Source organism: Saccopteryx bilineata, chromosome 1 (genome assembly GCF_036850765.1).
Source record: "Saccopteryx bilineata isolate mSacBil1 chromosome 1, mSacBil1_pri_phased_curated, whole genome shotgun sequence".
NCBI classification, from domain to species: domain Eukaryota; kingdom Metazoa; phylum Chordata; class Mammalia; order Chiroptera; family Emballonuridae; genus Saccopteryx; species Saccopteryx bilineata.
Window position 1 is genome coordinate 325,329,134 of NC_089490.1, and position 125,534 is coordinate 325,454,667.

At 41.7% G+C, this 125,534-nt stretch overlaps 3 protein-coding genes and 1 pseudogene across 5 annotated transcripts; 2 read left to right on the plus strand and 2 right to left on the minus strand.

Annotated features, from left to right (window-relative positions):
• Window positions 1-38,202: 38,202 nt before the first annotated feature.
• On the minus strand, window positions 38,203-40,161 carry LOC136319554 (lysine-specific demethylase 4D-like). The gene has a single exon (XM_066252763.1). The coding sequence runs from the start codon at window positions 40,156-40,158 to the stop codon at window positions 38,203-38,205; it is 1,956 nt and encodes a 651-aa protein (XP_066108860.1). The 5' UTR covers window positions 40,159-40,161.
• Window positions 40,162-65,492: 25,331 nt separating this feature from the next.
• On the minus strand, window positions 65,493-96,633 carry KDM4D (lysine demethylase 4D). 2 transcript variants are annotated; one of them, XM_066248225.1, is made up of 4 exons: window positions 96,498-96,633; window positions 96,091-96,336; window positions 94,462-94,555; window positions 65,493-68,080 (listed from the first exon to the last, which is right to left on the minus strand). In XM_066248225.1, exon 4 carries the CDS (start codon window positions 67,771-67,773, stop codon window positions 66,199-66,201), a length of 1,575 nt encoding a protein of 524 aa, XP_066104322.1. In that variant the 5' UTR covers window positions 67,774-68,080; window positions 94,462-94,555; window positions 96,091-96,336; window positions 96,498-96,633; the 3' UTR covers window positions 65,493-66,198. The 2 variants fall into 2 exon arrangements, with proteins under 2 accessions (XP_066104322.1, XP_066104314.1); XM_066248217.1 differs by lacking the exon at window positions 96,498-96,633 and having other exon boundaries at window positions 96,091-96,425.
• Window positions 76,096-76,243, plus strand: LOC136321293 (small nucleolar RNA SNORA48; annotated as a pseudogene).
• Window positions 96,531-110,681, plus strand: CWC15 (CWC15 spliceosome associated protein homolog). Of its 2 annotated transcripts, none has more exons than XM_066248239.1 (7): window positions 96,531-96,670; window positions 97,881-98,019; window positions 98,974-99,086; window positions 99,934-100,022; window positions 101,179-101,292; window positions 106,102-106,220; window positions 109,881-110,681. In XM_066248239.1, the coding sequence occupies exons 2-7, from the start codon at window positions 97,889-97,891 to the stop codon at window positions 110,008-110,010; spliced, it is 696 nt and encodes a 231-aa protein (XP_066104336.1). In that variant the 5' UTR covers window positions 96,531-96,670; window positions 97,881-97,888; the 3' UTR covers window positions 110,011-110,681. The 2 variants fall into 2 exon arrangements, with proteins under 2 accessions (XP_066104336.1, XP_066104342.1); XM_066248245.1 differs by having other exon boundaries at window positions 96,576-96,677.
• Window positions 110,682-125,534: the final 14,853 nt, after the last annotated feature.

Below are 125,534 nucleotides of genomic sequence, written 5' to 3' on the forward strand. Positions count from 1 at the left end.
GACTACCTTAGCATCAGGAGTAATAAGTGTTAAATGTGATGCTTATGTTATATTTTACTTTTTTTTTTTTTTTTGTATTTTTCTGAAGCTGGAAACGGGGAGAGACAGTCAGACAGACTCCCGCATGCGCCCGACCAGGATCCACCCGGCACGCCCACCAGGGGCAACGCTCTGCCCACCAGGGGGCAATGCTCTGCCCCTCTGGGGCGCCGCTCCGCAGCGACCAGAGCCACTCTAGCACCTGGGGCAGAGGCCAAGGAGCCATCCCCAGCGCCTGGGCCATCTTTGCTCCAATGAAGCCTTGGCTGCGGGAGGGGAAGAGAGAGACAGAGAGGAAGGAGGGGGGGGTGGAGAAGCAAATGGGCGCTTCTCCTATGTGCCCTGGCCGGGAATCGAACCTGGGTCCCCCGCACGCCAGGCCAACACTCTACTGCTGAGCCAACCGGCCAGGGCATGTTATATTTTAATAAATGCAGAAAATGTAATAAGATAAATTCTTAGTCTTTATAACTAAAGTATTTATATATGATTTTAATTCACAGTTTCTCACACTTTCTGGATCCCTGTTCTCCGCTTGGATAAGCATAAATATCTCCGCCACTCACCCCAACCCCTTGTTTTTCCCCAGGACCCTGACGCATAGACACACAGAACATTTGCACATTCCATACCTAGGATGATTTCGTCTGCTTTATTTTCTTTAGTTTATAGTACAAAACAATAAAAGTTCTTTTTGTTGGCTTTCCTTCCAGAGATAAAATGTATAATATGGAACATACATTTGCAAATTACAAAATGTCCTCACGCCAAGATTCCAAAACACACTACAGGATGGGAGAGCCTTGATCTCATTTTAGTTTTTGCTGACTGCTCATTGCAGGGAAACACTGCCTTCAGCTGCATCTGCAAGCACAACTCACGGACCATGGATAGCTGATTTCTATCTCTTGCGTCTAGTTCCTATTCTTTCCCCCTAACTGTTCTCACGGGGGGAATAGATTCCTTGGGCCTCTGCATGCACACACATGCCAATCCAACAGCTGCCAATAGCCTTCAGCAAAGGACTGAAGAGCCTTTTGTGAAACAAAATGGCATCCTTCTTATACCTCTGTGATTTGGTTGTTTCTGGGGCAAGCTGTTTGAAACCATGAGCCAACTGGATACTTCTCTAACGCCCACCCCCTCACTGCCTTAGTGCTCTGTGGACAATTGCATCCCCTCCACTACCACCTGAGACCACACATCCTGCGCTCTCCTACCCAGGTTTTATCCTTTGATCTCCTCCAGTTCACTTTCCAGCTAGAGTGACTGCCTAAAATAAATCTGATGATGTCATCCTACGCTTACAGCCCTTCAATCACTCTGGGTTCATTGTAGGATGAAGCAGGACGATCTGCTCCGCCTGACCCCCGGAACCACTGAGATCGGGCCGCCTCCTGGGGGGCCTCATCTGCTGCCACTCCCACCTGGCCCTCTGCTCTTATATTTCCTTGAGTGTACAATGCTTTCTTGTCCCTGAGCCCTTGAGCCATAAACTACTTTCCATGGCCTGGAATTCTCGCCACACCTTTTATCCCTTCCCTCTTTATCCTCTTTCATTTACTTTCAGGTGTTTGTTTTTATTTTTACACAATCCAGCTGAACATTAGTTCCTCAGGTCACCCATCCTCCTGACAAGCGTGCCCTCCTCCCTCTCATCCTCCTGTCCTGTATGAGGTTAAGGGCCCCTTCTAAATGTGTTTATTAAGCCATTATTTCCCTTGTATCTAGTAGCCACCTTCCCCCTTAGAGATAAACATAGTATATTCAACACAGTTAGTGAGGAAATAAGTGAATAAATGAAAGAAAAGAACCCTTTCTTCATGTAACTTCATTTGGATTCTCATGCTCTAAATCACTTATTTTCAAAATGTTTTTAAAAATATCTGCCAGGGGCTAGCTGTGATGCTCATTGCTGGCTACTCAGGGGGAGCAGAGTTGGCCTGGTCGCTGCTCTCAGGCACCTCTGGGTAACTCTGAGAGCTGCTCTGCCTTAGGCCAGCGAAGGAATGCTGGGAATTTTCACGCAGCCAGTGAGTTCTGTAACCCTGACTTCCTATCGTATCCAGCTCCGTTCCAGTGCAAAAGTGACCCAGAACTTTGCACTACAGAACGTGAAGTAGGTAGGGAAGACAGACAGACAAGCAATTACAATCCAGTGTGAGAAGTGCTCTTTAAGGAAAATACTATGTGTTATGAGGGCAGAGAAGGGTAATCTGGGGGGAGACAGCTCTGAAAAAGACAATGGGAATGGTAAAAAGTCACGCTTAATATATGTTAAACCAACAGCTCATTAACTAGAATAATGATTAATATCTAAGCACCTGAAGCTATATACTTCCTTGGCTCTCCTCTAGGTAGACTGTCTAGCACCGATATGAAATTGACAAATAATAAGTAAGTTAACCCCATTTGGATTACTAGGAGAGGTGGAGAGGCTGAGGAGTAGCTTTTATTTGGGTTAGAACTCCTGATTTATTTTCCTGATGATGACTAAACCTAAAAAGGCATGCCTGGCTCAAATCCTCTAGTGAGAGGCTGAACGACTCCAAGTCAAAAGGGATGTTCACACCCAAGCCAACAGGAGGCTGAGTCATGCTCAACTGAAATTATGGGCAGAGCTGCCTTCTTTCTAGCAAAGCTACCCTTCAGATGATTTGTAAAAGTAGTACGAGACAACTGGAGTTCCCCTAGAAACAACATACATGTACACACACACATATCTCCCCACTGGCCTGCACTAAAAGACACTGACCCCACAGAACTAATGGGCACTTCCAGTTGTTCAATTGTCTGGTTATTTGTCCAGATGTTAGAAGGTTACTTTGGGCAGGAATAACTTTGAATCCTGTCATGTAGAGACATACCTGAAATCATTTTTCTGCCCTGGCCAGTTGCTCAGTCAGTTAGAGCAGTGGTCCCCAACCTTTTTTGGGCCGCGGACCGGTTTAATGTCAGAAAATATTTTCACGGACCGGCCTTTAGGGTGGGATGGATAAATGTATCACATGACCGAGACAAGCGTCAAGAGTGAGTCTTAGATGGATGTAACAGAGGGAATCTGGTCATTTTTTAAAAATAAAACATCGTTCAGACTTAAATATAAATAAAATGGAAATAATGTAAGTTATTTATTCTTTCTCTGCGGACCAGTACCAAACGGCCCACGGACCAGTACCGGTCCGCGGCCCCGGGGGTTGGGGACCACTGAGTTAGAGGGTTGTCCTAAAATAGCAAGGCTGCAGCGCGATCCCCAGTCAGAGCACATATAGAAAGAGACCAGTCAGTGCACAGCTAAGTAGAAAAACAAATGACTGCTTCTCTTCCTCTGTCTTCCTTTCTCTGTCTCTCTAAAATCAATCAATAAATTTTAAAATAAAATATAATTTTTATGATGTATGTAAATAAAAAATTAATAAATAAAAATATTTAAAATTTTTTTTGATTGATTTTTTTAGATAGACAGAGAGAGAGGGAGAGAGAGGAGAACAGGAAGCATCAACTCATAGTAGTTGCTTCCCATATATGTCTTGACCAGGCAAGCCTAGGATTTGAAACTGCTGATGTCAGCATTCCAGGTCGATGCTTTACCTACTCCGTGACCCCAGGTCAGGCAATAATAAAAACTAAAAAATAAATTTCTGCCTGGCCAGGTGGTGGCATAGTGGATAGAGCTTCAACCTGGGATACTGAGGACCCAGGTTCAAAACCTGGAGGTTGCCAGCTTGAGTGTGAAGTCGCCAGCTTGAGTGCGGGGTCTCCAGCTTGAGCAAGGGGTCACTGGCTCAGCTGGAGCTCCACCCCTATCCCAACCACCCTGTCAAGGCACATATAAGAAGCAATCAATGAACAATTAAAGTGCCACAACTAGGAGTTGATGCTTCTCATCTCTCTCTCTTCCTGTCTGTCTGTCTGACTCTCTTTCTCGCTAAAAATAAAATAAAATAAATTTTCTGAAACATTTTTTTTGGCTTTTTATATCAATAAGGAAATGAGTATAGTGGTTATGAGCTTGAGCTCTGAAGTTGGACTGTCTGGATTCAAATGCCAACTTCCCTTACTGGCCGTGTGATTTTGGACAAATTATTGAACATCTCTAAGCATTAATTTTCTCATCTATAAAATGAGGATAATGATAGAATCTACTTCTTAGTGTTGTTTTAAGTATTAAAGGCATTTAACATCTTTAAAATTGAGTTGCATTTTCAATTGATAGTGTGGCATAGTTTAACTTCCTCAGTGGTGTGTGAAATAATAATGCATCCTATAGTCAGAGGCATCTTCGATGTGATGAAATTCAGGATACGAAAAGCTTAGAGAAGTACAGAGCACACAGACAGTATTAAATAAAAATTTAATGACATAAAGTTTTAAAATATAGATAGCTCTGCTAACCTCATCAGAGCCAATCAACATAGCTCATTTTTAAACAAATATCCAAAATAATAATGTCAAATAATAACATAATTGACCCATTTTCTAGAAAAGAGAGAAGCTGTTCTCAATACCTGGCATGAGGTTGGAGGAAATATCAGGTATCCATCCCTTTGTCTTCACCAAAATCTCAGTGAGGTGCAGCTTTATCTCGCTGAAAGCTGCTGAGATATGTGTACCTTGGACAGGCTAACAAATGGTGCCGCTTTAGATCAATATTCTTTCCCTCATCATGCAATGGAGAGACCCGGTATCCGGAAACACAGCAGAAAAGTAGGATCTCTGACAGTGAGGTTCAGCAATCTAGCTTTGGCCCTGAACCTGCAAACAACAGGGAGCAAACAAAAGCCCTATAGTTAACTGACCACTTTCTTCAAAGGATAGTGACCATCTAACTACTCAAGAGATTTTACACCCTTCCCCAAATAGCTAATCAAAGTAATTGTTTTCTCATCATATGCAGCACTCTCCCTAAGAGAAGTTTCAATGAGTATATTTTAAAAAATATCCTCGCGTTGCCAATAAAGCTTTAGTGAACCTTAAAGACTGGTCCTATGAGGGATTCCCAAACACTTTCCCACTAACTTTACTTCAACCTCACCTCTGGGCCTTGAAAGGAGTTTGTGCAAATAACAGATACACAGATAGGAGCGAATGTTGTATATTTGGAAAGGGGGTCAAAACAAGCTTACCTGGTTTTTTTATTTTCTTGCTAATTGCATATTCTCTTTTAAATATCAATATGAGAATGCAGAACGTTCTGTTTTAAATTTCCACATTTAAAATTTTAATTTTGGATAATTTTTAATTTTAATCTGTATATTTTTGTTTATCTAAAATGCATATGGCCTTTGTATTAAGAAGTTATATAGCCTGACCAGGCAGTGGCGCAATGGATAGAGCATCAGACTGGGATGCGGAGGACCCAGGTTCGAGACCCTAAGGTCGCCAGCTTGAGCGCGGGCTCATCTGGTTTGAGCAAAGCTCACCAGCTTGGACCCAAGGTCGCTGGCTTGAGCAAGGGGTTACTCAGTCTGCTATAGCCCCACGGCCAAGGCACATATGAGAAAGCAATCAATGAACAACTAAGGTGTCGCAACGAAAAACTGATAATTGATGCTTCTCATCTCTCTCTGTTCCTGTCTGTCTGTTCCTATCTATCCCTCTCTCTGACTCTCTCTCTGTCTCTGTAAAAAAAAAAAAAAAAAAAAAAGAAGAAGAAGAAGAAGAAGACTGACATGCTATTAATATGTTCGTAATAGAAGGAAAATTGGAACAGTAGAATAAAAAATTGTATGCATGGTATGATTACTCTGTGTGAACATATGCAAAGGATAATAAAAGACTAAAAAGAGTTCAGTAATTGTCTTTGCATGATGAGATAAGTAAAATTCTTTTATTCTATTTTTAATATTTCATATAGAGAAACTATCTTACAAAAGAAAAAACCAAAATACTTTTTTATTTATTTTTTTAATATTATTTATTCATTTTAGAGAGGAGAGACAGAGAGGAGAGAGAGACAAAGAGAGAGAAGGTGGGAGGAGCTGGAAGCATCAACTCCCATATGTGCCTTGACCAGGTAAGCCCAGGGTTTCGAACCGGTGACCTCAGCATTTCCAGGTTGACACTTTATCCATGGCGCCACCACAGGTCAGGCCCCAAATACTTTTTTAAAGCAAATAATATTAAATTGAGTTAAATTTTGGAGATTGGGTATGTAAAAATTTTAGAAAAATTCTCAGGAAGGTTTTATTTTTACTAGTTGTTCACAGATCACTAAGACACTCAGACATTTTTCCTTATAACACAAACATGAAACAGAGGTTCTGATACGGGAAGATGACTTAAATCTACCTTCTCCAGATATGGATAAATTCTTGCCTCACCCCTATTAATAAATATTATTTAGTATTTGTCCTGGCCCTTTCAGGCTGAAACAAAATGTCATAGATTGGGTGACTTATAAACAACAAACATTTCTTTCTCTCAGTTCTGGGACATCTAAGATCAAAGTGCCAGCAGAAACAATGTGTGGTGAGAACCCACCAGGTTCCCAGACACGCATCCCCAAATGGCAGAAGGGGCAAGCCAGCTCTCTGGGGCCTCTTTTATAGCTACTAATCTGTTTCATGAAGGCTCCACTCTCTGACCAATCCCTTCGAGGCCTTACTTCTAAACACCCTAGCCACACATAAGGTTTCAGTGCATGAATTTTGGGGGTCGCAAACATTCAGTCCATGGCAGTATTATAGAAGACAATGCTCTGCTCAGAGGATAAAGGAAGTCTGTTTCAATTAAGTAGACTGTCTTTCTTCCAAATATTGATGTGGATAGAGGAGAAATTTATTCATTCATTCAATAAATGCTGAATGTCCCTTGTGGGCCAGGCCCCGTGCTAATTGCTGGGAACACAGAGTGAATAAAATATGGTCTCAGCTGTCCTAGAATTCACAGTCTAAGCTACCAGGTCATCTCTATTGTCAACAGAGAGCTTGAAACATTTATTTTGGAAATCCATCTGCCTACATATCCATTTCATTGTAATTACTTATAAATTCAAAACAATTTCTATTTATTTTTATCCCTAGAAAAAAAAATTAAGGAAAACCTTCAATCCTATATCTGTCTGTGTGAGCCTATCTCAGTGTGCACATAGCAACACCTGGGAATTATACGAAAGCTCCAGAAGTGCAGAGAAATGGGGAAAGCACAGGTTGAGCATCAGGAAACTTTGGTTTAAACCTGAGCTCTGCCGCTTATAAGCTGTTTGAGCTCTCTGAAACTTAAATCCTTCTCCTACAAAATGGGGATAATAACGCCTTCCTCATATTGTTGACATGAGAATTAAATGAAATGACCAATATGAAGCACTTCACCTACAGCAAAACTCAATAAATGTTAGTTGGTTTCCTCTGTACAGTTCCTTTATAAGTAGATGGCCTGGCCTTCATGGGGCGGGGGTGGGGGGGTGGGGGGGTGGGGGGGGAGGGACGGATCACAGTTACAAAAATCTGTAACTTGTAAGACAGGTAATTTAGGGTTCTGGTTTTATTTTCAAAAAGATTAAATTTAGTTTTATAGCTGCAGGATTCAATTTGATCATTTAATTCCAAATCAAGATAGGACCTCTAGAACACAGCCTCTTCAGCACAACCCTAGTAAGACCAAAAGATCTTTGATTCGTTGGCTTTGACCAAGTCTCAGCTAGCCTTGGAATCACTGTGGGCAGAAAATGCTCATTAGGACAAGGTCTGTTAGAATGTGGTGTGTGTTTGGGGAAAACAGAGCCAGACACGATCTCTACCACATTGTACACATTAACTTCCACAGGATTCAGGCAACTAAATAAAAATGTGAGGGGAAAAAACAAAGAGATATTAAGAAACTGTTAAACTATCTTGCAGATGTAAAATGAGAGCATTCTGAAGATGAGAGAGGAGCTAAGAAATTTCCAGCATTTCACACTAAAACCCAAGAGTTTCATGGTATCCAACCACCCTCTCCTAATTTGTCTTAAAAAGGGATTTATTGAGAAAAATGGAAAGGAGTAGAAAGAACCATGACACTGGCCACATTCATTGAGCTATCTAGTATCCCACTAAACATGCTATCTGGTTCTCCTGGGTCCTAATTTTGGCCACCAGTGATGTCTTGATGACTTGTCATTTTCACCACAGACCTTGGTGTTACTGTTTGTCTCCATGTAAAGACACCATATCTTGATGTTTTTGTGCCACTTCTCTTGGCTTCTCACTAGAATTCTCCCTACATTTCCAAAGTTATCTAGTGAACTCAGTTCCTGGGTCTGTCACAGGCCTGTCACCGTCACTTTGCCTAACACAGTGGGTGGGAGCCCCCTGACCCCTGAAGCAAATTCTGTTATTAAAGTCACTGGACATTTGAGGCCTTTGTCTTTGCTTTATTAATCTGCTCTACATGTACCCAGGACACAACAGTCAGGGCATCTGTTGCAAGTCTAATGTTAGCAACAAACACAAGTCACATCATCTTGTATAAAGAGAACATTGAGGGAGAAACATTCGGTCACTAGGAGAGATGAAACAAGGATCTCTGTCAAACTCTGGGCTGTCTGCTAGTTGGGAGGAGGGAGAAGAGAGGGAGGAGACTGAGTATAAATCCTTCTTTCTTTCCTTCTGATCTGTTGTGCTGGGGAAATATGACATACTCAGCACAACTCCTACTATATATATCTGGCTCCAGATCAGGCAGAGGTCCACTGTGGCCGTAGAAGAACATATAGGGATCTTAAATGGTGAGAGTCAGAAATAGCCATGCTTAGTCCTGGGTTTATGAAAAGTGTGCCTTCAACAGAGGGTCTACCTAACTAACAAGTTGCCTGAATTGCAAACCTTTGGACACATGACTTAGAGGACTTGCAATGTTCACACCTTTTTTTTTTTTTTTTAAATTTACAGAGACAGAGAAAGATTCAGAGAGAGGGATAGATAGGGACAGACAAACAGGAATGGAGAGAGATGAGAAGCATCAATCAGTTTTTTGTAGCGACACCTTAGTTGTTCATTGATTGCTTTCTCATATGTGCCTTGACCGTGGGGCTACAGCAGACCGAGTAACCCCTTGCTCAAGCCAGTGACCTTGGGTCCAAGCTGGTGAGCTTTGCTAAAACCAGATGAGCCCACCTCAAGCTGGCGACCTCGAGGTCTCGAACCTGGGTCCTCCACATCCCAGTCCAACGCTCTATCCACTGCGCCACTGCCTGATCAGGTTGTTCTCACCTTTTGAGGTGAGGCTGTTCTCACCTCCAAATGCAGAGCAAGATCATTTAGGTTAGCTGCCATGGGCCCATAGAACCTTGGCAACCCAAATGAAGTTCAAAATTGGGGGAGGGGCACATCTCTGAGGTCGATGGGCTGACTCTGACCTCCTGAAGTATTTTATTTAGCCAACAGAGCTTTTAAATTTTTTGAACAGCTGCCAACATGTTAAAATCTGAAGATTTTTTTTCTCATAAAATTCCAAGTTTGCAACTTCTCTTGAAAATTCAGAAACTGACAACTCCATGACCCCAGTTCCCACAAAATAGTAGACTGGCCCTGGGGAAAGTCTTTGACCTTCTGATGAGGCCTGAAATGTCACCCTGACAGCAATGCTCACTTAGAGAACTCGCTTGAGACCGGCGGGAATGTGCATTTTCCACGGGATGTCAAGGGGCACACAGGAAAGATCAGATCTTGGCTGGGTTCTCTCTTACCAACCAGTCTCTGAGCGCTCTGAACAACGCGCGGGAGACGAAGGAAGGGAAAAGACCCCACGACAAGAAAATACAAATTCCCACTGCAGAAAAGTCATGCCCTGTCTGCCCAGGAATGAGTGAGAGAGACAGTGCCAGCCAGCACAGCCTGGACACTGTGACTCGACACAGAGGAGCAGAAACATTGGCCACGAAGCATGCACAGAGCCTTGTCACATGTCCTGTGAGCTGGAATGAAGACCAGGGAATGCTGGGGGCGGAGAGAAGAATGTGTGCTCTCCACGTCCCTTCATACTTTCACGGGGCCTGAAGGGAACGAAAACAGACCAGAATGCTCACTGGTAGTTGCTGAAGAAACCAAGCTCCCATCCACCCTTGCAGTCGAACTCCCACATGCTAGATGGGTGGTTCTCCACCTGACTGCATATGGGCACTGCCCAGGGAGCTGTTAACATTTTGTCCTTCAGCCAATTAAAACGGAAACTTGGAGGAAAAGGGCACTGGGTGTCCGGGGGTCAGTATGATTCAAATGTGATTGCACTGGGTGAGAGCCAGTGTGCTCAGATAGTGCTTCTGCACCTTCAACTTGCCTGTGACTCACCTGGGATCTAGTTTAAATGAGGATTCTGAGTCATGGGTCTGGCCTGGAGTCTGAGCTTCTGTGTTTTTCCCAAGCTCAAACGGTGATGTCCATGCTTCACATATGGATTGTGCTTTGAGTAACAGGAAGCCACAGCCCTGTCCTTTTGTTATTCTTTTCTCTACTAGTTTAGCAGGGAAGATTGCTGGTCTGTCACCGCTAAGTAACTCCAAAAGTAATAAAATGATAATAAAATAAAAATAACACTAATGATATTATTAAAATAATACAAAATAAGTAATAATAAAAACATCAATACTAACTAGACTGGCGCCTGCATCTTGCCAAAGACTCCGCTGAAGTTAGTTTAAAAAAATATTTAATAAGATGTGAAATAATAGTTTGCTCTTACCTCAAGCTGCTATTGTTCAAAGTGTCTTACTTTGAATGCGTTTGACCTTCATCACTGCCCTTATTGTGGTGGGTACTGTTATGACCATTTTGGAGCAGAGCACACAGATGAAGCAGCTTGCTAAGTCACACAGCTCATGAACCCAGAGCTGGGTTTGAACGCAGGGTGTGTGCAGTGACCACTCAACTCCACAGTCTCTCCTGGGAGCTGGGATCTCAAAGTTGTGAGTCACTTGCTCCCAGTCACACTAATAAGTGGCAGAGATGGGCTTCAGATTTCCATCTGCTTGACTCTACAGACTGGGTTCTTGGAAAGGAAGTGAGTGATGGATATGAACCGCAGGTCAGGTTCTGGGCACTGACACTCATTACGTGGTAGCTGTGTTTACCGGCCCTTTGGCCTCGCTCTTTTTACCTTTCTCCCAGAGGAACCAGTGTAAACCTTACATAGGCAGTTTGAGGTAAGTTTTTGTCTACCCCGGCTGCTCTAACAGAATGCCATAAAAGGGAGGTGGGAAACAACATTAATTTCTCCCCGTTCTGGAAGCTGGAGTCCAAGATCAAGATGGCAGCATGGTCAGGTTTATGGTGAGGGCCCAGTTCCTGGCTTGCAGACAGGTCTCTTCTGGCTATAGCCTCATGTGCTGGAAAGAAAAATCACCTCTCTGTGTGTCTTCTTAGCACTATTTCCATCATGAGGGCACCCCTTTATGACCTAATCCCTTCCCAAAGGCCCCACCTGCGAATGTCATCACATTGGCGATTAGGGTTCCAATATATGAATGGAAGGTTTACGTTCAGTCCACAGCAGGGGTGTAGGTAGTGGAAGATAGAATAGAAAACAGAAAATGTAATGTAAATGACCCAGCTCCCTAAAGGGGCCGAGGAATATCCATGGCATTGGCAGAAGAAGTAAAGGGTCTAACAGTAAGCCACACTCACTTCTTAGAGTGAGACAGCTGAGGGAGCATTCAAAGCCACTCCCTCTGCCCCTGTATAACTGTCAGGGAAAGACTACAGACCCCCAGAACAGTCATCATCCCCCCCCAAAAATGTGGCCGGTGTCAATTTATTAGACATGTTTGAGAAAAAGCAGCTAGAGGCCTGCCACGAGCCCAGGAAAACAGCTCTGAGAGCCCCGCAGGACTATGGCCCTGAACTGAAGACGCATTCCTGGAGGGGCTCCCACACCATCAGCATGGGGGCGGCCTGGATATTGCTGTGGTTCCTGAGAAGCTGCAGCACGATGAAACAGCCTAATTGCTTGTCTGTCACTCCAAAAAGACTGTAAACTCCATATTATGTTGTACCTCAGCATCTATAACAGTGCCTGGCACAGTAAGGGTGGTTAGCAATATCTGTTTAGTGAATGAATGAAGGTCTTGTATTGAAATATTTGAAGCAGAGTTTATTCTCTGGCTCGGAAAATTATTTCAACCCCCAGCTTAGAATTGGATATCTTATTTTAAAAGATAATTTGTGTGAAAGTATCAATGCTAATTGTAGGGAATTTTCATTTATTTTAGCTATATCATATAGTGCTATCCCTATTAATAGTTTCACAGAATTTATTCCTTAAATCAATAATATTCATTGAGTGTTCACTGTACAGAGGAAAACAAGAAAGATAATAACCAATTATATTAAACTGGTCTAATCCATGAAATAAACCTTAAGTCAAAATAAAGTTCTGAGGTCCTAGAAGGTCATCTGTAAGTACAAAATGACATATCAAGAGAGGTAAGGGGCCCTGGCTGGTTTGCTCAGTGGTAGAGCATCGGTCTGGCATGCAGGAGTCCCGGGTTCGGTTCCCGGCCAGGGCACACAGGAGAGGTGCCCATCTGCTTCTCCACCCCTCCCCCTCTCCTTCCTCTCTTTCTCTCTCTTCCCCTCCCGCAGCCAAGGCTCCATTGGAGCAAAGTTGGCCCGGGCACTGAGGATGGCTCTATGGCCTCTGCCTCAAGTGCTAGAATGGCTCTGGTTGCAACAGAGCAATGCCCCAGATGGGCAGAGCATCACCCCCTGGTGGGCATGCCGGGTGGATCCCGGTCAGGCGCATGTGGGAGTCTGTCTGACTGCCCCCCACCCCTGTTTCCAACTTCAGAAAAATACAAAAAAATAAAAATAAAAAAGAGAGAGAGGTAAGGTTATGCCACATGGTTCCTAAAGAGTTTCTCAGATAGTAGAAACATAGCATTGGCTTGGGACTCAGAGGACCCAGGTTTAAAACCCTGAGGTCTCCAGTTTGAGCATGGGCTCATCCAGTTTGAGCGCGGGCTCATCTGGCTTGAGTGTGGGGTCACCGGATTGAGCATGGGATTATAAATATGACCCCATGGTCGCTGGCTTGAGCCCAAAGGTCTCTGGCTTGAAGCCCAAGGTCTCTGGCTTGAGCCCAAGATTGCTGGCTTGAACAAGGGGCCACTGGCTCAGCTGAAAAACCCCCAGTCAAGGCACATATGAAAAAGAAATCAATGAACAACTAAGGTGCCGCAACAAAGAATTGATTCTTATCTCTCTCCCTTCCTGTCTGTCCCTCTTTCTGTCTCTCTGTCTCTCTCTCTCTTTCTCTCTGTCTCTCTAAAAAGAAAAAAAGAAAGAAAGAAACATATACAGTAGAACCTTGACGTTCACAGGGAATGGGTTCTGAGATCTTTGCAAATTCCTAATCCTAGCACTGTCCTCAATATTATCCTAACCTGGAGCCCAGATTTCATTGTGCATAACTTCATACTCTAGATCTGCTGTCTGTTCATCTCTCTCACCTGACCTTTCACCTGGTAGCTGGTTTTCCAGAGAATTCCTGTTATAGACTCCCCAGGAGCAAGGGTCTCTCTCCTTCACACTAGCTCCATAGTCATCTGCATTTTTCAGTATTGGGCCTCTGCAAAATTCCAAAATATTGACTGCATGCCATTGACTTGACGTGGCTTATAAATAGTTGAAATGCCTGTTGTCAACTTAATGAGAGCCAAGGATCTGCTGTATCTGCCAGAGTCCTATCTAATTCAACACCAGTCCGAAGACCTACGGAGTCGGACACATGCTATGGCAGCTGGTGCCACACGGAATCAAAACGGAGAGAGCTCCTGCTCTCAGGATTTGCAGCTGCCAGGAAAGACAGCCGTTCTCAGGGACGACTGTGAATTATAAGGGCCCTCCAAGCTCTGTGGACTCTGAATTCCTCCATCCCAGCTTGCCTAAATCACCACTGCTCCGATAACTCAGCGGTTTTCTGGATGGGTATGCATTCACTGAGAGCAGACATCTTGTACCCATCCCCCAATCCAGACCCCTGCCTCAGCCCTCAGTCCCTCACTCCTGCTCTTCACTCCCTTGGTTAATCTGTGAGTTTATTAAAAATATGCCCACCTCCAAGCATTTGCACCTGTTATCCCTCAGCCTATATGATGACCACCTCACACACACTCATGTTCACATGGCATACTCAAAGACCACATCCCCAAGAGACCTTCTCGATCAAAGAACACATTCCCCAAAAGTCCCCCCTATCAGATATAGCAGCCCACGCTGTTTTAGTTTTCCTCACGGCCCTTACGACATGTTATTACATGTCACTCTTTATAATGCTCCAGGAGAGTCGAAACTTTGTCTTCTTCACTGTTGTGTCCCCAATTAGAAGAACAGTACCTGGTACACAGCAAGTGCTCAGTGAACATGTGCTAAGTGAATGAATGAATGAATGAATGAATGGACAGGCCCTGAAATACATAGGCACAATGTGAATTTTTGAGAAGAGGCTCTAATGGATGGGACAAGAAAAGTTGCTCTCTGAGGTCTACAAACCTGGATGCAGTCTTTTGGGGGGACATAAGGGGAGAAATAAACAATTAGGGCACAGCGATACTGGATGACAGCATACTAGAGGTGAGGTAAGAAAATGCAGAAACCCAGCAACATAAATGTTATGTTTTTGTAGGGTGGCATCTCCAACAATGACACCTTTTCCCACAGTGCTCAGTTCTGCCCCTCTTGTCTTCTCTCTGAAATGGCTTATCTCAAAAAGATCCACCAAAATAATAACGGAAGAATGATGGAAAGTCTCACTACCGCCCCACAGTCGCTGTGAGTCAGTGGCAGGGAGGGGCAGCAGGAGCACTTGAGGAATTTCAGTTTGCGAGGCTGGTGCGCAGAGCAGGAGGGGCGGGGCAGCTGGAGGGAGGGGCTGGCTGCTCCTCACCAGGCTTCTGTTCAACTCAGATCAGTTTTCTTCCACTTATCTCTGTAGCCAATTCCTAGCAACTGTTTGTGGTTTCCTATTTAAAGTGATGGAAGGTAACACCAACATTTGGGGGGGGATAGCAACTTTGAATCCACATGTAGCCACAATCCAGTGAGATAAATATTACCTAAAGTTATTTTTAAATATCTGGAAAGGGTTCTTTATGCAGAAATTAAATTTATATAATAGGTAATCTTTATGAACAATTCAGTGTGGTCAGGTAGGCAGACAAATCCATAGCAAACTTTTTATAGATCTTAGAGGAGTCCCAAGACCCTAACACCAACTCCCCAAGTTGCATTCAAGTATACAGTTCAACTTCTAACATCTGTCTTATGAGTTTAGGCTTATAAGTAATAATGATAATAGCAAATATTTTTTTTTTTAGCACAAATTATATTTGCACTGGTCTGAACTTGTAAGCAAACTCCCACACAGGTGCCGGGCAGCTAAGAACTCCCTTTGACCAAATGGGGAAGCGGAGATACAGAGGAAAGAGCCAATTTATTGCAAGATTACTCAGTGTAGGAGTCTGACTAAAGGTTAGGTCTTCTGGCTTCTATTTGTGAAATCTTGACCTTGCCTTGGTAACATTGCAACCTGGCCAAATATGACAAGAGGTGGAATTTGCAGTTGTTAGTGAGCATGTGTGACCTTTTGTACAAATACTATGTGGCATATCACTAGGGAAAAAAAAAACAAAACAAAACCAGTTTTCTCCAGTAAAAATAATGGGTAAGAGACAGTTTGGCAATTTCTTACAAAACTAAATATAGTCTTACCATATGATACAACAATTGCACTCCTTGGTATTTACCCAAATTAGTTGAAAACTTACTTCCACACAAAAACTTGGATATGAATGTTTATTAAAGTTTTAGTCATAATTGCTCAAACTTGGAAAACAATAAAATGTCCTTCAGTAGGTGAATGGATAAGCAGTGGTACATCTGCATAACAGAATGCTATTCAGCAAGATAAAGATATGACCTATAAAGCCAGGACATATGGAGGAAATTTAAATGCGTATTACTAAGTGAAAGAAGTCAATCTGAAAAGACAATATACCATATGACTCCAACTATAGGACATTCTGGAAAAACCACAACCGTGGGACCAGTGAAAAGCTCAGTGGATGCCAGGGGTTTGGGCAGAGTGGGGAGTAAATTGGCCAAAAATATAGGCAGCAAAATTATCCTGTAGGGTTCTGTAAGGGCAGATACACACCACTGTACATTTGTCAAACCCACAGAATGTCAATATAACTCCAAGACTGAACCCTATTGCAAACTATGGGCTTCAGAGGATAATGATGTGTCAATGTAGGTTCATTGATTGCAACAGATGTACTAAGTGGTGTGGATTCGGGTGGAGGAGACAGGAGTATGTGGGAATTGTCTGTACTTCCAGCTTAATTTTGCTGTCAGCTACTCAAAAAAAATAAAACTTATTAATTTTTTTTTAAAAAGAAGGTGAAGGGATTAGCCAAACACATACCATATTTCCCCATGTAAAAGATGTACCTTTTTTAAAAAAAGATTTGGGGCCTAAAAACTGGTTGCATCTTATACCATGGTTGCAGTTTTTGGTTTTTTTTTACTTGCATTTCCGCTTTTTGGGGCTTGTTTTTGTGCTCATTGTTAAAAACAGTGATTCATCATCAGACACAGATGAAGACAAGATAATGGATGGGAGTTTTGACAGTGAGCAGGAGTTGTATGAATTTTATGATGAATAAAACTTTAGTTCAATAACTTTATGTAATACATTTTGTTTTCAAATTTCAGGCCCCCAAGCTAAGGTGAGTCTTATATATGGGGAGCGTCTTATACATGGGGAAATATGGTACATAGCACACATATACAGACAACAGGGTAGCCATAGCCAGAGGGACAGTGGGGGTGGAGGTAGGGGGCAGAAGTTGCTTTTAAAACAGAAAAAGAAAAAAAATGTTCTAATGAAAAGAAAAATCAACAACGAAAAGTAGTGAGTAACACTGTAGGGGTGGTGATAAGAATGACAGCAGAACTTCACATCCTGGAAAGAGAAAATATGCGAGTATGTCCTTAGCGTGGTGCTGAGGGAGAGCCTATGGGCGCACGTCCAGATTCACTGAGCGCCTCCCACACGCCTGCCACGGTGCCTTCCCACAAAACGTTTGCACTATAATTTTGACTCAGAGAAAATCAATGATCTTCTGCTGAAGGTCACATAGACAGTGGCAAAGCTCAGGTTCAAATGCTGCTTTTGGACTCAGGGCCCAGTTCTCCCATCAAAAGGAACTACTGCTGGCAGAGGCGGATTTAATGGCGGGCGCACCTGGCGCGCTCTGGGCCCCGACTTCTAAGGGGCCCCGCAAAACCCCTACTTTACACTTTTTTATAATGACACCAAGTTTGGTTTCATACGTGAAATTTTAACATTAATAGCACATAATATTTTTTATTTATTTTAAAATATGGTTAACATGTATTTTTATTTTCCCTGTCTCTCTCTTTTTTAAGGGGCCCAATATTTTCTTCTGCTCCCAGGACCTCAACGGACCTTAATCGGCCTCTGACTGCTGGAAAGGTTAAAACAGTGACTACAGAAAGGTGTGCTTTACTGAACACAGCACACTTCAGAATCAACTTGGCACGTATGCGTACAAAGGCGGTGTGCCGAGGGGCTGAGTTCGTGGAGGGAGGGAAAAAATAAAGCCCCATCGGTCCTGGCCGGTTGGCTCAGTGGTAGAGCATCAGCCTGGTGTGCAGGAGTCTCCGGTTCGATTCCCGCCAGGGCACACAGGAGAAGCGCCCATCTGCTTCTCCACCCCTCCCCCTCTCCTTCCTCTCTGTCTCTCTCTTCCCCTCCCACAGCCAGGGCTCCATTGGGGCAAAGTTGGCCTGGGCACTGAGGATGGCTCCATGGTCTCCGCCTCAGGCACTAGAATGGCTCTGGCTGCAACAGAGCGATGCCCCAGATGGGCAGAGCATCGCCCCCTGGTGGGCGTGCCAGGTGGATCTCGGTCTGGCGCATGCGGGAATCTGTCTGACTGCCTCCCCGTTTCCAACTTCAGAAAAATACAAAAATTAAAAAATAAAAAAATAAAGCCCCATCAACAGCATCATCATGTATTCACTTCACCCTTAAAAGAAAAATAAGAGGCTGGGGGAAGGGGGCAATAGGGAAGAAGTAACACATAGATAATCACTATCACTATCCAGAGTGACAGCCTTTCTAGAATGTCCCATAAGAAGGACGAAAGGCCATTTGTAATGAGCAAGCAGAGTCAGGGTGTCCCGGGAGTCACCCTCTCCATCTGCGAGGAGAGCCCGTGTGCTCTGAAGCAGGGCAGGAGTGCCGCACAGCTGGGGACCACACAGGAAGTGGCTCAGGTCCGGGAAATCTGGCTTGGTTGTGATAGCCACCACTTTGAAGCTAGCTGTGGCCCGGGTTACTGAAGGGAGGACTGAAATGACAAGGAGGTGCAGAAATGCAGTGACAGAGGGCAAGCTGTGGGAGACTGGGAGACACAGAGCAGAAATCTTTCACCATCCAGGACTAGGGCTCCATCTGATGCTCTGATTTAGGGCAGCCTGTTCCGCAGCCTGAACTCTCTTCATCTTGTTCCACCTTTCAGTGACTTCAACCCTTTTAACCTTCTACCTCAGGCGCTGCAAGGTGTCCTGTGTAACTCCAGTTACTACAGAGATTTTTCCACCTACAGGACTGATTGTGCTCTGTGGCCACCAGCAAATCTCAGGTCCCCAGAGAGCTCTGTAACTCACTTCTGATGTAGGCCCCCCTTACATCAGAAGGCCTAGTAGGAGGCAGGCAGAGCTTCCGCCATGGCCCCCTACCATGGGCATTTCCAGACACCGGGATCTCACTCCACAGTCCTGGGTATGCTGGTGAGACAAAGGAGAAGTCCCTCTTGTCTGCGCTGGATGAGGAATAGCACCAGGCCTTGGTGGGAGTTAAGTCCCCCAGCCCCTCTAGGGCCAGCAGGGCTCTCCAAGCCTCCTTCCTTCTCTGAAGTGCATCCCAGAGACTCGGCCCATCGTCCTCACCTCTTCATGGCTACAGTCTCTTGTTCCTCTACCTCCAAGGTAAACTCTCCCCCCTCCCTACTCCCTTGCTGTTCCAAGATGGAAACAGAGGCTTCCCTCCTTATTGCTGCGGGAAAGCAGGAGGCAGCACACACTCACACGCATGTACATGCATACACACACTCATATGCATGTACACACACACGCACACGCACAATTTTGTTGCTTGACAGAGCTCCAGCTCCCTTCCCAGACAGTAATCATAGGTCCACTTTAGACTTTTCCCCTCTATTTTTATTCTCCTAAGGGTCTCCGTTAAAAATCCTCTTTGCCTGACCACCCAGTGGTGCAGTGGATAGAGCATTGGACTGGAACGCAGAGGACCCAGGTTCGAGACTCTGAGGTCGCCGTCTTGAGCCCAAAGGTTGCTGGCTTGAGCCCAAGAGAGAGAAAGAGAGAAGAAAAGTAGGAAGCATCAACTCAGAGTAGCTGCTTCCCCTATTCCTTGACCAGGCAAGCCCAGGATTTCGAACTAGCAGCCTCAGTGTTCCAGGTCGATGCTCTATCCACTGAGCCTCCACAGGTCAGGCAAGCAAAGACATGGTTTAATACATTAACTCACTCAAACCCTCATAGTGAGTGACAGAGCTAAGATTTGATTCTGCTTGATGTCAAATCTAATCCTTTTAACCACAAGCATTTCAGAAGGACAAGTGAAACCAGGGACCTATCCCTGGTCTGCTGGGGTCCAGAATTCATCAGCTTTCCACAGTGTTTTTGGAGCCCTGTCAAAAACACAATTTAGTGTTAGTGGGCAGGGGACTCGATGAAAGAAGGTGAAGACATTAGCCAAAAATATCAACTTAACACACAGACACAGACAACTGTGTTTTATCGCTAGAGAGAATGCAGGACGTGGGGGTAGGTGGAGGTGATCAAAGGGGGTGGGCATGGGGACAGTAAAAGCTTTGCTTGGGGCAGAGGGTGCACAATGCAGCTTGCAGATGGTGTTTTATTGAGTTGTACACTTGAAACTTGTATGGTTTTGCAAAACTGTCTTCCCAATACATTCAGTTAATAAAAAAGAAAGAAAAATACTATAACAGTGTTTTGCAAACTTAACTTTGCGCCAGAGCTGCAATGATTAACATTGTCAAGTGGTGGCACACACAAGGCAAGAAGGAAGAAGTGGGGACGGACAGAAGAAAGCAAGGCCCAGAGGCCATCAAAGGACCCTCAGACACGGGAGCCTTAGCCTAGCCTTAGACACAGGTTCCAGGGTTCCAGGATCCAGCATTGATTAGGGGTTGGTCCTCTGCCTCTGGGTCTGGAGTTCTACGGTTTGTGCCCCCTGAGAGGTGCCTCTTTACCCAGGCCTGGGCAGTCGCTTCTTGAGCTTCGGTTTCCTACGGAGAGCAACCCTGACCATGCCTGCCAGGTGGGTGGAGACGCAGGGCAGACCTCTCTCTAGGCACTCAGCTCCCTACTGCCAGCTCTACTGTGGACTCCACGTAGTCCGCAACAGTCGGGTCCTGCCCGTGTTTCCACAGCTCTGTGTGCCAAGCGACAGGTATGGTGTGTTGATGCCTTTGATAAAACTCCACACTCCTGCTTCAGCAGGTCCTGAATGGTGCCCAGGGTTCATCATGTTTATCATATAAGGAGTCATTGATTTTTTTTTTTTTTTTTTTCATTTTTCTGAAGCTGGAAACAGGGAGAGACAGTCAGACAGACTCCCGCATGCGCCCGACCGGGATCCACCCGGCACGCCCACCAGGGGGCGACGCTCTGCCCACCAGGGGGCGATGCTCTGCCCATCCTGGGCGTCGCCATGTTGCGACCCTCCTGGGTGTCGCCATATTGCGACCAGAGCCACTCTAGCGCCTGGGGCAGAGGCCACAGAGCCATCCCCAGCGCCCGGGCCATCTTTTGCTCCAATGGAGCCTTGGCTGCGGGAGGGGAAGAGAGAGACAGAGAGGAAGGCGCGGCGGAGAGGTGGAGAAGCAAATGGGCGCTTCTCCTATGTGCCCTGGCCGGGAATCGAACCCGGGTCCTCCGCACGCTAGGCCGACGCTCTACCGCTGAGCCAACCGGCCAGGGCCAGGAGTCATTGATTTTTAATGAAAAATTTTATTATATGTATAAAAGTTTTTTCAACTATTTTTGCTTCAAATCTTCAAAATCCTAGGTGCCTATGTCTGATACTTTTAGCTTTTTCCCAAAACTGTCAGTGCTGCCCTATCAACCCAGCTTTTTCTTTTCCTGTTTAGTAAACACACCTCTCTTCCCCCGCCACGCCACCTGCTGGACACAAATGGTTACTACAATGCTTTCTGGCCAGGTTTGGCATTTCTTAGCCAAGCCTGCTCTGTGTGTCTTTGGAATCCATGTAAGCAATATATTTTTGAAATATTTCATTTCTTTCACAAATGGATGAAATGTCATTACTTTATATCTTAGATTCTAGATGCTATATTCCTCAGATGCGGTAGTTTTAATATATATTTTTAATTTTTTGTATTTTGCTTAAGTTGGAAACGGGGAGGCAGTCAGACAGACTCCCACATGCGCCCCACCGGGATCAACCCGGCATGCCCACCAGGGGGCAATGCTCTGCCCATCTGGGGCATCGCTCTGCCACAATCAGAGCCATTCTAGCGCCTGAGGCAGAGGCCACAGAGCCATCCTCAGTGCCCCGGCCATCTTTGCTCCAGTGGAGCCTTGGCTGCAGGAGGGGAAGAGAGAGACAGAGAGGAAGGAGAGGGGGAGGGGTGGAGAAGCAGATGGGTGCCTCTCCTGTGTGCCCTGGCCGGGAAACGAACCCGGGACTCCTGCACGCCAGGCCGACGCTCTACCCACTCAGTCAACCAGCCAGGGCCCTCAGATGCCGTGGTTTTAAATTAATAAGCATCAAACTCCCAAATCCCAAGTTCTGTTCTGAATACAGCTGAGGTTAGAAAGAGCTGCAGGAAGTCATGATCACGATCATCTAAAACATATTAACCACTACAACAAGAACCATCTGTAAGGCCAGTGGTCATGGCCATCATGGCCATGCAAGTTCTCATTGAATTTGGGCAGACGGTAAAGGAACTGTGGAGCCAGAAAATGGTGGGCCATTCTGTTTATTAATCTCCTAATGGCAAATGAGCAAAAGGAGGGAAGACTTCCCTTTCTCTCAGGGCTGCCAAGCCCCAACTCCCCTATCCAGACTCACCAGACTCACAGGCCCCCCAAAGCAAAACAGACTAGCCTGAAATACCCCTTCTCCAGCAAACAATAACAATCTCCCTCACCCCACAGGCAATCCACAATTTGCAATCTGCTGCCCTGAGGGCAAGCACCCACAGCCTTCCACAGATCACACACACACACACACACACAGGCATACACACACACACACACACACACACACACACACACTGTGCTGCCCTGCGCCAATGCAAAATACAAGTGAGCAAACCTAACTCACTTGTTTCACACTTGAAACACATTGGTTTGCCCAACATCATCTCATATACCACACACCACCAACAATTTTAACTAGAACTCTTTAAGCAACTACAATTATAAAAATATCTCCTAGCTTCAGAAACTAAATCCTAGATTCAAGTTTCTTGCACAAAAGAAATGAAATATTTTTGATTAATATTTAATTTTAAAAGTAAGATAATTATGACAGATATGATTGAAAAATAACTTTATTCAATCAGCTCCAGTATAATTACATTGACAGCAGCTCAATCACATGGTCCACGATGTTCTTTTTCACTACTAGTAAACTTGTTTATCATCTCACTAAAGAAAACTATTTTCAGTGAAAATATTTCTTTGGAACATGAATATAAAAAAGCCCATACATGCCTTAATAAACTGAAGAATTGATCAAATGAAATAAAATAGTCACCAAAACAAAAGGTAAAGATTTATTTAAAAATTCTTTCTAATTGCTATCAGAAGAAGGCAGGCAGAGAGAGAAAGAGAGAGTGCGAGAGTGTAAGGCCAGCGGCCACCGCCGACGTGGCCATGCAGGTTCTCGTGAAATTCGGTCAGACAGTAAAGAAACAGTGGAGCCAAAAATGGTGGCCGTACCATTATTAAAGTCTCTTACCGGCTGACAAGTAAACACACAGGGAAACACTTCCCTCTCATTCAGAGCTCCCAAAGTCCTGGCACATTCTCCAGTTCCACAACCAGTTCCGACTTCTCCTAGAATCAAAGGCCCCATAAGCCTCAGTAGGGCTCCCAAAGCCCCTCAGCTCTGGCTCCCCATCTGTACACCTTCTTTTTCCGTGCCAACATGGCTTCTCTCCCCTTCTCCTTCTGCAAAACTACCTGGGCCCACAAAGACACCCCACCCCCAGCAAACACTAGCAAAACAATGGCCCTTCCCAAGCAGGAAGGTAATTTGCAATTTCACGGACCACATATACCTGGCCCCCAATGCAAACTATGAGCAACGAACATAAAAATCAGCCCCCAATGCAAACTATGAGCAACGAACATAAAAATCATATTTTACAAACTTATTTGACCAACAGAGAGAGATCAATTTGTTGTTCAACTCATTTATGCATTCATTGGTTGATCCTATGCCCTGACAGGGGATCAAACCCACAACCTTGTTGTCTCAAGATGATGTTCCCACCAGCTGAGCTACCCTGCCAGGGCCAAAAAGTAAAGATTTAAACACTTGATGCTTCACTATAAATGTAAATAGTCTTGCCTTAAACTCTTTTGCACATTTTAAAATAAAAAACAAGAATGGGATGTGGACCAAGAAAAGAAAGACGGAGCCACAGACTAAACTTGAGCAGCTCTGGCAAGCCCTGCATGATGGCCTTGCAAACTCAGAGACCTAAAGTAACCCCCAGGATGGTTAAAATTAAAACTTTCTAACTAAGAGTCGCTTATGGTGGGTAGTCATGTCCTAGGGTACTATTTTTCTCTAACAAAGGTCAGTGCTTACCTTAACCCAGCCTGTCTGTTGTCTTTTGCATCTGCATGCCTTTGATGCGGTATGATAACATGCCTTTGAAATGTAACGGTAATCTTCTTTTCCTGCCCCCCAGGGCAGGCATCCCACCAGAGCAGGAACCAACAAACCCCCTCATTGTTGTATTTATTAACTATCTTATTCCTGTCATAAAAGAAGTTTCAGTATACAGTACACATTCTTACTTTTTATACAATACCAAAGGTCCCCCCACCTTTCCTTTCCCTCGCCTCCCTAATCTATCACCAATCAATTTCCTGTAACCCCCTTACGATTCGTGCCTGATTCTGGTTCACTCTTTCAATTTCCCATAAAATGAAAAGATTTTGCTTTGATAAAATTATTTTTAAAATTTTTCTTTTTATGTGTGACAGAGGTGACAGACAGACAGGAAGGGAGAGAGATGAGAAGTGTCAATTCTTCATTGCGGCACCTTAGTTGTTCATTGATTGCTATCTCATATGTGCCTTGATGGGGGAGGGGTGCTACAGCAGACCGAGTGACCCCTTGCGCGAGCCAGCGACTTTGGGCTCAAGCTGGTGAGCCTTTGCTCAAACCAGATGAGTCCGCGCTCAAGCTGGCGACCTCAGAGTCTCTAACCTGGGTCCTCTGCATTCCAGTCTGACTCTCTATCTACTGAGCCACCGCCTGGTCAGGCTTTTTAAAAAACTTTCAACATGATAACACAGCAAAACTAGCTGTGTATGTATAAGTGTGTGTGTGTGTGTGTGTGTGTGTGTGTGTGTGTATGTATATATATATACATATATATATAATGAACTAAATATATTTGTAATTTAGGAGAAATGGAGTCTCCATCTATCACAGTTTCTAAGGTAAAAATAAAAAATATTCTCAAAACTAAAAAAATAAATGCTTTAAATGTTTTTGTTAGAGAGAGAGAAAAAAAAGAGAGTGACAGACAAGGACAGACAGACTGGAAGGAAGAGATGAGAAGCATCAAATAGTTGTGGCACTTTAGTTGTTCATTGCTTTCTCACATGTGCGTTGACCACGGGGATCCAGCTGAGCCAATAACTCCTTGCTCAAACCAGAGACCTTGGCCTCAAGCTAGTGACCATGAAGTCATGTCTATGATCCCACGTTCATGCTGGTGACCCAGTGCTCAAGGTGGTGAGCCCGCTCTCAAGCTGGAGGAGCCCACATGCTGGTGACCTTGGGGTCTCAAACCTGGGTGCTCAATGTCCCAGACGCTCTATCCACTGGGCCACCTCCTGGTCAGGCACATGCTTTACACTTTTAACTGAGAAATTTCTCCTTTTCTATTCATTTCACATTTAACAAGAAAAAAAGAACAATAATATGTAGCCTACCTTCCACTAATTTGAAATCCTAATTTCAAATTAGACAGTCCCAGAGGCATAAAATGCTTTCTAACTTGGAGCATCCTGAAAGGAAATGGGCTAGGAGGCCACTGGTACTTTAATTCAATCAGCTGCAGTAAGGAAGGAGAAGTCAGACCCCCCTACCCTGAGGAGGAAGAAACAAGAAGAATGCAACGGAAAGGAGCCAGCAGGGGTAGCTTAGTCAACCAATTATGGATTAACTACCATATTTTTTCGCTCCATAAGACATACTATTTTTTCCTCCAAAAGTGGAGGGGGAAATGCCAGTGTGTCTTATGGAGAGTGAATGTTCATTTTCTTAGCTGCCACGGGACACCGCGCTGGTAAACATGTAGAATGAGTGCCAGCAGGAGTGTAATCATACCGGTCATGGCGGCAGCGTGCGAAACCCAGGCATCAGCTGAGTGATCTCCTGGTTCTGGTTTCCACAGTTGCGTGCAGTGCAGGAGGGAAGGCGAGCGACGTTGTGTGGGCGCATTCACCTGGCATCATCGAGGGCAGATGTGAGAGGCGCACTGCAGTGGTGGAGGGCTGTGCTGCAGGTGCTGGAGCTCTGTGTGAAATGCTGATGTCACTGCCCTATTAGTGTTTGACCAGTTTAAAGCACATATTAGCAAAACCACAGACACAAAAAAACTTTAAAGAAGTGAAAACTCATCTAGCTGTAATTCCTGGGGGTCTTACCAGCCAGTTGCAACCTCTTGACATTTCCATCAACAAACCGTTTAAACTTAGACTTTATGTGAAAAGAGTGGAACAAATGGATGGCTGCTGATAAGCATGATCTGACACCAACTGGACGAATGAAGAGACCCACTATCACTCAAGTTTGTGAATGGGTGAAAACATCATGGCAATCAGTGAAGAATGAAACTGTGGCACAGTCATTCAAAAATGTGGCGTTAGCAATGCCTTAGATGGCACTGAAGATGGTATCATAGATGAAAATAGCAAAGAAAGTGATACCGGTGATTATGCGCAACTGAGCTTCTTAAATTGTGACACTAGCGATGATGAGTTCCAGGGGTTCCCAGACAACTAGAAGAGTGTTTGAACACTAAAGTCTCTTCACATTTGTTAATAACAGTGCTAATGGTTGTTAATACTGCTGTTGAGTTTACACTGTTGATATTAAATATTATTGTGGTATATTTTATTAAATATTTTAACACACCATTTGGTTCAGATTTTTTTTTCTTATTCTCCTCCTCAAAACTCTAGGTGTGTCTTATGGTCAGGCACGTCTTATGGAGTGAAAAAATGGTACTTCCTTTAGTTCTCTGAAAAGGTGCATAGGGCCACTTGCTACACAGAGAAAGGAAAATAGAACTTATCTGAAAACCCCTTCCTCTTCTCTTTTCTTAGAAGTTTTTTCTTTTCTTTTTTTTCTGAAGCTGGAAACGGGGAGAGACAGACAGACTCCCGCATGCGCCTGACCGGGATCCACCCGGCATGCCCACCAGGGGGCGACGCTCTGCCCACCAGGGGGCGATGCTCTGCCCCTCCGGGGCGTCACTCTGCCGGGACCAGAGCCACTCTAGCGCCTGGGGCAGAGGCCAAGGAGCCATCCCCAGCGCCCGGGCCATCTTTGCTCCAATGGAGCCTCGGCTGCGGGAGGGGAAGAGAGAGAGAGGAAGGAGGGGAGGGGGTAGAGAAGCAAATGGGCCCTTCTCCTATGTGCCCTGGCCGGGAATTGAACCCGGGTCCCCCGCACGCCAGGCCGACGCTCTACCGCTGAGCCAACCGGCCAGGGCCTTTTCTTAAATTTTTTAAAACCTTAATTTACAAATTTCAATGCTTATTCTCTGACCTTACCTAAACTCACCCTAGAGGTATACGTCACCCCCTAGTGACGTATACCTCTAGACTAGGGGTCCCCAAACTTTTTACACAGGTGGCCAGTTCACTGTCCCTCAGACCGTTGGAGGGCTGGACTACAAAAAAAACTATGAACAAATCCCTATGCACACTGCACATATCTTATTTTAAAGTAAAAAAATAAAACAGGAACAAATACAACATTTAAAATAAAGAACAAGTAAATTTAAATCAACAAACTGACCAGTATTTCAATGGGAACTATGCTCCTCTCACTGACCACCAATGAAAGAGGTGCCCCTTCTGGAAGTGCGGTGGGGGCTGGCTAAATGGCCTCAAGGGGCCGCATGTGGCCCACGGGCTATAGTTTGGGGACTCCTGCTCTAGACAAAGGGATCATGAGCCCCTTGCATGAAAAATCTGAATTCTGTAAAAGGTATATAAGATGTAAGAATCTAACTTCAGGGAGCATGTGTTTGAGGTCACACTGCTCCGCCGGCTAAATAAATCCTACTTCCTTCTTCAAGTTGACTGGACGTTTTTGTCCTCCTTTATTCCTACAATAATAGCCTAATAGTTCCTTGCTGTAATTCAAGATAGAACTAAACTGAAAAGCCACAGAAAGGTTAAAAGGTGAAGATTTCAAAATTTTTTCAGTCAGGAAAGAGAAAGATGAGAAACTTAAGCTGGATAATTTCACTTAATCATTTTACCAAATAAGTATAAATTGAGTGGCTACAATGCTTAAGGTGTCAAGATAGAGTTAATGAAAAACACAAAAATAAAATCAAGACTTAGACTTTCTTGAAAAGATGTTCATTTTTATGGGGAAGATAAGCAAGTACAGAACTATATTTAATCAACAACTTGGATTTGAACACTGACCCCAACACTCACTAAGTGGTGAGAGTAGTCCTTCCTTATCCATGGGGGATCTAAGACCCTCGGGGGATCCTGAAACCATGAGTAGCACTGAACCCTAGATATACTTTGTATTTTTCTAGATTTACCAATAATAAAGTTTATTACTTATAAATTAGACACAGTAAGATTTTAACAACAACTAATAATAAAACAACAGGGTTACTGGAACAAAAACATCGTGATACTGTGACGGTTGATCTGATAACCCAGGTGGCTACCAGGTGACTAAGGGGTTGGGAACATCTAGAATGAATACGCTGGACAAAGGGATGATTCACATCTCATGGGACAAAGTGGGACGGTGCAAGATTTCATCACGCTACTCAGAATGGAGTACAATTTAAAACTTATGAATTGTTTATTTCTGAAATTTTCCCTATAATATTTTTGGACCATGGTTGACTAAAGGTAACTAAAACCAGAGGGAACAAAACTGAGGATGAGGGGGGACTACTGTAATTCTGATTTTCCAACCAGTATAATGAGAACAATAATAATCTCTACTTTACAGGGTTTCAGTGTGTTTTAAATGAACTGCTGATCTTATACATATGGTTCCTGGCAGAATGTTGGTGCTCAGTCAAGTGTTATAGAAGTTCAGAGGAGAGAGGTCCGGGATAATTAGGGAACCTTCACGAGTAATGAAGGTCTGCCTAAAATAAGAGGAATGATAAAATGGATGTTTTGGGAAAGGAAGAAAGTTTGTAATAGTGACTGCCTGTGGGTGACCATTAATATAAACAAGAAACATGTGAAAGGTCTCCAGAGAGGTTTTTATACATTGTTCGGTAAGCTTACCTCCTGAGCTGTCTTACATGATCTTTTTGCCCAGCCAACTGAGTCACGCTTGTGACCTCACCTTTTCTGAAACTTGATTTTAGGAATCCTTAATTGAGGCTGACTGCTGTTTCTGTATGCACTAATACCCAACAACATTTTCCCTAATTGAGAGGCCCTCTTTGATTTTTCCTTTTATTAGTAATACTTGACCCTCTGGTTCTTTCCTTTTATTTTTGCTCATTTTAGATGTACAAAAGAGTTTTCTTAACTTTTTCTTTTTTTACTTATAGATAGAGGAGAGATAGAAAGAGGGGGGGAAAGCAGGAAGTATCAACTCATAGTAGTTACTTCCTGTATGTGCCTTGACCAGGCAAGCCTAGGGTTTCGAACCAGCAACCTCAACATTTCAGGTTGACGCTTCATCCACTGTGCCACCACAGATCAGGCACAAAAAAAATTTCTAATTGAGTTCTGCTTTATCACTGCCTAGCACCTTGACCACCCATCAGCCTCCTTCTTGTTTAGGAGGACTAATGTCTGCTTCCACTTCAGAAAGGCTCTTGACTATGTCCCAGTGCCCCAATAAGTAAAATATGGGCAGCACGGAGCCCTGCAAGGGTGAAGAAGAAGAGAAAAATGTATATGTATAACAGTCTCTTTCTTGGGTTTCTGGGGATTCAATCTTATCAACAACAACAAAAATTTATTTTTGTCACTTGCCTTTCAGTACTTACAGTTCTAATATTTTGCATTGGTTAATACCTCCAATTTTATTTTAATTACTGGCAGAAATGTCTCAATATTTAACTTTTAAATAAAATGCAAGCTTTGGGACTAAAATAGCTAACTATATAAATAGTGAAAATGTAATTTTTTTCATTTTAAGGAAGTATCCATTGGTTCCTACGTAGAAGTTAGTTTAAAACAAGACTGATTGTCAAATTTTGTCAAATACCTGTCAACATCTATGAAAATATTACAAGTTTTCTTCTTGGATCTACTAATAAGATAAGTATATTACTGATTTTCTTATTTTAAACCATCATTGCCTTCCTGGAATAAATTCCACTTAGTCATTATATCATTCTTTTAATGTATTTAAATTGTCTTAGCTAATTATTCATAAATAACATTTTTCTCAAGCAATTTGTCTGTTTTTTCTTTAAACACTGTGCTTATTTTAAAACTTTGAATTTTTTTCTTTTTCAATGCCAAATAGATTTGGAATTATCTTCTTTTTTAAGGTTTAACACATTTTATTGTGAAATTATTTAGTGCTGGTGTTTTTTATTATTATTATTTTGTACTGGTGAGGATTTTCTTTTTGTGGCAGAGGCAGAGAGACATAGAGAGGAACAGATATGGACAGAAAGACAGGAAAGGAGAGAGATGAGAAACATCAGTTCTTCATTGCAGCACCTTAGTTGTTCATTGATTGATTTCTCATATGTGCCTTGACCGGGTGGCTACAGCAGACCGAATGATCACTTGCTCAAGCCAGCGACCTTGGGTCCAAACTGGTGAACTGTGCTCAAACCAGATGAGCCCACGCTCAAGCTGGCAACCTCAGGGTTTTGAACCTGGGTCCTCTGTGTCCCAGTCCAATGCTCTATCCACTGTGCCACCTCCTGGTCAGGCTGTACTGGTAGTTTTTCAGGAGGCAGATCTTTTGATGTCTTTCTATATTTCTTTCATAGATATTTATTTCTTAGATTTTTTAAAATCTTCTGAAATCAGTTTTAGTTAATTTTTCCTAGAAAAGTATCTATATTACCTAAGCTTTTATTGATTTATTTATATTATTTTATAGTTTTCCTAACTCACTAATTTCTGCATGTCTTTATTAATTCCTTCCTGCTACATTTTATCAGTTTGTTTTTTTCCTCATTTTATGAGACAGAAGCTTAATCTAGTTAGTATCATTCTTTCAACTTTATTGATAAAAATACTTAAGACTGTACATTTTCCTCAGTCCTACTCTAATGAAATCTTATATATTACTATTTGATTTCATTCATCTTTAAATCAAAAAACATTTTAATAATGCTTACTGTGTTTTAGACATCCATTTTAGCGCTTTACAAATATTACCTTGTAGAACTGTCATACCAGTCATGTGAGGTAGGTGTGATTACCATCCTGATTTTGCAGTTGAGGAAACTGAGTCACCATGAAGTTAAGTGATTTGCCAAGGTCACACAAACTGGTAAAAGTGAACCTGGGGTTCAAAGACAGGCAGTATGGTTCTGAAATTCATAGAATTGACAAATATGCTGTTTTGACAAATTCATAGAATTGACAAATATTGTTTCCTAGGAGTTAGAAGAACTTCTGTTCCTGTAATCTACAAGTTGAAAACCCGGTTGAGAATTTTTAACTTTCTAGAAAAAAGGACCTCTTTATTTTCTGATTTTTAACATTAGTTTTTATTTTTCTTGCATGAAAATTAGGAAGTTTGATTTTTTTCCCCCTTATTTTGGAATTTCTTGACATTTTCTCTTCACCCTAATATACTGTTCGTTTTGGGATTGATCCATTGGCACTTTATGTTGGGGGCCGCAAGCCAATAGGGTCCTTGCGGTTTAGCTATTTGGGGGACAGAGGTGTGGGGGACTGGCAATAAGCTGACAGTCTGCCCAAGCCTCCACCTCACTCGCTTGGTTAAGTTGCTAAAGGCTAGGTTTTTCTCTACACATCCATGTTAGCTGTGATGCTGGATTGTTTGTACTTGTCTTATCCTCCATGTCCCTTGGAGAGACTGGAGGTAGTTTTCTTTCTATTCTTTGTTTTGTGAAGTTAAGATGTTATGTATCATGGGGCTTTCTACACTTGGGAGAATTCTTGGGTTGCCTTGAAAATGTGATCAGAGATATCATTAATTTACTAATGACTCTCTCTGCCCTATAAAATAAAGCCAGGTTGGGGTGGAGAGCTCTCTCTGACTTGCCATCAGCTTGCAGAGGCCTCCGATCTCATCTTTTTAAATTTTATTTCTTCATCTGCACCATTCTCCCTCAGGACCTGGCATTACTAGCCGTGTTGGTTTGTGGCAACTTTATAAGAGGGAGAACTCAATTACCAGGTACAGTATAGAAATTCTACCTTATTGTTAATGTTGATTAAGTTTCCTGTATCCATAAGTTTCTCTTTTATTTTCCTTTTTGTCTTGCAGTGCATGAGGAAAAGGGGGTTCTGAACACCTGATTCCAATGTGTGAGGAAGGTTTTCCATCACATCAGCACCAACAATGCTCAGGACACCCGCAGGTTGTCCTGCAATTCAACTCAATTCTGCTACTGTCTGCCTGGAGATAGCATCAGATCTCCCAGGAAAAGGGCTTGGGCTTGCAAGTCGGCCACCACCTTCTTCAGAGGCCAGTCACAGCCCAGGTACTTTTGACCCATGGCCTATGAACCAGACATTCTTCTACTCACCTCCTTGGGTTTGTTTAATACGCTAGAGATGCTCACAGAACCCAGAAAATCATTTTACTTATTAGATTACCAGTTTGTCATAAAAGGACATACCTCAGAACAGCCAGAGGGAAGAGATGCACGGAGCGTGGCATGGGGAAGGGCGCGGAGCTTCGTGCCCTCTCCGGGAGCACTACTCTCCCGACATCCATGTGCTCACCCACCCACAACTCCCCCCATTTTTTTTTTTGTTTGTTTCTTAGGGAGGTTTTATTACATAAGCATGACTGATTAAATCACTGGCAATCGGTATTGATTCAATCTCCAACCCTCTCTCTCCTTGCAAGGGATGGAGTGAGGTGGTAAGGGTTGGGACCTAAGGTTCTGACCCTCTAATTGCCAGGTTGGTTTCTAGGGTGACTAGCTCCCCCTTAGGTCACCAAGGGACATTCCAAAAATCACCTCATTAACATAACAAAGGACACTTTTATATTTCTAATCTCTTGAGAAATTCCAACGGTTTTAGGGGCTTTGTGCCAGTAACAGGGATGAAAATCAAATATATATTTGTAAGGTATTTTTCCCCACCGAGAAGGAAGGAAGAAGGCTCGGAGCCACCAAGTGTGGAATAACAAAAGGCTTTATTGAGTACAGCGCATCCTGCCCGGCAAGGTTCCCTGGCCCCGAAGAAAGAAAGATGGAAGAGATGGAGGCCAGGGAAGTCACAAGGATTAAAGCATGTGGGAGATATTTAAAGGGGTCCCTTTAGGGAAGTCGAGCTAATATGACGTGGTGAAATCTCACTGGCTGGCAGACATTCGCTTTTTTCCAAAGGGTTCCTGTGAAGCCTCCTTTGGCGCACTTGGTTGTGGGCGGTCCTAGCCAAAGTTCGTGGGTCTGAGTTCCCCATGTGACCATCCCCCATTATCCACCGACCTTACATTCTGACCTTTTGTGTTAAATAGAAAAAGGGGCGCCGTTTATTCGTCTGGCTACTTCCTGCTGAATGGGGGCATTGTGGGGAGGGGGAGATCAGAAGGTGGTGGCTTTGAGGGGTGTCAGGAGGAACATCTGTTTGGCCATGAGTTGAGAAACTTCGTGGATGTGGGCCTATAAGGATTTAAAAAAAAAAGGAGTAATATGGGGATTTGTAGGGTCCAGCCTTTTGGTGAACTGGAGATGGATGGAGTCCAGTGGTTCCGACTGCCAGTGGAGGCAAGCTTGAAGCAAAACTGCATGTCAGGAGTGGTGTAAAAAGGGGAAAGGAAGGGGTCCCATCCATTCCCATAACCGAGACCTGTGAGGGAACTAGGGGTCCAGAGTGTGATGGCAAAACAGAGAAGGTAGCCCCCGTGTCCACAAGAAATGAGATGGACTTACCCACTTGTTGCAGCATACCCTGGGTTCTTCGAGTCCAGGCCGTGTCCTAGGAGTTTGAGCGATGCACCCACTTGGCTGGATTGGCCTTCCCATTTGGGTGGCTTGTCCCCCACGTAGAGGCACTGAGGAAAAACCTGTTGCCCAAAGGGGCAATCACTCCGCCAGTGACTGGGCTGCTTGCAGTCAGGGCAGGGCTCAGTGGGCAGCTGCCATCAGAGACCCTGCCAGGACCAATGGTCCTGCTTGCCACACTTAAAGCAAGCTGCTGGTGGCTCTGCTGGTCTCAGGGTTGTCACAAGAGCTGGGGTTTGGTGCGTTACCTTCTGCTGCATGTGGGCCTAGCGAACAGCCTTGGCCTGTTTCTACTAGTTGGGACCATTAAAAACTTTAAATGCCATGTTCACAGGTTCTGGACAGGGGTTTGGGGGTTGAGAATAAAAGAAGGAGGGCTCATGCGGAGCCCAGCACCCAGATCCCACAGGAAACACTGGAGCTAAAGGCAGGACAGGGCCAGAACTTCCTGCAAGAAAGTTGGGGTTGGACGTCCTGAAAACCGGTGTAAGAGCCAATGCCAGGCTGAGAATGGCCTGACGGAGGAGGGGTTTAAGAACACAGTGGAGTAGGGAGGGGCCCCTGGCCAGCAGGGGAGGAGAAAGAGATGGTAGTGGTGAATAAGAAACAGGATTTTGCAAAGGGAGGGGAAGGGGCTCTCAGAGGGAAGAGACCTGAGCACAAAAGAGGTCCACAGAGGGACCAGAGAAAAGTCTCGAGAGAGGGGTACCCCCAGGGGTCAGACAGGAGGGAGAGAGATTTGGTAGATCACAGAGAAGGAAAGATCAGGAGTGGAGGTTTTAGGTGAGGTTTCTCTGGCCAGAAAAAGGCCTGTGCAGTGGAACAGGCGGCACAGAGATTAAGGACGGGTGCGTGAATAATTAGAAGCCATGAATGTAAGAGATCTCCAATCAGTTCCCAGCTTTTTTGGCAATAGTTAAATTGGTGAGGGTGTTAACACCGAAAGTTCCTTCAGGAGGCTAATTCAGTGGGTTCTGGGGCCTGGCCACAGCGGAGAAGAAGAACAGTGGTCAGATTTGAGTATTAGCATCCTAAATCTCAAGGTCCGGCCACGGACGGAAAAGGTAAAGTGGATGTGCTTGGGGACGTCTCCACAAGCACATGCACTCGGATGGACGGAAAAGACTTCCCTGACGTAGCTACGGTTTCAGACAGGGAGTCTCAGCAGAAAGAACTCAAGGGTGGGTGGAGGCAGGGGACTTACCGCACCGTGTGCCAAAGTGGGTGGAAGTCGGAGATCCTGGTTCTTTCTCAAAGGAGATGAGGAAGAGGAGCGGTCCTTGAGGACTTCTAACTCCTCCCAGGTTTTCGGCACCAAAATGTAAAGTAATTTTCCCCTCTGAGAAGGAAGGAAGGGGCCAGAGCCACCAAGTGTGGAATAACAAAAGGCTTTATTAAGTATAGTGCATCCTGCCTCGCAAGGTTCCCTGGCCCCGAAGAAAGAAAGATAGAAGAGATGGAGGCCAGGGAAGTCACAAGGATTAAAGCATGTGGGAGATATTTAAAGGGGTCCCTCTAGGGAAGTTGAGCTAATATGACATGGTGAAATCCCACTGGCTGGCAGATGGTTGCTTTTTTCCAAAGGGTTTCTGTGAAGCCTCCTTTGGTGCACTTGGTTGTGGACGGTCCTAGCCAAAGTTCACGGGTCTGAGTTCCCCACGTGACCATCCCCCATTATCCACCAACCTTACAATATTTATTATAAATCACAGTATGACATAAGAATATCTTATGTTTAATGTGTTTTTTTAACTTGTTTTAGTTTCTGTGATTTATAGTTTATCAAAGTTGCATGGATATTCATGACTGTGGTATTTTCATGGTGAAACTTATTCCAGGTACCTTTGAGCCTCAGTTCTAATTTGCCTTATATTTAGATTCATGACTACTGCTTTCTATTTGTTATCTGCTTCATAGTGTTTTGTATTTTCTTTTACTTTTAACTTTTCTGAATCACTTCATTTTAGATTGTTAAAAGATAAACTAAGGTATAGTAAAATGTTGAGTGATTCAAGTCAGGGAGCATCCAATCTAGCAGATAGAAAGGAGGTCTACCAGGTTCAAAACCCCGAGGTTACTGGCTTGAGCCCAAAGGTCGCTGGTTTGAAGCCCAAGGTTGCTGGCTTGAGTCCAAGGTTGCTGGCTTGAGCAAGGGGTTACTCACTCTGCTGGAGCTCCTGGTCAAGGCACATATGAGAAAGCAATCAATGAACAACTAAGGTGCCGCAATGAAGAATTGATGTTTCTCATCTCTCTCCGTTCCTGTCTGTCTGTCCTTGTCTATCTGTCTCTCTCTCTCTTGCTTAAAAAAAAGAAAAGAAAAAGAAGGAGGTCCAAAGAGCTGTACAAAATGAAGCCTTTAGAGGCAAAAGGAAGCAGAAATAGGAAGTTATACTGGCAAAAAAAACTGAGGTAATTATTATTTCCTTTAGAGCAGTGGTAGTCAAGCTGGTCCCTACGGCCCACTAGTGAGTGTTCCAGCTTTCATGGTAGGTGGTAGCGGAGCAACCAAAATATAAATAAAAAGATAGATTTAACTATAGTAAGTTGTTTTATAAAGATTTATTCTGCCAAACTTACCAAAAATCCAACATAAAGTACTTGGTAAGTAATTATTATTATATGCTTTAACTCAGTAGTCCCCAACCCCCAGGCCGCAGACCAGTACCGGTCTGTGGGCCATTTGGTACCGGTCCACAAAGAAAGAATAAATAACTTACATTATTTCCGTTTTATTTATATTTAAGTCTGAACGATGTTTTATTTTTAAAAAATGACCAGATTCCCTGTTACATCCATCTAAGACTCACTCTTGACACTTGTCTCGGTCAAGTGATACATTTATCTGTCTGTCCTTAAAGGCTGGTCCGTGAAAATATTTGCTGACATTAAACCGGTCTGTGGCCCAAAAAAGGTTGGGGACCACTGCTTTAACTTGCTGTAACTCTGCTTTATAAATTTTATAAAGTAAAGTTACTTCCCTACTTTATAAATCACCATTACTGTGGAACCAGTGGCCGGTTAGAAAATTTTACTACTAACAGAGATACAAGAGTGGGCAGTGTATATAAAAAGGTTGACTACCCCTGCTTTAGAGGGTGGCAGGAGCCCATCAGGCAAATTACTTAGGACTCCGATGAGTCTTAAGGTAACATACCTTAGAGAGTAGAAACTGTAAGTAAATTAAGTCTTGGTTAGGTGATGTGACCCTTACTTAGCATAAGTGACTCCATTTTAGCCCTGTATTCTTGTTTTTAACAATATATAATTATTTCATATAATTCTGATAATTTTAAAAATGCATTTTAAGCATTTTACCTTCCTTTGTTTTGCAGATACAGTATATGCCGGGGATAATAATTTTAATAAAACATCAGTAAAATTATGAACATCCCCAAGCCAATACTAGTGGACAGACTCATTGGGCAAAAGGTCTAGTTTCAGCATGAGCAGAGGCCTGAGCAGTGGCCCGGGAAATTGGGTGTGTTAGAGCTGCAAGAGTATGAGAGACTCCTGGGGCTCAGTTGCCGCTCTAGCAAAGGAGAAACCAGGGTCAATAACTCAGGGGCTCAGATGTGAGTTGGGATGGAGGGACTCAGCTAGGTACTCAGCATTATTCAATGTTGCTCCAAATCATTCTGGAAACTAGCTGTTAAACAAACAAGCAAACAAGAAATCTTTCACTTCTACACTTGTAATTCTTTTTATAAGTGAGGCTTTATTGAACCAAAATTGTAGCTAAAAGCAAGACCTGTCTGGGGGGCATAGAATCTAAACCACAAGCAGCATGGCTAGGTAGAAAAGACAACATACCCACTGTCCCAGAATGAGGTAGTCTGAAAAAAATTTACATGAGCTATAGGCAAAAGGGTGGAGAAGGTGAAGTGAGGCCAGCTCTGCGGTAGGTACACAATCTGAATGAAGAAATGTCTGCTCCTGTAGATTGGCTGTGGGCAATAGCCCACATGTAAACAAAGGAGGCTCCTAGAGTTAGATGGCGCCTGGCTAAAATAATCCACAGAACTAGTTGTCTGGAAATTGATCTGAAGTCCAACAAACATCCACAGGAATGAGAGCAGTTTTTTGTTAGCTGGCTCCCAGGCATTAACATATTAACAGCCTGTTTCTGTCTCTCAGTCTTTTCCTGCTATAATTTAATCTAGAACATATCAGAATTTTCTCCTTATCAAGGCATACCAAAGCAGAGGAGCTCATATCCTGAAGGTCATATCAAAACAAGCAGTGTCCATGACACTTAGGACAACACAGAGGCCAAAGGCCCATCGATGTTCAGGAATGGGCTGATGGAGGAGGTCCACTTCCGTGGTGACTAGTAGCCCTGGTTGTTATATTAGTAGAAACATCTGGCACCTTAAGAAATATATCATTTCTAGGACATAAAGCATCTTGACTTGGAAATAGATCCAGCCAGATTATTGCTTGGCTGGGAAGTTCTGGGTGGTTCCCAGGGCTGAGGGTCAGATACAACCATATTTGGCAATTTCTTCATCAGTGATAGGCTCAAAGACCAAAGACCATCCACTGGTGGTGAACATGTTCCAGGACTCAAGAGATGCAGCTGTCTCTAGCTTTAGCCCCAGGGGATCAGTATTAGGGGGTCCTAGAAATTTTGGCAACTGCAGCCAGGTTAGGGCCATAGAGGCATAAGAATGATCCATCCTTACAACATCAGAAATGTTCACAGGGGACTTGCAGTTTCCAGCAGTGTTTGCCGGCAACGATCTCACAGTCCCAAAGACGTTGGGAGGAGTTAGCGGGACACTATCAGGAAGATTGGCTGTAATACTGTCCAGAGATTGCAGGCACGGGCCATGGTGCATCGGTTCATTGGGATCTAATGGGGGCCCCAAGGGTTGAAGATCAGGGGCACAACAGCAACCTAAAGCCTCCACAGGATGAAAGGACCCAGGACTGAGTATTGCAGGATTGTCTAACGAGAGTCCAACAACAGGCCAGGCTTCGGAGTCCAGGGATATGCGCGCCGTGTCCACTGAGCGGCGCCGCTTCGCTCGAGCCTGAACTGTTGACTCTTGAGTTCCCTGTTCCCGGGAACGACGACCACGAACACACTTGCCAGTTGGCTGAAGATCCCGGGCAGAGGGACCCGGGGTTGGCGGCAAGGATGGCTCGGGTTTCGAGGAGCAGCGGGAGGCAGCAGCTCTGGCCTGGGCGGCAGAGGCAGCGCCCCGGGCTGGCGAGGGGCGCACGGACGCCTGGCGCACAGGGGCGCGGCGTCGGGACCCACTGCCCGTGCCCGCCGGCCTAGGGCTGCGCGGGGACCGCTGGGGCTGGAGGTGCCTCAGGCCCAGCGCGGCTCTCCTCGCGGACCGGCCCGCCCTCCAGGTACTCAGCTCCCGGCTGTCCGGCGCCGTGGGTTCCACGTGGTCCACAACAGTTCGGTCCTGCCCGCGTTTCCACTGCTCGTAGCGCTCGGGCTGCAGGATGCGCACAAAGGCGTCCATGGAAAAGCTGACCTTGGCTTCCCCGCAGCTGCACTGAGAGGCCACTTTGCCATAGTCGATCCATCGCAGGGTGGCAAAGTTGATGGCCTCCGCACAGTTGAAGCCATGGTTGAAGCCAGCGTGGTAGCCATAGGGAAACGTCACCATGAACTCTCCGGCCTCCTGAGTGATGCGACTGAAGGGGATCCCGTTCTCCCTGAGCACAGTGGGCGAGATGAGAGCCACCTTGTGCCGCAGGAAGGCCTCACAACCCCGAGCGCTGCCTGGGAACAGCTCCCTGGCCAGGCGTTCCAGGCGCTGGCCGTGCTCTGGGGGCACTGCGTACCAGGTTTTGGGCTCCCCGAAGTGCAGGTAGTTGATGCTGTAAAGGTCCATGTCTTCCGTGTGCCAAGCGAAGGTGGTCTTCCACATGCCAAAGTACAGGTACGGTGTGTTGACGCCTTTGATGACAACTCCACACTCCTGCTCCAGCAGGTCCTGAATGGTTCCCAAGTGGCCAAGGTTCCACTCTTTAGTGTTTACATCAAATAAGGAGCCACTGATGTCAGCGCCATAGATGGGCGAATGGTAGAGCCGGGTTTTCCAATATTTTCGCTCCAAATCCTCAAAATCCAAGTGTGGTGGAGTGCGGTATTTTCCACTGTTTGCCAGGTGGCGGTACTCCCCCACAGTCATGGCTTTCTTCCTCTTGTGGTATTGAATAAACACGCCTGCCCGGCCATGGGCCACCTGCTGGAGAGGAGTGGCTATTAAGATGTCACTGATATCATCATAGGTCTGTCTGGCTTTCCATTCCTTGGGCGGAATTATCTTAGCCAGACCAGCTCGGTGGGCACCTTGGGATTCTATGTAATCAATATAGTTGTTGAAATCTTTAAATTCTTCTATGGTTGGGTGAAAAGTCATGATTGTATAACTTGGGTTCTGGGTAAGACAGTGCTTAGACTTCATGGCTGTAATATAAGCACCTGTCTCCCAGGTTCTTGGGTATGTTTTAGGTACGTCTTCTCTACTCTTTAAAAAGAGTTTTGCACAATCAACTGTTCAAATTATTTTAAAAACAATTTTTTTTTTGTATATCCTTGAGGCAGTAACTCAGACTTGAGTGTTTAACAATTAAGCCTCTTTCAGGCTTGCAGATGCACCAGTGGGACTACACTCTGGTCAGCATTTTGTGCCTGAAGGAAATGGAGTAGTTCTCAGTGGAGCTCACTTTGAGCCATGTCCTGGCTCAGCCTGCAGCTCTGGGAGGTTCCTCTGTTGGGGTGTTGGTGTCTCTGAGCCTTCTCCTGATTCACAGGCTTGAGTGCATGGGTGGCTCGTCATGCCACTGTAGCAGAAAGTCTCTTCAGGGAAGTTTAAAAGCTAAGCCTGAAGAAGAGAACACAGAATACTTGTAAAAAATTACAATAGAGAACAACATCCAATAGAAATGGTGACCCAAACTATAACTTGATTCTTAGAAAAAACCATTAGAAAAAGACATAAGCTTTAAGAGAAAAGTACAAATAAATCACAGTATGATAAAAGAGGGGATATAGCTAAAAATGCAGCAGGGAAATTTTTAAAATTATAGTTTAATCTTATGAACACCTTGGTGCTAATATTTTTTAAAACTAAAATAGATCATTTTCTCAAAAGTACAAATACTTCAAAGTGGTCCAAGGAAAAAGTAAAATACTGATACATACCAATCAACTAAATAAAAATGTAACACTGCTTTAAATAAAACCCATAAAAATTTAACACACCATTTTGTAAGTGCATTCTGATTCTTACCTTATGCAAACTTGTCCTGGGTATGCTATTCAGTTTACTTCATGAGGCTAAAGGCAAAGTCACCTGGAAGCCAAAACCAAAGGAGGGCAACACTAGATAAGTACTACATAAAGTCAAGTTCATCCAGGGGCAAAGTTGCAAAAATCTTAAATAATGATAAATTGCTGCAAGGATTTTTTTTTTTAATCTAGCAGTGTTACCAACTACCTTAACAGATAAAATGGAAAAATCATCATCTAGTGCAGTGGTAGTCAACCTGGTCCCTACCGCCCACTAGGGGGCGTTCCAGCTTTTATGGTGGGCGTTAGTGGAGCAACCAAAGTTAAATATAAAGATAGATTTAACTATAGTAATTGTTTTATAAAGATTTATTCTGCCAGACAGTGAAAATCCGACATAAAGTACTTGGTAAGTAATTATTATTCTATGCTTTAACTTGCTGTAACTCTGCTTTATAAATTTTATAAAGTTACTTCCCTACTTTATAAATCACCATTACTGTGGAACCAGTGGGTGGTTAGAAAATTTTACTACTAACACAGATACAAAAGTGGGCAGTAGGTATAAAAAGGTTGACTACCCCTGATCTGGTGCATATAGAAAAATATTTGAAATAACATCAATTATATTATTTCAGTACATGCTTTCAAAAAAAGGATAAAATTCCCTTAATAGAAAAAGTATCTATGTAAACAACATTAGGCAAAATTTGCAGAACACCGAAGTATATACTCCCTACAAGCATTATCTTTAATGGGTAAACATTTGAAACAATCTAAATTAATTAAAATCTAATATTATACAACCAAGACTACTTTATCTAGCAAGGCTATTGTTTAAAATCAAAGGAGAAATAAAAAGCTTCGGCCGGTTGGCTCAGTGGTAGAGCATCGGCCTGGCGTGCAGTGGTCCCAGGTTAGATTCCCGGCCAGGGAACACAGGAGAAGCGCCCATCTGCTTCTCCACCCCTCCCCCTCTCCTTCCTCTCAGTCTCTCTTTTCCCCTCCCGCAGCGAGGCTCCATTGGAGCAAGGATGGCCCAGGTGCTGGGGATGGCTCCTTGGCCTCTGGCCCAGGCACTAGAGTGGCTCTGGTCGCGACAAAGCAATGCCCCGGAGAGGCAGAGCATCGCCCCCTGGTGGGCAGAGAGTCGCCCCTGGTGGGCATGCTGGGTGGATCCCAGTTGGGCGCATGCGGGAGTCTGTCTGACTGTCTCTCCCCATTTCCAGCTTCAGAAAAATGCAAAAAAAAAAAAAAAAAAAGCTTCCAAGACAAAAAACAACTCAAGGAATTCATTACAACTAAACCAAGGCTGCAGGAAATGTTAAGGGGCCTCTTGTAAACAGATCAAAGTGGGAAAAGAATATAGCAAAAAAGGAATACAGCTTTAAATAAAATGGCAATAAACAACTACATATCAATAATAACCTTAAATGTAAATGGATTAAATGATCCAATCAAAAGACATAGGGTAGCTGTGTGGATAAGAAAACAGGACCCGTGTATATGCTATCTACAAGAGACACACCTTAGAACAAAAGATACACATAGATTGAAGGTAAAAGGATGGAAAAAAACATTTCATGCAAATGGAAATGAAAAAAAAGCTGGGGTAGCGATACTTATATCAGACAAATTGGACTTTAAAACAAAGGATATAGTAAGAGATAAAGAAGGCCTCTACATAATGCTAAAGGGAGTAATCCAACAGGAAGATATAACTATTATAAATATCTATGCACCTAATATAGGAGCACGTAAATATATAAAGCAGACTTTGATGGATTTAAAGGGCAAGATCAACAGCAATACTATAATAGTAGGGGATTTCAATACCCCACTAACATCACTAGATAGATCCTCAAGAAAGAAAATTAACAAAGAAACAGCAGACTTATTGGACATACTAGATCAACTCGACTTAATAGATATCTTTAGAACCTTTCACCCTAAAGCAGCAGAATATACATTCTTTTCATGCTCATGGTACATTCTCTAGGATAGACCACATGTTAGGGCACAAAAGTGGTCTCAACAAATTTAAGAAGATTGAAATCATATCAAGCACTTTTCCAATCACAACGGCATGAAACTAGAAATGAACCACAACAGAAAAGCTCAAAAATTCTCAAACTCGTGGAAACTAAATAGCAGGTTGTTAAATAACGAATGGATTAAGAATGAAATCAAAGAAGAAATAAAGAAATTCCTAGAAATGAATGATAATGAGCATACAACAACTCAAAATTTATGGGACACAGCAAAAGCAGTAGTGAGAGGGAAGTTCATAGCACTACAGGCACACTTTCAGAAGCTAGAAAAAGCGCAAATAAACAACTTAACCCTGCATCTAAAAGAACTAGAAAAAGAACAGCAAGTAAGCTCATATGTAGTAGAAGGAAGAAAATAATAAAGATCAGAGCAGAAATAAATGACATAGAGGCTAAAGAAACAATACAGAGGATCAATGAAACTAGGAGCTGGTTCTTTGAAAAGGTAAACAAGATTGATGAACCTTTAACTAGAATCACCAAGAAAAAGAGAGAGAGAGAGGACTCAAATAAATAAAATTAGAAATGAGAGTGGAAAAATAACAACTGACATAACAGAAATACAAAATATTGTAAGAAAATACTATGAAGAACTGTATGCCAAAAAACTAGACAACCTAGATGAAATGGACAAATTCCTTGAAACATACAATCTTCCAAAAATCAATCTGGAAGAATCAGAAAACCTAAACAGACAATTACACCAAATGAGATCGAAACAGTTATCAAAAAACTCCCAACAAAGAAAAGTCCGGAGCCTGATGACTTCACAACAGAATTCTACCAAATATTCAAAGAAGAACTATCCTATCCTTCTCAAACTATTTCAAAAAATTCAAGAGGAAGGAAGACTTCCAAGCTCCTTTTATGAGGCGAGCATAATTCTGATTCCAAAACCAGGCAAAGACAACACAAAGAAAGAAAATTATAGGCCAAATATCTTTGATGAATATAGATGCTAAAATCTTCAACAAAATATTAGCAAACCGGATCCAACAATATATGGAAAAAATCATACACCATGATCAAGTGGGATTTATTCTGGGGAGGCAAGGCTGGTACAATATTCGTAAATCAATCAATGTGATTCATCACATAAACAAAAAGAAGGAGAAAAACCATATGATAATTTCAATAGATGCAGAAAAAGCATTTGATAAAATCCAGCACCCATTCATGATCAAAACTCTCAACAAAGTGGAAATACAGGGAACATACCTCAACATGATAAAAGCCATCTATGAAAAACCCACAGCCAACATCATACTCAATGGGCAAAAATGAAAAGCAATCCCTTTAAGATCAGGAACAGGGCAGGGGTGCCCCCTTTCACCACTCTTATTTAACATAGTCCTAGAAGTCCTAGCCACAACAATCAGACGAGAAGAGGAAATAAAAGGCATTCAAGTTGGAAAAGAAGAAGTAAAACTATCATTATTTGCAGATGAGATGATATTGTATATAGAAAACCCTAAAGTCTCAGTCAAAAAACTACTGGATCTGATAAATGAATTCAGCAAAGTGGCAGGATATATAATCAATACTCAGAAATCAGAGGCATTTTTATACGCCAACAATGAACAGTCAGAAAGAGAAATTAAGGAAACAATCCCCTTTACTATTACAACCAAAAAAATAAAGTACCTAGGAGTAAACTTAACCAAGGAGACTAAAAGCTTGTACTCAGAAAATTACAAAGCATTGATAAAAGAAATCAAGGAATATACAGACAAGTGCAAGCATATACCGTGCTCATGGCTAGGAATAATAAACGTCATTAAAATGTCTATATTACCCAAAGCAATCTATAAATTCCTAGCAATACCAATTAAAATACCAATGACATACTTCAAAGATATAGATCACATATTCCAAAAATTTATATGGAACCAAAAAAGAACACGAATAGCTCAGCAATCTTAAAAAAGAAGAATAAAGTGGGAGATATCACACTTCCTGATATCAAGTTATACTACAAGGCCATTGTACTCAAAACAGCCTGGTATTGGCATAAGAACAGGCAGATAGATCAATGGAACAGAACAGAGAACCCAGAAATAAACCCACAGCTCTATGGACAACTGATATTTGACAAAGGAGGTAAGGAAATACAATGGAGTAAAGACAGCCTCTTCAACAAATGGTGTTGGGAAAATTGGACAGCTACCTGCAAAAAAATGAAACTAGATCACCAGCTTACACCACTCACAAAAATAAACTCAAAATGGATAAAAGACTTAAATGTAAGGCGTGAAACCATAAGCATCTTAGAAGAAAACATAGGCAATAATCTCTCCGATATCTCTTGGAGCAATATATTTGCTGATTTATCTCCACGGGAAAGGGAAATAAAAGACAGAATAAACAAATGGGACTATATCAAACTAAAAAGCTTTTGCACAGCTAAAGACAATAAGAACAGAATAAAAAGACAAACTACATAATAGGAGGACATATTTGACAATACGTCTGATAAGGGGTTAATAACCAAAATTTATAAAGAACTTGTAAATCTCAACACCAGGAAGACAAACAATCCAATCAAAAAACGGGAAAAAGAAATGAATAGACACTTCTCCAAAGAGGACATACAGATGGCCAATAGGCATATGAAAAAATGCTCAACATCACTAATCATTAGAGAAATGCAAATTAAAAACACAATGAGATATCACCTCACACCAGTCAGAATAGCGCTCATCAACAAAACAACACAGAATAAGTGCTGGCGAGGATGTGGAGAAAAGGAAACCCTCCTGCACTGCTGGTGGGAATGCAGACTGGTGCTGCCACTGTGGAGAACAGTATGGAGATTCCTCAAAAAACTGAAAATCGAACTGCCTTTTGACCCAGCTATCCCACTTTTAGGAATATACCCCCAAAACACCATAGACCTGTTCCAAAAGGAGAAATGCACCCCCATGTTTGTGGCAGCATTGTTCACAATAGCCAAGATCTGGAAACAGCCCAAGTGTCCGTCAGAGGACGAGTGGATTAAAAAGCTTTGGTACATATATACTATGGAATACTACTCAGCCATAAGAAATGATGACATCGGATCATTTACAATAAAATGGATGGACCTTAATAACATTATACAGAGTGAAATAAGTAAATCAGAAAAAACTAAGAACTATATGAATCCATACATAGATGGGACATAAAAATGAGACTCAGAGACATGAACAAGAATGGGATGGCAACGGGGGTGGGGGTGGGGGGAGAGGGGATTGGGCAAGGAAGGAGAGAGGGGGTGGGGGCATGGAGGGGCACAAAGAAAACCAGATAGAAGGTGACAGAAGACAATTTGACTTTGGGGGAGGGTTATACAGCACAATCAAATGTCAAAATAATCTGGAGATGTTTTCTCTCCACATATGTACCCTGATTTATCAATGTCACTGCATTAAATTTAATAATAAAAAATCTAATATTAATTTGCATTAACAGACAAATTATTAAAAATAAAAGCATCAACAAAATTTCTAGACACAGATTCACATCCAGAAACCTATAGCATTCTAAACACTCAATTATAAGGTGGAATAATAGCATAAAGGTTTCAGTCTCTTTAAGAAACCCATCAAATAATTAGATACACATAATATTTGTACTTTGGATGTATAAATAAATGAGACTTTACAAGGAAGAAGTTGTTTTCTGATATAAAATGTTACCATTTTCCCACTGTTTTTTGCTTTCCAGGAAAAGTAAAAAGAAAGTGCTTGCTTCCTTTCATTTTAAAATAAAAATAAATTTTTTTATTTTAAAATCTTGATTCCAAATGATGCTACATTAGGACCCAGAAAATTATTTTCTTAAACATGCAGCCTCTCAAAATATGTTATGCTCTAAGTCAAGCTATGTTTTATTCCAACTCTAATTAAATCAGTACCATTCCAATTCCAGTACCCCCATATCCAATTTTTTAAGAATCTCTCATTTAATCTCACATATTTTCCAAGTCCCTTCCAATTGATTCACTTTTTTTTTTTTTTTTTTTTGTATTTTTCTGAAGCTGGAAACGGGGAGAGACAGACAGACTCCCGCATGCGCCCGACCGGGATCCACCCGGCACGCCCACCAGGGGCGACGCTTTGCCCACCAGGGGGCGATGCTCTGCCCCTCCAGGGCCACTCTAGCGCCTGGGGCAGAGGCCAAGGAGCTATCCCCAGCGCCCGGACCATCTTTGCTCCAATGGAGCCTTGGCTGCGGGAGGGGAAGAGGGAGGCAGCGAGGAAGGAGGGGGGGGGGGGTGGAGAAGCAAATGGGCACTTCTCCTATGTGCCCTGGCTGGGAATCAAACCCAGGTCCCCCGCACGCCAGGCCGACGCTCTACCGCTGAGCCAACCGGCCAGGGCCCAATTGATTCACTTTTTTCCCACTTCTAGAAATCCTCTTATTTTCATTGAATACCAGCTCCGTCAATGCAAGACTTTTTCCTGAAATCTTTGTAATTTTTACCAAGAAAAATTTTACAAGGACAGCGAGAGAGAGAGTCAGAGAGAGGGATAGATAGGGACAGACAGACAGGAACGGAGAGAGATGAGAAGCGTCAATTATCAGTTTTTTGTTGCGACACCCTAGCTGTTCGTCGATCACCCCCTCATAGGTGCCTTGACTTGACCGCGTGCCTTCAGCAGACCGAGCAACCCCCCGCCCGAGCCAGCGACCTTGGGTCCAAGCTGGTGAGCATTTTTTTTTTTAATTTTTTTTTTAATTTATTCATTTTAGAAAGGAGAGAGAGGGGGAGAGAGAGAGAGGAGAGAGAGAAGGGGGGAGGAGCAGGAAGCATCAACTCCCATATGTGCCTTGACCAGGCAAGCCCGGGGTCTTGAACCGGCGACCTCAGCATTTCCAGGTCGACGCTTTATCCACTGCGCCACCACAGGTCAGGCCCTGGTGAGCATTTTTTATTTTGCTCAAACCAGATGAGCCCGCGCCCAAGCTGGCGACCTCGGGGTCTTGAACCTGGGTCCTTGGCATCCCAGTCCAATGCTCTATCCACTGCGCCACCGCCTGGTCAGGCAAGAAAATATTAAAATAAAAATTAATTCAACAAATTTGGAGAACACAGTTTAAAAATAAAAACCAGATTTTCCCTGGTCGCCAGCTTGAGCATGGGCTTGGTTGGTTAGAACCTTGTCCTGAAGCACAGAGGTTAACAGTTCAATTCCCGGTCAGGGCACATACAGGAACAGATTGATGTTCCTGTTTCTCTCTCTCTCTCTCTCTCTCTCTCTCCTCCTCCTCCTCCTCCTCTCTTGCTAAAATCAATCAATAAATTTAAAAATGAAACAGAACAAAACTTGTTTTAATTCAAGGATATGATATCCCAATGCATATTTCTCAATTATAAATAAACAAGGCCATTGTAATCAAAACAGCTTGGTACTGGCATAAGAACAGGCATATAGATCAGTGGAATATAACAGAGAACCCAGAAATAAACCCACACCTTTATGGACAATTGATATTTGACAAAGGAGGTAAGAGCATACAATGGAGTAAAGACAGTCTCTTTAATAAATGGTGTTGGGAAAATTGGACAGCTTGCATGCAAAAAAATGAAACTAGACCATCAACTTAGACAACCATTCACAAAAACAAGCTCAAAATGGATGAAAGACTTAAATGTAAGTCACGAAACCATAAACATCTTGGAAGAAAACATAGGCAGTAAACTCTGATATCTCTCGTAGCAATATTTTTGCCAATTTATCACCATGGGCAAGTGAAATAAAGGACAAAATAAACAAATGGAACTATATCAAACTAAAAAGCTTTTGCACAGCAAAAGACACCATTAACAAAATAAACCCACACAATGGGAAAACATATTTGCCAATACATCTGATAAGGAGTTAACCAAAATTTATAAAGGACTCCTAAAACTCAACACCAGGAAGGTAAACAATCCAATTTAAAAATAGGTAAAAGAACTGAATAGACACTTCTCCAAAGAGGACATACAGATGGCCAATAGGCATATTGTCACTAATCATCAGAGAAATGCAAATTAAAACCACAATGAGATATCACCTCACACCTGTCAGAATGACACTCATTAACAAAACAACACATAGTAAGTGCTGACAAAGGTGTAGAGAAAAAGGAACCCTCCTGCACTGCTGGTGGGAATGCAGACTGGTGCAGCCACTGTGGAGAACAATATGGAGATTCCTCAAAAAATTAAAAATGGAACTGCCTTTTGACCCAGCTACTCCACATTTAGGAATATATCCTAAGAATACCAAATCACTGATACAAAAGAAGATATGTGCCTGACCAGGCGGTGGTGCATAGAGCGTCGGACTGGGATGCAGAAGACCCAGGTTTGAGACCCCGAGGTCGCCAGCTTGAGCACGGGCTCATCTGGTTTGAGCAAAGCTCACCAGCTTGGACCCAAGGTCACTAGCTGGAGCAAGGGGTTACTCGGTCTGCTGTAGCCCCCCAGTCAAGGCACATATGAGAAAGCAATCAATGAACAACTAAGGCAGGGATCCCCAAACTTTTTACACAGGGGGCCAGCCGTTCACTGTCCCTTAGACCGTTGGAGTGCCAGACTATAAAAAAAAAACTATGAACAAATCTCTATGCACACTGCACATATCTTATTTTAAAGTAAAAAAACAAAACTGGAACAAATACAATATTTAAAATAAAGAACAAGTAAATTTAAATCAATAAATTGACCTGTACTTCAATGGGAACTATGCTCCTCTCACTGACCACCAATGAAAGAGGTGCCCCTTCCAGAAGTGCGGCGGGGCCCGATAAATGGCCTCAGGGGGCCACATGCGACCCACGGGCTGTAGTTTGGGGACCCCTGAACTGAGGTGTTGCAAGGAAAAACTGATGATTGATGCTTCCCATCTCTCTCCATTCCTGTCTGTCTGTCCCTATCTATTCCTCTCTCTGACTCTCTTTCTGTCTCTGTAAAAGAAAAAAAAAAAAAAAAAGAAGATATGCACTCCCATGTTTATTGCAGCATAGTTTACAATAGCCAAGATCTGGAAACAGCCCAAGTGTCTGTCAGTGGTCAAGTGGATTAAAAAGCAGTGGTACGTATACACAATGGAATACTACACTGCCACGAAAAAGAAGGAAATCTTACCTTTTGTGATGGCATGGATGGACCTGGAGATTATTATGCTAAGTGAAATAAACCAGGCAGAGAAAGACAAATATCATATGATCTCACTTATATGTAGAATCTAATGAACAAAGTGAACTGAGAATAAAATAGAGGCAGAAGCGGGGTCACAGGACACAGAGGGACAGCTGTCAGAGGGAAGGGGGATAAGGGGATGGGATTAGAGAAGGTGAAGGGATTAGTGAAATTGTAAGTAAATAACACATAGATACAGATAATAGAAACAGTAAATTCCAGAGGATTGTGGGAAGGGAGTTAGAAGGAGAAGGGCAAAAGGGGTGTAATGGGGGACACAGGGTTGGGAGGTTGAGGGTGTTATTGTACATTGAGTGGGACACTTGAATTCATGTTAGCGCAATAAAATAAAATTAATAAAAAATAATATAAAACTTTAGTCAGTACTTTAAACTTGTAATAAGAAAGTAACTCTTTTAGTCAGAAGTGCAAATAGCAGAAATAAAGTAACCTACCTTCCACCAGTAAAATCCTGACTCCAGGTGAAGGTACTGCAGGATCCAGAGACAAGGTATCCTCTTGGTAGCTAGCCTTCAAATGCAGCCCCACATCCTGAGGGTCAGGCTTTATGCCTGGGCAATAACTTAATCCAATCAGTGTTCAGCTAAGGTGATCACGAGAGTAGGGTCTTGGTTCTTACTTTGTCCATGCCTCTTTGTTTTTTTAAGCCAATCTTTTTTTTAGATTGTATACTGTAATTCATTGGTTTTTAAATATATTCAGGGTTTTACAACCAACACAATTTAAAAATATTTTTATCCCCCTCCCCAAATATTCATTTCTCTATCACTCACATTTCCCCTTCTAGTTCCCCAATCCCTAAGCAACCACTAATTATTATGCTTTCTCTATCGATGTTCCTATCTGGAAAATAATCATTACCTTTTGGAGATACATTCATAAGTATTTGTGGGTGAAATTTGTTTCAAAATAATCCAGTGGTTAATATAGTCAATAGTATTGTAATAACTGTGTATGGTGTCAGATCGATAATAGCTTTATAGGAGTGATCACTTTGTAAGTTGTATAAATGTCTATTCACTGGCTTATTCACCTGAAACTAATATAATATTGTGTGTTGACTGTGATTGAAAATTTAAATTGAATATTTTAAAAAATAATGCAGTGGTGGCTGGGAGCAGGGGGTGACAAGATTAAGTTTCAACAGCAGAATGCTGACAGTAACTGAAGCTGGGTAATGCATGGGGTTTCATCACACTATTCTCTCTACTTTTGTATGTTTGAAGTTTTGTATAATAAAAACAAACAAGGTCATTTATTATGTCATAAGGAAAAGTGGCAAGGTGGTCCTAGGCAATACCAGTTGATTCAGTTCATTAGTTGATTCAAGGAGGATCCCATTACTGTGGTTCTCTCGCAGGACGACTGCCTCCTGGGCTGGGTTCCTTCTGGTGCCGACAGGGCAGTTCCGCTCTGCACACTGCATACAGACAACACTGTTCAGAGGACATAAAGGGGGACAAACTAGTGCATTATGGCCACTTTATTTATTTATTATTGTTTTTAGAGAGAGAGGGAAAGAGAGAGAAACATAATTTGTTTTCCACTTATTTATATATGTATTATTGCTTGTCCTAGGTGCCCTGCCCCAGGCTCGGCTGCAACCTTGGCATAGAGGGATAACACTCCAACCAACCTGCTACCCAGCCATGGCCTATTGTATCCTTTTTCTTTTTTTTAATATATTGATTGATTTTTAAAGAGAAGAGGAAGAAAGGGGGGGGCAGGAAGCATCAACTCGTAGTTGCTTTTCAAACTGGGGACCTCAGCATTCCAGGTCGAGGCTTCATCCACTGCGCCACCACAGTCAAGCATTGTTGTGTCCAGCTTTGCGAGGGAGGAAACCTTCTCCAGAAGCCCCCAGCACACTTGTCATTTCTCCTTGGCCAGAATGCCCTCCCTCCCTCCCTCCCTCCCTCCTTTCTTTCTTTCTTTCTTTCTTTCTTTCTTTCTTTCTTTCTTTCTTTCTTTCTTTCTTTCTTTCTTTCCTTTCTTTCTTTCTTTCCTTTCTTTCTCTCTCTCTTTCTTTCTTTCTTTCTTTCTTTCTTTCTTTCTTTCTTTCTTTCGAGACAGAGAGAGGGACAGATAAGGACAGACAGACAGGAAAGGAGAGAGATAAGAAGCATCAATTTTTTTGTTGCAGCACCTTAATTGTTCATTGATTGTTTTCTCATATGTGCCTTGACTGGGGCGGGGCTACAGCAGACTGAGTGACCCCTTGCTCAAGCCAGCGACCTTGGGCTCAAGCTGGTGAGCTTTGCTCAAACCAGATGAGCCCACGCTCAAGCTGGCGACCTTGGGGTTCGAACCTGGGTCCTCCACATCCCAGTCCGATGCTCTCTAGAATGCTCTTCTTAATTCAAACAAACAGCAACAGGCATGAGACCAACAAGACTCTCCCTTTGAAAGTTAGATTCCGAGATGAACTAAGTAGCCACATTCCCTGGAGAAAGCCATTCAAAACTTTTCCGTCTGGAAAGATGAGGACCTGGACCTGAGGTGGGATCGCTTTACCGGTTGCTTTGAAGTTGTCATCCAGAAATTTCTCTGTGAGAACTAATTTTATAGCTTTGCTTTACAGCCTTGTTATATGCAATTTTCAATGTTCAGTGTTTAAACTGTTAAGTTAAAGCCCTTTCCACAGAAAGCCCTCTGCGCGGAGCCCAGGTTGGAACTTTGCCTGGTAGAGAACGGAGACGGGACTGCACTGAAATCGGCCTCCTCCACGCAGGGCCGGGAGGGGGCCCAGGAGGGAGGGACACACGCCGGACCGCTGACTACAGTGCAGCAGGGCTTGCTGGTCAGTGGATTAGAGCTTACAGGCCTGATCTGCCTCCTTCTGCTGGGCTAGGAAAAGAGCGAACGGGGGCAACCATAAAACCGTGTTTGCGATAGTACAATAGTAATATATAATAACTATAACATCAACAGCAGCAGCTACCAGTAACCAACCAGCCTCTCTACTCACCCTATCCCACTGCAGCCTCTCACCACCCCCTAAGTGGGTGTCCTGATCTCACAGGCCCAGGGCACCTGAGTACCAGCCCAGGTCACAGGGCTAGCAACAGCAGAGCCAGTGTGGATGAATTAATGACTATCTGACTCCGAATTCCCGGCTCTTTGCCTTGGGCCAACACTGGAATCAAGTGGACCCCAGAGCAGGAGGGAGGTCAGGGGCTCAGTGACTGTCAATGGGCTTATATGGCACGGAGGAGACCTGCCTGCAAGAGCTTTGGACACAAAGCCGCCTTGAGGCCATCAACCAGCTAACGTGTGTGTTAAGTGTTAGTAGATGAAGCATTGAACCCCTGACTACCCTTAGACAGGGGAACAGCTCGGTGTAAGTTCACTCTGGCTGTTCTGTGTCTCCAAACAAGTTGCTAAGCCCAAGCCCCACCCCCACTGTGGGAAAATGTGCTCTGACAAGCTGACAAGGTTGTTGAAGGAATACAATGAGATAATTGCTATGAATTAGTGTTTCCTGATTGCTTTACAGAGGTCTTGTTTCTACAGCAAATTTAAAAGTGAGATGACAGCATGTCTTCTTTTTTTTTTAAAGATTTCTTTTTTTTTTTAATTTTTTTTAATTCATTTTAGAGAAGAGAGAGAAAGGGAGAGAAAGACAGAGAGGGAGAGAGAGAGACAGAGAGAGAGGAGAGAGAGACAGAGAGAGAAGGTGGGGAGGTGCTGGAAGCATCAACTCCCATATGTGCCTTGACCAGGCAAGCCCAGGGTTTCGAACCGGCGACCTCAGCATTTCCAGGTCGACGTTTTATCCACTGCGCCACCACAGGTCAGGCGACAGCATGTCTTCTTTATTTCTCAGATCCTCCTTATCTTGCCCACAAGGAGATCAAATGTTTAGCCCATGAGGCAGCCATGGATGCTTTGAGACAGTCCTCAAAAGGAAGCCAGGGTGTCTAGGGTAGAGGTCACTGGCCTGAGGCCAACACCCCTCTTCCCTGTCAGCCCCGGTGACGTCTCTAATCTGGCTGGCAGTTTTATAAAACTGGGATTGGAGCGCCTTTGGCCCGGTGTGCACTGTCAGTTGCAGTAGTTCCCACCAGCTCCCATGGCCGTATATGAGCCATTTCACACGTTTACATGAACCTGCCTGGCCCAGACAGGACTTCTTCCCTGCACTGAGGGGCTATTGACTAACTTCTCCTTTTCATTCACTCATTATTCAACAACTAGTTATTGTTGAATGTACTTGTCCCCATTAGCAGGTCTGACTGCTAAGTAATGAACCAGAAAGATAGAGTCCTTGTTCTCATGGAATTTATAATCTGGCAACAAAGACAGCTGTTCTAGAAGAAATTACAAGTATAACAAAGCAGCAAGAACCCAAATCTAGAGCGTGCCAGCCCATGCATCGAGCCTGGTGGCTCTGAGATCACAAACTTCCCAGAATAAAGTAACTTGAGCCCTAAAAAAAAAAAGAAGAAGAAGAAAGTTAGATTCTAGACTTTCTGAAAGAATATACAAATTGCAGAGGCATCTTAGCAAGTAACATACACACGGTATGACGGGGATGGCTGTTCGGTACAGCAACCAACAAAATCAGTCCCAGCTGAGTCACAAGAGCACCCCAGACACAAGAGCAGAGTCCAGGAGCTCACAACGACTGATGACTCAGAAGAGCAGGAGTGGTTCCTGCCCCAGGGCTGGTCTGGTCGGGGCAGGTTTCCTCCTTGTAGAGCCCGGCAGGTGGTAGGTCTGACTCTGCATCCTACATACAATGCAGCGACTGAATATACAAACAACGGCCATCCTCTCTGAGCCCAATCTCTGCAGCAATAGGCCCAAATCAGCCAAGACAAGGTCGCTAACTGCCAGCTTCCTTCGATTTTGGCCCACACAGAAAGGAGGCTGAGCACTGTTCAGAACCGATTCCAGCCCTCCATGTGGGTCACAGCATCCGCAGCTGAGGCGTGGGTCTGGGTCGCAGAGCAAGAAGAATCAGAGCCCCAAAGAGAGGCATGCACGGACTCAGAGCTCAAGGAGGGCAACTATCGGACCACAGCAGGAGCCACTGTGCCTTGCTGGCAAGGGGCCCAACGTCCTGGCACCGACACCTCCCGCTCTTAAACCAACCTGAAAGCAAACGAAGAGGATGGAAATCAAGATCAAGAAAGTCGAAACTTGCAAATATTAAACAAATAAACAACAACAAAAGGTCTGGTCTTGCAGCAATTAATATCAAATGTAAGATAAAGGAGCAACATTTCATAAGTATTAAAAACTAAAGAAAATCACTAAGAAAACAATATGATTAATTTTACACACCTAAACTTATAGCACTGTGACATAGAGCACAAAGATTGAGAATTATAAAGTAAAAATGATATGATATATTTGCAATTATGTTGGGAGGTTTTTAAAAATACTATTCTCGCAGAACCTGATAGAAATCAGAGAAAAGGCTGACCTGTGGTGGCGCAGTGCATAAAGCATCAACCTGGAGCGCTGCTTGGAAATCTCAGGCTCGCCTGGTCAAGGCACAGACGAGAAGCAACTACAATTACTAGGCATTGATGCTTTCTGTTCCTCCCCCCTTTCTCCCTCTCTCTCACCTCTCTCTAAAAAATAAAAATCAATAAATAAAATCTTAAAAAAAGAAAGAAATCAAAGAAGAACATTTAAATGCTATAAACGTTTCCAAAACTTTAACAACTTTGATCACATAATCTGCAACAACCACAAAGCAAATGGGAAATGCTTTTCAATACATATAAAACATTTATAAAATGTTATCAATATAAGACCACAAAGTAAATATCAATAGAAATTTCATAGAATTAACATTGAGTACTGTCTTGACCACAGTAAAATAAAATTGAAATTCAACAAAAAAGTGAAACAATATTTATTTAAAAATTGATATTCACATATCTACAATAATGTCCATATAATATCTAAAAATCTATTAATTTTTATGTTCAATTCAAGCAGTTATTTAAAAAATTATGCAAAGGTTGCCCTGGCTGGTTGGCTCAGCGGTAGAGCGTCGGCCTAGCGTGCGGAGGACCCGGGCTCGATTCCCGGCCAGGGCACACAGGAGAAGCGCCCATTTGCTCCTCCACCCCTCCAACGCGCCTTCCTCTCTGTCTCTCTCTTCCCCTCCCACAGCCAAGGCTCCATCCGAGCAAAAGATGGCCCGGGCACTGGGGATGGCTCTGTGGCCTCTGCCTCAGGCACTAGAGTGGCCCTGGTCGCAACATGGCGACGCCCAGGATGGGCAGAGCGTCACCCCATCCATGGTGGGCGTGCCGGGTTGATCCCGGTCGGGTGCATGCGGGAGTCTGTCTGACTGTCTCTCCCTGTTTGCAGCTTTAGAAAAATGCAAAAAAAAAAAAAAAAAATTATGCAAAGGAGAGATAAAAATAACCTGACTGGTAGTGGTACAGTGGATAGAGAGTCAGCCTGGGATGCTGAAGACCCAGGTTCAAAACCCCGAGTTTGATGGCTTGAGCTCAGGCTCATCAGCTTGAGCATGGAGTTACTGGCTTGAGTATAGGATCTTTGACATGATCCCATGGTCACTGGCTTCAGAAAGGGGTCAGTGGCTCAGGTGGAGCACCCCCTCTACCCCCCTCAAGGCACATATAAGAAGCAATCACAAACAACTAAAATGTCCCAACTATGAGTTGATGCTTCTCATCCTCTCTGACTGTCTGTCTCTCTCTCTTACAAAATAAAATAAAGATTATAAAAGTGATTGAATGAAAAACAAAAAGGAAACAATATACCAAAAAAAGAGAGATGATTAATAAAAACAAAAATCTAATACTTTTAAAGAAAATTAAAATAAAGAACTGGCACTACTGATGAAGGAAAAAGTTTCAGGAATGGGGCAAGAAATACACAAGAGCCTGGAGCATCTTGTAATGCCTGAAATTAAGGATATACTAAAAACAAACACATCAAAGAGACACAGGAGTAAGCTCCCAATGGCCAAAGCTCAAACAATTTGAGCAACAAAACAAAGTACTGTAGTACTTAATTATAATTCCAAGTATAAAATAAACATCTTTAAGTCGTACTGATATAAATGGTTGATTAAATAAAAAATTTGAGAGAGGAAACAAATCTCTCCTGCAGAAGACTCCAAATAATTTACATAGTACTCCATTCTAAAGGAGGGAAGAGTAACACTCTGTCCCCTGACTGTGGGCCAGGAATATTGACTGTCTTCAGGAGTGCAGAGTGGCAATTGGCAGTGGGTGGGGGTGCATGAGAGCAGTAATTTTATAGTGGAGAATGCTGACAAACATTATTTCAGCCAGAGTCCTAAATTATGTTTATAGTTTATGCCCTTGATCTGAGGTGATTAAAAGGGCACTTAATCTGTGTCACCTTCCTTAGAAAAACACTAAACCTAGGCTAGTTATAGGTAAAACATTAGACAAATTCCAGTAGATGGGCATTCTACAAAATACTCGAGAAATACTCTCTCAAAGTGTCAAGTTTCTACGTAAACATTTTGTCAAAAACAAGTAAAATTTGAGAATCTGTTATAGCCAAGAGAAACTGAAAAAGGTATAAAACTAAATGTAATTTGGTGTGTTAAATGGGATCTCAGAACAGAAAAAGGGCATTGGGTAAAAACTGAGGAAATCTGAATAAACTACAGTCTTTATTGAATAACATACTGGTATTGGCTCATTAATTGTAACAAATATACCCGAGTAATATAAGATGTTAATAACAGGGGAAAATGTGAATGGGATAGGTTTGGGGGTATTTAAAGGGGAACTCTCCCAACTATCTGATCATTGTTTTATTTTGTAAATCTAAACTGTTTTAAAAAAATAAAAATATAACTAAGTGTAATAAAATAAAAAATAAACAAGAGAAAGTATCAAAGAACAATATTAGAATAGAAAAATAGAAATTAATCAATTTTTAAGAAGTCTACTGGCCCTGGCTGGTGGCTCAGTGGATAGAGCACTGTCCTGGCATATGGATGTCTTAAGTTCAATTCCCAGTCAGGACACACAAGAGAAGCAACCATCTGCTTCTCCCCACTCCTTCTCTCTCTTCTCACCCTCTTCCCCTCCTACAGCCAGCTGCTCAAATGTGACCTCAGGCACTGAGGATAGCTCTATTGGGGCACATCAGCCTCAGGTGCTAAAAATAGCTCAATCCTGGAGCACTGGCCCCAGAAGGGGGTCTCACTATCTCCCTTCCTCTCACCTAAAATGATTTCTAAATAAATAAGTAAGAACACAACATTGCCAGTCACTTGGGAGGCTGACTTTTGCTACTCTTCAGGAGTACAGCCCCATCTTTCTCTAACAGTAACCTTATCCTAAGTACAAGCATATTAAATTTGGTAAACAATATTAAAATAAAACTGCCCATTTTTGTAAAGTTCATAAAATTTTTATGCCCTAGCTGGGTATCTCAGTTGGATAGAGTGTTGTCCCAATATGACAAGGTTGCAGGTTAGATTCCCAGTTACGGAACATACAAGAATCAACCAATAACTGCATAAGAAAGTGCAAAACAAATTGAGCTCTCTCTCTCTCTCTCTCCCCCTTCCCTTCCCTTCTTCTCTCTCTAAAAATCAATAAATTTAATTTTTTTTAAATTTTTAAATAAAAAGAAAGGTATTCTGTGTGCTCTACTTATTTAAATAAACTATTTAAAATAAAAATAAACCTTCATAAATAGAATACAAGTCGTCCTTCACCATTTTGTGGTTCATTTTTCACTGTCTCACTGTATCGTGGATTTTAAAATTGTATATATTTAATTTTGTATCCTGGACTTTTTACTATATTGAGGGATTTTGCAATATACAGATATTTTTATATATTTATTATTGTAATTACTGTACTTTCATGGTAAAATAACCATTTTCTAGCCTAAAAATTAAAAACAATATACAAATATTAATTAAAAGAATATTAAATCAAAATAAAGCCTTCAAATGTATATAAATAATAAAGTAATTATAAGGTCACTACTTCACGGATTTTCACCTATCGCAGGGGGTTCTGGAACCTAACACCCACAATAGATGAAGGACCACTGTACTGTAAAGCATTCTTTTGTGTGTATTTTTTCTTCATTTATGTTGTTGCATATAGCTAGACTCTGTTCAGTTTGGGAGTTGTATTCAATTGTATAAACATCTCTACTGTTTCTTTTCTTTCTTTATTTCTTTATTTTTTTTACAGAAACAGAGAGAGAGGGATAGAGACGACAGAGAGACAGGAACAGACCTTGCTCAAGCCAGCGACCTTGGGTCCAAGCTGGTGAGCCTTGCTCAAACCAGATGAGCCCACGCTCAAGCTGGCGACCTCAGAGTCTCAAACCTGGGTCCTCCACATCCCAGTCCGACCCTCTGTCCACTGCACCACCGCCTGGTCAGGCCATCTCTACCATTTCTGAGCCTTTGGGTTGTTTCTTCTTCTGGCCACTTACTCCATTGTTCCAAACATCCCCCCACATGTATATTGGAGCACCTCTCACTTGTGCCTAAAATTTAACCTCTTGGCCATAGGTTATATGAATTCAAATTTTATCTTGTAAGACTTTTTTTCAGCATTTTTTTTTCTTTACTAATTACATACCCACTAGCTTTATATGAGTACTCACTGCTCTTCACTTTTGCAAACATTTTGTAATCATCAGCCTTCTCGGTCTTAGCCAATCAGGTGAGGGTATGTCTCATTATGATTTGCATTTCCTTAATTACTAATGAGGGTGAGCAACTTTTTCATGTTTATCAGACAATTAGATATGCTCCTTCATGAAGGATATAATCAAATATTTTGTCCATTTTTCTGCTCGTTTGTCTTTCATTCTATCTTTGTGGTGATTCTTTATATATTCTGTATACCTGTATTCACTTTTTATTGTATATGGGTAATATAATCTCCTACTCCTTGATTCTTTGTTTCACTTTTTCTTATCTTTTGATGAACAGAAGTCCCACTTTACCTCTAATAATATAAATATTATTAAAACTAGTTAACACATATGGTGACTATCAAATGCCAGACACTGTTCAGTGTATTCTGAATAGACTAACTCATTAATCCTCATAATGACCCTATAAGGGAGATCCTATTAACCCTCTTTCTCAGATGAGGAAACTAAGTCAAAGAGACATTAAGCAACTTGCTCAAGGAGATAGATCTAGTAAGTGATAGTAGAGTCAGGTATTTAAATAAGAATTGGCAGCCCTGGCCAGATAGCTTGATTAGATAGACTATGATCCTGAATTGCAGAAGTTGTGGGTTTGATCCCCAGTCAGGGCACATACAGGAACAGATTTATGTTCCTGTCTCTCTTTCTCCCCCTTCCTCTCTCTCTCAAATCAAGAAAATAAACATTTTTAAATAAAAATCTCCAAGATGACTTTTTAAAAAGAGAAAAAGAGAGGTGACTTTTTTCTCTAACAAACTGCAATATTTGGGCTGGATGGATAATTATATCCATGTACAAATAGAAGGACCAGACATGATATATGTATATGAGGGAATCTGTATCTAATGAAAGCGGCATACCAAACTGGTGAAAAAAAAAAAAGGAAAAAAAAATTAAAAGAAAAAAAGACCTGTGGTAGCGCAGTGGATAAAGTGTCGACCTGGAAATGCTGAGGTCACCGGTTCGAAACCGTGGGCTTGCCTGGTCAAGGCACATATCGGAGTTGATGCTTCCAGCTCCTCCTCCCTTCTCTCTCTGTCTCTCTCCTCTCTCTCCCTCTCTGTCTCTGTCTCTCCCTCTCTAAAAATGAATAAATGAATAAATAAATAAATAATTTGTAAAAAATGGACTGTTCCATATGTGGTTCTTAAATAAATTTGGAATGGTTTTCATACTGAAGATACAAAACAGAACTTTAAGACTGTTTGGGAAAATATAGAAGAATGTCTTTATGAACTCTGGGTGAAAAAAAAATGTCTCAAAGAACCAAAACATTATGATGGGAATGTCTGATATATTTAACTGATTCCAATATAGTGACAAATGCGATAGTGAATTTTATGTATGGATCTGGTTCGGTAAGAGATGCCCAGATAGCTGGTAAAGCATTATTTCCAAGTGTGTTTGTATGAAAGTCTTGGGAAGAGATTAGCACTTGCATCATTTGACTGAGTAAAAACGCCTTCACCAACACAGGTGGGATCATCCAAGCTATTCAGAGCCTAATTAAAATGAAAGAGCAGAAAAAGGACGAATTTACTATCTGCTTGAGCTGAAACATTCCTTACCTATCCTGGCACATCTTACATAGGTACTCCTGTTGCTGGGCCTTTAGCTTAAGACTTGGACTTCTATCATTGGCCTCCAGATGCTCAGGCCTTCAAACTCAGACTGAATTACACCACCATGTTCCAGCTTCTTCAGCTTGCAGACTTGGTAGATCGTGGGATTTCGTGGCCTCCATAACTTGAACTAATTCCTGTAATAAAGCTCCTCATATACCTATATCTTTCCTATTCATTGTTTCTCTGGAGAATTGACTAATATAATGATGTAAAAAAATGAAAAAAATTACAGGCTAGAAAAAGTTTCTCATCATACATAAAATAGACAATGAATCGATATGCTGAATATCACAAAACTGTCACCAAAACAAACAAACCAAAAAACCAGGAAACCTTCCACAGATCAGTAAAAAAAAATAGTTGACTTCAAAAAAGTGGGCAAAGCCTGACCGGGCGGTGGCGCAGAGCGTCGGACTGGGATGCAGAGGACCCAGGTTCAAAACCCCGAGGTCACCAGCTTGAACGCAGGCTCATCTGGTTTGAGCAAAGCTCACCAGCTTGGACCCAAGGTCGCTGGCTTGAGCAAGGGGTTACTCAGTCTGCTGTAGCCCCCTGGTCAAGGCACATATGAGAAAGCAATCAATGAACAACTAAGGTGCCACAACGAAAACCTGCTGATTGATGCTTCTCATCTCTCTGCATTCCTGTCTATCCCTCTCTCTATCGCTCTGTCTGTAAAAAAAAAAAAAAAAAAAAAAAAGTGGGCAAAGCCTTAGGTTAAGCATTTCACAGAAGAGAAAATCCAAATGGCCAATAAATATGAAAAAAAATGTGTAGGTCACTAGTAATTAGGGAAGTGCAACAAGGTACTATATATTTTTCATCCATTTAGGATTAGGAAAAATGAAAAGGTCTGACAATATTAAAAAATGGCCAAATACATGAGAAACCAGCTCTCTCACACTGCCCAAATGGTAAACAAACTTGGAGGCCAACCTGGTTGTGCCTAGAGAAGTTGAAAATGAACATAAACACAATCCAGTAATTCTATTTCTATGTACTAAGCTATTCAGTAAACCATTGTTTAACAAAGATATGGAAATAACCCTATTGTTCATCACCAGGGGAAAAAATACAATTACAGCTCTAGTTCACTTCGTTGGACTGACCAAAGCCTCTACATAACAATGTTTTTAGATCTTGCAAAGATAATATTGACTTTTTAAAAAGAGCGCTGGCCAGTTGGCTCAGCAGTAGATCGTCGGCCTGGTGTGTGGAAGTCCTGAGTTTGATTCCCGGTCATGGCGCACAGGAGAAGCACCCATCTGCTTCTCCACCCCTAACCTCTCCTTCCTCTCTCTGTCTCTCTCTTCCTCTCCTGCAGCTAAGGCTCCATTGGAGCAAAGTTGGCCCAGGTCCTGAGGATGGCTCCATTCTCTGCCTCAGGCACTAGAATGGCCCTGATTGCAGCGGAGCAACGCCCCAGAGAAGCCAAGCATTGCTCCCTGGTGGGCATGCCCGGTGGATCCTGGTCGGGTGTATGCGGGAGTCTGTCTGTCTGCTTCTCTCCTGCTTCTCACTTCAGAAAAATACAAAAAATAAAAATAAATAAAAGATGGTGGTGGTGGGGATAAGTTGACAAAACCACACATGATATATTATTATCTTTAACTGTGTAGATTTTCATGATAACTTGGAGAATATACACTAAACTTATAATTATTTCTCAGAGTGGAAAGAGGCCTAAGAGAGATCATGGCAGTGAGAACAAAGGTAGATCTATCCTTGCCTTTTTGTACTTTTCAACATCCCTTGCTTTTCCAAGACCAAGTAGAGCAAAAACCTACTGGACATGAAGAGACAGCTGGATGTGAGCATCTTTTACTGGCACAAGTGTGTTTAAATTAAATGTGTTGACATGGGCCCTGGCCGGTTGGCTCAGTGGTAGAGCATCGGCCTGGCATGCAGAAGTCCTGGGTTCGATTCCCGGCCAGGGCACACAGGAGAGGTGCCCGTCTGCTTCTCCACCCCTTCCCCTCTCCTTCCTCTCTGTCTCTCTCTTCCCCTCCCGCAGCTGAGGCTCCACTGGAGCAAAGATGGCCCAGGTGCTGGGGATGGCTCCTCAGCCTCTGCCCCAGGGCTAGAGTGGCTCTGGTCGCAACAGAGCGACGCCCAGGAGGGGCACAGTATCGCCCCCTGGTGGGCAGAGCGTCGCCCCCTGGTGGGCGTGCCAGGTGGATCCCGGTCCGGCGCATGTGGGAGTCTGTCTGACTGTCTCTCCCCGTTTCCGGCTTCAGAAAAATACAGAAAAAAAAAAAAATGTGTTGACATGTGCAAAACAGAATTTTGAATAGACTTGCTCAAAGAACATCCTCCACTACCACCCCAGCTCCTTTTCAAGATGAATTTAGAAACCAGTTTATTGGTACAGCTAAACTATATTTTCAATATTGCTTGTCCTTACTGGGAAAAATGAATTTTAAAAATCTATGCAAGTAACTGAATGAAAACATTAGTGCAATGGGAGCAATATTTCCTGGAAAAAAAAAATTTCTTGCTCTCCAAAAACTCCATTTTATTTTTAATCCTACATTTCCCAGGACATCCATTTGCCAAAGAATAGATTGTGATATTCCTGAACTATAACAAGGAAAATTTCAGTTTCTAAAATTTAGTATAGGAATATGAGCCTTCAGACTTCTCAGAACCCTTTAATTTCTATGCACTGACATATCCACAATTGACCTAAGTTGAAGGACAAAAAAAGAAAAACAAAACACAACTCTCAAGATTTGTTACTTATCACAAAAAGTTTATTTCTTGCTCATGTAACATCTACTGTGAGGCCAGTCGCTCTCCAGGGCGCCCCCCTCCCAGGTGAGAACAGTCTGCTTCCATCTTGTGGCTCCACCATCTCAATATTTGGCTTAATCTCCTTTTCAGCCGGGCATCTTGCTCCCTCCTCCAGTACCCAGACTCCCTGAGTTCACACTCTCAGCTTCAATCTTCTACAGAATACACTGCCATCTCCTGTTATTAGGAAAAAGAAAGTTGCCTAGCTTCGTGGTGGTAAGGATGTGACATGGGTTTCTGATGCTCTTCGATCAGAATGTCTAACCATCACTACTTCTTAATTATGCCTGTCTTCCATTTTATACTGTGCTTCAAATTCCTGAGCCTTACTGAAATTCTGTAAGGGAGAGCTGGGGACAGGGGAAAGATCATTTGCTTCTTTGAAATATTTCCTTCTGTATCCAAACTATCATTTTTAATTTCCAAAATTTATTCTGAGTTTGTCCACTTCTGTGCATTTTCAGTACTAACCCCTAAGTCAATTCGATGTTCTAAATAGTACTTCTCCTGCCCCCACACTGTCCACAGAACTAAGCTGATTATTTAAATATGTAAATCAGATAATGTCTAGAGCTGTTTTAAATTTCCAATACCTTCTTATTTCAAGTTGAAAAATATTTGAATACTTAACATACCTGCCTGTCTCCTCCCATTCTATGACCAAGCATGAGTGAGCTTCCTTTCTATTCCAAAATAGACCTATTACACTTGCTCCTTCCCCTAAGCGGAAATCAACAGTGACTCCCGTTTTGTCAGTTGCATTTGGGAAAGGTCTCCTGCCCTAGGATACTTTCCCTGATCACCAGAAGCCAGGCCAGTCTCTGCCAGTTCTGCTCTGTCATCCCATCCTCACGTACTACCAATTTAAATTATATTGTTTATTTATCAATGGACTTGTTTACTGAGAAGAAACAATGAATTAACCATGGAAAATATACAGACAGCTTTGAAAAAGCAGTACAATTGAAGAGAAGATATTTGAATGATGGTATTTTTGTCCTATGCTTCCTTATCTCTCCCAGCATCTTGGGCACTACTGCTCAGCCAAGTACCAGATGTTTTCCACCAAGTCATCCTCAAGATGATGCCTGCACATCAAATGCCCTGGCCAGCTAGCCAGCCAGAGCCCAACAGCCACCCCCAACTTCACTCACCAACTCCACACAATTTTACCAGGCCATAAAATTATTAAGTATCACTTAAAATGTTTTGATATAATTATAAAAAAAGTACAGAAAACAACCTCAACCTCTCAATTGGTTGAACGGACAATGTTAGAAAAAAAGTCAGATTTTTGTTACCTTTAATATATTTGTGACAAATACTGGTGATAACTTTTTAAATACATCAATGACTCAGAAAGATCATAAATTATTTTCTGAGCCTCTGATTAAAAGAGCTGAGGAGAAGGAGGAGGAGGCAGAGGAGGAGGGGGAGGAGGAGGAGGAAGAGGAGGAGGGGGAGGAGGAGGAGGAGGAGGAGAGAAGGGAGGGAAATTAGAGGGGACCGAAGTCCCGGATTCTACAGAAGCTGGGCAACATCCAGAGTTGTTCTCCAGGATGGGAATTTGGAGTAGAACAGGCTTTGGCAAACTCAGCCGAACCTATTGGGTTTGCAGAGACACAAGGGTGTCCAGTGGATGAAACCTCAGTTGGTGACACAGAAGTTAGCAGTGTCCATAGACATTCCAGGGTCTGGGAGGAAAAACAAACTATGGTAAACTTGGTAAATAACACGGACTCAGCCCAACTAGCCGCAATACCAGAAACTCTCATGCAAGACCAGTGGCTTACAAACTTGCTCAAAGTTCTGAGTTGGAAATGTGACTAGTCTCAATGAGTCTCCACGCTAAAACAGCAATGGAGAACAAAGGCAGGCGTCCCCTGGGTTTAGGGAACAGGAACAAAGCAGCCTTCGGAAGTCACCCCAGGATGCCGGGATCCAGGGCTCAGTACCGCAGGATTGTTCGCGGAGGGTTTATCCGCCAGCACAGGCCGGGCTTCGGAGTCCCTGGCTACACGCGCCGTGTCCACTGAGCGGCGCCTCTTCGCTCGAGCCTGAACTGTTGACTCTTGAGTTCCCTGTTCCCGGGGACGACGACCACGAACACACTTGCCAGTTGGCTGAAGATCCCGGGCAGAGGGACCCGGGGTTGGCGGCAAGGATGGCTCGGATTTCGAGGAGCAGCGGGAGGCAGCAGCTCCGGCCTGGGCAGCAGAGGCAGCGCCCCGGGCTGGCGAGGGGCGCACGGACGCCTGGCGCACAGGGACGCGGCGTCGGGGCCCACTGCCCGTGCCCGCCGGCCTAGGGCTGCGCGGGGACCGCCGGGGCAGGAGGTACTTCAGGCCCAGCGCGGTTCTCCTCGCGGACCGGCCCGCCCTCCAGGTGCTCAGCTCCCGGCTGTCCGGCGCCGTGGGTTCCACGTGGTCCACAACAGTCCGGTCCTGCCCGCGTTTCCACTGCTCGTAGCGCTCGGGCTGCAGGATGCGCACAAAGGCGTCCATGGAAAAGCTGACCTTGGCTTCCCCGCAGCTGCACTGAGAGGCCACTTTGCCATAGTCGATCCATCGCAGGGTGGCAAAGTTGATGGCTTCCGCACAGTTGAAGCCATGGTTGAAGCCAGCGTGGTAGCCATAGGGAAACGTCACCATGAACTCTCCGGCCTCCTGAGTGATGCGACTGAAGGGGATCCCGTTCTCCCTGAGCACAGTGGGCGAGATGAGAGCCACCTTGTGCCGCAGGAAGGCCTCACAACCCCGAGCGCTGCCTGGGAACAGCTCCCTGGCCAGGCGTTCCAGGCGCTGGCCGTGCTCTGGGGGCACTGCGTACCAGGTTTTGGGCTCCCCGAAGTGCAGGTAGTTGATGCTGTAAAGGTCCATGTCTTCCGTGTGCCAAGCAAAGGTGGTCTTCCACATGCCAAAGTACAGGTACGGTGTGTTGACGCCTTCGATGACAACTCCACACTCCTGCTCCAGCAGGTCCTGAATGGTTCCCAAGTGGCCAAGGTTCCACTCTTTAGTGTTTACATCAAATAAGGAGCCACTGATGTCAGCGCCATAGATGGGCGAATGGTAGAGCCGGGTTTTCCAATATTTTCGCTCCAAATCCTCAAAATCCAAGTGTGGTGGAGTGCGGTATTTTCCACTGTTTGCCAGGTGGCGGTACTCCCCCACAGTCATGGCTTTCTTCCTCTTGTGGTATTGAATAAACACGCCTGCCCGGCCATGGGCCACCTGCTGGAGAGGAGTGGCTATTAAGATGTCACTGATATCATCATAGGTCTGTCTGGCTTTCCATTCCTTGGGCGGAATTATCTTAGCCAGACCAGCTCGGTGGGCACCTTGGGATTCTATGGAAGCAATGTATTTATCAAAATCATTAAACTCTTCTTTGGTTGGATAAAATATCATTATATTACAATTTGGGTTCTGGGCACAATTAGCCTTAGACTTCATAGCTTCCATGAATACGAAACAAACTCCAACGATTTCTAGAGTGTTTTAGGTAGTTGAGGATGCTGGAAAATGCTACTTTTTCAAAAATGAGTTTGAACTGAGGTAGCAGGAACCACTAGTGGACTTTTATGAAAATTAGATAGTAGTGTAGGGCTTGCTAATTCACCGAGAGACTCTGCTCTGGTGGTAGCTTTGCCCAAGGCTGAGACTCTGCAATGTTCCTCAGTTGGCTGTGACCTCTTGAGGTCTATGGGGTCACAAGTCCTGGCTGGAGAACACCAAAGGTAGTGTCTTCAAAGCGGGTTTGAAACAAAACCTAAGGAAAAGAATACAGAAAGGTTTAAAATGTTAGGAAAAAGTTATTAGGGAACTACAAATAAAATACCACCCTGGGTTATTATTGCACACTCAAAGAAAGGCTAAAATTTTATAACATTGACAATATAAGAGATGGTATAAATGTGGAACAATTGAATTTTCATACCTTAGTAGAGAGAATAGAATCATTTCACTTTTGAAAACAATTTGGGCCTGACCAGGCGGTGGCGCAGTGGATAGAGCGTTGGACTGGGATGCCAAGGACCCAGGTTCAAGACCCCGAGGTCGCTGGCTTGAGCATGGGCTCATCTGGCTTGAGCAAAATAAAAAATGCTCACCAGCCTGACCTGTGGTGGCTCAGTGGATAAAGTGTGGACCTGGAAATGCTGAGGTCACCGGTTCGAAACCCTGGGCTTGCCTGGTCAAGGCACATATGGGAGTTGATGCTTCCAGCTCCTCCCCCACTTCTCTCTCTCTCTGTCTCTCCTCTCTGTCTTTCCCTCTCCTCTCTAAAATGTATATAAAAAAAAAATGCTCACCAGCTTAGACCCAAGGTCGCTGGCTCGAGCAGGGGGTTACTCGGTCAGCTGAGGGCCCGCAGTCAAGGCACATATGAGAGAGCAATCAATGAACAACTAGGGTGTCGTGGCGAAAAACTGATGATTGATGCTTCTCATCTCTCTCTGTTCCTGTCTGTCTGTCCCTATCTATCCCTCTCTCTGACTCTTTCTCGCTCTGTCCCTGTAAATAAAAAAAAAACAATTTGGACAGTATCTACTAAAACTGGGCATATGCATGCTTAGAAAAGAGAACAGATGCATGTAGAAAAGAGAACAGATGCATGTAGAAAAGAGAACACATACATGTGCTATAATCCAACTGTTATCACATGCCTAGAAAATGTGTGCTGCTGTGCACAAAAGTCATATTCAAGAATGTTCATAACAAAATTATTTCTAGTAGCCAAATATTAAAAATAACCCAAATATCCATCATAGTAGAATGGGTAAATATATTGTGGTGTACTCATACAATGAAGAGAAACAAAAACTACATTTAAATACAGAAATAATTTTATAAATATAATAATGAGCAAAATCATTCACACTCAAAGTAACACCTATTCCATGATGTCATTTATATGAATATTAAGATGTGTTAAGGTAATCATGCTAGAAGTCACAGTGGTTACCTTTGGGAAAGAGAGAGATTGTGAGTGTGGACATAAGGTGGTCTCTGGTGTGATGTTAATATTCCGTTTTAATCCTAAGTGTTAGTTACATGACCATCAGAATAGCTAATGTGATAATTTGTCAAGCTTTGACAACTTTCATAAATTTCTGTATGTTTATTTAAAAATATAGTTTAGGGTGAAAAGCTTTAAAGAACAGTAAAATACATATTTCATTATATTAAAAGTAAAGGAAGGAATGAGTTAAAATAAATGAACTAAACATTTCATTGAAGAAGGTATAAAATAAGAAGAGTAAAGAAATAGTAAAGATTAAAGGTTATTAATGAAAGATAATACATGCAAAACAGAGAGGTGATGACCAAAAATGTTCTTTGAAGAGACTAATAAAAGCAACAAACCTGGGCATAACTGATCATGAGAAAAGAAGGAAGGTAAAAATAAACAATACTAGGAATCAAATTATGCTCAAAGCTAGTAATATAGTAGAGAATTCCTAAAACCTCCAAAGACAATCTTAGCAACTTGACATTAAGATTTTGAAAAGAGAACAATTTTCTAGAGAGGAAATATACCCAAAGTGAATCCAAGAAAAAAAACTAGAAAGTTTGAATATACAGTATAAAAATCTGGTTCTGCCTGAGCAGGTGGTGGCGCAGTGGTTAGAGCATGGGACTGGGATGTGGAGGACCCAAGTTTGAGACCCTGAGGTCACCAGCTTGAGCGAGGGCTCATCTGGTTTGAGCAGAGCTCACCAGCTTGGACTCAAGGTCGCTGGCTCGAGCAAGGGATTACTAGGTCTGCTGTAGCCCCTCGGTCAAGGCACATATGAGAAAGCAATCAATGAACAACTAAGGTGTTGCAACGAAAAACTAATGATTGATGCTTCTCATCTCTCTTCGTTCCTGTTTGTCTGTCCTTATCTATCCCTCTCTCTGACTCTGTCTCTGTAAATTAAAAAAAAAAAAAATCTGGTTCTAAGTATGATCCCTAAATCCTATCAAGTCACATCATTTTATAGGTGAATCTAAAAATGTAAGCAACAGTTAACTCTTATTATGCAAATTCTTTCAGAGCAAAAAAAGAGTTGGAGCCTGACCTGTGGTGGCGCAGTGGATAAAGCATCGACCTGGAAATGCTGAGGTCGCCGGTTTGAAACCCTGGGCTTGCCTGGTCAAGGCACATATGGGAGTTGAAGCTTCCTGCTCCTCCCTCCCTTCTCTCTCTCTCTCTCTCTCCCCCCTCTAAAAAAATGAATAAATAAATAAAAATAATTAAAAAAAAAAAGAGTTGGCGAGCTGCTCAGATGATGCTGTCCCTGACTCTGACAGCAAAATTAGAGAAGGACAACAGAAAACACCACCAGCCATCTTTGTTTATAAACATAGATGAAAACATGCTAAATAGAATACTATCCAAATATGCCAATGTATCAAAAGAATAATACTGTACATCATAACCAAACAGAATGTATCAGGAATAAAAGAATGTTATCCCAATAAATTTAATTAAAAACAAAAAAACTTCTTTAAGGTACAGAGTTCAATGTAAAAAATAAATACCAAGTATTATTCTTTTTTTTTTTTTTTCCTGAAGCTGGAAACGGGGAGAGACAGTCAGACAGACTCCCGCATGAGCCCGACGGGGATCCACCCGGCAAGCCCACCAGGGGCTACGCTCTGCCCACCAGGGGGCGATGCTTTGCCCCTCCGGGGCATCGCTCTGCCGCGACCAGAGCCACTCTAGCGCCTGGGGCAGAGGCCAAGGAGCCATCCCCAGCGCCCGGGCCATCTTTGCTCCAATGGAGCCTTGGCTGCGGGAGGAGAGAGACAGAGAGGAAGGAGGGGGGGGTGGGGAGTGGAGAAGCAAACGGGTGCTTCTCCTATGTGCCCTGGCCGGGAATCAAACCCGGGTCCCCCGCACGCCAGGCCAAAGCTCTACCGATGAGCCAACCGGCCAGGGCCCCAAGTATCATTCTTAATAGTGAAACAAAAGAAAAATTCTCACAAACTCAGGAAAAATGTATCAGTAAATCATTTCATTAACACAATCTCAAGTGGTCCCTTAACAAAGATTGTACACTCTCTTAATTTTGAAGCTTTTTCATTCTCCAAAATATTCTATTTCACCTTCCCCTCTCAAACTTCGGGAATGCCTACTCCATCCTATTTAAAATCCTTCAAATGCCCTTAAAGTCCCTACATGATCTGGTCCGCCATTACCTTGTGACTTTTACCTCTTCCTACCCTACTCCATGCTCTCTCTGTTCAATCATTCCTGGCTAGTGTCTCAGAAAAGCCCAGTATTCTGCACAGGCAATTCTCTTACCTCCTTAGTTTCAGCTCAAGTATCAACTTCTTAGGAAGAGCTCCTCTGATGGTCTTGTTTTCTCTGAAGAAAACATCTCCAAATGAAACTTGTATTGATGTTTAGGGCTCAAACATACGTGTCTTTGAAAGTCTAGTCAGATCAGCCCCACCCTAATTCCATTATCTTTAGTCCAATCACAGTTGAATCCAATCAGCTGTCTAACCATCTCTTCCAATTGAACTTCCTTGTTCTAGTAAAAAGCATTTTCGATGTTATCAGCTCAAAAAACAAAGGTATTTTACCTACACTTTTTTCTTTGAGCTTTCTTACAAGAAAATATGGGAGAGTAAGGACTGCCACTCCTCAACAAGTCTGAAATCACATTTTAAAAATAAAACTAGGGGCCCTGACCAGTTGGCTCAGTGGTAGAGCGTCGGCCTGGCGTGCAGAAGTCCCGGGTTCGATTCCCGGCCAGGGCACACAGGAGAAGCGCCCGTTTGCTTCTCCACACCTCCCCCTCTCCTTCTTCTCTGTCTCTCTCTTCCCCTCCCACAGCCGAGGCTCTATTGGAGCAAAGATGGCCCCGGGCACTGGGGATGGCTTCTTGGCCTCTGCCCCAGGCACTAGAGTGGCTCTGGTCGCAACAGAGCAACGCCCCAGAGGGGCGGAGCATCGCCCCCTGGTGGGCAGAGCGTCACCCCTGGTGGTCATGCCAGGTGGATCCTGGTGGGGCGCATGCAGGAGTCTGTCTGACTGTCTCTCCTTGTTTCCAGCTTCAGAAAAATACAAAATGAAATAAAATAAAATAAAAATAAAAATAAAACTAGGAAGACAATTTGACTTTGGGTGATGGGTATACAACATAATCAAGTGTCAAAATGACCTGAAGATGTTTTCTCTGAATCTATGTACCCTAATTAATGTCACCCCATTAAAATTAGTTGTCTAAATAAAAAATAAATAAACAAGGATGGCAAAAAAAAATTAATTAATTAAAAAAAAAACAATATGTAAGTTCAAACAAATGGTTTCCTCCATAGCCTACTGTGCCTGGAAAAATTGCTAAGAAGACCACAGGTAGACTTGCAGATGAGACAGTGGGATTTATGCCGGGTTCCCTAGGACAAGTAAAACAACTAAGACTCACCAGGCAGGAGGCTCAAACATGCCTACTCCTCTTTTAAGTTGGTGCATGAAATCAGAGGAGGCTTCCTAAAGATTCTGAATCCACTTGAAATCACCCTAGTAAATTATTGGAAATTTATGAGTTACTGGTTCTGGATAAATTTCCTGGAAGTTTGCCAGAAACCATGAACAAATCCAGGTTTTGGGGGGGCCTAAATTTAGGTTATGCAAATTTCAGCACCCTCTTTGGAACATAAAGATTTCTCTGCCAGAGTGGAGGGGGAGTAACACAGCAGAGCCAGCACAGCTGTCAGGGCACAAAGGACCATCAGCATCAGGTCTGCACAAGGACTATGCAGGGGAGGAGCTCCCAGGAGGAGGAAGCCCATTCCCTTTAGAGACCAGGCACTTCATCTCCTTCACCCTGCACTCTCCCCAATAAGACTACAAACATCAGCTTTCTGCCACTGCTCAAAATAATATAACCCTCGCCTGACCATGCAGTGGCTCAGTGGATGAGCGTCAGACTAGGACGCAGAGGACGCAGGTTCAAAACCCCGAGGTAGCTGGTTTGAGCACTGGCTTATCTGGTTTGAGCAAGACTCGCCAGCTTGAGCCCAAGGTTGCTGGCTTGAGCAAGGGGTCACTCAGTCTGCTGTAGCCCCCCAGTCAAGGCACATATGAGAAAGCAATCAATGAACAACTAAGGTGCCTCAGCGAAGAATTGGATGCTTTTCACCTCTTTCCCTTCCTGTCTATCTGTCCCTATCTGTCCCTCTCTCTGACTCTCTATCTCTGTAAAATAAATAATAATAATAATAATAATAATAATAATAATAGAACCCTCTACATCTCAATGGTCCCCTAGGATCTTTGTGCCAGAGATCCATTTAGATGAGAGAAAGCTGGGCCTAAGCCCAATCGTCCTCCATCCCCATACCTACGGAGGTCACCACAATCTGGCTTCTTTGACTAAACATAAATCCTTTTTCCTTTGGGTCTGGAGTCAGAGGCAAAAATAGCCAAGGAAGGTCTTGCTATCTGTAACCATTTGCTTGTGGCTTTTAAAAGAACGTATCAAAGCAATGTAGCAATGTTTGCTGCTGACTTGAATGCTAAGGGGCCCTTTGAGAGGGCAGTAGTGGCTCTTGGCACCTCTTCCCCAGCTGGACCCTCATGCACCAAGGAATCTGCAAAGGGTGAGATAAGGAGGATCAATATACTCTCTCCTTTTGCCACTTTAATGTTAAGGGATGACTGAAGGGTTATAGCTGGTGAAACAATTTCTAGGTCTCTATAGAATTTATTGCTAATAATGGAGGTGGGGGAGGCAAAGTGGATGACAATCTGGCTCATCCTTGAGGATTTCATTGATTTAGATGCTAAGCAATAACATTGCTCTCTTCCTATTTCAGATACATCTAGTGAGCATTCATAGTATTAGAGATAGACATTGTCCAAAAATGACCCTAGATGTTCACTCTAGAGTGCCCAAACAATGGGCTAGCCCAGAGCTCTTATCAGCTGGATGGGAAGTGCTCCTGTTCAGCTTCCTATGGGAAGAATGGCTTCCTTTCCATGACTAGAGGACAATATCATCTAAAAGGACACAAGGTCTCCAGCTGCCTCTTAAAGTACAGAGCCTCTGACTTTCTCAGACAATTCCTGTAAATGGCTGGCATGACATCTGGGCAACTTGATTCCCCAGGCAGTCTGTTCCTGATAAAGTTACTGTCATCGAAGCCCCATATGAAGGAAGAGCAATGGGGGAAGGGACCCCTAACAAAACCCATGCCATTCCCAGCATCCCTCCTGAACATGGGATGCCTCTCTGCAAGGATGCTGAAGAAATGGGGAGACTGTGTGTGCCTTGGTCTTGATGTATTCCCTTAAGTCATACTGTGTAACCTGTGGTAGTATTTTTCCCCTGCCTTGTACAACTGGTGGCAGGCCCACAAGAACTAATTTAGCACGACAGAATTTTTCCTTATAAGAAAGGAATATTAAAAAGAGAGGAAAAAAATAGTAAGGTTCCATCAGGATTAGGGTTTTTCCAAGCAAGTATATCTCAGAGGGAGAGGAACAAGGGTATTGATGGATTGAATAGAATGATTATAATGGTGGACCATTAAATCTATCTTAGGTTAAAAAGGAAATGAAAACATAAGGGGGGTGATGGAGAATGGAGCATTTGCTTTGTGGGATAAATTTCTCTACTATGTCAAAGAATTCTGTTAGAACTAGGCAATGTAAGCTAGAAATAAAATGGAATGCTTGATTTTTAAACTATGGACATTTTTTTTCAGTTGAGTATCCATTTTATTGATGTATTGAAATCTTTTTTACTTTATTCAGTTAAACCTCAAACTGTCTCCCTCTCCTCACATTCTCTCTTTCAAATTTCTCTTCCTTCTCAGTCCTGAAATTCCACTCCTTCTTAAGTGGATGAATTAGACCCCTTATCTTCTTTTATTGCCCCAACAAAATACCATCTCTTTATTTTTTATCTCCTATAGCTTTCTCTTAGCACTTATCATTTTTATGTTATATTATGTGAACAGCAAAAATTGCCCTTATTTAGCACTTCATCTTTGCCAGGCCCTTTAAATAAGCACTTTCTATAAAGTATTTCATCCAAACCTTATAGCTAGTCTGTCATTATCCCCATTCTATGGAAGAAAAAATCAAGGTGTAGAAATACGTATATTTAACTCAATAGCTTGTGTTCTCAAGCTGTAGAGTTATCTCTGTACTCGTCTTATCTTCCATATAAAAGTACTCTGAAAGCATGGTCTATGTCTTGTTCATCATTGTATTTTCCTTTGTACTTTATAGAGTGAGCATTTCAATAATTGGTATTAAATAAATACCTGAGTGTGGTCCTTTGTCACACACTGCAGCCTCTCTCATCATGTCATAGCCCATCTTTCTTCCTGCTCTCCTATCTCAAGGGAAGAGGAGGTACTTCTTCCTCTCCAGGGCTCATCTTTCTATTCAAACTCAGAGCAACACTTTACACTTGTTCAAGGATTATAGTCAATTAAATAATCACTATTGTCTTTGTTTCTCTTAAATCATGTTGTCAGTCTCTTTCATTTAAGCTGTCTTTTCTCACCTTCCTTTCAATAGCAAACATGTGAAAAACAGAAATTACAGCAGTTTACATTTGCAAACTCATTTCCTCAACTCCATACCCCAGAGAGGCTCTTATACTGCCCTTACCTGCCTTACATAAGAATCCAAGGACCCAGCTTGTCTTCCTCTCCTACTTGACAATTGTCGCCACCCAAGCTAGACCTGAGGTTCTATAAGTGCCACGATTACCAGCTCTCGGGGATAGTCTTCCCATTGCACACTCATTTTTTAATCATAAAAATTCTTCTAAAACCCCCTGGCAATGTGCAAGGAGACACCTGATTGGTGGTGTTGCTCCTATATCAGTTAGGGGCAAAGCAGATGTACAGTCCTTAGCTCACTCTCGCTTGATGACTGCTGTTGCTATCCACAGAGCTGTTTCATGCCTGGAGTTCATATACAAAATCTCCTACAATTATTTTACTATAAATCTTTATGTGATTTTTGGCATACATATCATTCTTTCTATCTGAAAATTTGATTGAAAGAAATGAAAAAAGAAAAGTGGAACAATTTAGGAGAGTTAAATATGAGAAACTTAATGCCTAACGAGACAGTGGCACAGTGTATAGAGCGTCAGATTGGGACACAGAGGACCCAGGTTTGAAACCCTTAGGTCACCAGCTTGAGTGCAGGCTCATCTGGCTTGAGCACAGGCTCACCAGCTTGAGCGCAGGCTCATTAGCTTGAGCGTAGGATAGTAAACTTAAGCCCAAAGGTCGCTGGCTTGAAGCCTAAGGTTGCTGGCTTAAGCCCAAGGTTGCTGGCTTGAGCAAGGAGTCACTGCTCTGCTGTAGCCTCCCCCCCTCATCAAGGCACATATGAGAAAACAATCAATGAACAACTAAGAAGCTGCAACAAAGAATTGATGCTTCTCATCTCTCTCTCTTCCTGTCTGTCCCTATCTGTCCTTCTCTCTGTCTCTCTCTGTCACACACACACACACACACACACACACACACACACACACAAGTATGAGAAACTTAAATACCATGCTAAGGGCCTTTTCTCTAAGAAATAATAAAATGCTGACTATGAATATCACATAAGCCCTCATGTCTTACTGAATTATTAATATACACTTAAAATAAGCTTTGAGTTGAGCCAATTTGAATTTGTTTTATAAATTAAATTATTTCCTTTCTACATGTCTAAGGATTCTAGGAAGAATGAGGCATGGTCACCATACACAGACACACACACACACATGCACACATAATCAATCTTCAGATATTGAGCATCAAATGGAAATATTCTGATTCTGTAAGTAAAACTCTGTGCTCAATACATGCTGTTCAGAATTGGCCTTGCACAATGACAATGATCCTTCAGTGCTCTAGGCAAATATGTCACCTTTATGAGTCTCAAATGGTTGCCTTTACTGTGAAACTGCTTCATGCTTCTTTCAGTTGGAACCTCAGGTACCATTAGAGAATAAATACCCTTGCACTTCAGATACTCATCCATTTCATCCTTATCCATAGTATGCATAGTAACACAGAAATTCTTCATCTAAAGAAACCTAACAGTTATGATTAAAGTGAAGTATTTTCTTTTTTCTTTTTTTTCTTTTTTTTTTAATTTTATTTATTCATTTTTGGAGAGGAGAGAGAGAGGGAGAGAGAGAAACAGAGAGAGAGAAGGGGGGAGGAGCTGGAAGCATCAACTCCCATATGTGCCTTGACCAGGCAAGCCCAGGGTTTTGAACCGGCGACCTCAGCATTTCCAGGTTGATGCTTTATCCACTGCGCCACCACAGGTCAGGCAGTATTTTCTTATTATCAGAATGATTTAAAAATACCCGGTTTCTTCAACTTGATGGATTTCTGGAAATTAAGAAGTCTTTATTCTACGTCTTTTAAAAATAATTCCTCCAAGCTTCCTCGGTGTGTGTGTGTGTGTGTGTGTGTATGTGTGTGTGTGTGCTTTAAAAGCTGGAGAAGGTGAGGCATGAAGTAAGTTTAATAGTCCCTACTGTGGTCATTGACCAGATTGCTTTCCAATTTCAAGACAGCAGGAGAGTCTTTTTGTCCTTCATGTTGCATGAATATATCACATCTTTTATTTCAAATGGGAATTGTTGACAAAATATCTCAGAAATTAGCCATTGTTTCTGCTGATAATATCTAAATGCTGTGTCTAATAAATTCTTCTCAAGTTAGAAAGTCTACTTTCCATTCTTTGAAAACAATTTATAACCATAATATTTGATGGCTAAATAAATTCTTTTTTTTAAGAGATAAGTGACTCAATGTTCTCATTATGAAAGAGCTATTTTGTTTTCACTGTTACACAATTATTACTAGTCATTTTTTATAAATACCAATCCTATATTTCAGTACCTAGAACAGTATATACAGCAAAATATTGGTTGAATGAGTGAAACTTCTTAGTTTAGATAGATATCTGGGAATAGAATTACTGCATTGCAGGATTAAAATATTTTAAGATCCTTAACACATGTTGTCAAAACTTTGCAGAAATAATATATCATTTTACATCCTCACCATTGAGTAACTTTATCTTAGGAAAAAAATCTTTACTAATTTGGTAAGTGAAAAAGTGTAGCTCAAATTTTGATTTACATCTATTGGATTACCATTAAGATTGATTTTTTAAAAATTGATTTAAGAGAAAGAGAAAGGGAAAGACAGAGAAAGTGTGACATTATTTTGTTCCACTGATATATTCAGTCATTGGCTGACTTGTATGCATCATGACTGAACCCACAACCTTGGCGTATGCCGATGACATTCTAACCAATGGAGCGACCCAGCCAGGGCTTGAAAGATTGAGTTTTATAAAAATTAATATTAGCTATTTTGATTTTATTGTATGTGTTGGTTCATATCCTTTGATCATTTTTTAGAGCAAAATATGAACATTTTACATATTTTATAAATATTTTGCATATTATTTTACATAGTATATTTGCATAGTATTTTACATAGTATATATTTTACACATTGCTTATACAAATATTTTACACATTAAACTCTTTTACATATGTTCATAAGTTTTTCTCAGTTTGCCATTCTTTTTTACTTCAAGTTAATTTAAAATGTTTTGACATGTATTTCAGTGTTTTATGTTGAGCCCATCTTTACCTTTGTAATATCTTTCATGGCTTTTATGTTTAGAAAGTCACTTGCCCATTGAGAGGCAGATAAATATTATTTTATAGTTTTATTTCTTTTATATGTCAATTGTACCTTTAGTTGTGATGTTAATTATACTGTTAATGGTGGTTTTATTAACTTTTTAAAATTGTTTTATGAGTGTGGTGTGAAGAATGAGAAAAATGTAATTTTGACTCCTAGTCCTCCTTTATATGCAGCCTGCTAGCTGTTTTCTTTCTCTGCTGTCTTAGTTCATAAAAACTTTTCTTTGTCTCAGGGTCCTTAAATATTTTCAATCTCAAATTCTGGTTCTTTAGTGGCAGGGAAGCTTTATTTACTTCTTTGATGACTCCCTCTACTTTTTCCCTCTGTACATTTATTCCTGTTATTTGGCTATTGGACCAGTAATTTTTGTATCTTTTCTTCTACCAATTATCTATCCCTTTATCTCTATGTTTTATCTTCTGAAAAATTTCATCTTTCTCTTCCAAACCTACTATTTTCTTTTTCATTCTATCAAATTTTTAATTTCTAAGTCATTCCTATTTTCTTAGCATTTTTGTGCATGTAAATTCCTTTTTCCTTTCTTTTTTTATTGTCCTGTTCTTGTTTCTTGGGTGCATTTCTTCTCTCTAAAAATACAAAATGTATTTTGTTTTTTCCCCCCCCTCTGTATGGTCTGTTTCTTCCAAGTTTTTTATTCATTTGTGGTTGTTGCTGGTTTCTATCTTTCAAGTTTAAGGCTTTCCTCAAATGTCTAGTGATCATTAATAGTTGGCTCAAATATGAGTATAGTACAAAAAACTGACGAGCACTCAGGGTGAGCAAGAGCATTGACTATGCTTCCCTGCATGGTGATCTGGTGGGGCTGTTTCCTGGGCGAACCTCTGTTCAATAGTGAAGGCTCTTTTGATCTTCCTCCTGGAGGGGACAGGCTGGTTTCCCCCATGGAAAGCGGGTCCTTGAAATTTCCAATATCCAACTAGTGAAAGTCACTAGATCAACTTGTTTTCCCTATGACAACCATATTATTAACTGTTCCTGGAAATTTCCAGTCCAGAGACCATGAAGCTTGGTCTTCTGTCAGGATGAGGAGCAGCTTACTCTACTGCCCAAAGGAAGAGAGAGGATCTAGTGCTCTATCCTCTTAGACTTTTCAACAAATCCTCCTTAGTCTCATTTTAGCAGCCACATCCAGAAGTGCGTAGTGATGGAAAGTCCTAAGCCTTTGGGATTGTGTAGGGACAATTGTGTTGCTTCTTGGCTTTCCTCTTTGCCAATTTAGGATTCAACTTTTCAGAGTTTAGTAAATCATCTGTTTTCAACTTTTGCTACTACCTTATCGCTTTTAGCATTTCTCTCTTTGTAATTTTATTCTTAAAACAAAACTGCTCCTGTCACTTCAATGGAGTTTGTGAGAAGCAAAGTAAAATGATTGTGTTTAAATCACCATCTTTATCTCTTTTTGTTTTCTCAAATGTTTGTTTTCTCTCAATAGTTCCTTACGCTCTAGTCAAATACTTCCAGTCATTCTCCCTCTCTGTGCTTCTCCTCCCTCACTTCTCTTCCCCTTTTTAAAGTTATAATCTATGCCTCCCAGACAAATCTCCTACCTGAGGTATTCTTCCCTACCAGCCCTGGACCTTGGTGAGGATTCTGCCCTCCATACTCCATGAGCACTATTTACCTGAGCCATTTATTGAGTTCCTAATACAGACCGTTGAGGTGGGAGCTCTCCAGAAGGTCTTACTTGTTTGCCAGCTTTCATCTCCAAAGGGCACTTGTCTAAAGTAATAAATCCTTCCCATGAGATGTGCTTGCTTCTCTCTCCAAGATATCTGCGTGTTTCTGCCCCACACGCATCAACATTTCCTTCTTGATAAGATGCATGGAAATGAGAAGATTAAAAGAGTGACTGTTACTATAACTTTTATGCCTCAAAGCCAATATCTGGTGTGGACTTCTTATTTAGGAACATCCAAGAGTGGATATAGAGGAGAAAAACACATGGTGGGAAGTGTCAAGCATGAACTGCATAGATTAAATCATGACAAAGATCGGGACTTGGCCTTTAAATCAGCAATGTTGCTGTTGCATGGACACTGGCAGTCACAGTGGTATCTGGCAGCGAGAGAGGCAGGAGCCAAAAGTCTTCTCGAACCCAGTATTTGTAAGATACAGCCACTCTTTTGAGTTTTGAGGCAACTTCTAACATTTCTTTAGCAGCACATAGGCCTGCTTCTTGCATTCTCCCAGAAATTTTATAAACCACTTAATACAAAAAAAAAAAAAAAAAATCTTTGGCTTAAACTAAAAGAGTGAAATCTGTATTACGCAACTCAAGAACCCTGACTAACATAGTTAACACTCCCTCATTCCCACTCTTCAAAGGCAATCACTCATGTATTTCAGCTGTTTCTTGTTCCCTCCCACCAATATTTTGTGGAAAAACTCATACTGTTAAAGACAAGGTTTTAGTTCTCTTATGCTCCATCCCAGCATACATAGACGCGGCCTACCCTAACCTCTCATATAGCCATATCAGATTTTTTGGTTAAATTAAGTCTGAATAATTACCATATATAATTAATCAGAGCTGAGTTATGTAGTTTACTATGACTACATTGCCTTTCATGAAAGAGTTTTATTTATCTTATAGTTAATACTTGTCTCATTATTTCATTTGCTTAGTTTTATATATCTCAAATTCATTTCCAGTACTCTAAATCTCTTCTAAATACATAAAACATATTAGTTACAAACTCAGATTTCTCTTTTCAGAAACATTCTTCCTGGAGCCTTCAATATGTTTACTTGAATCTGGACTAGTTACTCTTTAGGCTGTAGCACAGCCTGCATCCTGGGCTTCCCTTTTATCTCTACTATGTTCTATCCCCTGGTTCCTCTAGTTCAGCCTTCTTTCCTGGTTTATTCCTTTGTGTTGGTAGAGCCTATCCACCAGGAACACACTTGGGCACTTCATTAGAGATTAGGAAGTAGCTCAAAAAATCTACAGGAGGACCAGAGAATAGGGTTTAAAGACTATGCATCTGGAAACAATATACAAATTAACCAACAACCTATATAATAGGTATTTCAGTGCCTCTCCTCTGGTCAAAGGCATCAAAAGACCCTGAGCAAGGTACATTACCAACCAGAACCAATACCACTGCTGCCTCTGAAAGCTATCTCTTACCACTCTCCTCCAAGAATAGATCCTGTGCAAAATCTACTTCCTTACATTTCTTCATGTGAAGGTCTTCCATGGAAGTGTCTTATTGAGGAAGCCTAGGTCATTGCTGCAATAGATGCTGGATATGTTGAATTCTGACTTCAACTCTGGCAAAGTAGGGGTCGTATGAGAATTTCCCCAAACATAAAAAGGGAATTCTCAAGTTATTGGTTGGTCAAAATATAACTGTCTACATGAATTTGCATGTCTGAAAATGCCTGTGTTCTACCTTTATGCTTTTCTTTCAGGATTCTGAAGACATTGTTCCATTAAATTCTAGCTGCTAGAAACCCAAACCAATTTGTTTCCTAATCCATTTTGTACAACCTGTTTTTACTCTCTTGACCCTTTAAGAATATTCCTTTGAGCCTTGTTTTCTGAGATTTCATTAAGATATGATTGGTAAGTCTTTTTTGTCAACTATTATGCTAGACCTTCAGATAGAGAAATTCATATTCTTCATTACTGTGAAATGTTCTCTATTCATTTAATATATTCCTTCTCACTATATTTTCAGTCTCTGTGGAGTACAATTAGTCAAATATTAAATCACTTGGATAGATAGATCCTCTCATTTTCTTATCTTTGTTCACCTATTTTCCATCTTTTTGTTTTTATATTTTATATTCCAAACTTTCTAGCAATTATTTTTCATTTCCACAAATTTTTGTTTTCTAGAGTTCTGATATTCTTTATGGCTGCAGATTTTCTCTTCTGTCTCTAGAAGTATTAATTATAGGGATTTTTAAAGTTTCATTTGCTCTTTACCTTGTGTCTGTGTCCTCTGAATTCACCCTTCCAGGATGCTTTGTTTCTGTCTTTCATTGTTAAGTGTCTTCCTCATGTCTAGTCATTCTTAGCTTATGTTTAAGAGCCCAGCACTAAGGAGGTACATTTGCTATGAGTGACAGGTAGACTTCCCTGAGAGTGCTCCTCATGGACCTAGTTATTTCCTTTGGGGGTGGGGGCAACTGTCAGTATCTGAAGGTAGGAGTATAATTAAAAAACTCTAAATTTATATGGCTCCCTGACTTGAAATTAGGGCCCAGGAGTCTAAGGTGTCTTAATTTTTTGTTTTTTGAAAAACTTTAAAAGAGAAAATAGAATATATAATAAAAAACCTGCTCCAACCAGCCAGAATAGTCATCTTAATATTTTGTCATATTTGCTCCAAGTGTTTTTTTAAAACAGCTTTATTGAGATATAATTTACATAACAAAAAATTCACCCATTTTATGTGTACAATTCAATGAATTTTGGTATATTTACAGCTGCGTAACCATCACAACCTAATTTTAAAACATTTCCATCACTCCAAAAAGAAACCTCAGGCCCACTTGCAATCATAGCCCATTTCCATGCTCAGCTCCAAGCAACCACTAATCTACTTTCTGTCCTTACAGATTAGCCTGTTCTAGATATTTCATATATATATGTAACCATATATGTGGTCTTTTCTTCACTCAGTATGTTTTGAGATTCATCCACCTTGTAGCATGTATCAGTATTTTGCTTCCTTTTATGGTTGAATAATATCCCATTGCTATGACTATACCACCTTTTATTTATCCATTTAATAGCTGATAACATTTGATCTGGTTACATCTTTGGGCCGTTATGAATAATTATTATGAACTTTCCTGTACAAATCCATGTGGGGTCACATGGTTTTATCTTTCTTAGGTAGATACCTCGGCGTGAATTACTTGGTCATATGGTAACTCTATATTTAACATTTTGAGAAACTGCTAGTTTTTCTGAAGTGCCTGTGGCATTTTAAATTTCCACTAGCAATAAATGAGGGTTCCATTTTTGCACATCCTCACCAGTTGTCAGCGTTTTCTTTTTTTTAAATAGCCCTTCCAGTTGGTCTGAAGTCGCATCTTGTGGTTTTTATTGACTACTAAGGTTGAGCATTTTTTCCCCCGTTGCTTATTGGCCATTCATATATCATTTTTGAAGACATTTCTATTCAAATCCTTTGCTCATTTTTTGTCTTATTGAGTTCCAAGAAGTCACTATTTGTCCTAGTTATAAGTCCCTTGTTAAATATGATTTTCAAATATTTTCTCCCAGTCTATGGGTTGCCTTCCCACTTTCTTATCCCTTTTGAATTGCTCAAGTTTTAAAATTTGATGAGATCCAATTTGCCCATTTTCTTTATCACTTGTGCTTTTGGTGTTGTACCTAAGAAATTGTCTAGTTTAAAATCATGGAAGTATATTCCTATGTTTCCTCCTAAGACTTTTGATTTTAGCTCACATTTTAGGTCTGTGATCAGTTTGACTTAATTTGAGTCTGGTAGGCGGTAGGGATCCAAATTCATTCTTTTGTATGTGTGTATCCACTGTCCCAGCGTTTGTTGAGCAGACCATTCTTTCACTATTGGACTATCTTGAAACCTTTGTTGAAATCAATTGACCATAAATGTTCAGAACAAAGGTTTATTCTGAACTTGCAATCCTATACCATTGAATTATATAGCTTTTCTTATACTAACATTTTATTATTTATTATAGTTATATATTATTATTTATATTATATTATTATATATTTATATGTATTATATAGTATATTAATATATATTATTTATTATATTTATATATTATTTATATTTTTATTAATGCATTTCTCTATTGGTGGGTATTTAGAATACTTTCAGTGTTTTTATTATAAACAATATTGCATTAAAAAAACCTCACATCATAATTATATGTAAAAAATTTAGATATATAGATGATATATTATAGAACTGTACACCTGAAAGCTAGATTTTATTAGTCAATGTTACCCACTCCAATAAATTCAATTAAAATTACACAATAAATCATCAAGGATAGATATTTTAAAGTATTTTTTTTTAAGATTTTACTTATTGATTTCACAAAGAGAGGAGGGGGTGGGGAGTGAGAATTATCAACTCATAGTTGCTCCACTTTAGTTGTTCATTGCTTTGCTTGTTGTATGTGCCTTGAGTGGGAAAGCTCAGGGTTTGGAACCAGTGACCTCAGCATTCCAGGTTGAAATTCTAGCCACTGTGCCACCATAGGTATTTTTAGGTGATACAGAAACATGTTGTAATTTATGAGGCAATGTCAAGTTGCTTTATTTTTAAAAAAAAAAATTTAAAAGATTTTATTTATTCACTTTGGAGAAGAGAGAGAGAGAAAGAGAGAGAGAAAGGGAGGGAGAGAGAGAGAGAAGGGGGGAGGAGCAGGAAGCATCAACTCCTATATGTGCCTTAACCAGGCAAGCTCAGGGTTTCGAACCAGTGACCTCAGCATTAAAGTTTGATGCTTTTTCCACCACAGGTCAAGCTCAAGTTGCTTTAATATACTAAACAGAGTAGGAAAGTTTTCTCCACACCCCCAGATATATTTGATAATGTCAAATTTTTAGTTATTTGTAATTTGATGGGCAGAAAAATTTATCTCCTGTAGAATTATTAGTAGAATTGTGTGCCCTGTTTTCTGGTCAGGTGACATGTTTTTTATTGATTTATTTGACTTTTGGGTTTCAGTTTTGTGAATTACCAATTATATCCTTTGCTCATTTGTTTTTAGTTGGATTGTTTTTCTTTATATACTGATTGATAAAATTTCTTTAAATATTTGGGATACTAATTCTATGTCTACTGTATTATAAATATCTTAACCCAGCCCACCCCCTGCATTTAAATTTATGGCTTTTAAAAGATATTTTGAAAATTTTAATGCAACCAAACTTATTAATCTTTCCCATTATGATCTGTTCCCTTATGTCCTGTTTAAGTAATCCACTCTTCCTTGAAATCACAAAGATTGTTTTAATTTCTTTGGTTTTCACCCTTGTTTCACCCATTTAGAGACTGTGTCATTGTTGTTGAGAGCTAAGGGCTTAATTGTCTTCCACCATTTTCCCCACTGAGTTGGAATCCACCAAGTCTAAGCATAGATCTCTTTCTAAACTCTTCATTCAAGTCCATTGATTTATTTGTCTATTTCTGAACTGAAACTTTACTGTTTTAATTACTATAGCTTTACACTTAGTATTGGTAATTGTTAAGACAAATCCCTATTGTACTTAATTCACCTTTTTTTAGAATTAATTTGACTAGGAGTAGAGTTAAACTTCAGTATTCATGTTAGAATATATTTTTCAAGTTCTATAAGAATCCTATTGATTTAAATTAAAATTGCATGAAGTAAAAGAAAATTTTGGGGTGAACACAACTCCCATATTGAGCATTCCCACCCATTAACCGGTCTTCCATTTATTTGAATCTTGAATGTATTTCATAAAGTTTCAGAATATTATCCATAAAGATAATGTATTTGTTTCCTTAGATATAGTCTTAGGAACTTTATAATTTTTTGAGTACTATGTGAATAGACATTTTTCTATTAATTTTTAGTATTTATTGATCTTCTATATATTTTCAACTCTTAAATCCCTTATTTTCTATTAGTTCTACCAGCTTGACCATTGATTCTACAGTTTTCCATGTAGGTAATCATAATTTGGGAAAAATTATTTTTAAATTATATCTCTTCTGGCCTGACCTGTGGTGGTACAGTGGATAAAGCATCAACCTGGAAACGCTGAGGTTGCCAGTTCAAAACCCTGGGCTTGCCTGGTCAAGGCACATATGGGAGTTGATGCTTCCTGCTCCTCCCCCCTTCTTTCTCTCTCTCTCTCTCCCCCCTCTCTATAATGAATAAATAAAATCTTAAAAAAAATAAATTATATCTCTTCTTTTCTAGTAGTCATAGATCTTATTCTTTTTTATTTTGGAGCTCAGCAGAGATGAAAGTCTTATCTAATTATATATAATCTCCACTAAAATGTTAAATGCTGAGTTAGTAAAAATTCTATACTTATTTCATATTTTAATAAGAGTTGTTCTAAACTTTAAGTCATACTCTATTATTGATCACCTAAAATCTGAGGTACCTTGAGAATGACAGGAACTCAAGGTAGACAGGCACACTCCAAGCCCTACTAAGTGATCATCACTGAAAACAATATAGAGTATTTGAGCAATGCAAAAAAATAACATTGACCTAATGGGCACATGTAGAATTTTGTAATCCCAAACTACAGAATATAATTTTTTCCAAGTACCTGTACTATGGAAATGTTACAAAATTGGCCATAAAACAAGTTTTAACAAATGTCAAAGGGCTTAAAGTAGGTAGAACATGTTCTCTGACCACCAAACAATAAAAGGAAATTTAATATTAAAAATATAACTAGAAAACCCCCAATTTCATAAAATAACACATTTCTAAATAAACTTTAATCAGAAAAAAATGAAAATTAAGAAATACTTAAACTAAATATTCTACATTTTAAACCTTGTAGGATATTGGTAAACGGTGAGATTTATAGGCTTAAAAAAAGCCTATAAATATAGAGTATTTGAGCAATGCAAAAAAATAATATTGACCTAATGGGCACATATAGAATTTTGTAATTTTCTTTTCTTATAGCTAAGAAAAGAAAGCCTGAAAAATTAAATGAGCTCAGCACCTATCTCAGGAAGTTAGGGAAAAAAAAATACAGCAAAGAAAGTAGAAGAGAGAAAAGAATAAAAAAGTAGACCAGACCTCGTTTCCAGACCAGGGAGGAGCAACGGAAGAAACATGAGCAAGAACGGAAGGAGAAAAAAAGCAAATGTTTTGGGAACTCGGAGGGGCCTCATTATGGCTGCAGATTAATAGTTTAAGATCCTGTAAATATTCCTCTATTCTGAACCTTTTTTTGTACATATTTTTATAGTCCTTCCCACTTTAGTAAAAGACCTTTTTCTGCTCTTAACTTTGTTCATATGTAGTGTTTGTGGGTTCTTCACATACTACAATCTCTGGAAAGATCTGACTACCTTAAAGCTTACAAATTCTTCTAAATGGTTTTAACCTAAGTCCCTGTACAGCTCAGTTTTCTAGTAAGACCCAGCCTATAGATTCTTTTTTTTCTATTCTATAAATTCTTGAGCTGGATTTTTAATGTCGAGTTCTCGCTGCTGCCTCTAATATTAATAGAATTACAATCCTCTTCTAGGCAAGAGTATTTATTTACCTGATGGTAGGTAGTTATACCACAAGCTTTAGTAGAAACTGAACAACAGTAAGCTGGGAAAAACGATTCTCTTTTTCCTCTAGAGAATCTAGTGATCTTAATGAAACTGTGGGCCTTAAAGGTTGGTTATAGCATCAATATTTTACCAATGCAAAGTGTTTTTTTCAAGCTTATGCACCTTTGTTCAGATCACTTCATGTAATTGCCATCTCAATATATTCTTAAAAACAAAACCTCTATAGCTATTCTAGCTTTGCTTATTTAACAATATACAGGGTTATATTAAAATTTGAGGGCTGCTGCTTTAAGGATTGAGTTGCTTAGCATCATATCCATGTTTGTTGCACCTAAATTGAGCTTCTCAGTTTTGTACTGCTTCCGATGTTCATAAAGTTTTTCTCAAGGTGGAAAAAAAAGTTAGACCAGAAACAGAAAACCAATAGAAAGTAGAAAGGATGAATAAAAGCATAAGATGATGTTTTGAAAGTCTAATAAAATTGATAACTCTCTGGTGCAAAGGGAAAGACCCAAAATTAAAAGGCACGGATAACCAATGTCAGGAAAGACAGAGTTCACCAAGATATTTTAAAATTTAAATGAAATAAATTCTCAGGACAATTACAAAACTGGCATAAGAACAAATAAAATGTGAGTATATACATAACCATCTATAATCATCACGGGAACTGAAGGAGTAGTTAAAATTCTTTTCACAAAGAAAACTCTAGGCCCAAATGGCTATACTAGCAAATTTAATTCCAATCTTAGACAAATTTTTCCAGAGAACAGAAAAATAAAGAACATTTTCCACGTATTTCATGATACAAACCTTATGATACAAGTCTTCAAAAAACATACTAGCCTGACCAGGTGGTGGCGCAGTGGATAGAGTGTCGGACTGGAATGCGGAAGACCCAGGTTCGAGACCCCAAGGTCACCGACTTGAGCCCCGGCTCATCTGATGTGAGCAAAAAGCTCACTAGCTTGGACCCAAGGTTGCTGACTTGAGCAAGGGATTACTTGGTCTGCTGGAGGCCCACAGTCAAGGCACATATGAGAAAGAAGTCAATGAACAACTAAGGTGTCGCAACAAAAAACTGATGATTGATGCTTCTCATCTCTCTCCATTCCTGTCTGTCTGTCCCTATCTATCCCTCTCTCTGACTCTCGCTCTGTCTCTGTAAAAAAAGAAAAACAGTACTGAAAACAATACTAAAAAAAAAAAAAAAAAAAAGCATACTATGAGAAAGGAAACTAATAGGTCAATCTCATTTATGAACATAAAAAGTCCTAAATAGACTCTGAAGTAAACTGATTTCTCCAGTATATTTATCATGATCGAGATGGGTTTATTCCAGGGATTAAAGGTTAGGTGATATTTATCAAATAAATTGATATCATAACATGCTAAGAGGTTAAAAGAGAATCTCATTAGATGCAGAAGTGTTTGACAAAATTCATCATCCACTTAGCATCCGTAAGATTGTAGGATATTTTTAATTGAATAAAGCGCTTCTATCCAAAACTTTCAGTAAACATCATACTTAAATAGTGAAAAGTTAAAAGCTTTCCCTTTCAGATCAGGAAAAAGACAGGGATGCCTGTGATCACCTCTTTTATTCAACGTGGTCCTGGATGTTCTATACAACATACGAAGGCAAGGCAGAAAAGGGAAGAGAAAGAAGAATAATGGATAGGAAGAAACAAAGTTGTCATTATTCATAGCTATGATTGTATATGTGAAAATTCCAGAAGATCTATGAATAAACTATTCTAACGAATAAGAGAATTTAGCAAGGTCCCTGAATTTAAAATAGTAATATATAAAAAACAATTTATTTATATGTACCAGCAACAATCAATATTTAAGAAACATGCCATGTATAATGGCACTAAAAATTAAGTAGCACCTAAGATTAATGGTAACAAAAATTTGCAAGACTTCTGTGAAGACAATAATATAAATTTACTTAGAGGCAAAAAAAAAAAAAAAAAAAATTACTTAGAGGCAATTAAGAAAGACCTAAATAAATGGAAAGATATAAACTGTTAATAGATTTAAGACTCTATATTGTGTAAATTTTTCTTGAATTGATCTATAGATCCAACGTTATCCCAATAAAAATCTCAAAAGTATTTTTGTAGCACATCACACTTTAAATTTCATACTGAAGTGCAAAGGGCCAATAGCAAAGCATTCATAAAAGAGAGACAGGTAAGAAGACTTGCTTTACCAGATTTCAAGACACCCCTCTATTACACTATGAACAAAAATGAATTTATAGTGGAACTGTGAAAGGCATAACTACGTATAAAATCTTCAGAAGATAGTATCTGAGAATATCAACATAAGAAAAAATTTACAATAAATTCAATACAATTTTTAAAAAAAAATAAATTTCTTAAGAAAGGAAAACTTTTTTTTTTTTTTTTTAGTGAGAGAAAGAAAGAGAGACGGGGACAGACAGGAAGAGAGAGAGAGGAGAATCATCAATTCATAGTTGAGGCACCTTAATTGTTCAGATTGCTTTCTCATACGTGCCTTGATCAGGAGGCTCCAGCCGAGCCAGTGACCCCTTGCTCAAGCCAGTGACCTTGGGCTCAAGTCAGAAACCTTGGGCTTCAAGCCAACTACCTTTGGGCTCAAACCAGCGACCATGGGGTCATGTCTATGATTCCACGCTCAAGCCCATGACCCTGCACTCAACTTGGTGAGCCTATGCTTAAACCAGATGAGCCCAAGCTCAAGCCAGCGACCTCAGGATTTTGAACTTGGGTCCTCAGTGTCCCAGGCCAACGCTCTATCCATTGTGCCACTGCCTGGTCAGGTGAAAGAAAAACTTTTTCTTTTTTTTTTAATTTTAGTAAAAAAAAATTTTTTTAGTGAGAGGAGGGGAGGCAGAGAGACAGACTTCTGCATGTGTCCTGACTAGGATCCACCCAGCAAGCCTATTAGGGGCCAATGCTCTGCTCCTCTAGGGCTGTTGTTTGGTTGGTCATCAACTGAGCCATTTTTTTAGCGTCTGAGGCAGAGACCATGGAGCCATCCTCAGAGCCTGAGGCCAACTCTATGGAACCAATCAAGCCATGGCTGTGGGAGAGGTAGGGCGGGAGGGAGGGAGGGAGAGGGAGAAGGAAAGGGAGAGGGAGAGAGAGAGAGAGAGGGAGAGAAAGGGGAGGGCGAGGGGTGGAGAAGCAAATGGTCACTTCTCCTGTGTGTCCTGACTAGGAATCAAACCCAGGATATCTATAGGCTGGGCTGATGCTTTACCAGAGCCAACTGGCTAGGGCCAGAAAAAGTTTCTTAATCAAGAAATAACATTAAGCAAAAAGGACAATACTGACAAATTGAACTACTCTTATATTAAAGATCTTTATATATGAAAATATACCAAAAAGAAAAGCCAAGAAGTAGAAAATGTATGTATGTGTGTAGCACAAATAAAACAGAGAACTGTGCCAAAGTATTAAAAACTTAAAGAAACCAATGAAGAAAAAGACAATTCAATAGAAAGACATCTCACAAAAGAATAAATCCAAATGGACAAGAAACATATGAAACGTGATAATCAAATAAATGCAAATTAAGACCTTAATGAGATATCACTATAAACCTACCAGATGAGCTAAAATTGAAAAGTTGGACAATATCAAGTATGACGAGAATATGAAACCAGGAGAACTCTTATATATATATATATATATGAAATGTACACATTGCATCTCGGCACATTAACAAGAACGCTCAGTGGCATTATCTGTAATATCCCCACACTAGAAACATAATTATTAAAATACATTATACCATGTATTTTTATACAGTGAAATTCTATATAGTATACCACAACTACACATAAACAAAGTAGGACAAAACGCAAAATACAAAAGTACATATATAATATGATTCATTTAAAATATTTATATAAAGTTCAAAGTTTGGCAAGACTATAAACATTATCATTTAGAAATGATTACATAGGCATTTATTGAAATTTATTTGATGGCTTTATATTTTTATTATATTTGTAAATGTTCAATGTTTATTGAAAAGAATATGTATCTCTTATTTTGGTTGAATAATTTTATATACATATATAACTACAATATATAAATACAAATATAAATGCAATAAGTATAGTACGTATGCACACAATTCATCAATGTTGTTATTGATCTGTCAATCTGAGAGAAGTTTGTGTTAAAAATTCACACCATAATTGAAGATTTGTGTTTTCCTTTTAATCATTTTTGCTTCATATATTTCCAGACTGTGTGGTTACACAGTTCATACATGTTCATGATTATAATATTTTCCTATTGGGTTTTCTTTGTGATGCAACCAGATGCCCCCATTAATGTCCTTGTTAATGCTATTTATTTAAAGAATACTTTCGAGAATATTACTACATAAATTTTTTTGTTATTTAGAATTTGCCTGGAATATCTTTTTCTAACCCTTTATTTTCTATTTTAGTTCTTCAGTTGTAACTGTTTGTTTTTAATTGTCTTAGATAATAGACTGGCCAGCTAGTGAGGTAGCCATGTGCTCAGATTAGGCAAGAGGTGGTTAAATTATACTATTAGCCAGTAATCTAGTCTGGAATATCACCAAATTTCATTTCGAGGCTATCTCCAGGAAATCAACTCTCTAGGCCCCAAAACATCTTCATTTAAAATCAGGATTTTGTTAGTAGAAAATAAGCTACTTTTTTCACTTACCAAGACAGATTATAGCACAATCCTTCTATATTAGAAAATCGGTCATTTTCAGATTAAAAATTTTAAACTGATACCATTCTTTATATTTATTCAAATTAAAAGGTGATCTATGACTTGTGGCCTTGGGTTTTTCCTCCATTTGTTAGTAAAAGTCTCAAAGAAACATTGCCAAGCAAAATTTTCACATTCTGTGGGCTGATGACTTTGTAAATGAGGGAATATACTAGGATTGGGGAAAGTGATTCAACTGGAAGAGGGAGGCTGCGTTAAATTGAGGTGTGAGTGGATGGGGGGGGGGGACTGATTGAATAAGAAACTTCATTTAGAGATTCTTTTCTAAATAGATACCATCTTTCTGGATCTTGGTATATCTTTATTTCAAATCTACATTTCAGACTAGCAAAGTATAAATTACTTTTTTCTCCTTTAAAATCTAGAAAGATTAAGACAATACTTTTTAGATCAAAATATGACTTTTTTTCCTGTTAAAATTCATTCACCCATTCATTCATTCATTCATTCAGTTTTTCACGCACTCGGAAAACACCTATGGATGCCAGGCACTGTTTTAGGTGCATGGCCTCCATCACTGGCAAAACAAAGATCCCTGCCCTTGCAGAATTTATATTTTGCATAAGCTAGGTGGAGAAAAAAGGAAACAACCAAATTATATAAGATCAAGGAAAATAATATGTGCTATGTAAAAAAGAAAAGTAGAGTAGAATAGGGTGATGAGGGGTGCAGTATGTTACAGGACAAAGCAGGAGGACTACAACTTTAAATAGGGCTGTCATGGCTGACTTCGTTTGAACAAAGACTTGAAGAGGATTCTTGGCCAAGGAAATAGCTAATGCAAAGGCCCTGAGGCAGGAGCTATGCTCAAGCAACACCAGGGAGGCCTGTAGCCTAAAATGAGGAAAAATAAACAATTAGGAGAATATAAGGGGACTGGTAGGCAAAATTAAGGACCCAAAAAGATTTCTGTGGTAATTGGTTTAGAATGAGAATTCTTCAAAGGTTATATTGATATATGATTTTTAGCCAGCAAAGGTAACTGATAGAGTGAATTTTAAATATTTAGTAAACGTACTTTTCATTTTCTAATACTTTCAAAGGCTGTATCATTTCATTTTTTATTAGTACTTTAAAATCACTTAAGTAAAAAAATGTTTAGTTTCTTTTTCTTATTAATACTTTCAAAACATTTAAGTCAAAGCTCTTAATTTTATAGACTGATTATAATGTATGATATGTTGATGTTAATGAAATTACAGGAATAGTTATTTAACTATGGTTGATGATGAAAAGATTGAGGTAGTAGGCCAGCAGTTAAAATAATCAGTATGATTGGCTCAGGGCTTATAAGGGCAGCTGGAACATAAAAACCAAGGCATTTTCTATAATTGAGTTACCACCCTGACATTGTTACTTCATTCCTCCACTTCATAGTGCATCATCAATCATTCACTCATTCATTAAATACTTACTCAGCACCTATTATGTGCCAGGCACTGTTCTATATGCAGAGGATACACCAGTGAACAAGAGAGACAAGGTTCCTGCTTTCCTGGAACTTATGTTCTAATACAGGAAAATAGACAATAATAATAAAAATAATATTAATTATAGTAATAGCTACCATTTATTTAACAAGTACTGTTTTCTGAGACAGTTTTAAGCACTTTACAAGTATTAATTCACTAATCCTTATAACATTATGAAGTACAGACTAGAATTATTCCCATTTTATACATGAGGAAGCTGAGGGCACGGAAAGGGAAAATAGCTTGCCTAAGGCTACACAGCAAGGAAAGGGCAGAACTGGAATTTAGAAGCAAGTCAGGCTATAGCTCTTTTTCTCTTAGTGACTTGGCTATGCTACCTCTCAGACAAGAAACAAGGCAATAAACAGATAATGAATAAATTCAGATAGGTTTAGTGCTATCAATATGAAACATGTAATATAAAACAGGGTGATGTGATGCTATAGGTGTGTTGGAAGACTTGGGATGCCAACACAGATGCCAGGGACAACCTCACTGAAGTGACATTTGAATTGAGACTTGAAGCATGGTAGTAGTTATTGTGGGGCACAGGCAGCAGGGAAAATCTAGTGTAAAGAAATCTTTCCTTGCTTGTAAAACAGAAATGCCCAGTTGGCTGTGGCTAGAACTTAGTGTGTAAGAGAGTGACTGCTTGGAAGTGAAGTCAGGGAGACAGGCAGGCCAGGCCATATTAAGAAATTTAATTGCAGTGGGTTTTTATGCAGGAGATAACACTACTTGCAAAATTAAATGTAGGACAAAAGTGGAAGCAGGAAGACCCATTTGGAAGCAGTTACAATCGAGGTGGAAAATGATAGTGGCTTGGACTGCGAGGGTAGTGACAGTGAAAGAAAATGTAGGGTCTATTTAGAAAGTTGACTTGGCAAGACTTGTGAAGGAACTGGAAGTGAAGAGGGAGTGAAATTTAAGTAGGAGCCTTAAGGGTTCGTTCTGAGCGACTAGTATGATGGTCGTGTCCTTGACTGAGATGTGTAAAGGGAGGAGAAACATCTTCAGTAAGAAAAATCATTATTTACATCTTGAACCGTATGGAGGGCTCTCTTCTACTCCCCCCCCCCTCCCAAATTTATGTTTCAAAGAAAAAGTTCTGGTGGTAAAAGCATTTTAATATTCCATTTTATAATCTCTTTAAATAAGAAACTTGAGAGAGCTGAATCTTCATTTTGTTTAACAAATAATTTATTGAACATCTACTCTAGCCAAGGGCTATGTAATAAAATAGCAAGATCATCTAAGTAAAAAGGTCCCTGCTCCCGGAGCGTCTGGGGGGACGGAGGGGACGGGGAGGAACGGACGGTTAGTCTCCCGTCCGCGGTCCCATTGAAACTTCACCTCCGCACGAGGAGCCATCTTACAGGAACCGCAGCTCGTGCTCCCGGCGGTTGGGCCCATCTTTCTCAACGCTCCACGTCAACTCATAAATGAATGAATCTTAACAGTGACATCTCCCCTCCCGCTAGAACTTGTTTGTTTTCTTTTTAATAAAAATTTTAATAAACAATACGAATACAACCTTTGCTTTGAAGACTAATATTTTTGCAGGAATGGTACCTTTATAAAGATCGTGGTTGCCCCCGTACATATTTGTTCTTTCTTCATATCCAATTAAATGAAAACACTAGTTTTTCCGTAGCCCAGCTCTCTAGGCTGGCTGGGTCTAGGTCAGGAGAAAAGCAGCAGGAGCCGTTGGATTTAAACAGTTTGGTGTAATCCTTTTCTACGCTCTCTCTCGCTAGCCGGGGACGTGGTGTCGGCTACCCGGGGCTTTCCGTCCACGCAGTACCGGAATGAAGGAGTCTGGGAGGGGGTCGGGAAGGAAAAGACGGAAGAGACATTAAGTAATTGGTTCTTGAAGGTATAAAATGATGTTTAGAATCAGCTCTAAGGCACTGATTTCAAACGCCCGCCCCCTGGGCCGTTTCGGCCCCGCCCCTCATTGTCGTCACATCGACTTCCACCTCGGTTTCTGCGGATTGGTCGCTGCCTCCGCCTCTGAAGTGCGGCGAAAGGGCCTGGGGTTTGCTTCCGGGTCTTGGGTTTTGGCTCCCCGGGTGCAGAGGATTCTGGGAGTCAAGGGTCGATATGGTGTCAGTGTGATCTCCGCAGGCTGCCCAGCTGGACCTCGGCCGACGTGAGTGGTGAGGGGATAGCAGTTTGTCTTCGCATCCGAATGGGGCGAGAAGAGGCGGTTGGGCTCCGAGTGGCCGGTGGAGAGCCGCGCGCGTGTGGAGCGAGCCCCAGAGTGGCGGGCGGGTGGCGGAGCCGGGCGCCGTGGGCGCGTCTCGAGTTCCTGGCGCCGCGGCGAGCGCAGCGCGAAGGCAGCATTGCAGATAGTGTTAAGCAGGGTCCGGGCCTCCCCGCCCCTGCCGAGTCTGCAAGGCCAAGGGTCAGCCAGTTCCTGGTGACATCCCGAAGGCGAACACTCGGTAGACGGTAATGAGAATTATCCAGGGGTGTGTGGGAGGCGGCAGCGCCCCCAGCGGCAGGAAACCCTGGTTCGTCCCCTTGGCTACATCCCTTTCCCCTTTTTTGGAAATCTGGAGACGTATGCCAGTTCCCCTAACATCCTCCGCATACTACACTTGCTTTCTGGGATTGACGGCGGTTTAGGAGTCAATTCTATGAGATGTTATTTTTGGCTTTTCCATAATCAAACGTAACATAAGTAAGGGGTCCCTGATTCTGTCAGCATCCTTTGAGGATGAGGTTCCTGTCTTTTGAGCATTGCTTAAATTATGACCTGCAATATATCTGATGTATGTTATGTTGTAAGAGACAGTAGGATCAACAAAAGGCTGCAGAAGTTTGCACAAGTAACACTTTTTATATAGGCCATTCAGTAATTGCGTTTAAAATATATGTTTTTGTGATTTTTAAACACTTTTTGTAGTTACTACCCCGTTTTCTGTTGTGTGAGGTTTTGATAAAATGCGAACCTTAGGGAGTCTGGGGGAGTAAGGTGGAGCTGAGAAGTTTTGAAATTTGGTTGTGGCAGCATTGTATTTTACTAAGGCTTTGCCTTGTCCTATTTCATAATACTGTAACTCTGGGAGGAATGTCCCCATTCCACAGGTGACAAAGACTTAAGCTAGGCTAGGTGACTTACCCAAGGCCATAGAGCCAGTAGGAGAACAGGAACACAAACTCCAAATCTTCGTTGCGGAATTTTTGTACTAGATAGATGTTACCTAAGAAGCCATATTTCTTGTACACCCTGTGCCTCATTATTTGTCGTCTTGAAAACTTTTGTTTGAGGTTATTTAATTAAGTTTGGAGGTATGGAAACTTTTAGAACAGAACATTTGTTGTGTGAAATAACTTGATACTACTTTTCTTCAAAGCATAAAAGATGACAACAGCAGCTCGGCCAACTTTTGAACCTGCAAGAGGTGGCAGAGGAAAAGGAGAAGGTGATTTGAGCCAACTCTCAAAGCAGTATTCAAGTAGAGACCTACCATCTCATACAAAGATAAAATATAGGTAATGAAGACTTCGTTTTTTCTTGTTCACAAAGCAAGACCAACTCTATATCACTTCAGTTATTTATTTTTATATGGGTAGAGTGCAATAAAATATGTAATACTAAAATTATGCTCTGCCCTGCCTGGAAGCTTGGTTGGTTAGAGCATTGACCCAATATGCCAGGGTTGTGGGTTCAGGCTCCAGTTAGGGCACACACAAGAATCAACCAATGAATGCATAAATAAATAAGTGGACCAACAAGTCAGTATTTCTCTCTCTCTCCTTGCTCCCTCAAATCAATAAATAAAATTAAAAAAAATTATCCTCTAATTGTGAAAATCTACCAGATATTTATTAAGCAAAAATTCCTATTAACTGAGAATGTCCGGATGTGGACAGAAAAATAATGCATTGCTTCAGAGAGAGACTGCGCTGTCAATGCTTATCAATATGAGAATAAAAGTGTTACTGTAACATGCCCCAAGTTGAGCTACGAATACGAAGACATTTTCGTTTTTCTGCGCAACCTTATCATGGGAATCTATGAGATTCATTTGGGAGTTCATGAAATATTGGAAATATCACAAGGATGCCTGTTAGTAATCCTCAAGTTAGGCTAATTATCTTGTCCAGTTTCTTCTTTTGTGCTTGAGAGACAGGAGCTTTTTGTGAATTATCTTCCATTGCTATAGACATGTTTTGTGTTTTTAGTTGTTTTTGTTTAAGATTTTATTGATTTTTTAGAGAAAGAAGAGAGAGAGAGAGAGAGAGAGAAAGGGCAGGGGGAAAGGGAAATATCAGCTGATAGTTGCTTCCTGTATGTGCGTTGACCAGGCAAGCCCGGAGTTTTGAACCAGCAACCTCAGCGGTCCACGTCAATGCTCAATCCACTATGCCACCACAGGCAGGCAACATGTGTGTGTGGGTATGTGTTTTTAGAAATATTTTTGCCCTGGTTTGTTTACACTGTAGGCAGACCACTCAGGATGCCCCTGAAGAGGTTCGGAACCGTGACTTCAGAAGAGAGCTGGAAGAGAGGGAGAGAGCTGCTGCAAGAGAGAAAAACCGAGATCGTCCAACTCGAGGTACCAGCACTGTCCCAGGCATTGACTCTCAGAAGTGCTGACAGTTGGGTTTTTTTTCACTTGGTAATTGGAACAGATTACTATTTTTGTTTTTACTTATTTATTTGTTTATTTGAGCGAGAGAGACAGAAAAACAGGAAAGGAGAGAGGTGAGATGCAGCACTTTAGTTGTTCATTGATTGCTTTCTCATATATGCCTTGACTGGGGGGCTCCAACCCAGCCAGTGACCCCTTGTTTATGCTAGTGATCTCAGGGTTTCGAACCTGGGACCTCAGTGTCCCAGGTTGATGCTCTATCCACTGGCGTGAGCTGCACCACTTTGCTAAATATGTATAATATGATATGATAGGATTAGATTAGACTAGACTAGGTTAGATTAGTTTAAAGATGATAATGTTGATTCCAGTTTCATCTTTTTGTGGCTCTATATTAGAAGGAACAGGATGACCTGGGGCTATTTAGCAGCCATTGTTTCAGTTGAGGCCAAGGAGTTTTTGATTATAAGAGCTAGACCTTTATGAAGCCCCTTAGTTTCTGAGTAGGAAGTCCTCCTATTCTAGTCCCTGGCTATTTGAAGGCATCTAGGGGAATATATTTCCAGTTTATGTGAACTATTCTCTAAATTTCCTGAGAGAGGCTACAATTCCCATATTAAAAATCAATACTTTCATTAATTTACTCAGCAAATATTTATTACCAAGGGTTTACGTATTTGCCAGGCATTGTGGTTTTGATCTCTTGTCATGATAATTATACTCTTAAGTTCTTTGTGCCTACAGGTTCCTAAAGTGTTAAAAGAAATGCACTATTTGTTTCAGTAAGCTAAATGATGTTGTTTTTCCCCAGAACATACAACCTCCTCGTCAGTGTCCAAGAAGCCTCGGTTAGACCAGATCCCTGCCGCCAACCTTGACGCCGATGACCCTCTAACCGATGTCTGTTTTGTTTTCTCCTTTCATCTCCGTAGTAATTTATAGCATGTTTATTTGTAGCATTTTTTATTCTTTTGACTTTAAGAAGCGCGCTGTATTTGTCTTTACTTAACTGTTACCCAAATGATAAGCTTTATAATTGATTTTTTTAAACTTTATAGTTGATTTTAAAACAAAAAGTGCTATTGTTTGGTTAATCAAATTTCAAGAATAAGTTTGATCTCTAGAGAACTAAATGAGGAAGTGATCTAAGGAGAATATGCTTACCTAAAAAAATAATTCCCTGTATTAAACCACAGAGTTTGGGCTGCCATGTTACGGACCTCCAGAAGGCACTCTTCAGACTGGGCTCTCGACCAGTAACAGCCCTAGACTGAGCCCAGCAGCCTCTGACATTATTAGACAGCAGTGATGCCCCTCCAGGTGTGCACTGCACTTAATGGCTTCCTCTGCTTAGGGCGGGAAGTGATCTAAGTGGAAGGTTTGTGAGGATTAATGCTTTAGTTAATACTAAAATGTAATGGGATCCACAGCCTATAATGAATTTGTGGTTTTATACATACAGGGAAAAAATCTGAGTGACCTTTTATGAGTATCATCTAATTAAGCACCTATTCAGTAATTAATTCTAGAGTATCCAGATTGAATGAAATAATTCAGTAATTAGAGATAGAAAACTCTGAATCTGAATAATTATTCATTTGAAATTGGTTTCTTCTTAGACTTTAGCACCCTTTTTATACTTTTGATTATGCCTACTTCCTAGCTTTAAGTTGTTTTGAGCTGTGTAAAGCTATTTTCGGTTCTCAGGATGATGCACTCTGTACAGTTGTACTGCGTAATAGTGTAGAGTGATCCTTGTCTAGTTTTGAAATAGTCTCGTATCTAAATTCCCCTTTGGAAATTTGAAAGGTTCTTTGTTATAGTGTTTGTTATAATTTCTGAAACATCAGAGTTGACATTTTAGTAAGTATTCATGAGTTTTTTGTGGGGTTTTATTTTTTTGGTTGGTTAATTTTAATCATATTTAGGTGCATGTATTTTTCCCACTAGAAAAATTAAATCTCCTAAGATCTAATAAGTGCAATTTTTATGGGGGGGAAAAATGAGTATTATGAATTTTCTCTCTAATCTCCTGGCTACTTCTGTTCTTTTTTAGGAGGAAGATGAAGATGAAGATTTTGAAGAAGAGAGTGATGACGATGATACTGCAGCTCTTCTTGCAGAACTAGAAAAAATTAAAAAAGAAAGAGCTGAAGAGCAGGCCAGGAAGGTGAAGTCACCGTGTTAAATATTTACATCTTCTTGCAAAAACTAAGATAGAAGGATTTCTAATTCAAGTAATATACTAGAAATTGTCCCTGCCATGTCCAGGTAGTATAGCACTTGTAGATCTATAAATTTGGTATTTTTTGTGATATTTTAATTCTGTTGGTTATGTTATAAATTCTTTCCAGATAGTTCAGATATGCTTTATAATGTAACATTTATCAAGTTGCTCTTTATCCACTTAGTTTGTTTGCTCAATAGACATTTAGTTAATGTCTATCAAGTGTCAAAAGAATAAAGAATGATTAGGCCTTAGCTGTGGCCTGCACAGAACTCATGGATATAATGAGGTCATTCTCTGTCTCTCCTCGCCTCCTGCCTCAGCCTTCTTTCCAGGCACTTGTTGGAGCAGTCGTTAATATTTATAGATTTTCTCTGACCTAGGCCAATCTAGCTAATTTATCTGAGTCCCCACAGTCTCTGAATTTACATAATTGGAGAAAAGTGTTATCTAACACAAAGTTGGTTATAAGCATTAAAAGGACCCTAGTAATAAAAATGAGGTGAAACTAGGGAGGCAAGAGCAGGTCAGAAGCATTAGAGGTTGGTAAACCAGTGCTAAAGGAGTTTGGACTCTGTTCTGAGGATGTGAAAAGCTAGTCTCTACAGGAAATTGGTGAGATTGGATATGAGGTTTAGAAAGATACTGTGGCAGACGTATGGCGGGTACACTGGAACAAACTGGTGTAGGAGGCCGTTTTAGTAATCCTCATGTGCAGGCAAGAGAATCATGCACAATAGAGGAGTTGGAATTGAAAAGTAAACAAACAGATGCTGATAGAGCTATTGAGGGGGTAGACTTGATCAGATAAAGTGGCTGATCAGGGGTCCCAGTAAAGATGACCCCCATGCTCTGGGTAGATGTTGGTGCCATATACTAACAGAAGGATGGGTACAGTTAGGTGGAGAGGAAAGAGATGGTGAGTTCTCTTTGGACCATGTTGAATTTAATACAATGTGAGATATTCAAGTTAGAGATATCAGCCTCCACTTTCAACCAGAATAGAGCAGCTTTTTTATGGAGTCTTTGTAAGATTTCATTTGAGCCAAGAATTGTTCCTATTTAAAAAAAAGAAGACTTAGAGAAAAAGACTGACGTCAGTTGTTGCTTTGAATCTAGAGGGGTGGATTTCGTGTGGGTCAGAGGGTCAGGGCAGAACTCAGAAAAGAGGTTGAATTTGAGATAGGCTTTGAAGACTGCTAGAATTTAGACTGAAAAAAGAGAAGTATTTAAATATTCAGCTCTGATCAAAGTTTGGCATAAGATAGCATAACCTCTATAATAGCCTGTAAGTTTTGTATCTAATTGTAGAAATCAAAGAATTTAAGAATATTCCTAATACACGTGTACACCAGTAGAGGGCACTTGTTCTATTCCAAATTCTTTTGGTTTATGTAACAGATCTGAATGCATAAAGAGAAGCAATTTAAATGCATTGGTTAACCTTTAGGGAGGATAAACATTTTAGATCTTTAATTTTGTGAGGTTCATCTAATCTCTGTACAGAAATGTGTTGGTGCTTGTTGGGGTTGAATGACAGTTTTTAATTCTTTTGTCTCTGTTGCCCTAGCTTTCTTAGTGGTTGATTTTTGAATGACCCAAAATAACATTTTAAACCAGTCTGCCTATGTCAGGGGCTGGGAAACTTTCTGGAAAGGGCCAGATATTAAATATTTATTGTCGGCCACACTGCTCTTGTCACAACTACTCAGCTCTGCTGTTGTAGCACCCGCAGCCATAGACAGTACATCTATAAGGAAATGGGGCTGTGTTCCAAGAAAGTTTGATGCGTTGTATACTTGAGCTCTTAGTTTTCTAGCATCTCAGAAATGTCTTAAATTTCAGCATCAATATAATTGTTTAAAATAAATAGCTTTCAATAAACTGTATATCTGTTATTACTCTATGATAGCTATTCCTGACCTTCTTAAAGGTCTGAGCAATGGCCTAAATTATCTTTTTCATCTGAAAATTGCATTTGCTCACCTTCTAGTTTTATGGCCTCAGAACAAAAAAGTTAAGTGTTTACATCTGGATGTTAAAATGAAGTATTATTAGCCTGTATTAAAAATCGGGTTATTTTTCCAAGTGGTTTAATGTAGATTTATTTTACTTTTTTTTTAAATTTTTTGTTTAGGGACCTGGCCCTCCAGGTCAGCTTAGGGCCAGCTGGTAGTGTTGTGGATTCTTGACTTTATGCAGGAAAAATTTCACAACACGAGGCCAGATGATTCTGAGGGTATGTTTATTAAAGCTGGGGACAGGGAAACAAGGAAGGGCCTAGACTAGAAGAAGCAGCAGTGGAGAGTCTGGGGGGCTGCCTTGCCTGTCTAGAAATCTTATGGGGAAGAAATGAGCCTACACTGGGAAGTCAGAGAAAGGGGCCTTGGAGATGGGTTCAGGGGTTAGCCTGGGACAGCTGCCACTGCCATTGCAAGTCTCGTGAGGACCCCCAGGGTTTAGGAGATGACACCAATGGGGGAAGAAAAGAGGGAAGGGGAAGGGAAAGTGTAGGCATGCTCCAAGGAGGGAGAGTGTGCCCGTAGATTTATTTTAAATGGACTTGCAGAAAGTCTCTTTCCTTGATCTGTTAAGTCATCCATTTCTATCATCCACGAGACACAGCAAAGTGGGATTTATCTTTGGTTTAAGACAGTGGTCCCCAACCCCCGAGTCGCAGACCAGTACCGGTCTGTGGGCCATTTGGTACTGGTCCGCAGAGAAAGAATAAATAACTTACATTATTTCCGTTTTATTTATATTTTAGTCTGAATGATGTTTTATTTTTAAAAAATGACCAGATTCCCTCTGTTACATCCGCCTAAGACTCACTCTTGATGCTTGTCTCGGTCACATGATACATTTATCCGTCCCACCCTAAAGGCCGGTTCGTGAAAATATTTTCTGACATTAAACCGGTCCATGGCCCAAAAAAGGTTGGAAACCACTGCTTTAAGATACATGGAATCATATAGAGCTAGAGGTTTAGTTGAGGATTTTAGACATTGTATGTTCCTAATTCTAAGAATGAAACTGACAGGGATTTGAACTTAAAGAGGTCAGTGCTAAAATGAAAGTGAAAAAAAGGCTTGTAACTTACAATATGAAAGGTATAAAAATAGAAAGTAACCGCCCTGGCTGGTTGGCTCAATGGTAGAACGTCGGCCCAGCATGTGGATACCCTGGGTTTGGGTCTCAGTCTTGGCACACACAAGAAATGACTGTTTGCTTTTTTACCCCTCCCTTCCCTCTTTTCTCACTCTCTTATCTCTCTCTTCCTGCGTTGGAGCAAGTTGGTCCTGAAGTTGGCCCCCCGGGCACTGAGGATGGCTCCATGGCCTCGCCTCAGGTGCTAAAATAGCTCATTCGCTGAGTAATGGAGCAACAGCCCCAGATGGGCAGAGCATTGCCCCTTAGGGGGTTTGCTGGGTGGATCCTGATCTGGGCACATGCAGAAGTCTGTCTCTGCCTCCCTGCTTCTCACTTAAGAAAAATAAAAAATAAAAAAAGAAAGTAGAGATAAACCATAGGAACAAAATGGATAAACTTCAGATAAATTGGTAGAAATGCATGTTAACAATATAATTTAATAGCCTATCTTATTTTAGGAAGTACTTGGTTGATAATTACTAGTCACCAATCCTAGAGATTCAAGTTTACATTGTTAATAATTAAAAATAAAAAGTATTTATAATCAGTTATGTATAGCCCTTCTTTAAAAATTGTTTGTTAAACATCTTATTTTTTGTTTTTTTTTATTTTTCCAAAGGGAGAAGCTGGGGGGGGGAGACACAGACAGACTCCCACATGCACCTGACTGGGATCCACCTGGCATGTCCACCAGGGGGCAATGCTCGGCCATCTGGGCATTGTTATGCTGCAACCAGAGCCATTCTAGTGCCTGAGGTAGAGGCCATGGAGCCATCCTCAGCATATGGACCAACTTTGCTCCATTGAAGCCTGACTGTTGGAGGGGAGGAGAGAGAGAGCGAGAAAGGAGAGAGGGAAGGGTGGAGAAGCAGATGGGTGCTTTTCCTGTGTGCCCTGGCTGGGAATCCAACCAGGGACATCCATACGCTGGGCCGATGCTCTACCACTGAGCCAACAGGCCAGGGCCCTAAACATCTTTTTGATGTTTAATATGTTCTTAAATTATTAGAATGTTTATTGGTGTACCCTCTTACAATAAGCAATTATGTATATACTTTAAGAAATAAAATAGTTTGCCTGACCAGGCAGTGGCACAGTGAATAGAGCATCAGACTGGGACAAGGAGGACCCAGATTTGAAACCCTGAGGTTGCCAGTTTGAGCGTGGCTCTTCTGGTTTGAGCAAGGCTCACCAGCTTGAGACCAAGGGGTTACTTGGTCTGCTGGAGCCCCCTGGTCAAGGCACATAAGAGAAAGTAATCAATGAGTAACTAAGATGCCAGAACAAATACTTGATGCTTCTCATCTCTCTCCCTTCCTGTCTGTCCCTATCTGTCACTCTCTCTGTCTCATTCACAAAAAATAGTTTAAAGTATGCATTTGAAGTATTTCAGTCAGAATAGACTAATGAATGTATGTTGGCATGTGTGAAATATTTATTATAATAATGTCAAATTATCTTATTTTGAAATAAGACTTTTCCGGTATGTCTTGAAAAACAATACTACCTTAATGCTTATTGCTGACAGTCTTTTAAAATAATAAAGAAGATTGACCCTGGAGTTAGTATAAGTGGATGTAAACCTTCCCCTGTCATTCTCAGGAACAAGAACAAAAAGCTGAAGAAGAAAGGATTCGAATGGAAAACATTCTGAGTGGAAACCCTCTCCTTAATCTCACTGGCCCATCCCAGCCTCAGGCCAACTTCAAAGTTAAAAGAAGGTACGATACAATAATGAGTTTGAAATAAATACACGGATTATAAGTTTCATAGCAAACTGTATTATGTAAGGCTTCTACCTCCCACTTTCCACTGATACTCTCCCTGTCAGATTTTGGGATAGTGGAAGAGGGATAAGGGAAGAAAATAATTCCTGTTCAGTAGATATTTACAGTAGCTAGCCGTGTACCAGATAATTGTTCTAAGCATTAGAGGCGGAGCAGTGCGCTGAGGCTTTGACCCTACTAAGTTGACATTTTAGGTGTATGTGTCAAGGGGCCCCAAGACCACCCTTCACATTCAGAGACTCACTAGAAGGACTCGGGGCAGCATGTAGTTGTAGACATGACAAGACATCAAAGGGTCCAGGTGCATGCTTCTTTACTCTCTGTCCCTTCCATGAAGGGTCACACAGAGCACGTCCATTCCCCTAGCAGCGAAAACACAGTAACACGTGTGCAACGTTTCTGCCCAGGGAGGCCCATTAGAGACTCAGTGCCCAGTGTTTTTGTTGCCGGCTAGTCATAGCGGTAACCCCTGCCTGGCACATACCAAAATTCAGACTTCCAGAAGGGACATAGGTGTTCAGCATAAACCACATTGTTTTGTACAGACAGTCTAAGCGCAGTGATAGAAGATTCCTGGAGTCTAGGTTTCCACACACCAGCCCAGTTGCTAGCCTTGCAAGCAGGCCTTCTAAGGGTGGCAGTTTTAGGCCCGCCACGCTCTTTTCTGTGCAGTGTGTGTGTGTGTGTGGAGGGGTGGAGTAGAGGAGCTGAACGGGGAGAGAGTACAAACAAATACTGAATGTAGTACTTCAGATCATGATACATAGGAAAATAAACTGAACAGCTTATAGGAAGTACTGAGCGGGAGGGAAGTTGGTTGGTATTTTGTATAAGGTGATCAAGGAAGCCAGTAGGCTTAACTTTTAAACTAGACCTAATATTTCTCACCACCTCTGCTGCTACCACCTCCATCCAGAGTGGCGCAAGGCCCCTAACCGGTCTTCTTGCACGCTCACCACTGTCCAGACCCACCTCAGTTTTCTTAGCAGTGTTGGCCTTTAAAATGAAAGATCACAGTCTCCTGGTTTAAGCCATCCAGTGGCTTCCCAACTCATTCATAGTAAAAACTCGACTTCTTACAATGGCAGCAGCATAGTCAAAGAAGGGAATTAGCTAGCGAGTGACATTTTATCAGAGACCAGATTCTAAGGTATTTGAACTGAACAATTAAAAGAATCAAGGTGGGGAAGAATATAAACAAAGGTTGTGGTAGGGGAGGCAGCAGATATAAGACGTGAAGTTTGGAATGTTACAAAAATCTGTGTGGAAATGTTGAGTAGGTAGCTTGATAAATGGTTCTGGACTTAATCCAGGCTGGAGGTAATGAATTTGGGAGCTATCAACTTAAAGAAGATTTCTATTGGCCCTGGCCTGTTGGCTCAGTAGTAGAGCATCAGCCTGGCTTGTGGATGTCCCGGGTTGGATTCTTGGGCAGGGCACACAGGAGAAGTGACTATTTCTCCACCCTTCCCCCTCTTGCTCTGTCTCCCTCCTTCCCTCCCCACCCCCCTCCTGCAACCATGACCCAATTGGAGCAAGTTGGCCCTGGGCACTGAGAATGGCTCCATCACCTCTGCTTCAGGCACTAAGAAGAGCTTGGTTGCTGAGTAACAGAGCAATGCCCCAAATGGGCAGAGCATCTCCACCTAGTGGGCTTGCTGGGTGGATCATGGTCAGGGCACATACGGGAGCCTGTCTCTGCCTCCTGTCCTCTCACTGAATTAAAAAAAAAAAAATTTTTTTTATCTAAAGCCATGAAGACTAGATGGGATAAGTACAGCTAGCGAGAAGTCCGAGAACTTCCGAGAACTGATCCTGGGATAATGTTTAGAGGTTAGATAGCTGATTAGGTATCAATACCTGGAACATACTAGGTGCCCAGTACATACTAGGTGCTCAATAAGTATTGACTGAATGAATTTTGAAGGAAAAAAAAATAGGCTAAGAAGGAGCATCCAGGAGGAAGGAGGAAAATTAAAAGATATTGGGGGGGGGTATGTTGGAAGCCAAGCAAGAAATCTTGCTTTTGAGAGGAGAACAGTGATTAGGTCAAATACTGATGACAGGGTAACTAAAATGAGCACCATGAAGTGGCTGTCGCATTTGATACATGATGGAAGAGCAGTGTTGGTGGTGAGAAGGAGGGGCTAAACGCCTTTGGGAGTGACCTGAGAGAATGGGTGAAGAAAAAAAACTACATTGATTATATTAATATTAAACTATATAATTTGTTCTTCTGTCCTGTTTGGATGCGAATGGAATTGTTTGGAGATTGGGATGTGTCTTAATATGCAGGTCACATTTGAACTGGCTCTGCTTAGCTTTTTACTTAACTGTCCTGCACGATAGTGACTTTACTGACACTCCCAAAGATGACCACGTTCTTTGCTTACTTTCTATGTGCAGTTTCTCCTGGCACACATACATGGGCACACAAACACATGTTACATGGGCTTTCGTTTCATGTGTATTTGTGAAAGTATATAGGTTACATGATGGGTTTGTGTTGTATATGCTAGATGGTATTTAAAATTACAGTCTTGATTTTCTGTAAAATGTGGTTTATAGCCCATCCCTGGGTGTGTTTATGCTTGTGCCTTGTGAAACCCAGCCCAGGGAATCCAACCACAGGCCTGCCCTAGGCTCTGCAGGTGCTGTTTCTGTCCGATTAGTGCAGCTGTGCTCCAGTACATGTGCCTTAATTGTTATAGGCCAGGCCTGTCTTCTTTTGTCGTAGAATGTAAATAGTTCAGCGACGATTACCAAATGTTAGCTGATGAAAGAGTAGATAAAATCCTTAAACTAGGCCCTGGCCGGTTGGCTCAGCGGTAGAGCGTCGGCCTAGCGTGCGGAGGACCCGGGTTCGATTCCCAGCCAGGGCACATAGGAGAAGCGCCCATTTGCTTCTCCACCCCTCCGCCGCGCCTTCCTCTCTGTCTCTCTCTTCCCCTCCCGCAGCCAAGGCTCCATTGGAGCAAAGATGGCCCGGGTGCTGGGGATGGCTCTGTGGCCTCTGCCCCAGGCGCTAGAGTGGCTCTGGTCGCAACATGGCGACGCCCAGGATGGGCAGAGCATCGCCCCCTGGTGGGCAGAGCGTCGCCCCCTGGTGGGCATGCCGGGTGGATCCCGGTCGGGCGCATGCGGGAGTCTGTCTGACTGTCTCTCCCTGTTTCCAGCTTCAGAAAAATGCAAAAAAAAAAAAAAAAAAAAAAATCCTTAAACTACATAATCTGAACTACAGTAAATTGGTCAGTTATGAGCTGTCTGTGCTGCCCAGGCAGGTACCAAGTACTACCTCTGTTTCTGACCTGAAAATTTTCAATATTTATGCAGTTAAAATGTAGGTATTTCTGCTTTCTGAATTAATTGAAGTTTCTTAGACTGGATAATGTTCTAAATAGGAATTGCCCTTTATGCTATTTTAAAGCAAGATTACACCTTATTCAGAATTACTTTATTCTTTTTGGTATAATTGCTGCCTCTATATACCTGCTGAGCATCTTTCTGTGTAATGACTAAGCTTTGCAATTTACATGGTGTTTGTCTCCTGATACAAGCATTATAAAAACACTAGATTTCCTTTTTTTCCTTCAGGTGGGATGATGATGTTGTTTTCAAAAACTGTGCAAAAGGTGTAGATGATCAGAAGAAAGACAAAAGATTTGTCAATGATACTCTGCGGTCTGAATTTCACAAAAAGTTCATGGAGAAATATATTAAATAGTACAGTTTTATGTGCTTAATTAGAGACTGTAAAATATAAACAATCATTCTGACTTTATTTTGGTTAATTTGTTTTATGTTTTCTCTTTCCCCCCATTTAAATTAAGAATAGGCTTTCCTAATTTTAAGGTGCAACATATCTTTTCCTTGATTGATACCCTGTTTGTTAAGGACTTGGGAATTGGGTTAATCCAGTTCCCAGTATGTTTTTTTTTAAGATGGGAAAGGTAATCTGCTTGTAATAAGTGTTTTTAACCTAACCATATCTGTGTCCCCCAGCATTTTTGTGCATTAATTTTTTCTCCTCGCTTCTGTAGCACTGACTTAAAGTCAGTTAATTCATGATACCTTCTCTGTATTTTTGAATAGTCTGATGAAAGGTTAAAGGGATTGCATTGTAGACCACAGATGCTATGGAAATGTGTCCTCAGCCAGGAAGCACCCCGCTTGCTTCCTGAGGGAGCAGGGATCTGGTCTGCAGAGGCCCCTTTCTTGGCCTAAGACAAGAGCTGCTGAAGCTTGCCTGGAAGCATGTGCACTCGCCTGTGTTCTCAGCACCCGACTGCCTGTTTCTCCTGAATGAGATGAGTTACACTCTGATGTACATTAGATACAAAGCCTAAGAAAGTTTTAACATTTACAATATATGTAATAAAACCTTTGGAAACAAGATTTTACTTGTTTGTTATCTTGGAGGATGTGTATGTGGGAATGTCTCCATACAGGTGGGAAATGAAGTTTTTTCCTAAAACCTGGGCTGTAATTTTAAGGGTGTCACTTTGATAGGAATTTTGGAACCAAAAAATTGAACTTTTTACAGACAGACCCATTCTAGGACCTTCCCCTCTCCTCCTGCACTCCCAGTGGGGAGCTTGGACACGGTGTAGCCGAGTCAGTGGCGCTGGAAATGGAGCCAGGTCTGGACGTATTCATGCTCTACAGTCTATTTCCCATCTGAGCTGTTAACTCAAAAATTTTTTAATTTATTAATTTATTTTTTTTTTGTATTTTTCTGAAGCCGGAAACGGGGAGAGACAGTCTGACAGACTCCCACATGTGCCCCACCGGGATCCACCCGGCACTCCCACCAGGGGCGACGCTCTGCCCACCAGGGGGCGATGCTCTGCCCCTCCGGGGCGTTGCTCTGTCACAACCAGAGCCACTCCAGCGCCTGGGGCAGAGGCCACAGAGCCATCCCCAGCGCCCAGGCCAACTTTGCTCCAATGGAGCCTCGCTGCGGGAGGGGAAGAGAGAGACAGAGAGGAAGGAGAGGGGGAGGGGTGGAGAAGCAGATGGGTGCTTCTCCTGTGTGCCCTGGCTGGGAATCGAACCCGGGACTTCTGCATGCCAGGCTGACGCTCTACCACTGAGCCAACTGGCCAGGGCTCAAAATTTTGAATACTTTGACTAGTGGGGTTTTTTTTTTAAGCCTTTAATAATATTAAAGCATTTTTTTCTCCAACTTCACAATTTATAATATAAGGTGCCTTTACATTCATTTTCAATTTTCTTCATAGTAACACTTAAGGGGAATAAAGAACCAGGTTATTCATGGTGAGACATGTATAAGTGCCTTGAAACTACATGAAAATGTGCTTAGAGATGTGAGGGGCATTAGATTTCCAAAACTATGAGGTCTGGTTTGGGTACACCATTACTCCAAGGTCCACTTCTGATTCCCTATTTGAGCTTTAGGAAAACTTTTGAGTAAGGCTAATTTCAATTTCTCCCTATCCTTAATATTTTCCAATGTAAAACACAGTATATAACCAGTCCTAGCTCCAGGATACATAAATGTTACAGTTCCAGGTTTCAGATTCATAGAGCAGGTAACAGCCTTAGCTAAAATGCCTTGCTTCCTGGTCGCCAAACCTCTTATGTTGACTTGATTGAGGGATCTGTGCAATCACTTTAATAGCCTGCTGAGTCCGGGCTCTGAAGCCACATGGACCAGGAGGTGACGCCTAGCTCTGTCACTTTGGGCTTGACTAGAACTTGACCGTGGCGGGGTGAACACACAACACAGTATACAGAGATGTGCTGTAGAATTGGGCACCTGAGACCTGTATAGTGTTAACTAGTGGCACCCCAATTTAATTCAGCTTTAAAAGAAAATGACCAAGTGTGCTTGTTCTGCTTTTAATCACTACACCTTGTTTCATAGATGGGGAAATTGAAGTTTGTAAGAAAACCAAAAAGCAAGCAAAGTCATAAATTTTAATGGGGAATAGGGCCAGATTCACACCTGGAACTGCCTTTATTCTAAAGCCTATCACAGCCCTGGCCAGTTTGCTCAGTGGATAGAGTCCTGGGTTCAAGCCTTGATCAGGGCACACAAGGGAAGCAACCATCTGCTTCTCTTCCCCTTCCTCTTCCCCTTTTCTCCCTCTTTCCCTCCCGCAGCCAGTGGCTCGATTAGTTTGAGCTTCTGCCCCAGGCACTGAGGGTAACTTGGTTGGTCCAAGTGTATCAGCCTCAGGTGCTGAGAATAGCTTGGTTGATTCGAGCATCAGCCCTTGACAGGGTTGCCAGGTCGATCTCAGTCGAAGTGCATGCGGGAGTCTATCTCACTATATCCCCTCCTCTCACTTAAAAAAAAAAAAAGTTTATTTGGGCCCATGTCTTATCCCTCTATTAGACTGCACTTTCCCTCTAAAAATGTTATAAATTTCAGATTCCCAGCACTGCGTTACACAGAGCAGTCATTTCTACTTTGAATTCTACATGTTTTTGTTTAGATATCAGGGCAGGTGTTCATGGGTTAATCTAGGCTTAAAGTAGTTATAACGAAATGTTTTTACAGTTAAGCACACATGCACACCTGCCTTCTCTCTTTCACACACACAAACGTGTTTCCCTCACCCTATTCTCAATTGCCACAATGCATGAAGATTTACACCCCAGTTGCTTCTCTGTGTTCTGGGAGTTGGCATGCTGTCATGGCTTACTAACTGCTCCTGGAAAAAGGGATCTGAGAAGGGATTAGCCAGGTCCCAGGGAAAATGATGAGGTTGTCCTTGGCAAGGCTAGAAACCAAACTCAGCCTTTGGCCTTTCCCTCCTGCTATCCAGGCAGCTCTGGTATTTATAGCATATTTTTGGAACAGTGACAATAAGATGCCCTATCAGGTTAGGAAACAGTAGGTTTTGAAGTTATTTTTAACCTACACTAAAGCATTCTTCAAGTTGACTTATGGGTTAAAGCCCAGCATAGCTTGGCCAGAGCTAGACTAATTACATCTTGTGCGGGCATTTTAGATTCACAGAGAACCATGAAGGTCTCGGGAGAGCTATGGTTCTGACCTTGGGAGAACAGGCCAATGTCAAGAAATATTTTATTGCTATATCATTAAGGGATCTAAGTTTTGTTCCAAAAAGTTCAGCTGTTCAATTTAGTGGTTCTGTGACTATGGATTGGTTTTCCATATCCACAAAGGTATTTTGATATGTCAGAGTTCATTTAAAAGTGTTATAAAGGTTATTTTCTGGTACATTTGGATAGGTTGGGTGACAGAACCTCTCTTCTCTGTCCCAGGGTTGACCTTGTGGCCACCCTCAGGTCAGAGTGAGTCAGGGTTTCTCCAGAACAGTCATTGCACGTGCATTGCCCTCCTGCCTAGTGGTCCACTGTGAACATGAGGTCAGCATCCGTCAGAAAATGGCTTCCCCCTTTCAGACTTTCCCTTCATTTCTGAAACAGGATACATATTGTCACTAATGAGAATTTTAAAAATTTAATGTTATTGATGCATTATTCTTCTTTAATAATTATTGTGTAAAAATCTCACCATGTTAGTTGATACATACACACAAGCACACATACTCACTACTGTCCTTATTTACATTCTTTTGCCTCACTTTATTTCTGTTTAAAAATTTTTTTTAATATATATATAGCCCTGGCCAGGTAGCTCAGTTGTTTAGAGCGTCATCCTGATGCAGGTTGTGGGTTCAATCCCTGGTCAGAGCACATACAAGAAATAACCAATGAATGCACAACCAAGTGAAAAAAGCAATTAGAACTTTCTCTAAAATGAATAAATAAAAATAAAATTTTTTGATATATATATATATATTTAATTTTACATAAAATAAATATATCTCACATAATGCTTTAAAAATAAAAAGACCCAGCATTTTTCTTTTACTTGGCTTTTTCTTTTCTGTTTTCTCTCTTCTACTTCTACATTAGCACCCACCAGGGCACCCATGTGTATCACCCACATTTTTCTCTGTACTCATATCCTCTCCCCCCTTCTCTCTCTCATACACATACACACATGCCTGTGTTCACATACATTTGTTTGTTTTACATATATGAGATCATAGGACATAAATATATGACTGTTATTTTGATTCACAAAAATTTGTAGAAATATTTCCAAGATAACTGGTTCTAATTCATTCTTTTTAATGGCTATGTGTGCAAGACTCAGTGATGTTCTGCAACCATCTGGCACTCAATAATTACCTCTTGCAAGAGCTACTTAGTAAATAGAAATTTTGCAAGCTAGTTATAAATCACAAGTAACTTAAAATCATCCACAATGGAAGAATTTATACCATGGAAGTTGGCAAACACTACAAATCAGGACCTTTGTTTTTTCAGAGGGCTAGCACCCCATTGGTGAAAGTTCACACAATCACCTTTTGACTAACTTCATTTTATACCTCTTCTTAATTTTTTCTGCCGTTCCCCTTCTCCCCATGTGTTGTAATAAACTCAGAGGATTTGAGCAGTGTTGTAATGAAGAGGTTTGGGCAGTTCCCCCAAATCATTCTTGAGTCCTGGCTGGGCAGGGTAAGGGGGTGGGGTGCCAGGTATCCGACCTCAACTGCCTATTCTCTTTCTGCTTCCGTTTTCGAGAATGCCCTCTGTGGATGCTTTCTACAGTGTTCTCCCACAGTTTTCACCTCTCCTCCTTCCTTCCGTTTCATACTCGCCTCCGCTGAGGCCCTTCCTGCTGTTGCCCTCCACTGCCCCTTCACATAGAATAGTGAAGTCCTGGTCCCCTGGGTTTGAAAATTCTGCATTTTGGGAGATGCTGAGTGGTGTGGAGGTTGGGTGGTGACGGGGAGAATTTGCCCCGCTGGGTGAAGCTCCTCAGTAGGCATGGCATGGCTTTATGTCGCTGAGCCCCACAACCGCGTCTCCAGCCACATCTATTGCCAGAGCTTCTGCTCTTATTTCCAGCTGTCTGTTGAGCATCTCCACTCATGGTGCACAAGCACCTCACACTTAACAAACATCTCCGAGATGGAACTCCTCTCTCCCTTCCCACCTTTTGCCGGCACCTCGACTTGGGGCCGCGCTGCCACTTCATTGCTGTATATACCCTGAGAACAGCAACGCTGGGGGATTTCAATGATACTGTGCAGGCAGAAAGCCCAGGTGTTCGGCCATGCTAGTCCTCTCACCTCATGTCCCTCTAGATTCCTTTTTTCCTTCTGTCTCTTTTCAAGGGAAAAGAATTCCATTTAGGGAAAAAGCAAATTTCATAGCATTGCTAAAGAAAATTTGCTTGCACTTAAAGGTAGAAAATGTCCTTTAGACAGAGACGCCTGGCATGAGATTCTCAAGAGGAAAGTCACACTCAAAGTTGTTACGTTTTACAACTTTTTTATTGACCAAGACTCACATGAGAGGTGAGACAGGTGGGTGACGACAGCGGAGCAGAGGGGACTCATCCTGCATTTTGGTCACTGTACGAGGGACTCCGGTCCAGCGCCCACTGAAACTGGTCATGCATCAGAGAACGCTGGCCAGGCTGAGGTTGGGGGAATTGTTTCACTGAGGCCAAATAAATAAGAAAAAAAAGTTTCTCTTGAGTTTCAATTTTAATTCCACTTGAGAATTAGCAAAGGTTGCAGGCACAAACATCAGGCCCGGACAAACACTACTATATCCATCCTCTCGTTATTTCCTGAGTTGGGTTCTTGGGAAAGGCTCATAAAACATGTGAAGATAGAACATAATTATTTAACAGGAGGTCATAGGCTTGGGAGCACCAAGGTAGCACACCAGAAAATGTGAAAACTGCTCATGTGGAGAAGTTTGTGGTTTTGAGGTGGAAAAAAAAAAAAGAGAGAAAGAGAAAAACTACGGAGGAAATACAGTGTGATGTGTTTTGCTTATAATAGTGCTTTTAGAAGGTGGATCTAAAACGTATGCTTTAAAACTGAGCACCTACTATGTTCAAGACCCTGTTATAAATATGGAACCTCAAAGATGTTGTCCTCTGACACAGTGCTATCTTCTGACACAGCTGTCTGCCTGTCTGAGGTCAGAGGTGGTATCAGATTACAGATGCACCACTTAGTTGACCTTGGGCCAGTCATGTCATCTCGAGCCTCAGTCTGCTAACCTGAAATATGTGGATAATAATCCCATTTTGTAAGAATAAGACAAAACGTGTGAAGCTCTTTGCATAATGCCTGATACATAGTAAATGGTCAATAAACCTTGTCTCCTGCCCCACCCCACCTTCTCCCACTCTCTCACATCAACAAGCTATGTTCTTCGTTGCTGTGTTCCCAGTGCCTAGAGGGGTGCACACCCGCACACGATGTGTGTGGGGGGAGGGGTGTGGAGGGAGAGAGGTGTCAAAGTGCAAAGTTGCACTTTAGGAGAAATAAATGAACATGTTCAAAGGCGAACAAGAAAAAAACAAGTATGGTGAATGGGAACTGTTGAAAGAACCCCACGTTTATGCCACGTTTAGTCAGAGAAGAGAAGATTCAGGTTTGGGCTAGGAGGTGTCGGTGGCCTGTATTCATCTTGGTAGGAGGCTGTCGTGTGCACCAAGGATGAGCCTTGAAGCACCTGACCCAGACACAGATTTCAGCCAGTGAGGCGCAGAGAGGCGCCCTCTGGCGGTAGTGAGGGGCGAGCTGTGAAGGCTGGATGTTTGCAGGTGGAGTTACAGGATTTAAGTGCTGCAAGCTGTAAGGAAGGAGTGGAGGGACAGCTTCTGCTCGCTTTCATCACGGAAGGCTCTGATTCTGAAAATTCTGCCCTTTTTTTCATACCTTTTGCCCCTCCTCCGAGAATTCTGCACTTTTATAAACAGTCAGTGACTAAAGACGTCAATGGTTGTCAATTGTGGCCATTCCAAACTTCACCTGAAATTTCCCCGCTTCCTAAATAATGGCGAAAACTTTGTTGTCCAAGAGAATAATAATCACCATTTCACTCAGCCCATATGCTTGTCTGCTTGTAGTTTCTCAAATATTCCAGTACACTCCCTGGTTCTTGTCCTTACACTGTTCCTTCTCCCTCGACTTACTGCCATCCCACACCTTACAAACCCTCTATCCAAAGTATACCCTTTCCTTGTGATCCCGTTTCAATCTACCACGACCCTTCCCAGGTCCCTGCAGGTGCAATCAGCGATCCTTCTCCCACCGTTCCACAGATCTCCTGGGGTAACTATCTCCCACTAGGATAGCTTCCGGCCTGTCATCGAGGCAAAGTGTTATTTATTCTCAGTTCCTCCTACCCTGAAAAAATAATAATAGTGCTCAACACTTAATTTTTTAAAGGTTTGTTCATTTATTTTTATTTTATTTAAAAATGTTTCATTTAATTTTTAATTGAATTTATTGGTGTGATATTGATTAATAAAATTATATGTTTCAGGTGTACAATCCTAAAATCCATCATTTATGTATTGTATTGTGTGTTCACCACCCCAAGCAGTATTTAGTTTTTAATTGTTTGAGTAGCACAAGTAAACTACACATTATTCTCTCTCCTTTAAAAACAAAGAAAAGGCCCTGGCTGGTTGGCTCAGTGGCAGAGTGTCGGCCTGGCGTGCAGGAGTCCCAGGTTCGATTCCCGGCCAGGGCACACGGGAGAGGCACCCATCTGCTTCTCCACCCCTCCCCCTCTCCTTTCTCTCTGTGTCTCTCTTCCCCTCCTGCAGCCGAGGCTCCATTGTAGCAAAGTTGGCCCCAGTGCTGAGGATGGCTCTGTGGCCTCTGCCTCAGGCACTAGAATGGCTCTGGTTGTGGCAGAGCAACGCCCCAGATGGGCAGAGCATCGTCCTCTAGGTGGGCATGCCGGGTGGATCCCAGTCGGGCACATGTGGGAGTCTGTCTGACTGCCTCTCCATTTCCAGCTTCGGAAAAATACAAAAACAAAACAAAAGAAAACAAGCAAGCAAAACTGAAAATCCAATTTACAGTCATTTTCTGTTTGTCTACCTTGTTTTTCTCTTCATATGGGCCCATGAGAAGAAGAGCTACACCTATTTACTCACATTGTGAGTGACTGTGGGCAATGCTTAGTTCACAGACTTAGGTCCTTAAATATCACTTTTGCTTCTTTTTGCTATAATCCCAACAAATCCCCAGTAGTGAAGAGCATGAACCTGTGCATTTGGATTTAAGTTTTAGCCCCAGCACCTACTAACACAACGACCTTCAGCAGGATCTAATAGATCTGTGGATGGGGCCCAAGTTTTCTCAGCCACCACGTGGGATGGATGACAGCTTGCCCTTGGGATGATGTGGAAAATCCAATAAAATGCAAATTCCTTTACAAATGTTAGTGACTAATTTTATTAGTATTTGGCCCAGTACTATCTTCTTTGCTATCTTCTTTGTTAAGCAGTTAATTCCATAGCAGATGCTTCAAGAAGGGCAGAAGACCACTTAACTCACTGCCCTCCATAGAGCTGTATGTGAACTCAAAGAGCACCATTGAGGTTGCTTTGTATTTCTACAAAGCACATTTCCCCTCCTAGGGTTTCTTGCTCTGAAAAAGAGAGGCAAGCACCTGTCCTGCAAAGCCAGGGCATCATTAAACACCCCCTTTCATCGACTTTAGTCCTTAGAGAAAAGAAACTCAGTTTTCTATTGCTACAGCATGAAAGGAGATTAATAACAACAATAGTTCATGGAGAGAACATTACAGAAAAATACGTCTCTGTTCTAGTTCTTTCACTTCAGAGAAATGGGGCCTGAGAGGTAGTAGAATTGAAATGATTATGAGTCATACAGAGAGTAATACAGAATGAACTCGATCACCCCTGAATCCCATTGCTTTCCTTGCCTGAGTTCTCCATTAAATTCAATTTGCTCTTCTTAGTTGAGGCCACATTTTTAGGAGTGACTTAAGCTAGCCTTGAAATTTGAGCCCACAGCACAACCAGATCGTTACTTAAAGTGATCAGTGCAGGAGTTTATCATTCAAATTAATGTCCTGGAAAGAGCATTGGCTTAGATATTGTCCCTGCCCCCTTTTGGGCTGCATGAATCTGGAATATATGGCTGCTGTGCTATCATTTAAAACAATGAGGTAGCTCAGTTGGTTAGAGGGCATTGCCTTGATTGGCCAAGGTTGGGGGTTCGATCCTGAGTCAAGGCACATATAAGAATTAAGCATGAATGTGTAAATATGTGGAACCACAAGTCAATGTTTCTCTCCCTTCCTCTCTCTCTATCTGAAAATCATTCAATCAATAAAAGATAAAAATAAATAAAACAATGTAGTAATAACAAGACCATGGTTGGTTGCCTGTGAGTGACAGGAATTGACTAAGGGTTTCTCTCTTTCCTCTTCCTTTTTTTCACATTCCCTCGAAGTGCAAATTTAGTGCTTGTTTGGAGATTATCTCCCCTTATACTACTTCTAGGTTCCTGTCTCTTTTTTAAGAAATGCGTTTTTATTTTAACAGAAGTACTGAAAACACAAAAACTCTTCAGCATTCCAGTCATTATAAGAGCCTGACTTATGAGCAATTGTGTTTATGGAGGGATGAATGAGGAACATCTAGTTCCTTCACTGATCTGCGTGTTACGAGTTTTATTATTGGATTGGTAGATCATGCAATACCTATGCTCTTGAACCAATGAATTTGACCTTCATAGAATCACTTTCAATTGACAGTTGCTCAGAGCGGCCCATTGTCTCCAGAGCATCATGAGAAGCATCCCCGGGCAATATCTGATTGTAGCTTTTCTAGAGTGTTGTTTAGGATGTCCCCCACATGTCGCTACAGTGGGTCTCCCTGATGAGAAGCCGGTCTTGGCCACTGGGAAAGCAGTGGATCTTCTGGAGGAGCGGGACTGGTTTTGCCTCACAGACTTGCTGAGTCCTACACAGGCCAGGAGCACGAGCCTGGTCACGAGGGGGTCCGAGGCAGAGCTGTGCAGACCCCTCACACCCCGCCTTCCTCCACGCTTCCTGCGAGGCACTCCCAGCACTGTTTTTCTTGTGCCTGAATTCCTTCCACCTTTATTTTTTCTCTTTTGTCAATATATATACTTGTAAGCATCACACAACATTTCTAGAATCATAGAATGCCTTAAATGGTTTTCTGGTAGCTCCTTGTATGTAAGTTAATCTCTTTAAGTATAGTAGTCAAAACAAGAGGAGATTTCTGTGGACTCAATGTTCAATTGGCCCCTAAAGTCATGTTAAAACCCTAATGTACATGTGATGGCATAGGAAGCAGGGCCTGTGGGAGGTGACTGGGTTGGGAGGGGCAGCTCTCCTGATGGCATTAATAAGAAAAGCCGAGAGAGAGGTGGTCTCTCGGTCATGCGAAGAGGTAGCCAGGAAGTGGCCACTGCAAACCAGGAAGAGAGTTGTCACCAGACACTGAATCTGCCAGCACCTTGATCTTAGACTTCCTAGCTTCCGGACCTGTGAGAAATAACTGTTTGTCGTTTAAGCCTCCTGTTTATAGTATTTTGTTATAGCAGCTCAAGCAGACTAAAATAGAGCTTAATCATTTCCCACTTCTTTCATGTCTCCCGTTGTGTCGGTTTGGGTGCTAAGACAGAATTAGACAGTGAGGAGGCTTCTTGGTGGCGGAGGGGGAACACTGGTGGCATGAGGGAGCAAGGGTGAGTGGGCGGAGCCTTCAGTCCCTCAGTAGGTCTGACACCTGTGAAAGGAGGGGGAGGACGGAGCCCTGGCTGAGAGGGACAGCCAGCTGCATAGCTCTGGGAGTCTCAGCCAGGCCAGTGGGGGGCCCAGGGCTAAGGTCTCCTACTGGAGGAGCCTGCCTTGCTCAGGGACGGCCAGGCTGCTATGCCTTGTCATTGGCCATTGGCTGGGGGATACCATGGCCTCAGCATGAATGCTTGGGGAGATCTAAATAAGCAGCAGCTCAGGGATGTGCCCCAACTCCCTTTTCAGGCTCTCTTGAAGGGAGCTCTGAGTGGCACACCTCAGTGCCTGTGACCGCTTCACCCCAGTGCCTCGCTGAGTACAGGCCAGACACTCAATACACTGCTATCCAGAAATCTCCTTAAGCAGTGCCCATGTGTTGAACCTTCCAGTTTCTCTTCATCATCAAAACTTAGCTGTGTTGCATGCTGTTCTCTTAAGATTCTGGGTCTCATTTTCTTAGGATCTTAATGCCCCCTCAGGAAATGACTGTCATAAGAGAGTGGTTAAGGGGTGCAGGTCTGAGACCAGTCGTCCCAGGTCCGACTCCTGGATCCACCACCAACAGGATGTGGGAAGTGGGACAAAGTACTGAACTTTGGGCCTTGGTTTTCTCACTTACAAAATTATGACAATTATAAAAGTTATCTTGTGGGGTTGTAAAAATTGCTACATGTGAAGCACTTAGAACAAAACTTTGGAAATAACAAGTTCTCAAACTATTAATTAACAATTACTAGGGTCTGAATGTGTCCCCCCAAATTCTTATGTTGAAATCTAACCACCTCAAGGTGATAGCATTAGGAGATGGGGCCTTTGTGTGGTAGTTAGGTCATGAGGGCAGAACTCTCATGAATAGCATTAGTGCCCTTATAAAAGAAACCTTAAATCGATTTTTTTGGGCTTAATCCCTTCACCTTTTTCACCCAGCCTCCAACCTTCCTCCTCTCTGACAGCTCAGCCTGTTTTCTGCAGCTATGAGTCTGTTTCTATTTTGTCTGTTAGTTTATTTTGTTCATTAGGTTCCACATTTAAGCAAAGTCATATGGTATTTGTCTTTCTCTGTCTGGCTTATTTCACTTGGGGTGGTGAACACACAATATGATATAGAGATGATGTATTATAGAATTCACACCTGAAACCTATATAATTTTATTAGCCACTGTCACCCCCAAAATTTAACAAACATTTTTAAAGACTAAAACAAGAAAAGTCTTTTCTGTAAAAAAGAAAGAGAGTGAGAAGACACCCCAAGAGCCTCCTTTCTCCCACGTGTAAGGACGCAGGGAGAAGTCTACAGCCCGAAGGGGCCGTCCCTTGACCACAATGGCACCCTGGTCTTGGCCTTGCAGCTTCTAGAACTATGAGACATAAATTTCTAATATGTATAAGCTACCCAGTCAATGGTATTTTGTTAGAGCACTATGAACAGACTCGGACAACAATTAATTAAAACAAGTTCTCAGTCAAAATTAATATTCATATGACATGTCTCCCATTAAAACATATGACTTTAGAATTTTGCATTTCAATTTATCCTGTTTGAAAACTTTTAGTAGGCATTTCAAACGGTGTAGCAGAAGGCTTCAAGGAACCTTTTATATAATTTCATGGAGGTTGGAATCTATTCTGTCTGGCTTTGGAATCAGACACAAAATCGTTAGCTTAAAACCTAGTCCATAATAAACACTCAAGATGGGAGGGTGATGTAAGCTTCATGGCAAAGTGAGAAGACTGTTTTGTTTATCCCCTTAAAGTTACAAGTCAGACAACTATAACTCAGCAAAAGATCTCCTGCTCAACACACCAACATGCCTGAAAGTACCACAAACCAAAATGGTAGCTGTTTCCACCGTGAGCACTGTTAAACGTAGTCTCTGCCTTAATTTTTTGTCTTTTTATTTACTTAACATTTACTGAGCATCTGCACATATCAGGGACTATGGTAAATGCCAGAGAATCAAATTAATCAGACACAGCTCTTGCCCTCCACAAGACCAAACGCTGAGAAGAGAGACGGCATAGGCACAAAAGTAACTGTATAAAGGTTAGAGAATCATGGTAATTTTAGAAGAGGGCTGAATAAAGTGCCAAGAGAGTAGAGAAGAAGGAGAAATGGATTCTAAATGGGCATCAGGGAAGAAATGCTGGAAAAGTACATCTTTCACTTGGTTTGTAAATGCCAACCAAGATCTAGACCAGGGGTCCCCAAACTTTTTACACAGGGGGTCAGTTCACTGTCCCTCAGACCATTGGAGGGCCGGACTATAAAAAAAACAACTATGAACAAATCCCTATGCACACTGCACATATCTTATTTTAAAGTAAAAAACAAAACGGGAACAAATACAATATTTAAAATAAAGAACAAGTAAATTTAAATCAACAAACTGACCAGTATTTCAATGGGAACTATGCTCCTCTCACTGACCACCAATGAAAGCGGTGCCCCTTCCGGAAGTGCTGCGAGGGCCGGATAAATGGCCGCAGGGGGCCACATGTGGCCCGCGGGCCGTAGTTTGGGGACCCCTGCTCTAGACCCACAGGACCTGGGACTGCAGAAGGAGCCCTTGGGAAAGGAAGACACGTTTGGCATCACGTTTATCATCTGCCCTCACCAGACCTAGGAAACTACATGTGTTTGCAGGGCAGTGTTGCTCTATAGGAACCAGCTGCCTCTCACATCATATATTATAAATAAAAATGGCAGCACTGCACAGCAGATCAGAAATTGTAACAGCGACAGCTTCAAGCCCACCGTCTGTTCCTTCTAAGCATTTTATAAACAATGCTCACCTCCGAACGCTCTTCTGGAACTCGTGGGGAAATACACCAGGGCCTTTTCCTCTCTTTAGTTGCAGGTCCCTATCAGAGCAATTGCATGAGGAGCCAGCACCTATTAAGGACCATGACTCTATCCTTGCCTTGGGTGGGAATCGCCTCTTGTCTCCTGAATTCCCTCCAAGTTTTGTTACTCTTTTGATTTGTTCATAGTCTGCCTTCATGTCCCCCACTGGGCTTCTCCTAAAATAAATGCAGCCTATAGGCTCACATCTTTGTGTTTCTGTTCCCCAAACCTCCGCTGGGAGGTGGCCATGGTTGAGATCTCCAGTAAGATGGCCTAGTCCTTGGCCATATGTCAATTGCTCCCAATTGGGGTCCATTTTGTGGAATAGCAGGAAACTCCATTTTCTTTCCCCTGTTCACATTTAATGTTGGGAACCATGGGACGGGCCAGGTGATCTCTGGTTCCCTGATCTGGCTGTAGCAGTCCTGATTCTAAAGTAGGAAAAATGCAGGGAAGTGCCACATGATGCAAGAGAGGGCTCTGGATTCCTGGCATCGTAGACCGGGAGCCTCAGGGAGGAATTGGTTGAAGGAAGGGAAAAGTAGGAAGAATAAGAGTTCAGTTTTGGAAAGTTTCAGATCCATTTGAAATCATCCATGTAAAGACATAGAGTAGGCAGTTAATTATCTACATATGGAGTTAAAACACCAAGGTCAACAATCTAACAGACATGAATAGAGAGAAATTTGGGAATCTTCAGGATATAAGTGTTATTTAAATCCTTGGGACTAGATAATATTCAAGGAAGTGGATGCTTATAAAGAAAAGAAAACAGCCTTGGCCAGTGGGTCAGTGGATAGAGCATCGGCCCGGTGTATGGATGTCCTGAGTTCGATTCCCAGTCAGGGCACACAGGATAAGCGACCATCTGCTTCTCTCCCTTACCTCTTCTCTTCCTCTTCCCCTTCTGCAGCTAGTGGCTCAGTTGGTTCGAGCATGGTCCTGGGCACTGAGGATAGTTTGGTTGGTCCTAGTGCGACAGCCTTAGGTGCTAAAACTAGCTCGGTACTCAAGCATCAGCCCCAGACAGGGTTGACAGGGAGATCCCGGTTGCGGTCAGAGCACATGCGAGAGTCTTTCTCTCTATCTCCCCTTCTCTCACCTAAAACGAAAAGCAAAAACAAAAAAGAAAGAAAAAACAAAGAGAGAAAGAGGGAGAGAGAAAGAGCCCAAGGAAGGACCTTTCAAAGGTTAGAAGTCGAGGATAAGATGAGGACTCAGCAGAGGAGATACAAACCGGTCAATGAAGCTGGACAAATCCAGGACAATATGAAGTCATGGAAGCAGGATGAGGAATGATGAAACTGGCCAGCTGGCTGGTAGGTCAAGTGATGGGGGACTGAGAACTGACTGCTGGATTTAGCAACTTCAGGCAATCTGCTCTGACTTCTGGGTTCATGTTCCAGGCAAATGCTTTCCCTGAGTGCTGTGCTCCCTTCCTGGATCCCACCCTCAGCTTTTCTGTGTAACAAATGTCCTTGATATCCTATGCCACTGCCCTGATCTTCTGTCTTCAGGCATTACAGGTATTCTTAACCTCCTGGGGTCAGGGGCTTTTGAGAAACCTATGTGAATATGTGTTCTTTCTCCACATATACATACAGTTACATATTATAATTTCTAGGGTTCACAGATGTCATAATCACGGATCCCAGGATAAGGAAGCCTTACTCCAAGCTCACCTAATGAGGTTCCTTCAGCTCCAGGAACACAGAGGTCTCATAATCCTTGCTTGTCCTTTTGAGATCCTAAACCCTCCTCAGATCTTTGTTTAAATC

Excerpts from the sequence above, each read along its gene's own strand:
- LOC136319554 (XM_066252763.1), bottom strand. The coding sequence starts at position 40,158 with ATGAAGTCTAAGCACTGTCTTACCCAGAACCCAAGTTATACAATCATG.
- KDM4D (XM_066248225.1), bottom strand. The coding sequence starts at position 67,773 with ATGGAAGCTATGAAGTCTAAGGCTAATTGTGCCCAGAACCCAAATTGT.
- CWC15 (XM_066248239.1), top strand. The coding sequence starts at position 97,889 with ATGACAACAGCAGCTCGGCCAACTTTTGAACCTGCAAGAGGTGGCAGA. Across the intron at positions 99,087-99,933 it reads CCGAGATCGTCCAACTCGAG|AACATACAACCTCCTCGTCA; the intron begins GTACCAGCACTG and ends GTTTTTCCCCAG. Across the intron at positions 106,221-109,880 it reads AACTTCAAAGTTAAAAGAAG|GTGGGATGATGATGTTGTTT; the intron begins GTACGATACAAT and ends TTTTTCCTTCAG.